We start from the raw sequence: 144,179 nt of genomic DNA, 5'->3' as shown, positions 1-144,179 counted from the left end.
GCTTTCCCTTCAACATGACCTATATAAATAAATATTTATCTGATCTTATAGAGCTGTTACTAAAACTCTCCCTTTGAACTGATCAATACTGTAACAAATTAAAACACTACCAAATTCACACACGAATAAAAAGTCCAGTGCATACTTCCTTCATGCCCCCCCCCCCCTTTTTTCTTTTATCAGTGTGTATTAGACTGATTTTCCACTTCCCTTTAATAGTTCCCCTCTTTTCCGCTATTTTTATTTACCACTTGACTAATTTATGGTCCATACATCTTCTTATCTTCACTTATTTATCAAGTCAATTCAAGTTCTTTACAATACATTAGTAGATACCTTGTGGAGTCTTCACAATAACTAATCCCCTCTAGGATATGAAATCCATTCATCTTCAAGCAGATACTATGTCCTTATTTATGTTTTGTTCACGATAACAATGGTATAACAACCACATGTCATCAATTCTGGTCCACCTAAAAACCAATGTTAAACTCTTTAGCAGTGTGTGGAACCCTGGATGTCCGAACATGCAACCATTACTCCCTCCTTTATCAAGGATTTAAAACAGAAGTCATTTCATATTTCCTATGGTAATAACTATGCTACAATGGTGAAATCAATTATTTAGATTGGAATACGATATCTGGCTTGGCACCAGCTCTCCCTTTAACATTATCCATACAGATAAAGATTTGCCTTATAGAGTGGTTCCTAAAACTATCCCACTACTTTATTCACACGTGAATAAAAATGTCAAAGAATATTTTGTTAACCTGATGAAAAGATTGAAGAATATGGTTGTACTCTGAACCCTCAGTGTGTTCTCATTTTACTCTAATAGTTTACTGCTATTTTTAATTTAATAAATCTTTCTGTCTTTACGTATTTATGCTTTAAATGTGCGTTTTGTGAATAAGTGTGTTTATGTGTAAACTCACTCATTCCCGGTTTCCTTTTCTCCTCCTCTGGTTTTCTCAAGCCATGACCCCGGCCTCCTCACTTCTAATCGACCATGCCTACTCCTCTGATTCTGTGTTCTCTTCAGTCCATCAGCTGTAGCCATTGGCCCAGTTACATCTGCATGCGCCCTCATGCCAATGTTCTTGCACTGCTTTACATTTCATCTCCTCCTTTACAGTCTCCCTGCTGTTTTTATGGAGGGCGGATTCTGCTCTCATGTCCCACACTTTGCGCCTGTGCTCAGCTTGGAACTTCATGGTCCCGTCTGAGGGACTGATGAGCGTAGATCTCTGCCCGTCAGCATGCTGTTTGGTTCTGGATGCCACAGGTGGAGATAGTTCTGGCTGCAGTCTTGTTGTTGTTATTTCAGCTCTGGTTCTCTGTCTGTTCGATGGAGAAGGAGGAGTCTCCTGTTGGGTTAGGTCTTTTGTCTGCTTGGAGGGTCGGGATCGTAGCCTTTTCTAACTCAGAGGGGGAGTCCAGGTCTCGGGACGCATTACCTATAAAAAATCTAGCACACTGAGGTTAAATAAATCCAACCCTTTCCACTCTGACTCTTTGTAATCATACTATCTGTCTTAATTGTTAAATGCCATCTAAACAACCTAAGTGATGTCTACTAATGATATTACAAAAACTCACTCAAAAAATTGTTTCATCCATTGCTACATATTTACCCAACAACTCTTTCAGGAAACCATTTTCTCCTATAAATTGAAAAACATACATGTTCCCAGCATCACATATTCCACACACTACGAGAGAACATCTTCATATTTTCTCCAATATTTTAAGCTAGTTTCTATAGCAAGATTATCATGTGTGACATAATAATCAGATGTCTTGTTTGCTAACCAAGAATATTAAACTTTAAAATCTCTTTTGACCAGTTGAAGTCCTGCTTACTTCATCCTTAAACTCTTCTTTAATTTGAAACCAAAAAAGGTCTTCCTTCTCCACCATGATCCTATCTCTATATCAAAGTCCAGACAAACTGATGATTTATCTTCAGAAACCATGAGGAATGACTCATAAAACACTATTCTCCCTTACTTCAGTTCTAAATCAAATGAGCCAGACAGGAAACCCCCTTTAACCACTTGAAATTGTTTATCTAAGTTGTGTTGCAAGCAGGTTAGATCTGTAATGAATTAAAATCAATATTTTAAGGACGCAATATAAGTTAAATATATTGTTAAGCTAATTACTGTTTTATTGTGAAGGCCTCTCTGGCGAACAGCGGCCTTTGGCTTTTATTTTGAAAGGCCGTTCCGGAACAGCGAGTCCGAATCCTAGAAACACGGCAAGTTGACAATCGTTCTAATGCATTAACTATAGTCGTGAAAGAGACAAGGAGGGTGAAGGCGTGTGGAAGCAAGCAATGAACTGAAAATGCCACCAATCCTGTTTTAACGTGATGGCGCACATTGCAAACCTAAGTGCCCTGTCATAACTGACAAGTGTTAAAAAACCTTTCTGCTTATCCCTTAGGCCACTACTTTTTGTTTTATTCATAACCTAAAAATACAATTGTGATGAATAGCTTGCTTTTGTATCATTACATTTACCAACATAAAACAAGGTCTGTACTAATCAACAATGACAACCTACAGACAGCTCATTTAGTTAAATATACGCAATATATTGACTTCGCTTTTATTTATCTGACTTAATTAACGTGCTTCCCCCCCTTTCAGCCACTAGATGGCAGCAGCAGAGCACAAATGAGCTTCACTCTTCTGAGCGAATGTCTGATTATCACAGACAATCGGTCACACAGGTTATTTGGGTAAAAATCACACAGATGTATTCCCCGTACAGTTTGTCCGGCTTGATAACGTGCTACATATGTCGTCACGCAGGACTCTCTGCCTACCTTGCGATCAACGTTATGTTTACGTCAGCCTTTCAAATTAATTTTTACAGACAAGGGAAACGGGAGCCGGTCTCGTCACAATGTAGGTGACGTTAGCGCTCTCTCCCAAGGATTTAACAGATAACAGTCCACTGACACTTTCGCTTATTCGGTCTCAGACTGCTATTTTACCCCCAGTTTTAAACGGCGGCTCGATCTGAAAATATCGAGCGTCCAGGTTTCGTCGTGTGGGAATCACACCCGACAACCCACGAACTGCACCGTCTCTACGCCACTTCAGGAATCAACTACCTGAGATCCACGCTAACTGCTTTTATTTCTCGTCACGCAGGACTCTCTATACCTTGCGATCAACGTTCACGTGTTATATATAACTTTCCTAACATGGTAAAAAATATGCATTGTATACTCCATTCAAACTTCAAAAACACTCTGAAACGCCTACAGACAATCCTACAGGGCCCTGCTATTGTCCGAGGCGTCTAAAAGTGCTTGTTCCCGACCCAGTGTGGTCGTCTGAATCCTTCCACAGCTCATGTTTATTCAGAAACGTCGGAGGTCACCATTTGTTAGGAGATTTAGTGGACAACTCGTCCGCTTTCTTAAATCTCCTCGCGTCCCTACACAAGCCGTTATCTTACATGAAGGAAACCCAGAGCATACAAGTAACCGTTTAACAATAATCCACTTTAATGGTAATATACAATGCAATACAATCAAATACATTACCATACACAACCATATCGTATCATATGTGCAATGTCAGGAGTTTGGCCTACTCCTGTCTCCTGCCCACAGGCCGCCACAACCTTCCAGTCCGAGTGACGCGAGGAGAGAGAGAGAGAGAGAACAGCAAGCAGGATAGGCTTTCATACCAAATGATACAGGAGGGGGTGGAGTTTAAGGACAACTGGTCCAGTCATCTCAAACAAACACCTCTGACCCTCACTGTCTCCTATTTCTGCAGCCTCTGCAGCATCCACACATCCCCCCCATCACATTCCAGAGACCACAGCGGGGTCTTGTTCCAGCTCCCCCACAGCAATAAAATCCTTAACAGCCCTTCACAGTTTGCATGAATACATACAAATATTTCCTTACACTATCGAAACAGAAAAGCCACTGGCAGAGTTAACAAAAGTGCCTCTTTTCAATTTGTCCTCCCATTGCACGATCTAGTGGAGAAGGGTAAAAAAATGCATTGAAATTGCTACATCCCTTGAAATCTGTGGTGAGCATAATATGCTACAGCTAGCTAGCTTGCAAACATCACAGTTTACGTTAGCTACCGGAATGCTTGCTGTTAGCCTACAGCTAAATGTACTTTTCAGCTTGCCAAGGTTAGCACTAGTTCTACTTTTCGCCTGCAAGGAAGGTGTATTTGGTAGTTTAGCTTCCTGCTGGATTAGGTTAAAATTAAAATAGTTAAAAAATAGCTTATTTTCAAAACAATGTCTAAAAGCATATTTAAGTATAGCAAACTCTCAAAACACATCTTTGTTTTGTACTCAATTGAGAGTCTCTAACCGAACAGGAAGAGAGAGAATGGAGTATGTTGATGAAACACAACAAAAGGGCTTGGTCATTGACTTAATGAGATGAGTAAAGGGTTAATTTGACTTAAAATTGAGTTTGGCTTGCTGCACAATTTCTCTATAATCCCGTTGCTCAGAAGAGTGGGTAAAACAACCCTCCACTGAAGTTCTGTCACATATGATGAAAAACAAAACACAAAGCTTTACCTCGTGCCAAAAAACACCCATAAAATAGATAAAACATAAATGAGTAACCAATGATAACAGGAAATAAAAAATGACATTTCTGGCAGCTACAGCTGGCCTGACAACAGCAGCGCGTAATCTATCAGCTCTCATCAAGCACAGCAATGATGCCATCAAATAGGTCCCAAGATTCTGGCTCACATAGGCAAAGTGCCTTGACCTAGGGATCAACTTGAATGACATATTTTCCTTAGCTTGAAAAAAACATTGTTTGGTTTCCTGGAAGTCTGTTGATTACTCTACTCCAGAGCTGTGTACGTGTTGGAAGGCACAGAGTGGGAGGGAGTGGCAGCCTGAACTGGACAGGAATGTTGTTCCAGTGATTGATGATTTCAAAGTGGACAGTGGTGGGGATGAGCTGCGTTCATGTTTGGCTGTGTGGAGGGAATGTGTTTGTTAACATGTAGTTTTAGTAAGAAGACTTGTCATTTCTTGTTGCGTGCATGCCCGGCGCCGTGGGAGGGCCAGGCCCCCGGCAAACCCCGGGGCTGAGTTAGCGAGCCCAATCCTTGACTCATCAAGGCGGCCGCCACCAACGCTGTCCTCCGAGGCACAGCTCCTTGTGCCCCCGTTGCCCTGTACCACACCCGCCAGCCTCCTCCTCCTACTCCACCACTACAGACGCTACCTAGCAGCACATCAACTATTGGGCCAGCAACCGCTCAAAGACCAACAGCCCCAGATGATCTTGGGGTTAATAAACCCAACCAGGTGAAACTGGATCGTTATCCAGGGAGATTATTTTCAGGAAAGAAGCACACTTTTGCCGCTGCATGGTACAACAACAGACCATGGCTTGAATATTCGTTAAAAGCAGATTACCTTTTATGCCTTTTGTTTCTCCTGTAGAAAATTTAAAGTCAATACTTCATCTGATGCGGCTTTTACTGTCAAAGGTTTTTGCGACTGGAAACATGCATTACAGACTGATAAAGGACTGCTAAGGCATGCCGCATTAAAAGAGTTTGAGGAGAGAGAGACAGATACGCGAGGAAACAAATAAGGAAATTAGTACTTTGGTGCAGATCAGCTGGCACGGAACCGTTATTACATGTCAGCTGTCGTTGATATTATAGCTTTTTTAGCTGTCAACCAACTCCCTCTCAGAGGTGACCACGATTCACTCCACAGCATGTCCGAGTCAGGCAGTGGGCTCTTCCTATCGCTGTTTGAGTATACGCTGCACAAAGATGCAGAGTTGGCCAAAAGAATGGAAAGCATTCCCCACACAGCAACATACACCTCTCACGACATGCTAAATGCCATAATAGAACTAACAGCAGTTAATCATCTCCGTCTCTACTATTTCTCTCCGAGTGCAACGATGAGGAAGCTGCCATCCTTATGTGCCTTGCTCGTGATTTACCAGTGTTTGTGCTGCCACGCACACAATGTTTCAAAAGTGGTTTCTATGTTGCCCTTTATTTGTGTATGTATTTGCGATAACAGTGTGCGTCTTTGCCCAACATTGGCCTTGCTGTTTGATATATATTTTGTGCCGCAGTCCCGCAGCATATGACGGTTGTGTGTGCCCTCCCATGAAAATCATATGCTCTCCCTTTAGATTTGTTCTGGCGCCGGTGTCAGTATCAACCTGATCTCACCAGAATGCGTGACTCCACCACGACTCCTTAACACCGCATTGCGTGGTGGACTCACGAACTTTGTTACATTTACGTGTCTGCACCACGTAAACAACCCCAATGTAAAGTGAATGAGGCTCTTTTGTCGTGGTGCACACACGCATTTCTACAACGTCCTGCAGTGAGCTTTTATTCTATAAAACGTTTTTAAAATCTACTTTATAGCTTGTAGTAACTCACGGGAGGCTTCTTTTATTTTATTTGTATTCATAATAATTTTTATTTTTCGTCAGAATGTATTATGGTGCATTATTTACGATTTTTTTGTTCTCAAAAAACAGTGCATTGTGTGTAATACAACTGTGATTTTTATTAAATTAGTTAGTTTTTAAGGACGGCCAGAGCTTCTGCTGTGTCCAATAGATTGTTCCCTTTAGTTAACGTTTTTTAAAAGAACATTATATTCCTATTTGATCATGTCCCCTTTATTGTATTACGGAGAGCAATGTGAGCGTCCATTCCCATTGGATAACGGAGGATTTTACACCCGGAAGTAAGTATTCCCCTTACTGTCGATTGATTTTACAGTGATATCTGCACTACTCATCGACTAAAAAACACCAGATTATCCTTGTTAATTACACAACATTGATTGGTTTAAATTGTGTGCAATGCTTTTGTAATTTTCCCCTTCGATTCGGAGAAACAAATATGTGTTCAGTTTAGGATGGCCGAAGACACTACACTACCCAGAATCCTAAGCTATCGTTTGGGACTACACCATGTGCTTTGCTTGACAAACCCCGAGATTTGTCCTCAAGCTCTGTGATTGGATGTTGGAGTGGCAGTGCGCGAAGTTTACGCTGAGCGACAAACAGCATTTTGAAATGGAATGAAACCCATCGACGGCACACTATTCAAAACAGGAATCGAACGTCTCCTACCCCCCCCCCCCCCCCTTAGGTCACAGGCTCCTCCAACAGTGCAACACAATAAAACAGATACACAGACAAAATAGTGCAAGTCCATACAAAAGGAAAAATAGTAAAAAGTGAAATAGTGCAATAAGAGTCTATACAAGGGATTGGAATATGATATATTAGACAAATAATTTCTAAGTAGCAGCCAGATTAATGCTATGGATGTTATTTCAAAGTTCAGGTGTTTAATAGTCTTATGGCCTGTGGGATGAAACTGTCCCTGAGTCTGGTGGTTTGAGTCCGGATGTAAGATAAAATAAGATAAGATGGTACTTTATTGATCCCAATTTGGGACATTGTTTTTGTTGCAGCAGCATAAAATACAAGGTATTTTACAATAAAACAAAACCACAAATAAACAAGAATAGAAAAAAAAGAAAATAGAAAATATACATGTTGAAATAGAAAATATACATGTAGATATTATATTATGCAAATATACATATTCAAAAATATGACAATGGAATATGGAATATCAAATATTGAACAGATTATATATGTGTAAAATGTACAGCAAGGTTGTATTACAAGAGAAACTATGGAGCAGAGAGTTCTCTTCCAGACAGAGGTGATTTATTGCAGTGGGCAGGAATGTGTTCCTGTATCGGTCCTTGTGACAGCGGAGCTGCAGCAGTCTGTTGGAGAAGGAGCTCCGTTGTCTGCAGCTGCAGGTGGAGAGGATGGGTGGGGTTATCCATCATGGACAACAGCCTGTTCAGTGTCCTCCTCTCCACCACAGCTTCAAAGGGGTCCAGCTTGATGCCGATGACAGACCCAGCTTTCCTGATCAGTTTATTGATTCTGCTGGTGTCACCGGCTCTGATGCTGCCCCCCCAGCAGACCGCAGCAAAGAAGAGTGCACTGGCCACAACAGACTAGAAGATCTCCAGCATCTTGCTGCACACGTGGAAGGATCTCAGCTTCCTCAGAACATAAGCCGCGTTCACACCGCAGGACTTTCCCTGGTACTTTAGTTCTTTAGTTCCGTTAGTACCAATAATGTCGCGTTCACACCGCCGGGACTATTCAGTGCCGGGAACTCTTTTGGAACTCTTTTGGTACTTTTTAGTCCCTGCTAGAGAGGTGGTACGAACCTGGTGACAAAAGAGTGCCAATTTCTATTCTATTTCTATTGGCTGGGCGAATTGCAAACCACGCCCCGTTAGACTCTGAATTTGTTTTGTTAGGCAGCCATTTTTTTCCTTGCTACAAAACCACATCCACACCTGAGCGAGTAGTTTTTTTGTACTTTAAAGCAGTTATGACCACACGTACTACAACACCGGAGCGGTGGAATGATGAGGAAGTGTCGGCGCTTCTGGCAATTTACTCCAAGGACGGGATGCAGCAGCTTCTACAGAAAGCAGTTCCCAACTCCAAATGTTTTGAGCGATGTTCGCTACTTGAGCTGGGAATCGTGCACAGTGCACACGGATGCCGGGTAAAAATAAAGAAACTCAGGCAGGACTATAAAAAAATTAAAGACCACAATAATAAGAGTGGTAACGATTTTCTATTGTTATTATATATATATATATATTGCCACTGTTTTTTAATACTGACACCTAACTTGCACTAAGGCGTGTCTGCTGCTATATATATTGCCACTGTTACATTGTTTTGAAACTACTTACACTTTATTTTACATTTCACACTGTTATTTAACTTCAATTTACATGCATACGACACACCTGGAACAGCATGATGCCGTTATTGTTATGTCTTGACTGTGCAATAAAACAAACAAACTGGCGAAGCTTTATTTATTGTGTCCCACCCCAAATTTGCAGAATAGAAGAATGTGAGAGCAGACAGGTGTCGGTGGTTGAATTGATCAGAAACACAAGTCTTACACACATGTAATTTATCATGTCATTTGTTTTAGATAAATAAGGGAAAAACACCAAACAAGGGTTGATGTCCTTTTCCAAAATCAGCCTGAGGGGGTAATATATAATAAATACATAAAGATAAAGTCCATTGTTATAATGGGGTATTTTATTTGTAAATTACCCTTATGAACTCCATCATGTCTGAGGTCGGAAAGTAAACAAACGCCTCAAACAGCGGGTGGGCTTTATACCCCCTCCCCCCCCCCCCGTGTAGTTCTTCTTCTCTCGTTTTTTTGTTGTACTCGCCGTGAAGTGGTTTTGCGGCCTGCCAGTAAACCCAGAGAAGAAGAAGACGAAGTGACGTCAGCGTAATTGTGCCTCAGGGAAAGTACTGCGGTGTGAATGCGATTGGCACTAGCCCCCTGGCGGATTTAGTGCCGTGGTACTTTAGTGGTACTTTAGTGCCGGCACTAAAGTACCGCAAGTCTTGCGGTGTGAAAGCGGCTATAGAGTCTGTTCATCCCCTTCTTGTACACAGCGTCAGCGTTGATCCTCCAGTTCAGCCCATAAGTGCACTTCCAGGTACTTGTAGTCCTCCACAACAGCCACATCCTCTCCTAGAATGCGGCTGTTGTGCCAGACGGCAGCAGACAGAACAGTTTGTGGCTGGGGTGACGGGGGTCTTTTATAATCCTGAGGGCTTTCTTTAAGGTTAACCAGGTATTTTTACTCCACTACGTTTATTTTAGTTACTTTACAGATTCTGATTAATGATGTGAAATATAAACAACCCTTAAAGCAGACTTTAGTTACACCTGAGTAAAATACAGGGAAGGTGATTGTCAAGTGCCAACAATCAGGAGAGATATTTGATTGGAGGACTGGCTTATCTAAAGCCAGTTGAGTAGCACTTGAAATGTTTTGGCTCTATGAAACCTGATGTACTTATATGATTCTGTTTTCTTCAAGCTTGTATTTTGTTGGTCGAATGCACTTATTGTAAGTCGCTTTGAATAAAAGCGTCAGCTAAATGCAATGTAATGATTGTTGGTGCTTGAGAAGACTAAATATTTATCTGCAGATCCCTATAAAGTATATACATTACTCGTTATTCTCTACAAATAGTTAATTAAAAACTGTATATAATTGCTATTTTGGACATACCTTTTCAAGATTTCAATATTACTCAAAACGTGTAATAACGTGCTTTAACCAGTATGGGTTAAAAACATCGGTTAAAAAGCTGTCAAGTTTACAGTGTTAACAAAATAAAATATACTGCTGTTTCTGGTTTAGTTTACGACGGATATATTCTGTTATTGTTTTTGATATTTGTAACACAAAAGCGATGGAAAAACCCACAGCAACACAGAAAAGATGGTCTTAACATGAGTAGTTAATAAAAAACAATAATATCAAAACAAATTATTACTACTAACTTTATTGTGAAATTAAAACAGAACGGTAAAAGAATAGTTTCCGGTCTATTTTGAGGCCAAAGATCTCTGTAGATAAATAAAGAACTACGACAGATGTGTAATATTTACAATGCATTCATGTGATGACTTTCAAAGAGTAAAGCAAGCACTGCTGAATAAACTATGATTTATCTTTTACGAAACGTTTTTTTTCATATGGAATGCAGTTGGAGGTCAACCAATCACAGAGCTTGAGGCAACGCGGAACAATAGCTGAGGATTCTGGGTAGTGTAGTGTCTTTGGCCATCCTAAACTGAACACATATTTGTTTCTCCGAATCGAAGGGGAAAATTACAAAAGCATTGTACACAACTTAAACCAATCAATGTTGTGTAATCAACAAGGATAATCTGGTGTTTTTGAGTTGATGAGTAGTGCAGATATCACTGTAAAATCAATCGACAGTAAGGGGAATACTTACTTCCGGGTGTAAAATCCTCCGTTATCCAATGGCAATGGACGCTCACATTGCTCTCCGTAATACAATAAAGGGGACATGATCAAATAGGAATATAATGTTCTTTTAAAAAACGTTAACTAAAGGAAACAATCTATTGGACACAGCTGAAGCTCTGGCCTTCCTTAAAAACTAACTAATTTAATAAAAATCACAGTTGTATTACACACAATGCACTGTTTTTTGAGAACAAAAAATCGTAAATAATGCACCATAATACATTCTGACGAAAAATAAAAATTATTATGAATACAAATAAAATAAAAGAAGCCTCCCGTGAGTTACTACAAGCTATAAAGTAGATTTTAAAAACGTTTTATAGAATAAAAGCTCACTGCAGGACGTTGTAGAAATGCGTGTGTGCACCACGACAAAAGAGCCTCATTCACTTTACATTGGGGTTGTTTGCGTGGTGCAGACACGTAAATGTAACAAAGTTCGTGAGTCCACCACGCAATGCGGTGTTAAGGAGTCGTGGTGGAGTCACGCATTCTGGTGAGATCAGGTTGGTCAGTATATGTGTTCGCCCTGTCACTACCCGATCCGTCCCCCTGCCCGATCGGTTTATCTAAGCAATACTTAATCGTGTAGGGGCTTCCCAATAATTCACTGACGGGCTACATCTTGAAAAACCTGATGCGTGCTACAGGCATGAGCTGACTAGTGTAAAAAACGTTGCTCTTGTTAGTTTTATTTTGTCCACATATAACAGTTATCAATGTCAGAACCTCTCTAACTATTCCTGTTTTTGAACTATCCACAGTTAAATGAGAACATATTTGAGGTTCTTGGGATCCAACATTCTGTGTCCAGTGCGTATCACCCTCAGACAAATGGCCAGGTAATGAATTCATTCTTTTTTAAATGTAATTCGTATATGTCTTCAGAAAAATATCATTAAATATTATTCTGAACAATTTTTCAATGTTTAGGATGAACGAACAAATCAAAATGTAAAACGGGCTCTTAGAAAATATGTCAGCAATAATCACAATGACTGGGACATCCACCTGCCTGCAGTTGTGTATGGCATAACCACAGCTTTGCAAGTAAGTGTTTCATGGTGTTTTCCTCCTGGTTGCTGATGGTAATAGTTACCTTTACCTTGGTAAATGCTCATCTTATTTGTATCCAGGCTTCCACAAAGCATACTCCTTTGTATTTAATGTTCAACCGGCATCCACGCCTGAGGTGATGAATGCCTGTCCCATGGGAGACACATTTGACATAGGAGATCCGGAGGAGGACATCGACACTGTGGTGAGCCAAATGAAGGAGTTAAATAAAAAGGTCAGTGCCCTTTCAAATCCAACCGACATTGAAAGGCTAATATGAGAGAATGTTAACTTCAATTCACTCTCATTTTGTAGGTTCTTAACAACATAGAAAATGCCCAGGCAAGACAGCAAAAGTTTTATGGAAAACGTAAGCGAAACGTACGCGTTTGCTCCATCAACAGTGGTGATGAGGTGCTCATCTCCGAAAACCCCATGAAACGGTCCCGTAAAGAAGGTCTTGCTAGCCATCACCAAGGACCATTTGCGGTTGCCCGTGTCACTTCCAAAGGTGTGGCCACTGTGGTGAAAGGCAACGGAACCAAGAAGCAGCTGAATGTCTCACGGCTAAAGCCGTATTACAGATTGGAAAGTAAGAGTCTCAATTTAACCTCTTAATCCTGTTACTTGATCAAACCCGCTGTGGTGCAAATAAGATCCGAAGATTGTTTTTTCTTAAATAGAATAAGAAATACAGGAACCTGAACCGGCCCAGTCCAGGAGGACTGACAATTGAAATAACTATCATTCACAAAAGACAAATGCTTTTTGTGTTTTCAGATCGTGGACTGACTAAGCTGGCTTTTCTCCATGACCACCAGTATCTGAAAACAAATGAAGGAATGCAACATTTATATGCTTGCAGAGGAGAGAAATGGAGCAAGGACTTGGGTCCTCTTCAGGACAAACTGGTAATTGACAAATCCAATCAACATCATATTGACGGATGGCTTATGCTAACACACAGTGCAATGAGGATGATAGTGAGTTACTCAACTGTTGGATAACTGAATATTGAATTGCTTTTTAGCTGAAATACGTCCTTGACAGTAGTCAACCTGCAGGAGAATTAATAGTCAGAGATGGAGATGTCTGTGTCACCCGTGAGGACTTTCTGACTTTGGGTTTAGCTCGGTGCATGGATACCAATGTGAGTACACACGTGTTGCTGTCATTTCGCACTCTTATGGCGCATTTCCACTGCAACGGGGTAGCCCCGTTTAAGCGTCCCTAAGCGTCCTCGCTCAGGCCTCGGGCTGCCTCGCTGGCCGTCCGAGGCCGTGGCGCATTTCCATTAAAACTGCAGTGGCGTCATTTTCAATGCGACACAACTCACAAAACACACACAACAATGGAGGATGTGGAAGCGATCGTTTTCTTGTTTATTGTGAAATCCATGGTGCTGACATGCTGTGCTCTGCATAACGTCTGCGAGAGTCATGGAGAGGACTATGATGATGGGTGGAATGCACCAGCAGCAGAGCCTGGGGTAGCAGTGTATCAAGGTGTCTTTGATGCGCTACCTGAATACCTACATATGCATTGTATTGCATTCATTGTATTGAACATAAATACATCTTTTTGTCAAATTTTTTAAACAAATGTTATCTGAATTGAATATTTAGTAAATATTTGAATTTCAAGCACCAGTAAGTACTGCCCCATAATAAGAACATTTGAGGAAATATCAGATCATGAAAAGAAAATCTTTCTAATAAATTAAGCGAATATCAAAGCTAACTATAAACATAAATACTAAAGTGTAAAACACAGCAAAACTATATTCATAAATGCAAGTGTAAAATAGTGTGGACAATTGTAAACATGGATGGAGACTAAAGTATCCACAACATAAAATAATATATTAAATATAACCTCAATCTTTCTTCTAGATATGTTAAAAGCTTGCTTGAATGGGTTATAGGTTTATTTTGTTCTCTCATCTTTGAAATATATAAGGAATGTGTTGTTTGAGTCTAGTAGAACGAGGGTATTACAATTGAGCAATTTCTACATGTATTATATATTTATCATGTATTCTTAATACCATTACAAAATAAACATGTAATAATGTTTTAGAGTAGGACCTCAAGCTAGCAAACTCAATTTCTTGCTTTAAATCTCTTAAAAGTAAGGGGCTTTTTCCTAACTGATGGTGTTTGTTATTGCTTTATAAATTCATGTATGTTTATGATTTTTTTATGTTGGGTGCCATTCATTATCAACAAGAGATAAGATAAGTCAAAGAAGTACTTTATTGATGGCAGTATACAAATACAAATGTTGTATCAAAAAGGCATGCCATTAAACAATACAAATAAAAAATGTAAAACTGTATTGCAGCCAGCATAAATATACATGGAATTGTAAATATAAAATGAACATTTTAAAGAAAATAAATAAACAAGGAAGTACAAATGTTGCATTTAAAAATTAACTAGATAAAAAATATATAATATGTACAATAACTATTAAGGTTTTTTGAAGTATCAGGGAGGAGACGGGCCACATCGGCTGCCCAGTCATGGTGCCGTTCCTGCTGGGCCTGATCCTCTCCTCCTCGTTTCCTCTTTCCTGGGTGACAATAAGATAATAATTAGCAATAAGGAAAACACACAGGACAGGTACAGGTCACACAAGGATATAAGAATAACATGTATAAACAGAACAACAGTAAGGTGAACTAAAGAAAGTTCTGGCACTAGATGTTTACAATGATTGTGAAAGTGAATTACATTATGTCCAGCCTGTTGATAATGAATATAAATATATGTATATGATAGGATGTCACACACAACTGTACTAGCTGCTTACTAGCTAAGACTTTACTTGTAACAGAGCATTTCCACACAGTGATATAGCTTATTTTAATTACTGACGATGGATGATCCAAGGTTTAAAAAAACAAAACACAATTCCAGTCGTTTTGCCATTTCTATTTCTTACCTAGAACCACACGCTGCGGTGTCGTGATGGCACTCGGTGTTGGTGGTTGAGTCGGTGTCGATTCTTCGGCTGGGGTCCGTTCTGGATTCGATGACGATGTGGACGGAACACTGCCATCAACCGTTGTTCGGGAATGTTCCTCCTCACGAGTCCCAATGTAATCATCTAGAACAGCAAAATGACTTGTTAATTCCACAAACTACTGCAGCACAATACTAAATAGCAACAACAACTATAGAAAAGAAAAACTGAACGTAAACAATGGCACATATGGTGTTAGCAAACAATAGCTCTAGCTAAGGCTATCTGCCTTAGCTAGCTATGTAGCTCTTCGGGGCTCCATAAAAGCACGGGTTGTCGAACATTAATGTAAGGATAAAATAGACTTCTTTGTTAGAAGTGAGCGTACCTTGCAGGGACTCCAGTAAAGCCGTTGCCGTTTTCCCTACATCGCAGGAAAGTCCTCGAAAATCCGCGTTCGGACATCTGTGCAGAGACATCCTGGAACACTTTCACATTTCGCGTTGTTCCGTCGAGCTCCCGCTGGATTTTATCATCCCCAATGAGATGTAGGAACGTCGTCACCTCCTCGTTCGACCACGGTGTGCTTTTCTTCGACGTTGCCAGTTTTGTAGCTCCTCCGTTTACAAAATGCTGCAAGCTTGCTTCTTGATATATATGTGACGCGAGGGATGATCTCGCGCGCGATCTTGTGACGATTCTCTCTGACCAATCACCAGTCGAGTGTTGACGTCACAGCCCTGGCCTGGTCTGATAGAACCACGATTTTATGGGGCCGGAAATAGAGGGAAAAAGTACCCGCTAGCCGGTACTAGGCTATATGGAAATGCCACCAAAAACTGGCCTGGCCGCTTGAGGACGGTTCAGGACGCTTAAACGGGGCTACCCGCTGCAGTGGAAATGCGCCATTAGATCGAAAGTCAAAGGAAAATGACATTGAAGTTCAGTTTCTCATGTGACTTTTTTCATTTAATTACTTTTAGATTGGAAATGGCTGTCTGAAGATAGTGGGGGAGGCTGCCCAGAGACATGTAATTTCTATATGGTCTCATAAAGTTACACTTTTTGAGGTAGACTACACATTCTGTGTTGGTTGATTTGAGGTAATGATCAATACTCTGAACAGGGAAAAGATGTTCACATTGTGGACATGTTTGCTGTGCCCACCTGGAAAACCACAAATATGGACCCCCTGGTTAGCCTGCTGGTGAGTTCCAGTGCAGTACTATAACTTTTTTACACATTTAAATTGCATGAAATTATAAATTATGTATCGTATTTATGTATTTATATTCCAATGCTACCAGGACAACATTGGCTCTAAGGATGCTATTTTGTTTCCTGCATGGAGCAGACAACCTGATCACGCTGATCACTACCTGCTATGTGTTGAGTACAAATTGATAAATTGAGATACATGGAATTTCTGCTATATCAAAGTTATGTTCCCAATGTGTTTGCAGTGAGATCATTTACGCATGTTTTTGTTGCAGGTGTTATTGATAGCAGAAAGGGAAATCCTTTTTTTTTACTCTATTCTTCCTGGTGGTTTTGGAGATGAGGCATACAGAACCATATTTAGGTCCATAATTAAGATTAACATGTTGCCCTGTTCTGTGGCCTAACAATGTTCTTCAAGTTGGTTTGACTGTTCAAGTTTAATAATGGCATGTTTCATGAGTAGCCTTGTTCTATGGCTTCACATTTCTATATAAGCCTTGTTCTATGGCTACATATTTTGAGAGGCTGATTCAGGGGCACAGACACACTCACAACTATAAATGAACCAAAAATAAATAAATAAACAAGTGGCTTTTAGCAAAGCTCAAAAATAAAACAAGAGATGAGTTATTGTTATTACAACGTGACTTCACTATTATTTAACAACTCTTTATTGGGTTCTTTTATTTGGGGTTAAGTACAGTGTCAGAATAAGTGAGAAATTAATTTAACTTCTGTTAGACAGCCATATGCCATACATTTTTGCATACATTCACAGTAAATATTTATTCAGTATGATAGCTGTCTAACAGAAGTTAAATCCATTTCTCACTTATTCTGACAATGTATTTAACCCCAAATAAAAGAACCCAATAAAAAGAGTTGTTAAATATTAGTGAAGTCACGTTGTAATAACAATAACTCATCTCTCGCGAGTTTTCTTTTTGAGCTTTGCTAAAAGCCACTGTGTCAAGTGTCCAACTTGGGTTGCTGTCCGGAGTTGTCTAATATGGCGGACCATCTCGCACATGCGCAGTACCGATCGGGCAGGGGGACGGATCAGGTAGTGACAGTGACACGCCCTACCATATGTGTCCGGGGTCTGTCGCTTACCAATGACGTCACACATTGTGATTGGCTGTACGGTAATCGCACGCTGATTGGGTGTAAAAGCGACCTGTTATCATTCCGGAAACGACAGCCAAGCATCTGGGGTGTTTTCTGGCATTTATTCTGAGAATGAACACAACATTCTCTTTACATCCGTGTTGCATCTCCACATAACTGCTCACATCACTGTCACTAGAAATTGTATTTATACATACTAGGGCTGTATCCGAATATTTGTTCGTTGGAGTACTATTCGGGTTTCAATGTCGTTATTCGGATATTGGTTTTGTTTGTTTTTTAATTGAATTTATTGAAAACTCCAATATCAACGTAAGAGCTTGTGCCTCTTCGGGGGGTGCTAACACTTAACCATAAACGTTATTGTTTACTTTCTCCGTCTTCATATGTAGATATTACTTTTCTCTGTTAATCTCCGTCACGTTGTTTCCAAAGCAACAATAACTTCCTGTCAACAGCGCTACCTCTCCTTCAAAATAAAAGCATGTCCATAAATAGGAAGCCAAGCCAATTTCAAAGAACACAAATTGTGTTACATTAACAAATAACTATAAAACAACAATACTGTAGAATAACAAAATGAATGCCGTGAATACACCGAAATATGCGTGTTGAAGCGGTTCGCTGCTGATTACTACTACTTTTGGCTGATATAAGAACAGTTTGTGTCTTTGTGGCTGAAAGACAAAGCTTGATGTAACAATATGCTACAAATATTTCAGATAGTATAGAGCAATACAATGCAATTGTATTTCCCATTGGTTTTAGTTTTGTGCATAATTTGTGTTAATTACTGTGGTTGAACAATGCTAATTTAAGATGTGAAAACTTTCCTTAATGAAAGATTTAAAGAATAAGCTCAGATCCCTAGTTTCATCTATGGAGGCTAAACAGGCTCATCATAAATGGATGAGAAATGTCTAAATTTTTCTCCAGCTGCTGTGAGAACCAGTCCTCCTAATTAGTCGCTCTCCGTGGGAAATCATAGTGTGGCCTGATGTGACTGCTAATGTCCCTGTTGAGTACAATGTAATCTGATGCTGCAATATGCACTGATACAAATTACGGTACTGCAGATTTAGAGAGCTCGCTATTCTGTATGTATGTCATCTTTATGCATCCTGGGCAGTCAAATTGATGGTGATAGGAAAAGAAAACAGAGGGCTCCTTGCTGATTAGCTTATTTGCATAGTGCAAATGTATTTAGCACCTCTTTAGAGGAGCTTGGGTCATACGTGTTTTATTGCCATTTATACACTGTAGCTTTTGTGCACATGACATTAAAGGGAAATGGAAACACTTTTCAAACTGCTTTCCATGCGACAATATTACCATTAGGAAATGTATTTATCTAGTCTATTTCCAATGTAAACGATCGAGATACGCGAATTTACTTTTTGAAATACGTGCCTAATGACCATGGGCGCTTCCATTGCTCCGGGACTTTTCCAGTGACGTCACTGATAGGGTACGGCTTCCTGGGCCAAAGCTCAATAACAAACAACATGGCGTGCAATGCACCAGTAGTTTACATTACAAGAAAACGGTCGTCGTCAGGAGTTTATTGTATTGCCCCAGGCTGCACAAATGGATTTTATACAAAGAAGGAAGAAGTACATTTCCATAGGCTGCCACTAAAGGATGAGAAGCTGCTCAAAGTCCAGTCTGGATGCCTGGTTCAATACAAAACATTGGATTTGAAGCCAGGATCTGTTCCCACAATATTCGATTTCTCAACGTATGCAGTCGGGAACACCGACCGTCCCAGCATGTCGGCCGCGCAAGACAATGACAGTGTCAACAAACGTGAAGTTCGAGCCACCAAACGAGTTGCTTCAGCTGCCGAGAGAGAGGTAAATATTGCAGCACTACCAGATTACTAGCTCACACATGTTTTTACTGACACAGTGTGACCTTATTAATTCACGCAATCGCGTCCAAACTAAATGGTAGCTATTATTATGACGCACAATAGAGAATTGGGGGTGTTCTATAGCTCAACTAATTAAACTGGCATACACAACGCTCATCTGTCGAAAACAGCCCTAAAAAGGCTAGTATTGCTATTGATGGATGGTATTGCAGGACCCAGAGCTGCACAGAGCGGACAGCAGATAACGGAATTGCAGTTGTATTGCTTATAGATTATCAGAACATTTCAAAGGGGACACAGCTCCATTGGATATTAACCTATGGATTAACTACATCATCGTTTTTATCGTTGTAATGCCATTGAAGACCAGTTTAGACCAGACAATGAGGAAGGTAAGCCGTTAGCCTGGCGTATGTTAGTACCTAGCGCCACTTGTTTTGATGTACGTTTTTGTGGATAACCTCGCGAGTTTTGTATCTTCCAGTGTTGAGGTGGGCACCGTTAGATTCTGTGTCTCCTTGCGATCATAAACGATGTGTTGGATGTGGCGGCTAGTTTAAGTAATAAGGGAGCTATCGGTGCAGTAATAGGTTAGCATTTTCGCTCGGGGCTAATTCAGAGGCCACTGTTAGCATTGTGTTTTTTTAATTTTTTTATTCCGGATCGTATGCCACTCTATTCGACCGAATCGGTTCATAAGCATAGGCCATGGGATGCCTGGTAACTGTAGATGCTTCCACATTCAATGTCATCTCCCGACGAATAGTCAAATTCATCGTTCAAAACGTCAATCTCATTGCAAAATTCCTCCATCGCTGCCATATCTGCTACGTTGTGTTGACTTTCGGTGGAGCGAAAACACAGCCAGTGGACGTCACCATTTGGGACTCCCCTAATGGCGGCGGCCTGGTCCCGGAATTCCCCACCCGGCTGGCGGATAATTAATTTTCTTTTGGCGAGTAATATCATATACAATAAATATTACGATCAATATCCATTGTAAAATGAATAAACTACCGGAATATTATAACTGTAATTGGTGTTTCCTTTCCCCTTTAAAACCTTTGAATCTTTGAATCTTGAAAACTGTCAACAAAACATTTGATGCTACTTGTGGGGGAAACTTCTGAAGCAATGGGAGTCAGGACTCAAAGAGAGATACGATGGAGAGCTGGAGCTTTGATGGCAAACACTGAGGTTTTTTTTGGAGCTTTGGCCGGAGAATTCACAAGACACATATCACAGGGCCACCAACCCAGTCTCACAAAAAAACGTGTAATAACTACGTTGGTCCACAACGTAGGACGTATTATTTCTACAAAAACGCCTCTGAAATTGTAAGATCCCTACGTTTTTTTCAGCATTCATTCAAATGGCTGGCGTCTGTCACATGATCTTCACATTTCTCCCTGCAGAAAAAAAAGACATGGCCGAACTTCGTTTTATTCTCGGTGTAAAATGCCTATTTTAAAGTTAGTATCGAACGCATCTAAAATTGTGGCATAGATACGTTATTTTCCCCTGTGCAATTCTCCATTTACTCAACAATAACTGCGTCCCCCCTCCCCCACCCCTCCCCAGTCCCCAGAACTACACATGCTGGCTATTGTGTGTTTCGCAACATGTTCTATGGCATGTCTCTACTAGGAGTTGTAGTTTTAAAAGACGTTTTTGTATTTCCCATAATAATAAGTGGCCAGTATTAAACTGTGTACATCCCTGGAGGTTTAGGGGATAGGAAACACTCAAATTTAAAACACATAATTAATAAATGGGTGGAAATTGCTTGTGCCCATGATGGGCAGCATTAATATATATACCCACATGCCTGCTAAGGTCAGAAGAGCTTTATTTAACAGCTGGTCTTATGTCTGTGACCCCTTCTGTTGTTAATTGATAAGCCTGAAACATGCACTTGTCAAGGTTCAGAGGCACATTTGCAAATATGGCAGTAGCCATCGATCATCTTAAGATAAGATATACTTTATTGATCCCAAGTTGGAAACATTTGCGTTACATCAGCATGTGTAACAGTTAAATATGCAGTGGTGTTTATTTGTAAATCATTTAGTATAATCACACAATTTCTGTGTTTTATATTTAATAATTCTGTGTTCTTTTCTTATTTATTGATTGTTCAATACCTGACAAGGCCGGAGATGAAAAACGTTGGTCGCAGGTTCCTCAACAGTGCATTACAAGACATCTATCAATATGTGTGTATACCTCCACCATTAAACTCGTATTCTCCACATTTCTTATACTATCTACATACATCTTATATAAGAGTATAATACATATGTATAATATCAGTTAAAATAAGTGCTTCAACATAGTTAACATTGCTGGAGGTATCACAAAGTTTTTCATTCATTGCATAACTACACCGTTTGTGTATATGATATGTCAATAAACCTTAGAAAATCTTGAAAGGGATGTGCAAAATAGTCATTATATACAGTCTTTAATTAACTATTAGTAGAAAATAACGAGTAATGAATATACTTTATAGGGATCCTAATAATAAAAAAATGAAATTCAATTACATGCTTTAACCACTAGGTGTCCCTTTATATCAGCTGTGCACCTTTATGGTGTAAATACAGCCTATCTACCAATTGGATCAAATATAAAAGTCAGCCGAATTAGTGTTGATACTGCAAGGAGACGTATTGTGTGAAAAGAAATGTAAGATGTTGTTTAATTGCTGATATATTTATGATCCATGTCACGTTTTCAGTTCCTCATGTTTGTCTAGAAGTCTTCTCCTCAGGGCTCTATAAATAGACAACTACGGCAGATATGTAATATTTAATGCAGCCGAACCGTGTATTACAATGCTGTTATGTGATGACCTCCAAACTCATAAACTGGTAACAACAACAACTTGCTAGGGCAGCCCCTCCTTAAGGGAGATAGAGGCTGCTCAAGGTTGGAGCATCTGCGTCAGAGGGCAAAAGGTAAACATCAATGGACAATTATTCCCTGACACTACTGATTGGCGAATAATCAAGCTATTAGTAATATAATGTTAAGTGTTTTCCCGCATGATTGTCCTCCCATGTGAAAGTTTGCTTATTGGTCTAAATATGATTCTTATGGATGCGAAAATCCCCAGACCAAACTTTTTATTTGCACTCTAATTTGCTCCCGTCCATAAATAAATTGGTACTCCAGCATAACGGCTTAGCTCTAGTCAGGGTTGGCGACATGGTGGGCCATGCCCCGGGGGTGCATCAAAAACACAATTCTTGAATTTTGATATGGCTGGGTGCTAAAAGTGTTCCAATATATGTAGAAACAACACATGCAAAATATTTTCCAATACATGATGATTTAGGGGTGCCACCGCACATCTGTTTTTGTTGGATAAAGTGGTAAACAGTGCTCAATGGGCGCCATGGAGATCTGAGGTAAACAAGACTGCAGTTCAAGAAAACTGAGGTGATCTTTCTGTTTTTGTGTGGGTATGTATTATTACATATTACTGTCATATCTGTAGTTGTGTCTTTGTATACTTAAGTCATATTTATAGGTATTTGGTGCTCATTACATCTAGCTAACGTTAGCTAGCAATAGTTTGCTAACCACAGTTAGCTATCTATGTTAGCTAAGCTAGAGTATTGATGTCTCATGTTTATTGAGAGTAGCATTGTAGTTGTTACAGTAAATTAACATTTTAAATATAAGTATATTTGCGAGCACAGCTAGCTACTCTGGTAGTAACGGTAAGTTATGTTGAAGTTAGACTATGTACAGCTAAAATGTGAGGCTTATGCAAGCATGGTTTATCATAATTGAGTGATATTAAGTATGCCAATATGATTTTAAACTCTATCCTTGTCCTTGTATTAAATTAACATTTTAAAATAGGTATATTTGCAAGCACAGCTAGCTACTCTGGTAGTGATGTAAGAGTAAGTTATCATTGTAATGATGAAGTTGGACGATGTACAGCTAAAATACAGCATGGTTTATCATAATTGAGTGATATTAAGTATGCTAAGATATGATTTTAAACACTATCCTTGAGCTTGTGTCCTTTTCATTCCCAGGCACTGCACAACACAACCCACCCCAGGATCCAGCTCTCCTAAGATGCTGCCCTCACCAACTGGTCCCTGCCAGACTAGCAGTCGCAGCCTGGTCTTTGGTCTGGGCCCCAGCATCACCAGTGAGGATGGCATCATCACCGGCGCCAAACTGCCAACTGGTCGTCAGATCTTACGCTGCATGCTTGCCAAGAAACCTGGTGGAAACGGAGCGTTGTCGCAGGTCGAGGCAACCAAGGGTTTCCTGGATCAGGTGCGGCCATTTTACAAGAAAGCCAACATCCCAATGGAATTCCTCAAAACTTTGCAAAAGTCATTTTTATGTTAATTGGAACACAATGCAATCCCAGCCAAATAGATATTTTGAAATTAAAATTTCCCATTCAAATTTGATGCACCCTAAGCCCCCCAAATGAGTCACTGCCGCTCTCTGATTGGTGTGTTGCTTGACCAATGACCCCCGACCTTTGTTTTGTTATCATTACGTGGCTGTGTGTTTAGATGAAAGCCCAGTGGCGATCTGTTCATCTGTTACACTGATTATACAGTAAAGCCATCTAAATAATATGATATACAGTACAGTACAAGTCGCCTACTTCTGGGTCTCTGTGTTTCATTCAAGCTCGGGTGTGTGTGTGTGTGGCGTGAGTGCGCGAGTGGTAACGTGGAATGTTCAATCAATCAATGTTTATTTATATAGCCCAATATCACAAATGTTACATTTGTCTCAGTGGTCTTCACAGTTTGTACAGAATATCAGTATGACAATACGACACCCTCTGTCCTTAGACCCTCACATCGTACAAGGAAAAACTTCCAGAGAAAACCCACAATTTAAAGGGAAAAATGGGAGAAACCTCAGGGAGAGCAAGAGAGGAGGGATCCCTCTCCCAGGACGGACAGACGTACAATAGATGCCGTGTGTAAATTGAAAAGATAATACATTTGCAACATAGGTAGTCCAAATGTTTGGAAATGAATGTTGTTGTTAGCATCTGGTTAGCTAGCTATGCTAACGGATATAAAGAGCTGTTTCTACACCACGGTGGAGGAGAGTCCTCTCCTGTCAGACTGAGAAGATCGTATAACCTCAGTTTAGTGAAGTAAGGACTCTCAGTGTTTAGATAGTTCACTTTAGTGTAAGTTGTCTCAAACGGTTTGGTCACCATTTATGTAAACAAGTATTTGCAAGGAACACCTTTATATGATCATTATAGAAAAGATAATAAATGAAAACCGGGTATGAAATAGGACAGTAACACAAGAATACAGTTTAAAAGGGGAGTGATTAGTAAAATATCCATAAAGGACATAAAACTAGGGCCACCAGGGTGGGTGAGGGGGTCAGGCGGACGGGTTTGGGCTGACAACCCAGGAGCACCGCGGAGTTGGTATGGCATAACCACAGCTTTGCAAGTAAGTGTTTCATGGTGTTTTCCTCCTGGTTGCTGATGGTAATAGTTACCACCTTGGTAAATGCTCATCTTATTTGTATCCAGGCTTCCACAAAGCATACTCCTTTGTATTTAATGTTCAACCGGCATCCACGCCTGAGGTGATGAATGCCTGTCCCATGGGAGACACATTTGACATAGGAGATCCGGAGGAGGACATCGACACTGTGGTGAGCCAAATGAAGGAGTTAAATAAAAAGGTCAGTGCCCTTTCAAATCCAACCGACATTGAAAGGCTAATATGAGAGAATGTTAACTTCAATTCACTCTCATTTTGTAGGTTCTTAACAACATAGAAAATGCCCAGGCAAGACAGCAAAAGTTTTATGGAAAACGTAAGCGAAACGTACGCGTTTGCTCCATCAACAGTGGTGATGAGGTGCTCATCTCCGAAAACCCCATGAAACGGTCCCGTAAAGAAGGTCTTGCTAGCCATCACCAAGGACCATTTGCGGTTGCCCGTGTCACTTCCAAAGGTGTGGCCACTGTGGTGAAAGGCAACGGAACCAAGAAGCAGCTGAATGTCTCACGGCTAAGCCGTATTACAGATTGGAAAGTAAGAGTCTCAATTTAACCTCTTAATCCTGTTACTTGATCAAACCCGCTGTGGTGCAAATAAGATCCGAAGATTGTTTTTCTTAAATAGAATAAGAAATACAGGAACCTGAACCGGCCCAGTCCAGGAGGACTGACAATTGAATAACTATCATTCACAAAAGACAAATGCTTTTTGTGTTTTCAGATCGTGGACTGACTAAGCTGGCTTTTCTCCATGACCACCAGTATCTGAAAACAAATGAAGGAATGCAACATTTTATGCTTGCAGAGGAGAGAAATGGAGCAAGGACTTGGGTCCTCTTCAGGACAAACTGGTAATTGACAAATCCAATCAACATCATATTGACGGATGGCTTATGCTAACACACAGTGCAATGAGGATGATAGTGAGTTACTCAACTGTTGGATAACTGAATATTGAATTGCTTTTTAGCTGAAATACGTCCTTGACAGTAGTCAACCTGCAGGAGAATTAATAGTCAGAGATGGAGATGTCTGTGTCACCCGTGAGGACTTTCTGACTTTGGGTTTAGCTCGGTGCATGGATACCAATGTGAGTACACGTGTTGCTGTCATTTCGCACTCTTATGGCGCATTTCCACTGCAACGGGGTAGCCCCGTTTAAGCGTCCCTAAGCGTCCTCGCTCAGGCCTCGGGCTGCCTCGCTGGCCGTCCGAGGCCGTGGCGCATTTCCATTAAAACTGCAGTGGCGTCATTTTCAATGCGACACACTCACAAAACACCACAACAATGGAGGATGTGGAAGCGATCGTTTTCTTGTTTATTGTGAAATCCATGGTGCTGACATGCTGTGCTCTGCATAACGTCTGCGAGAGTCATGGAGAGGACTATGATGATGGGTGGAATGCACCAGCAGCAGAGCCTGGGGTAGCAGTGTATCAAGGTGTCTTTGATGCGCTACCTGAATACCTACATATGCATTGTATTGCATTCATTGTATTGAACATAAATACATCTTTTTGTCAAATTTTTTAAACAAATGTTATCTGAATTGAATATTTAGTAAATATTTGAATTTCAAGCACCAGTAAGTACTGCCCCATAATAAGAACATTTGAGGAAATATCAGATCATGAAAAGAAAATCTTTCTAATAAATTAAGCGAATATCAAAGCTAACTATAAACATAAATACTAAAGTGTAAAACACAGCAAAACTATATTCATAAATGCAAGTGTAAAATAGTGTGGACAATTGTAAACATGGATGGAGACTAAAGTATCCACAACATAATAATATATTAAATATAACCTCAATCTTTCTTCTAGATATGTTAAAAGCTTGCTTGAATGGGTTATAGGTTTATTTTGTTCTCTCATCTTTGAAATATATAAGGAATGTGTTGTTTGAGTCTAGTAGAACGAGGGTATTACAATTGAGCAATTTCTACATGTATTATATATTTATCATGTATTCTTAATACCATTACAAAATAAACATGTAATAATGTTTTAGAGTAGGACCTCAAGCTAGCAAACTCAATTTCTTGCTTTAAATCTCTTAAAAGTAAGGGGCTTTTTCCTAACTGATGGTGTTTGTTATTGCTTTATAAATTCATGTATGTTTATGATTTTTTTATGTTGGGTGCCATTCATTATCAACAAGAGATAAGATAAGTCAAAGAAGTACTTTATTGATGGCAGTATACAAATACAAATGTTGTATCAAAAAGGCATGCCATTAAACAATACAAATAAAAAATGTAAAACTGTATTGCAGCCAGCATAAATATACATGGAATTGTAAATATAAAATGAACATTTTAAAGAAAATAAATAAACAAGGAAGTACAAATGTTGCATTTAAAAATTAACTAGATAAAAATATATAATATGTACAATAACTATTAAGGTTTTTTGAAGTATCAGGGAGGAGACGGGCCACATCGGCTGCCCAGTCATGGTGCCGTTCCTGCTGGGCCTGATCCTCTCCTCCTCGTTTCCTCTTTCCTGGGTGACAATAAGATAATAATTAGCAATAAGGAAAACACAGGACAGGTACAGGTCACACAAGGATATAAGAATAACATGTATAAACAGAACAACAGTAAGGTGAACTAAAGAAAGTTCTGGCACTAGATGTTTACAATGATTGTGAAAGTGAATTACATTATGTCCAGCCTGTTGATAATGAATATAAATATATGTATATGATAGGATGTCACACACAACTGTACTAGCTGCTTACTAGCTAAGACTTTACTTGTAACAGAGCATTTCCACACAGTGATATAGCTTATTTTAATTACTGACGATGGATGATCCAAGGTTTAAAAAAACAAAACACAATTCCAGTCGTTTTGCCATTTCTATTTCTTACCTAGAACCACACGCTGCGGTGTCGTGATGGCACTCGGTGTTGGTGGTTGAGTCGGTGTCGATTCTTCGGCTGGGGTCCGTTCTGGATTCGATGACGATGTGGACGGAACACTGCCATCAACCGTTGTTCGGGAATGTTTCTCCTCACGAATCCCAATGTAATCATCTAGAACAGCAAAATGACTTGTTAATTCCACAAACTACTGCAGCACAATACTAAATAGCAACAACAACTATAGAAAAGAAAAACTGAACGTAAACAATGGCACATATGGTGTTAGCAAACAATAGCTCTAGCTAAGGCTATCTGCCTTAGCTAGCTATGTAGCTCTTCGGGGCTCCATAAAAGCACGGGTTGTCGAACATTAATGTAAGGATAAAATAGACTTCTTTGTTAGAAGTGAGCGTACCTTGCAGGGACTCCAGTAAAGCCGTTGCCGTTTTCCCTACATCGGCAGGAAAGTCCTCGAAAATTCCGCGTTCGGACATCTGTGCAGAGACATCCTGGAACACTTTCACATTTCGCGTTGTTCCGTCGAGCTCCCGCTGGATTTATCATCCCCAATGAGATGTAGGAACGTCGTCACCTCCTCGTTCGACCACGGTGTGCTTTTCTTCGACGTTGCCAGTTTTGTAGCTCCTCTCCGTTTACAAAATGCTGCAAGCTTGCTTCTTGATATATATGTGACGCGAGGGATGATCTCGCGCGCGATCTTGTGACGATTCTCTCTGACCAATCACAGTCGAGTGTTGACGTCACAGCCCTGGCCTGGTCTGATAGAACCACGATTTTATGGGGCCGGAAATAGAGGGAAAAAGTACCCCGTAGCCGGTACTAGGCTATATGGAAATGCCACCAAAAACTGGCCTGGCCGCTTGAGGACGGTTCAGGACGCTTAAACGGGGCTACCCGCTGCAGTGGAAATGCGCCATTAGATCGAAAGTCAAAGGAAAATGACATTGAAGTTCAGTTCTTCTCATGTGACTTTTTTCATTTAATTACTTTAGATTGGAAATGGCTGTCTGAAGATAGTGGGGGAGGCTGCCCAGAGACATGTAATTTCTATATGGTCTCATAAAGTTACACTTTTTGAGGTAGACTACACATTCTGTGTTGGTTGATTTGAGGTAATGATCAATACTCTGAACAGGGAAAAGATGTTCACATTGTGGACATGTTTGCTGTGCCCACCTGGAAAACCACAAATATGGACCCCCTGGTTAGCCTGCTGGTGAGTTCCAGTGCAGTACTATAACTTTTTTACACATTTAAATTGCATGAAATTATAAATTATGTATCGTATTTATGTATTTATATTCCAATGCTACCAGGACAACATTGGCTCTAAGGATGCTATTTTGTTTCCTGCATGGAGCAGACAACCTGATCACGCTGATCACTACCTGCTATGTGTTGAGTACAAATTGATAAATTGAGATACATGGAATTTCTGCTATATCAAAGTTATGTTCCCAATGTGTTTGCAGTGAGATCATTTACGCATGTTTTTGTTGCAGGTGTTATTGATAGCAGAAAGGGAAATCCTTTTTTTTTACTCTATTCTTCCTGGTGGTTTGGAGATGAGGCATACAGAACCATATTTAGGTCCATAATTAAGATTAACATGTTGCCCTGTTCTGTGGCCTAACAATGTTCTTCAAGTTGGTTTGACTGTTCAAGTTTAATAATGGCATGTTTTCATGAGTAGCCTTGTTCTATGGCTTCACATTTCTATATAAGCCTTGTTCTATGGCTACATATTTTGAGAGGCTGATTCAGGGGCACAGACACACTCACAACTATAAATGAACCAAAATAAATAAATAAACAAGTGGCTTTTAGCAAAGCTCAAAAATAAAACAAGAGATGAGTTATTGTTATTACAACGTGACTTCACTATTATTTAACAACTCTTTATTGGGTTCTTTTATTTGGGGTTAAGTACAGTGTCAGAATAAGTGAGAAATTAATTTAACTTCTGTTAGACAGCCATATGCCATACATTTTTGCATACATTCACAGTAAATATTTATTCAGTATGATAGCTGTCTAACAGAAGTTAAATCCATTTCTCACTTATTCTGACAATGTATTTAACCCAAATAAAAGAACCCAATAAAAAGAGTTGTTAAATATTAGTGAAGTCACGTTGTAATAACAATAACTCATCTCTCGCGAGTTTTCTTTTTGAGCTTTGCTAAAAGCCACTGTGTCAAGTGTCCAACTTGGGTTGCTGTCCGGAGTTGTCTAATATGGCGGACCATCTCGCACATGCGCAGTACCGATCGGGCAGGGGGACGGATCAGGTAGTGACAGTGACACGCCCTACCATATGTGTCCGGGGTCTGTCGCTTACCAATGACGTCACACATTGTGATTGGCTGTACGGTAATCGCACGCTGATTGGTGTAAAAGCGACCTGTTATCATTCCGGAAACGACAGCCAAGCATCTGGGGTGTTTTCTGGCATTTATTCTGAGAATGAACACAACATTCTCTTTACATCCGTGTTGCATCTCCACATAACTGCTCACATCACTGTCACTAGAAATTGTATTTATACATACTAGGGCTGTATCCGAATATTTGTTCGTTGGAGTACTATTCGGGTTTCAATGTCGTTATTCGGATATTGGTTTTGTTTGTTTTTTAATTGAATTTATTGAAAACTCCAATATCAACGTAAGAGCTTGTGCCTCTTCGGGGGGTGCTAACACTTAACCATAAACGTTATTGTTTACTTTCTCCGTCTTCATATGTAGATATTACTTTTCTCTGTTAATCTCCGTCACGTTGTTTCCAAAGCAACAATAACTTCCTGTCAACAGCGCTACCTCTCCTTCAAAATAAAAGCATGTCCATAAATAGGAAGCCAAGCCAATTTCAAAGAACACAAATTGTGTTACATTAACAAATAACTATAAAACAACAATACTGTAGAATAACAAAATGAATGCCGTGAATACACCGAAATATGCGTGTTGAAGCGGTTCGCTGCTGATTACTACTACTTTTGGCTGATATAAGAACAGTTTGTGTCTTTGTGGCTGAAAGACAAAGCTTGATGTAACAATATGCTACAAATATTTCAGATAGTATAGAGCAATACAATGCAATTGTATTTCCCATTGGTTTTAGTTTTGTGCATAATTTGTGTTAATTACTGTGGTTGAACAATGCTAATTTAAGATGTGAAAACTTTCCTTAATGAAAGATTTAAAGAATAAGCTCAGATCCCTAGTTTCATCTATGGAGGCTAAACAGGCTCATCATAAATGGATGAGAAATGTCTAAATTTTTCTCCAGCTGCTGTGAGAACCAGTCCTCCTAATTAGTCGCTCTCCGTGGGAAATCATAGTGTGGCCTGATGTGACTGCTAATGTCCCTGTTGAGTACAATGTAATCTGATGCTGCAATATGCACTGATACAAATTACGGTACTGCAGATTTAGAGAGCTCGCTATTCTGTATGTATGTCATCTTTATGCATCCTGGGCAGTCAAATTGATGGTGATAGGAAAAGAAAACAGAGGGCTCCTTGCTGATTAGCTTATTTGCATAGTGCAAATGTATTTAGCACCTCTTTAGAGGAGCTTGGGTCATACGTGTTTTATTGCCATTTATACACTGTAGCTTTTGTGCACATGACATTAAAGGGAAATGGAAACACTTTTCAAACTGCTTTCCATGCGACAATATTACCATTAGGAAATGTATTTATCTAGTCTATTTCCAATGTAAACGATCGAGATACGCGAATTTACTTTTTGAAATACGTGCCTAATGACCATGGGCGCTTCCATTGCTCCGGGACTTTTCCAGTGACGTCACTGATAGGGTACGGCTTCCTGGGCCAAAGCTCAATAACAAACAACATGGCGTGCAATGCACCAGTAGTTTACATTACAAGAAAACGGTCGTCGTCAGGAGTTTATTGTATTGCCCCAGGCTGCACAAATGGATTTTATACAAAGAAGGAAGAAGTACATTTCCATAGGCTGCCACTAAAGGATGAGAAGCTGCTCAAAGTCCAGTCTGGATGCCTGGTTCAATACAAAACATTGGATTTGAAGCCAGGATCTGTTCCCACAATATTCGATTTCTCAACGTATGCAGTCGGGAACACCGACCGTCCCAGCATGTCGGCCGCGCAAGACAATGACAGTGTCAACAAACGTGAAGTTCGAGCCACCAAACGAGTTGCTTCAGCTGCCGAGAGAGAGGTAAATATTGCAGCACTACCAGATTACTAGCTCACACATGTTTTTACTGACACAGTGTGACCTTATTAATTCACGCAATCGCGTCCAAACTAAATGGTAGCTATTATTATGACGCACAATAGAGAATTGGGGGTGTTCTATAGCTCAACTAATTAAACTGGCATACACACGCTCATCTGTCGAAAACAGCCCTAAAAAGGCTAGTATTGCTATTGATGGATGGTATTGCAGGACCCAGAGCGCACAGAGCGGACAGCAGATAACGGAATTGCAGTTGTATTGCTTATAGATTATCAGAACATTTCAAAGGGGACACAGCTCCATTGGATATTAACCTATGGATTAACTACATCATCGTTTTTATCGTTGTAATGCCATTGAAGACCAGTTTAGACCAGACAATGAGGAAGGTAAGCCGTTAGCCTGGCGTATGTTAGTACCTAGCGCCACTTGTTTTGATGTACGTTTTTGTGGATAACCTCGCGAGTTTGTATCTTCCAGTGTTGAGGTGGGCACCGTTAGATTCTGTGTCTCCTTGCGATCATAAACGATGTGTTGGATGTGCGGCTAGTTTAAGTAATAAGGGAGCTATCGGTGCAGTAATAGGTTAGCATTTTCGCTCGGGGCTAATTCAGAGGCTCACTGTTAGCATTGTGTTTTTTTAATTTTTTTATTCCGGATCGTATGCCACTCTATTCGACCGAATCGGTTCATAAGCATAGGCCATGGGATGCCTGGTAACTGTAGATGCTTCCACATCAATGTCATCTCCCGACGAATAGTCAAATTCATCGTTCAAAACGTCAATCTCATTGCAAAATTCCTCCATCGCTGCCATATCTGCTACGTTGTGTTGACTTTCGGTGGAGCGAAAACACAGCCAGTGACGTCACCATTTGGGACTCCCCTAATGGCGGCGGCCTGGTCCCGGAATTCCCCACCCGGCTGGCGGATAATTAATTTTCTTTTGGCGAGTAATATCATATACAATAAATATTACGATCAATATCCATTGTAAAATGAATAAACTACCGGAATATTATAACTGTAATTGGTGTTTCCTTTCCCCTTTAAAACCTTTGAATCTTTGAATCTTGAAAACTGTCAACAAAACATTTGATGCTACTTGTGGGGGAAACTTCTGAAGCAATGGGAGTCAGGACTCAAAGAGAGATACGATGGAGAGCTGGAGCTTTGATGGCAAACACTGAGGTTTTTTTTGGAGCTTTGGCCGGAGAATTCACAAGACACATATCACAGGGCCACCAACCCAGTCTCACAAAAAAACGTGTAATAACTACGTTGGTCCACAACGTAGGACGTATTATTTCTACAAAAACGCCTCTGAAATTGTAAGATCCCTACGTTTTTTTTCAGCATTCATTCAAATGGCTGGCGTCTGTCACATGATCTTCACATTTCTCCCTGCAGAAAAAAAAGACATGGCCGAACTTCGTTTTATTCTCGGTGTAAAATGCCTATTTTAAAGTTAGTATCGAACGCATCTAAAATTGTGGCATAGATACGTTATTTTCCCCTGTGCAATTCTCCATTTACTCAACAATAACTGCGTCCCCCCCTCCCCCACCCCGTCCCCAGAACTACACATGCTGGCTATTGTGTGTTTCGCAACATGTTCTATGGCATGTCTCTACTAGGAGTTGTAGTTTTAAAAGACGTTTTTGTATTTCCCATAATAATAAGTGGCCAGTATTAAACTGTGTACATCCCTGGAGGTTTAGGGGATAGGAAACACTCAAATTTAAAACACATAATTAATAAATGGGTGGAAATTGCTTGTGCCCATGATGGGCAGCATTAATATATATATACCCACATGCCTGCTAAGGTCAGAAGAGCTTTATTTAACAGCTGGTCTTATGTCTGTGACCCCTTCTGTTGTTAATTGATAAGCCTGAAACATGCACTTGTCAAGGTTCAGAGGCACATTTTGCAAATATGGCAGTAGCCATCGATCATCTTAAGATAAGATATACTTTATTGATCCCAAGTTGGAAACATTTGCGTTACATCAGCATGTGTAACAGTTAAATATGCAGTGGTGTTTATTTGTAAATCATTTAGTATAATCACACAATTTCTGTGTTTTATATTTAATAATTCTGTGTTCTTTATTTATTGATTGTTCAATACCTGACAAGGCCGGAGATGAAAAACGTTGGTCGCAGGTTCCTCAACAGTGCATTACAAGACATCTATCAATATGTGTGTATACCTCCACCATTAAACTCGTATTCTCCACATTTCTTATACTATCTACATACATCTTATATAAGAGTATAATACATATGTATAATATCAGTTAAAATAAGTGCTTCAACATAGTTAACATTGCTGGAGGTATACACAAAGTTTTTCATTCATTGCATAACTACACCGTTTGTGTATATGATATGTCAATAAACCTTAGAAAATCTTGAAAGGGATGTGCAAAATAGTCATTATATACAGTCTTTAATTAACTATTAGTAGAAAATAACGAGTAATGAATATACTTTATAGGGATCCTAATAATAAAAAGAATGAAATTCAATAACATGCTTTAACCACTAGGTGTCCCTTTATATCAGCTGTGCACCTTTATGGTGTAAATACAGCCTATCTACCAATTGGATCAAATATAAAAGTCAGCCGAATTAGTGTTGATACTGCAAGGAGACGTATTGTGTGAAAAGAAATGTAAGATGTTGTTTAATTGCTGATATATTTATGATCCATGTCACGTTTTCAGTTCCTCATGTTTGTCTAGAAGTCTTCTCCTCAGGGCTCTATAAATAGACAACTACGGCAGATATGTAATATTTAATGCAGCCGAACCGTGTATTACAATGCTGTTATGTGATGACCTCCAAACTCATAAACTGGTAACAACAACAACTTGCTAGGGCAGCCCCTCCTTAAGGGAGATAGAGGCTGCTCAAGGTTGGAGCATCTGCGTCAGAGGGCAAAAGGTAAACATCAATGGACAATTATTCCCTGACACTACTGATTGGCGAATAATCAAGCTATTAGTAATATAATGTTAAGTGTTTTCCCGCATGATTGTCCTCCCATGTGAAAGTTTGCTTATTGGTCTAAATATGATTCTTATGGATGCGAAAATCCCCAGACCAAACTTTTTATTTGCACTCTAATTTGCTCCCGTCCATAAATAAATTGGTACTCCAGCATAACGGCTTAGCTCTAGTCAGGGTTGGCGACATGGTGGGCCATGCCCCGGGGGTGCATCAAAAAACACAATTCTTGAATTTTGATATGGCTGGGTGCTAAAAGTGTTCCAATATATGTAGAAACAACACATGCAAAATATTTTTCCAATACATGATGATTTAGGGGTGCCACCGCACATCTGTTTTTGTTGGGTAAAGTGGTAAACAGTGCTCAATGGGCGCCATGGAGATCTGAGGTAAACAAGACTGCAGTTCAATAAAACTGAGGTGATCTTTCTGTTTTTGTGCTGGGTATGTATTATTACATATTACTGTCATATCTGTAGTTGTGTCTTTGTATACTTAAGTCATATTTATAGGTATTTGGTGCTCATTACATCTCGCTAACGTTAGCTAGCAATAGTTTGCTAACCACAGTTAGCTATCTATGTTAGCTAAGCTAGAGTATTGATGTCTCATGTTTATTGAGAGTAGCATTGTAGTTGTTACAGTAAATTAACATTTTAAATATAAGTATATTTGTGAGCACAGCTAGCTACTCTGGTAGTAACGGTAAGTTATGTTGAAGTTAGACTATGTACAGCTAAAATGTGAGGCTTATGCAAGCATGGTTTATCATAATTGAGTGATATTAAGTATGCCAATATATGATTTTAAACTCTATCCTTGTCCTTGTATTAAATTAACATTTTAAAAATAGGTATATTTGCAAGCACAGCTAGCTACTCTGGTAGTGATGTAAGAGTAAGTTATCATTGTAATGATGAAGTTGGACGATGTACAGCTAAAATACAGCGTGGTTTATCATAATTGAGTGATATTAAGTATGCTAAGATATGATTTTAAACACTATCCTTGAGCTTGTGTCCTTTTTATTCCCAGGCACTTCACAACACAACCCACCCCAGGATCCAGCTCTCCTAAGATGCTGCCCTCACCAACTGGTCCCTGCCAGACTAGCAGTCGCAGCCTGGTCTTTGGTCTGGGCCCCAGCATCACCAGTGAGGATGGCATCATCACCGGCGCCAAACTGCCAACTGGTCGTCAGATCTTACGCTGCATGCTTGCCAAGAAACCTGGTGGAAACGGAGCGTTGTCGCAGGTCGAGGCAACCAAGGGTTTCCTGGATCAGGTGCGGCCATTTTACAAGAAAGCCAACATCCCAATGGAATTCCTCAAAACTTTGCAAAAGTCATTTTTATGTTAATTGGAACACAATGCAATCCCAGCCAAATAGATATTTTGAAATTAAAATTTCCCATTCAAATTTGATGCACCCTAAGCCCCCCCAAATGAGTCACTGCCGCTCTCTGATTGGTGTGTTGCTTGACCAATGACCCCCGACCTTTGTTTTGTTATCATTACGTGGCTGTGTGTTTAGATGAAAGCCCAGTGGCGATCTGTTCATCTGTTACACTGATTATACAGTAAAGCCATCTAAAATAATATGATATACAGTACAGTACAAGTCGCCTACTTCTGGGTCTCTGTGTTTCATTCAAGCTCGGGTGTGTGTGTGTGTGGCGTGAGTGCGCGAGTGGTAACGTGGAATGTTCAATCAATCAATGTTTATTTATATAGCCCAATATCACAAATGTTACATTTGTCTCAGTGGTCTTCACAGTTTGTACAGAATATCAGTATGACAATACGACACCCTCTGTCCTTAGACCCTCACATCGTACAAGGAAAAACTTCCAGAGAAAACCCACAATTTAAAGGGAAAAATGGGAGAAACCTCAGGGAGAGCAAGAGAGGAGGGATCCCTCTCCCAGGACGGACAGACGTACAATAGATGCCGTGTGTAAATTGAAAAGATAATACATTTGCAACATAGGTAGTCCAAATGTTTGGAAATGAATGTTGTTGTTAGCATCTGGTTAGCTAGCTATGCTAACGGATATAAAGAGCTGTTTCTACACCACGGTGGAGGAGAGTCCTCTCCTGTCAGACTGAGAAGATCGTATAACCTCAGTTTAGTGAAGTAAGGACTCTCAGTGTTTAGATAGTTCACTTTAGTGTAAGTTGTCTCAAACGGTTTGGTCACCATTTATGTAAACAAGTATTTGCAAGGAACACCTTTATATGATCATTATAGAAAAGATAATAAATGAAAACCGGGTATGAAATAGGACAGTAACACAAGAATACAGTTTAAAAGGGGAGTGATTAGTAAAATATCCATAAAGGACATAAAACTAGGGCCACCAGGGTGGGTGGAGGGGGTCAGGCGGACGGGTTTGGGCTGACAACCCAGGAGCACCGCGGAGGACCCGGAAGGGATCTCGGGTGGACGGCCCGGGGGCAAGGTAGAAGCCGAGAAGGGGGACTCGGGCGGACGGCCCGGGGGCAAGACAGAGTCCAAGGTGGGGGTTATGGAGGGGCGAAGGCCACCACCACGGGCGAACTCAGGGGGCCGAGCATGAGGGCGAGGGCCGTTGCCGGGAAAGTCAGGGGGCCGGGATCGAGGGTGAAGACTGCGGCTCTCAGAGGGCCGGGCTCGAGGGTGAAGACCAGACAGCGCCGGAGGCCGGGCAGGACCCGGTGTCGGAGCTGGTGGGACAGGCCTCGGCAGGATCCCCCACGGAAGAGGACCAGGACACGGGATTGGCAGGACCCCCGGCAGGAGAGCAGTTGGCGGGACCTCCAACGGGACAGGACATAGGGTTAGCAGGACCCCCGGCAGGAGAGTAGACGGCGGGACCTCCAACGAGACAGGACAAAGGGTTGGCAGGACCCCCGGCAGGAGAGTAGTCGGCGGGGCCTCCAACGGCACAGGACAAGGAGCTGGCAGGACCCCCGGCAGGAGAGTAGACGGCGGGGCCTCCAATGGGACAGACATACGATTGGTCGGACCCCTGGCAGAGGAGTAGTCGACGGGGCCTCCAACGGGACAGGACAATGGGTAGGGACTTGAGACGTGACTCGAGAGGAGACTTGAGAGGGGAACCAAGGGGGAACTCGAGAGGGGACTCGAGAGGGGAACCAAGGGGGAACTCAAGAGGGGACTCGAGAGAAGACTAGAGGAGGGACTAGAGGAGGGACTAGAGGAGGGACTAGAGCAGGGACTAAAGGAGGACTAGAGGAGGGAACTGGAGAGGGAACTCCAGAGGGAACTGGAGAGGGGACTCGAGAGGAAACTGGAGATGAGACTGTGGCAGCTGGGGCCAGAGCTGGGTCTGGAAACATGGCTGCGGGGGCCGGAATTGAAGCCAGAATCATGGCTGTAAGGTCCGATTCTGAAGCCGGAAACATGGCTGTAAGGTCCGGAGCGGAAGCCTGGACCCTGGCTGTGGAAGCCAGGTCATCCAGTATGGACGCAAAGCTGCGTGGGCCGGTACTGGAGCATGGAGGCATGGCTGCTAGCTTGGCTTTGCGCCTCCTTCTCTTAGCAGCCGCCTGTAGCATCAAAAAAGCTGAATCCGCTGGGTCCATTCTTGGTCGGTTCGTAATGTTACGATGTGTGAAGCAGGTAGGACCCAAAGGCAGCTTAACATGAAAATTCCTTTATTTCAAGGCTATACTAACAAAGACAGAACAGAACACTCACCGAGGACTTTTTTTTATTTTAATTTTTTATTAGAAAAATATAAACATAGTTACATTTTAACACATATTCTATAACACATAGGTGTGAGCAAGCTCTCTGATTGGTCAATAGACGTGTTTGATTCCACGATCAAACAACGGTCAAATAGAACATGCCTTTTCACAACAAGTCAGTATCCCTCCGCGTCTGAGAAAAACGGTATACCGTTGGGCCGAAAAGCAAACTGCCTGCAGTTTGCTTTTCGAACTGGAACAAGAAAGCAAATGCCCGAATCAGCAAAGGCTTTCTACCACCATCCAAGGAAGTCGGTGAAGCCTGGGGATGCGGTGTGGTATAGCATGGAGCCCTTGGGGGTGAACAGCCTGGGGTCCATGATGACCCGCATTAGTGAAGAGGCTGGCACTGCTACGCGTTACACAAACCATTGCGTCAGAAGCACCTGCATACAGCGGCTGGCGGAGGCAGGGTTGGAGGCCAGAGAAATCATGTCCGTTAGCGGGCATAAAAATGAGTCATCGCTTCGCAGCTACTGGGCTCCATCTCTGGACAACAGAAATATGTGGAGCAATGCGCTTTTTGCCGGTCCGGGACACGCCATGAAACGGCCACTGGAGGAAAGCTCTTCCGATAACCTACCCGTGAACACCACAGCACCACCTGCAAAAAAGTCTGGCATGGAGTTCATAGAGAGCCGTTTCAAAAATTGCACTTTTAATGGCAGCATGAACATCCACCTTCATTCTGAAGCCAAAATGTTAAATATGTAAACAAATAAATAAATAGCCTAATTCAAGAATTGTTGTAAATAATTTGTTTTCAATAAATTGGTTAATAATATATTATTTACTATAATTATATCAATAACTGTAAGCGGGGAAGCAGGAGTGTTCGATTGATCGGCTAGCGTTACCAAGGGAACTATACTTTATAGGAACTACTTTCTGACGGAGATTAACTCAAGCAGAAAGTGTAGGTTTGGGAGCAAATGAGCCCACATTATGAAATTATTTTACGATATTGTTGATTACAATGATAGTTTGTGTTATAGAATCGCAATCATACACTTGAGGCCGTTCTTGAATGTCATTATTGGTACGACAGTACTGCGGCAGGACCGAGGCGCTTGCGCCGAGGTCCGTACGCCTGTACTGGAGTGTATGATTGCTTAAATCACCCACCTTACTGATCACCCACCTTACTGATCCCCAAAAAGAAAGCACCCCAAGGCTTTCAACCAAATCAATAACACAATCTCAGCTTTCATGCATATTCCTTCAATATACACATAATCTACTTTCTATTTCATATGAAAAAACATTACTCCTCACTCCTGCATATCACATATCAATAACACATCAGAACAAAAACATAATCATGCAGACCACACTCTCAGTTTACCTCAAGCATTCTCAAAATTCGCAGACAAATATTCAAACCATCGCACACTTTTGTCATACATTACACCCATCAATTACTCTTAATCCCATATTCCCTTTTCCACATCTTTCCGCGTCTCAAATATCGCCCATGCCTTTGTCCTTTCCCACTCCTCCTCCCACTTCTCCACCGTTTCTCCCCTCCTTTTTCCATACGGCCTTTGCGTTAGCGTGAGGCGATGCACATCCTTCTTGCTTTCCACCCACTTACCCTTTTTATTAATCACCCCTATATTTATGTTTATACCTTCCAGTCCTCCATTCCCTCCTCCTCCGCTCTTTCCTCATTCCTTCCCTTCTCCACCTTCTTCACTCTCATTAACTCCTGCTCTTTCAGACACTGCTTCTCCTTTTCCTCATCCACGCTATCCTCCACCATCCCAGGCTCTATATCCTTTGCCCCTCCCTCCCTTACTTACTTTCTCACCCCCCCCCCCCCCCTCAGTCTCCTCCATCTCACCCTTCACATCCTTTTCCCCCCCTCATTCTCACTCCCCTTCATCCTCTTTTTATCCTTCCTCCCCACAGCATACTCCACACTCTCCACTCCTTCCCCCCCGCAACCTCCTCTCCTTCATTTAACATCACATCCTCATCATCATCACTCCCACCCTCTCGTGGTCTTTTGTCCCCTGCTTCACCCCCCCCCCCCCCCCCCCCACACAGTCACCTCCCCATCCATCCTCTCCTCATTTCCACTCTCCGCTCCTCACCCGCCACAGTTAGCTGCGCAATGCCCCATTTTCTTTCCCTCTTTTTATTTTCTTTTACACATTACCTCTGGGCATTCCTTCATCATATGTCCCGCTTTATTGCATTTTCTGCAGACTCTCTCCTGGTTGTCGTGTATGACTCTGAAGTATTCCGATCCCCCCACTGTGTTAAACTTGGTGGAATATGGGAGGGATCGGACCTTGTCATTAAATACAACCCTCAGAAAGCGGGTTCCATCTGCTATTCTATCTCTTCCTGTTCCCGGCAGAAAGCGCCTTATAATGTTTGATGCTGGTTTCACCCCCCACTCCCACAATCTCGACAGAATGTCCCCATCACTGATATACACCGGCAGGTGCAAAAAGGAGACCGCCATTACATTGTCTCTTAACTCTTGTGCTCTCACCCTTACTCCATTTATTGTGCACCCCGCCAACAGCCTCCGCTTCCCTACTAGCGTTTTCATTGTCACTTCGTATCTCCCCTCCCCTCTCACCCTGCACCCTAGTATTACCCCGCACAAGTTCCTTATTGCCTTAAGCAAGTCCATCATCGATACCTCTCCTCTTCGCCCCTCTACGTACACACCCAACGTCAGTTCTGCGGAGTAGCTCACCCGCTCCTCCGCATTTTCTTCCTCGTCGCTCACTTCCTCTTTTTCTCCTCTCGCTCCTATTTCCATCTTCACTTGTTCTTCTGCTGTTTCCCCCGTTCACTCCGTCGTTTGGACCATTCTTTTCCCCAGAATCTCCATTCTCCTCAGCTCCCTCAACTCCACCTCCGCCTCGCGGGACCTCCGTCATTTTCGCGGCCGTCACTCCCGTCTTCACTCCAGCCTGCCCTCTTTCCAGAGATGCAGCCTCTCCAGCCTCTGTGTCCTTCGCTGCTTTCTCTCCTTCGCCCTCACTTCTTTTCGTCTTGTTATTAGACTTCTCCGCCGCCATTTCCCCCGTCTCCCACTCCACTTCCGCATTCTTTGTCTCATCTTCCTGCATTCCTGAATGCACGTCAATTTCCTTCGTTATTTCTCCTCTTTCAGCCATCATGAACACTCAGATAGGGCCCCCTCCCCACATACATGCTGTTAGGGGAGAGGATCGTACAAACAGCAACTTATTTGTATTCCAAATCTCGTTGTTTTTCCACTTTTCCGTACCAAGCCAAATCACAAGACGAACCGACACTGAACATAGGAAGAGACTAAATACAGGGAGGGGTAATCACAAGACGAGACACACCCAGGCAGGGGAGGAGAAACACAAGGGCCACAGGTGAAAACAATCAGACAACTAGACACACCAGGGAAACTAACGACGGGAGGAAAAACACAGGGAAAAGGACCAGACAATATACCCAGAGGAAAACATGACAGGGAGAACAGCAAAACACCCAAACCAAGATATAGAAAATGTGACATAACACAATAATCGTAACACATATGGATGCTGAGAGATGTAGGCTATCCATAGATCTCTTCATGTTGCTCTCAAAGTGCACCAGATTGATGCATTTAACTTCAATATTTTAATAATCTTCCCAGGGGAGCATGCCCCCAGACCCTCCAAGAGGAGGTTAGGTCCACCCCACCTAAAACATGTTCACATGGATAGGATACTAAATACATTTGCACACTTTTTATATGGTGGCCTATGTCCATATGTTTCTGTGTTGGTGGTCGTGCCACAACCGTGCATGTATGCACAAGTCATAGGTGCGCTATAAAATAGCACTACACCCCTGCAATGTGTGTGTGACCACAGCATATTACTAGACCGACTGGAAAACTGGGTGGGACTTTCGGAAACAGTTCTAAATTGGTTTAAATCCTACTTAAAGGACAGAAACAACTTTGTTTCTATCGGTAAATACACATCTGAGTTGACAAATATGACATGTGGGGTACCTCAAGGCTCCATCTTGGAGCCTCTTCTCTTTAACGTCTACATGCTACCACTGGCTCAGATAATGAAAAACAACAAAATAAGTTACCATAGCTATGCAGATGACACACACATTTACGTAACACTTTCACCAGGAGACTATGCTCCAATTCAAACACTGAGTAAGTGCATTGAACAAATCAATGACTGGATCTGTCAGAACTTTCTCCAATTAAACAAAGATAAAACTGAGGTAATGGTTTTTGGAGCCAAGGCAGAACGTATAAAAGTTAGCGCTGAGCTTCAGCCTGTTCAAAACAACAGATAAAGCCAGAAATCTAGGTGTAGTCATGGACTCTGACCTGAGTCACATTATCTGTGTCCTTTTGTGTCCATTATCTGTGTCCTTTTGTAGTCAATTTCCTGTTGTTTGTCTTGTCTTACCCGGCTGATACTTCACTAAATCGACTGTTTTAATTTGTAAAGTATAATTGTAAATGTAAATTGTAAATCTGTAACCCTGTAAGGTGTCCTTGGGTGTTTTGAAAGGCGCCCCCCCAAAATAAATGTATTATTATTATTAAAACAGTTACTAAATCAGCCTACTATCACCTAAAGAACATATCTAGGATTAAAAGACTAATGTCACAGCAGGATTTGGAAAAACTTGTCCATGCTTTTATCTTCAGTAGACTGGACTACTGCAATGGTGTCTTCACAGGTCTCACTAAAAAATCTATTAGAAAGCTGCAGCTGATTCAGAACGCTGCTGCTCGAGTCCTCACTAACACTAAGAAAGTGGATCACATCACTCCTGTTCTGAAGTCTTTACACTGGCTTCCTGTGTGTCAAAGAATAGATTTCAAAATACTGCTGCTGGTTTATAAAGCACTGAATGGTTTAAGCCCAAAATACATTTTTGACCTCCTGCTAAATTATGAACCATCCAGATCTCTCAGGTCTTCAGGGACTGGTCAGCTGTCTGTCCCCAGAGTCAGAACTAAACATGGTAAAGCAGCGTTCAGTTATTATGCTCCAAATATCTGGAACGAACTCCCAGAAACCTGCAGGTCTGCTGCAACTCTTACTACTTTTAAATCCAGGCTGAAGACTTTTCTTTTTGTCGCTGCTTTTAATTGAACTATTCATATCTTAGACTGCACTTTAACTTTTATCCATGTATTTTTTATTTTTATGTTTATTTTATTAGCTTTTATTTGTAATGACTGATTTTAAATGCCATTTTCTTAATGTCTTTCGTTTTTTGTAAAGCACTTTGAATTGCCTTGTGTTGAAAAGTGCTATATAAATAAACTTAACTTGCCTTGCCTTGAAAGACAATAGACTTTACAGCATGTATTTGGAAATTGAAGTTGCGTTGGTGTTTGTGTGTTGACGGCAGTGTGTGTGCCCCCCCTTGGTAAATGATTGCCCCCCCATTCGATTTGTTCTAGAGCCGACCCTGGCTCTAGTGCTTGCTCAGCAGTGTTGCAGACGTCAGATAAATGAACAGAAGAAGACAGACAAGAAGTAAACACTAACAGGAACACGGTATGGGCTCTGCATTGTTTAAGGACTTGTTAGTGGATCAGAAACTGTGAACAGAGTTGGACAGTGCTGCCATAAAGTTGTTGTTGTCGCAGTTCCAGCCATTGGTGCGCCGTGGAACAGTCTTCTTTTTTTCTTAGCGGAAGAAATACGATAATTTCAATTAATATTGGGAGTCGATTATTTCGTTTGTTTAGTATCTGGCCATGTAATAAGCGGGATAATGTGCAGCGACTTGGTCATTATGGGGAAAAGAACACCTTTAGTTCAGGCTCATCAAGATCAGCCTGACTGATTGCGTAAACACCAGGTTTACTAATCTACCCGCACAATTTTTCTCTGGTGTCGGAATGTCTTGCAATGTTAGTGAATTCTTAAAGGTCACATGTCATGGCCATTTCCACTGATCATAATTCCATTGTTGAGGTCTACTAAAATAGAAAAATACTGTGCAATTTTCCAAACTCACATTGGTTTCGCGTGTATTCACTCTCTGTCCTAAACGGCTAGTTGGAGCTCTTGCCCCCCCCTCCCTGTGAGCCCAGTGTGCTCCGATTGGTCAGCTCGGCCACTCTTTTCTGATTAGTCAACCACCAGAGAGGCTCCGCCGATGTCTAACAGTGCTTTTTTCGGCTCGCTCTGAGCGGAACATCAGGCCTCGGCACAGCCGTATATTTGATACGCTAACTAACCGAACTGTACCTACAACTGTTGTTATAGAAGAGTAAGTTATTTTTACCTGTAATAAACTACTACTGTTTGATGAAAAATCAAATCATGGTTTGCTATATATGAATGATATGTTATAGGAGCAAATAATTCAGGGAAGAAAGGCTACTAAGTATTTCCATCAAACTTTATTTTTAGAAATGTACAAAATGAACATGTGTAAATAATATAAATATATACACTGTATATCATCCATTCCTCCCCTTATAGGCATTTTCGGCATCTTGCCTATCGCAGCTTTGTAAGCTGCTGCCGGGGCTTTTTAGGACGAGGCATCAGAGTGGTCATCCCGTGTGTGTTTGTGTTGTCCGCCAGATACGCCAGGAGTTTCCTGATCTGGCAGGACGAAATCAAATGCAAATCACAAAAAATTAGAGAAACTTAGTTGTTTTAGATTCGTAGTAGTTGTGGTAGGAGTGTGTCTATCGTATCGTATCTATTCAACACAGTTATCTTGCCAGCTAATATGCTAACCTACGTTTGCTAGTTATTCAGTGTAATATGCCAACCTACTATGAAGAACAGCTAGTCTAGGCTAGCAAGAACATGTTTACAATTGCAATCTTATAGGGGTAGTCTGCTACGTTCGGTCATTCATTGTAGCTGGCATGAAACCAATGTTTTCCCTAGCATGTTTAGCTCTAGGTAGCCTTCTTGTTTAGCTATGTAGCATACACGCTATGAACGGTAGCTCACACGCCAGGAACGCCAACTATAATGTACTGACCGTATGCATAGGCAACCCAGTCTCACGGCATTTCGTGTTCACCAACACGATTTGCCCCTTTTTTCGTGTTGCACAGCACGATTTTAAAAGCAATGTATTTCTACTCGTAATGTGTTTCGTGCCTGCAGGCTGCAGCACGTCTTTTTCTCCGGTCGGGTCGTGGAAGACCGGAAGCTCTGTGGTTCATAAAAACATGTTCTTACTCAATATCAAGCCACAGTTATTGCTTTTATTTTAAATCGTAAAATAAATGGGGCTCAGAGCCTCAGGATACTGAAATCTGTATTTTTTAAATCTTTTTTTCCTTCTAATTTGTTATTCTTTTCAAGATAACACACTGTTATTTACTCACCAATAACACACAATTATCCTTGCTTTTATTTATTGGTTTAATTCCATAATCTCGGGCTTTTTTGGCGTCCGTCAGGAACTGAATTTCAAAATAAATATAACCGGAAACAGACGTAGGCATTTCGAGCGATTACCCAAGATCCTCAGCTATGGTTTTAAGCTCGCTGATTGGATGTGTTAGCCGCAATGCATGCTGGGATTTGGTGTTTATATTATATGAAATCCGGAAAACATTTTAAAAGTATAAAATAATACTTAATTCCGAGTGCTCTTGCTTTTCTCTTTGAAAGTCATCACATAACGGCATTGTAATACACGGTTCGGCTGTATTACATATTACATATCTGCCGTAGTTCTTTATTTAGAGAGCCCTGATGAGAAGACCTTTGGAAAAACTGGAAGAAATGGCGCCGAAACTGAATACTTGACGTGGATCATAAATATATCAACAATTAAACAACATCTTCAATTTCTCTTCACACAATACGTCTCCTTGCAGTATCAACACTAATTCGGCTGACTTTTACATTTGATCTAATTCATAGATTATAGGTTATATTTACACCATAACGGTGCACAGCTGATAGAAAAGGACTGTAGTTTTCAAAGATATTACTGATTTTCTTTGAATGTAAGAATGTAAATACTGAGTCTGAAATAGTATAGCAATATGCTGTAAAATTATGTGAAAGCATGCATAAAACTATACATCTTCAGATGTTGTACATACACACTAATAATACAAAGTTATTATGGCTGTGTGTACCTTGTGTGCACCTCCTAGTGGTTAAAGCACGTTATTGAATTATTGTTTTTATGTGTTATATTTGATTAAAAAAATATTAAGAGTACATACTTTCATAGGGGGAAAGTATAAATATAGAAATATAGAATATAAAAAATCAAGAAGATACTATAAGTGATCTCTACAATAAAACAGTTTAGTGCAGGATGTACAAAGATATTAATAGGAGGAGGTGCAAAACAGAAAAACGGATTAACCTTTATTTAAACATTAAATATTAAGCCTGACAAAGTAATTAACGTCTAATATATTGCTTTCCTGCAATGTTAACTATGTTGAAGCACTTATTTTAACTGATATTATACACATTAATTATACTCTTATGTATGTAGATAGAATAAGAAATGTGCAGAATATGACAGTTTAATGATGGAGGAACACACATATTGATAGATGTCTTGTAATGCACTGTTGAGGAACCTGTGACCCAAGTTTTTCATTCATTGCATAACTACACCGTAGTTGTGTATGATACGTATGTCAATAAACCTTTGAAAATGGGGTTCAGGGGGAGTGGCTGTACGGCTGTACCCGTAGCATAGAAAGGGGGAAGTGACGTCTGACTCAGAGGTTACGCGGCTGTGGAGAAGAACGTGTTGCCCACATTCAATTACTGAGTTTAGGCTAGTTAGCTAGCAGGTTTATTGTTTTGGGTGCAGTCACTTTTGCCTCCACTTGCTGTGGAGGCGCCACCCGTCCCGACCACATGGTCGGGACGGGTGGCGCAGTGCAGGGTTTCCGCCAGGATTTTTTCTCGCCGGTCAAATGTCCGGGCAGAATTTATTTTACCGGACAAATTTGAAACTTACCGGTCATATTTCAATAATAATAATAAGAGTTGTGTTGCAGAGTTTCCGTTAGCAGGTAATTACCGGACTATGAGCAGATATGCTTCAGTTTAAAACTCAGTTCACGGGGCTCATTTTTATATTGCTTCAGTTTATAATCGTAACAGATCGAAAAATTCAGATTCATTTTTCAATAAATTATTCCACAAACCACAAACAACATAATTATTACATTCAAACAAACTACATAGTAGATAACGTACATTATTCAAAAGTTTACATTACATTTGAATAATAACACGGGAGAAATGGATCCTCTCTTTTCCCCTCTCCCTCCCTCTTTCTCCTGACAGCACGTCAGTTTCTCATGCAGCTCCTGCAGCTCGCTAAACAGAGGGCGGGGCTTCAGGTGATTATACAGAGCTGCGTGTCTTGGTCAGACTCAGCAGCTGATCTGATCTCTCTCTCGCGTCCGGTTATACTTCACTCGCGTTTATGTCCATATCGATCAGATCCAGCTCTCCTGATCGGCCTTTATAGAGAGCACCGATCAAACTATTAAGAGTGAATATCGGCCGATAATGACCGGCGGCCGATCGATCGGAGCCTCCCTAATTATTACCAGACATTTTGACCGGCATGTTTTGAATTTACCGGTTTTTAATAAATGTTACCAGCTAAAAAACGGTAATTACAGGCTAACGGAAACCCTGGCGCAGTGGTCTGTGCACCTCTAACCCATCATCAGATCAAGGGGGGTGCTGGGGAACTCCAGTTCGAAACCCGCTCCTGCCGCCACTGTGTCAGGCCGTTGTGTCCTTGGGCAAGACACTTCACCCGGATTTGCTCCTGTGGGTATTGTCCACAGTACATGTATGATACTAATGTGTACTTGTAAAAGCGCCTCGATGACTTTGAGGCGTGAAGATGGACGGTGTGGCGCTGTGCAATGATCATCAGATCAAGGGGTGAAACCCGCCGCTGCTGCGTCTGTAAAGCCGTTGTGTCCTTGGGCAAGACACTTCACCTGAACTTGCTCCTGTGGGTATTGTCCACAGTACATGACCATTGCATGTATTTGTGAAGCGCTTTGAGCATCTGGAAAAGCGCTATAATAAATATAAGGAATTATTATTATGTTGAAAGAAAAAGTAAATCTGTTTACAGTTCTGTTTTATATGGGTGTAGAAGAAGAAGAAGAAGAAGAAGAAGAGAAGAAGAAGAAGAAGAAGAAGAAGATTTGGGAGGGATGAAACCCTCTTTAATAGTCACACATGCAGAGCACACAGCACACACAGTGAAATGTGTTCTCTGCTTTTAACCCATCCTAGTACAAGGAGTCTAGTACTAGGAGCAGTGGGCAGCTATTGTACAGCGCCCGGGGAGCAATGGGACTGAGAGGGGAAGGGGGATGTCCGGTGTCTTGCTCAAGGGCACCACGGCAGGGCAGGAGGTGAACTGGGACCCCTCCAAGTAGAAGTCCACACTCCAAATGTAGGTCTGGTCGGGGACTTGAACCGGCGACCCTACGGCTCACAGCCCAAGCCCCTACTGACTGCCATAGATTTAGTCCCTAATTTTGCTCTGAAAGTGCACCAGATTGATGCATTTAACTTCAACATTTAAAAAAATATCTTCCCGGGGGAGCTTGCCCCCGGACCCCCCTAGAGGAGGCGAGGTCCCCCTGTTAAATTGTCTCACCCACATTGAGGATGCTTCCTACGACCATGTTTTATTCCATGAGTCAAGTCAGGCAAATTGGGTTCAAATGTTATTGCATCTATGATCTGTTAACATTAAAATCACTAAAAATATGCTGTAACTATTTTGCTTAGGCAACTCAAGGGCTCAGGTAATGTGATTACTTTATGAATAATGGTCCAAAATAACATTAAATGCATAGGATTTTTTGTTAAATAACATACTTTCTTCGCCGGCCGGCCGATAGATGCCACGCATTAAGTGGGCCTGTCTGTCAATTAATCCCCGGGCCACTTTTTCCCCCCAGTCCGCCCCTGAGTATGTTGTGTGTGAATGCAGACATTCTCCTGCTATGAGATACATGTAAGGCATCTGCTGACATTGGAGTTGATATATGGAAACGCTAGCAACTTAGTTATCCCTGTTAGCACTGTGTCAATGGCTTAGCAGCCAGAAAAACGTTTACCCATTTACACAGTCGTGGTAGATATACCTTGTTTGTTTTAAACATCATAAATAAACAAACAACAATGAGTGTTTATGTAATAGATTGTTTTTGTGACATTGACAGTATTTTAACTGTTACCTTTGACCTTTGTTAATGTAGTTTAATTGTAGGATGTTTGGAAAGGATGAGAAGGTATTCTGTCTGCGCTTGCTTGTGTTCGTTTTGGAGACGTGTGATCTGTTAAACTGTGATCGACTAGATGGCCTTGATCTGTGAGACGGAGATCGATTGCTCTTGTCTCCGCCCACAGATCTGGGGGGTTTCGCGGTACTTTCCTCACTCGAGGAAAGCACCGGAGAATGAAACCTAACTTTGACTCTTGTCAAAATTCTTCCCTTTTATCAGGTATGTAGATAGTACAAAACCATAACAAATTGGGCCAAACTATAACATAACATGTGTAAGGAGTGTTTTAAAGCGGTTGTGTGAAATATTGAGTGTGTTATTATTACGTTTTATCAGCTTGGGCTGATGTGTGTGATAGCCGAGAATGTGTGTAGTAACGTCTACATGGTTACATGAACAAACACTGCGTAGCGCGCATTTGCCGCCATCTTGTGTATTGTGTATGCACACAGTTATGTGATATGTTGTCTTTATATTTTAGTTAAATAATTCTGTGAGGGTTCTGCTATGTTGTCAATTATATTATCTGAATTGAAATACAGTGTTGTATGTGCTATTGAAAGGTGTTGCATTTTCCGCCATCTTGTGTATTGTGTATGGACACAGTTATATGTAATATGTTGTCAATTATATAATCTTATCAATGATATTGTGGTAATTAAGAAGTTTCATGATTGAAATACAGTGTTAATAGCCACGTTGTATGTGCTATTGAAAGGTGTTGCATTTGTTGACTCACTCGAGTAAAGTACCGGAGAATGTAACCTAACTTTGACTCTTGTCAAAATTCTTCCCTTTTATCAGGGGCGTAACACTTACAGGTTGTGTACCCGAATCTCCCGCTGGTCCAAACAAAGTAGGAACTGCATCGTCCTTCAGTGCCCTACGCTGTACATATCCGGTATGAATCGCTCCAAGTTTTGTGACGCAATGCTCACAGTAAAATACCGGCTCGAACATCTGAAGGAACAGTGTTAAAAAGGAAAGTCAACCACTGACTTCGTCGTGGTTCTGCCCTCGGTAAGGCATGCATTGAACATTTCCCCTCACAAGACAGGAAACAGACCCTCGTTGGCATGACTGGATACAGTTTTGAACTGAACCTAATATTCCAACAGTTGCTAGGCTGGCTGCTGGCAGAGGGTGCGGCCATAACTCTGGGCGTGGCTACTGGGTGCTCCTGCGACACAGCATCCAGGAAATAAACAATGACGTTTCACCAACGAGGCGTTTTGGGGAGGTATTTTCTGTTTTAGAGTTGTACTCACTATAGGGTGTACTTTGAGGGTTTTGACTCTGCACACTGTTTACATGCATAAAAACCTTCATAACACACAAGGGGACGGGTCGGAAAAGCATGACATGTGTCCTTTAAAAAACAAAACACATTTCATTTCGGGTTAAAATTAGTTGTAACTGCGTTACTGAGAATTGTAACGGGTAGTATATTACCCAAATTGCATTAGTAATGCATTACTTTTTGCTGTAACGAAGTAATGTAATACATTACTGTAACTCCGATACTTTTGTAACGCGTTACACCCAACACTGTTGTTCAGGTCTGGTAGGAAAACATGCTCAATTGCCCATTTTGTTTGTGAAGCTGTGATCAAATTAGGGAAAACTTCTTCTAAGGGTTCACAGAAAAGTAAGGTATTTTTGAAACATGTTCTCGTGTTTTCTGTCTGCCACCGATTGGGCTCATGCCATGGGTTTCAAGTCATATTAAGAACTGTGACGTGTTCCTTTGAAGCAGCATCAAGATATAGTTTTAAGATGAAAAGCCATTAAGCTTTTGCAAGGAGGGAGATTGACCCAGGGCGCAGGAAGGCACTTGTGATATGCAGAACTTTAGTGAGAGCCCTTTACGGACTGATGCAATGGAGCTCTTTGTGAACCCTGCAGTTGAGTAATAAAGTTTCTGTGAGTCACTGATATACCACAGGGAATTCTTGGATACATCTGGCTTCTCAGTTTGGCGCTCCACTATCATGTAGAAACTGACAAGTGCCTCTTTGTTCGTTGTGATTCATGTGTTCTTGTGAAACATCGTTTTCTGACCTCCATTGATCATCAGGTGACCGTAATGGTTCGCTGGTCATTGGTTTTTAGCTTGCAGAGTAGTTTTTTATCTATTTTTGTTTCTCCAAGGTTTCTCTGCAGCACAATAAAAAGATGAATGTCATGTCCGTTATTTCCTTTTGATTATCAGTGTTCACCTTGAGGCATTCGACAACTGATTAAAGTTGGGACAAAATCAATGAAATACTTTTCCTATTTCCTCACTCTGGGTAAGACCAAACCGTTACTCATTCTATCAATGGCTTATGCTGCCATTTGGAACCCTGTACTTAGAGCATATCAGGCTGGACAAATGTGGTAAAGACACAGAAAATAGTTATTATCAGTTGTCTGTTTTTGACTGTGACCTTCTTCAAAATGGAATAATAAATCAAAGGGCTTTTCTTGAAGCTGCTATGCAATTGCCCCTGCAATGAAAAGGGAACTATACAGGAGAAGCTGGAGTAGCAAATATGAATAGGAGTTTGTAAATTACTTAAAGGTCCCATGTCATGGCCATTTCTACTGATCATAATTCCATTGTTGAGGTATACTAGAATAGATTTACAAAAATCACATCGGTTTTCTCATACAGCATCTCTGTATAGTATGTGTATTCACTCTCTTTCCTACACGCCTTGTTGGAGCTCCTGCCCCCCCCCCCCCCCTCCCCCCTCCCTATGAGCCCACTATGCTCCGATGTGTATATATGTGTTAGATTGGCATTTGTTAGCAACCAGAACAGGACACCAATGACAATGCTGCGTGGGGTCCGTGTTGGCCGGACGTTGCGGGGCTCGCTGCTCCACCCTTTGAGACTCGAGGAGAGGACAGTGTGGCTGGATTACTGGTGTCATTTCCTGGTTGCTGCGTGGGGTCTGCGAAGACAGCGAGAGACCGCGGAACTCAGCCTGAGCACACATCCACGGAGCCGCAGCTGAGAAAAGATAATGCTGCGTGAGTGTGCCGGCGAAACTCCGCGGTGTACCGCGGATGAGAAAATATAAGGCTGAGTGAGTGTGTGTGTGTGAGGAGTTCCACTGATTGGTCCATCTGAAAAAAATGGAAAAATCTCCAACGAGGCGTTCTGGGGCAGCATAGACAGGTCTGTTCTGTGTTAGGGTTTTACTCGCTACAGGGTGTACTTTGAGGGTTTGTGACTTTGCAGACCGTTTAAGGAGGCGAGTGGCGCAGTCAGGCCCGCCTTAACCTGCCATCAGGCCCTGGGGCTGATTGGTAGGCCCCCTATTTAAACAACAAATCAAAGTCATTTTAGCCTCGGCAGGCTCTGTGATCGCACTTCTCCACTCTGCTCTACGCGCGCCTGGTCCTCTCCTCCAGTGACGTATCGGGCCTCCCTCATGTATTTGTCCGGTTGCCGTTGGCTCCCCTCCACGTAGCAAGTCCTCGTCGTCCTCTCCATCTCCTCCAATGTCCCTCCTGTCTGTTTTTCCTCTCCCGCTACTCCATCGCTATCAGAACCAGACGGCCTACTTGGCTCTGAGGCCCCACGGCCGGCACCGCTACTGCTTGGTACAGAACTCATCTGTCCTTCCTCCTCATCCTGGCCTACAGGTTTAAAATAACCTGTAAGCTTCGGCATTTTTTGTAATAGCTGCTTGTCTCGAAACTCCTTTTCCCTCAACAATTTCCTTTCTGAGCGCCACTCTCAAACTTTTTCTTCTCAAACATTTTCTCCTAAACAACCTTCATCTGTCACTCAATCACTCGCAATTTGAATAAGTCACATGTGAAACATATTCTCATTCTGATTGGCTGTTGAGTGGTGCCCACTGACTGTTTCGGAGTCATCTCTGGAATCCATCGATCTGATTGATTAGCGGAGCAAATGATCATAATACTACGGAGGGAAGATATTTTCGTTTGGATTACTGGTCTGGGGGAAGCTCGCGAGTGTGTGTGTTTGTGTATTTTTGCTTTTGTGTGTATTGTGTTTGTTTCCCGGGGAAAACACTCACGAGAAACACCGGCTGTTGTTATGCCTGCTGTGACGTCAAGTTACTCCGTTCTCCGCTTGTAATTATGCCGTTACAAGCTTCAAAGTTGTATTTATCATCTGAATTTGCCGAAACAAGTTTAATATTCTGAAAGCCAAGACTTTGAAACCAGATGAAAACAAACTGTAACGGACCCTGCCGTGTTATCTATGATTACTATACGCCTTACATTCATAATGTCAGCCGGAGGGAGGGGGAGTGAGTGGCGAGTGAGAGCTGTCATCTTCCCTTTACAAGCTTCAAAAATGTATTTATCGTGTGATTTTGGAAATAAAAGTTTCATATTCTGAAAGCCAAGACTTTGTTTATTTAAATGTTTTTTTAAAAACATCCGAAATAAAAAAAAAAAAATGTAATTACATTTTTTTAAACTTTTTTATTGGCTCATGATAGGCCCCTGATCTCCGTAGGCCCCTGGGCTTCAGCCCATGTCAGCCCGTGCATTAAGGCGGCCCTGGGCGCAGTGGCTAGAGCATTGGTGTTCGGTTCAAAGGAGCACAGGTTCAAACCCCACTGCAGTCAGCATGTCGTTGTGTCCCTGTGGGGATTGCCCACAGTATTGAGTATGTAAGTCACTTTGGATAAAAGCGTCTAACAAGTAACATATGTAATGTAATGTTTACATGCAGAAAAAGCTACATAACACACAAGGGGACGGGTAATAACCAGAAAAACATGACATGGGACCTTTACATTGAAAAATGTTAACCATTTGTTAGAGCACCTTTGAAATATAGGGTTTAGAATGGTCATACCTCACCCTGATTGAGCCATGTCTAACAATTAGATGTGTAGTGTCTTAGGTCCATAAAAACTAAAGGTGACAAGAAACAGAAACCTGGGGGTCCACTATCCAAGTGGGGGGCTGGTTAGGGTTGGGAAGGTGAGTGGGCAAACCGGTACGGTGCAAGGGAAATGGGCATTAGGGTAAGGATACAGACCCTGGTTAGGGCAACCTGATCTCACCAGAATGCATGACTCCACCACGACTCCTTAACACCGCATTGAGTGGTGGAGTCACTTTGCTACATTTACGTCTGCACCACACAAAAAAACCCCAATGTAAAGTGAATGAGTCTCCTTTGTTGTGGTGCACACACACATTTCTACAACGTCCAGCAGTGAGCTTTTATTCTATAAAACGTTTTTAAAATCTATAGGTTACTTACGTAACCCCAGTGTCAGAGTAACATTAAGTGAGATGTCTCACTATGGGATGCGCCTCATCGCGGAGCAAACAGAAGCATCAATCTCATTACGCCAATCCTGATTGGCCGGTGATTCTTGACGTCAACGTCAGGGGAAATCACCCCCTATAAGTAGCCTGCGCCACGACGCATGCGTCATTCAAAATAAGCACCTCTTCTCGCTTCACCATAGCAAGGAGTGCCGTCTGGTGAGACATCTCACTTCATGTTACTCTGAGGCCTGGGGTTACGTAAGTAACCTATAGTTCTCATTCATAACACTCCGTTCGATGTCTCACTATGGGATATTGTAGCTCCCGTATTGCCAGACGAGCTTATCTCGAAGATCACCGATCAACCAGAATTTAACAGGTGGAGTCCCGACTCAACAAGGTGCCCAGCACTGCTCGGGCCACGCTTGGAGCGGAGACGTCCAGCCTGTAAAAGCGGACAAAAGTGAGTGACCCTTGAACAAAGCCCAGGATGTAGCCAGGCCCCGAGTCGAGTGAGCCCGCAGACCCAAAGGTGCTTGCAGATTCTGACTCGTATAGGCCAAAGCAATCGCCTCCACGATCCAGTGGGATAGTCGTTGCTTAGTAACAGGCTTACCCTTGTGAGGTTCAGCCCAGGACACGAAGAGTTGGTCATTAAGACGAAGCTCTTTTGATCTGTCCATATATGTGTGCAAAGCCCGGACTGGACACAACAGATCCTGCTGCTGCTCCCCGGAGGAAACCAGCTGCGGAGGAAATGCCTCAATGTCAATCGGGGTACACGAACCAACCACCTTTGGTGTAAAGGCAGGGTTGGGTTTCAACAACACTCTCGTTTGCCCTGGGGCGAACTGAGTGCATGAGGGATGTACAGACAGTGCATGGATATCACTGACCCGTTTAGCGGATGCCAGGGCCAGTAACATCACTGTCTTGAGTGACAGATGTTTCATGTCAGCTCCCTCCAGGGGTTCAAATGGGGTCATTTTGAGCCCATTTAAAACCACTGCCAGGTCCCATAAGGGCACCAGCGACCTCGAGACAGGGAGGAGCCTGCGCTCTCCCTTCATAAAACGGCAAACCAAAGGATGTTGGCTAGCCGTCTTACCCTCAAAGCCCACATGGCATGCAGCAATAGCAGCCAGGTACACCTTGATCGTGGAAAAAGCTCTGTGTTTATCGATCAAGTCCTGTAGAAATGATAAAATCACCCCGACAGGACATTGAAAAGAGATGTGCCCTTCTTGAAGGCACCACTCCTCAAACACCCTCCACTTACAGTCGTAAAGAGACCTGGTGGAGGAAGCTCTCGCACTCTGAATAGTGTTTATCACCTTCTGAGGGAGTCCCACTGTATTCAGATTGTACCACTCACGGGTCAGGCCCATAGTGCCCCGCGCTCTGGGCGTGGGTGAAGGATCGCCCTCTCCGCCTGAGACAATCTGTCCCTGCGTGGTGGGGGCTGCCACGGCTGCCCGCACAACAGCTGATATATCCCCGCCAGCCCGTATATTGCGGGCTAGGGTGGAAACATCAGAGTACGTGTGTGGCGTTGCTCCCTCACTCTGGCCAGAGTTAAGGGTAACAGAACCAGGGGTGGGAACGTGTACAGAGGACCCGGAGGTCAATCGTGTACGAGTGCGTCCCCGCCTAACGGTGCGTTTAAATCGTGCATTAAAGAGAACAGCTGTCATTGAGCATTTTCTCCCCTTGCGAACAGATTTAACGCGGCTCCGCCGTAACGCACCCACAGCGGACTCTTGATCCTTGGATGAGGAGTCCAGTCTGCATAGAGTGGTGCACCTCTGGACAGTAATTCTGTCCCTAGGTGCATAACACCCGGTACTTGTGTCGTTCTCAGATAGAGGAGACGTCTGCCGCTCCAAGGGATCAGTTTGTGTGCCAGTGTGTGTGACTGGAGACAACGCAAACTCCCCTGGCGGTTCATACACGATATCGTGTTGTCTATCCTCACGGGGACATGAAGTCCTCTGAGAGAAGGCAGGAAGCATTTTTGGGTGGGGAACACCGCTAAAAGCTCCGGGTAATTTACGCGTGCCCGCTGGAAGTCTCTGTTCTAGAGACCTCTCACCGGGCGACCTTCGTAAGTCCCCTGTCAGCCCGTCTGACCTGCGTCCGTGGTGACCACCCTCCGTGAAAGGACTGCACCCGTAGGCGCGTCCCGCACTGGAAAAGTTGGGTGTAGTGCCACTACGCATTTAATAATCACCAAAACTCTCCGTAAGCCGTGGCGTTCGGGGTTTAGTTTTATTATGAGGCCCATGTTGAGCGGGTGCTTTACGAGGACATTCTCCTCCGTAATCTGACTCCGCCCGGTGGGTTTTATAGATAAAACCCTTCTTTCTGGGAGAGAGAGAACTCTTCTCTCCAGAATGTGGGTTGACTCTCACTGGGTTTGTGAAAACAGATAAATTATAACTGTTTTGAGAAGCCCAGGCAGACATCGTGAGTATCCCCTGCTGTATGCTCCTTAGAGCCAGCTGGGATGTCACTCTTATGGCTCCGACCGGCACTGCGCATGTGCGTGACGGCGGTGCCTTTTCAGCTCCAGCCGGTATTGCGCATGTGTGTGCCGGTGGTGCCCTCACGGCTCCAGTCGGCTCCAGTCGGCACTGCGCCTGCGCGTGCCGGTGGTGCCCTTAAAGCCCTGGCCGGCACTGCGCATGTGTGTGGCGGTGGCTTCACGGACCCGTAAATAATCCGTCCTTTGAGAGATGCCGTAGCTGCTCTTGAAAGGGGAAGGATTGACGGGCCGTTCTTTACAGCTCTAGCCGGCACTGCGTACGCACGTGGCGGTAGTGCCCTTAAAGCCCCAACCGGCACTGCGCATGCGCGTGGCGGTGGTGCCTTCACAGACCCGTTTATTATCCGCCTTTTGAGAGAGGCCGTAGCTGCTCTCAGAAGGGGATTTATGGTTAACGGACTGTTTATTGTCTTTCTTTTCATTTTTTTGGGCTGCGCCCTTGGCCGGAGCCTGGATGCGTCAGCGGAAAATGGTTTATTCAGACAATAACGATCGCTTCTTCTTCCTCGCCTGCTGGCCGAAATTCTGGGTCGGCTGTGCCTGGGCTACAGCCGGAACCGGAGATTTTCTAGACCAACTCGCCCTCGTCTCCTGCCTGGGCTGGGGACTCGGGGCGGGCTGCGCCCTCTGCTGTCCTGGTACTTTGAACCCAGCGTGGGCGAAGGGCCGCCGTTGCAAAGGCCGCGGCTGGACCCTTCGAGGGAGACAAAGGTGGAGAGCCTCGTCTTCCTTCTTTTTCGACTCGCACTTCCTTTGCATGGAAGCGAGAGCGGAGCCGAAAATCCCCTCGGGAACGATGGGCATGTCAAGCACATCTTCCTTTTCCCGGTCTGGGAGGTTGGTGAGGTTGAGCCATCTAGCTCTTTCCTGCACCACCATGATCCCCATTACCTTGCCCGCGGCCTGGACGGCACAGCGTTGGACACAGAGACAAATGTCTGTGACCGCGGCTATCTCGTCCAGAGTGGCCGGTCCAGGATTGCTCGACATAATCCTCACAGAGCTCCGCTTGGTATGCGGTTAGCATCGAGGAAATGTTCAGAGCCCTGGTGGACAATGCTGCGGCTCTGTAGGCCCGTTCCGTCATGGTAGACTGGAATCGGTCCGTTTTTGCTGGCAGCGTGGGGTTCCTGCTTGGCGGCTGGCCCATCCTCGGTAGGAGGTGGGCTGCCACCAGCAGTTCCATAGGTGGTATGTGGAGCAGGCCAAGCCTCTCCATACCGTCACAGTCAAGTGAGTGGGCACCCTGGATTGGGGCCTTGTTGCTAAAGGGCCGGTCTCTCCACGAGACCGACACCTCATCCAACATCTCCGGGAAGACCGGGAGGAGTTGCCTCTTTGCCCTCGTTGTTTGGGAAAAAAGTTTTCCCTCGTAACGGGACCTGGAGGTCTCCTTGGCCACTTCGGGCCATGGGATGTCTAGTTTGGCCGCAGCGCGCTGACACACGGCTTGTAGGTCCATACTGAGACAGGGCGAAGCTGGTGTGCTGTCGCCCGGGGGAGCAGCCATCGCTCGCGGCTTTGCAGCCTGAGTCGATGACATGAAGATGTCGTCTTCCTGCTCATCCAAGTCAGACAGGAGGAACTCAGAGGTGTACTCTTCGTCCTCCATGCAGTCTAACTCCAGGACATCTTCCGCGGGTGAAACCGTGGTGAGGTCCAGTCGGGAGCCCCAGCTTGGTATAGCGTGGGGCCCCGTTCCCGCGTTTCTTGCCGCCACCGGATCTCGGCCTGATATGGCGCGGGATTCCGGTTCTGCGGGTGCCGCTGTCGGTGAGCCCCAGACCGCGGTGAGGGGCTCCATCTCTGCGGCAGACGTCCCCGTGTCTTGATTGCCGGTCGGCGGATCAGTGGACATGAGGGGGTCCCGTCCCGACAGGTTAACTTGTTGCGCTAACCTTTGGTGGAGGCTCTTCACGGTGAGGCGGGCACAATGTCCGCACGAGCCGGGGTTGTCGATGGCCTCCTGGGCGTGTTCCAGCCCGAGGCAGGACGAACAGATCTGGTGTGAGTCTGTGCCTGACACTTTCAACCCGCAACCGCAGCGCCGAGCCTCCGAGTTCCTGACTCCTCTGGTGTGAGGGGGAGAGGCATCCATCTTGTTCGCCGTGAGGCGTGGAGAGGGTCCGCTCATGACAGGTACGTTTGAGAAAAAAATGTTTACCGATCTGTCTTTAATCCGGGGGAAAAAAGGACAGCGTGGGTCTTTTTTCTCTCAAGGATATTACCTGGTATGGTAATATTCCTGTAATCCTTTTCTCCTCCGTGGAAGAGAGAAGAAAAAAGTGTCCTCGGTACCGTGGTGTCGGTAGTGAGGGAAAAAACACAAGTTAGCAACTGGTGTGTTGCTAACTTGAAGTCAAAACCTTACCTTACTCCAGAGGAAGAACGGCGAGGTTGACTATAATACTCTTCTGTGAGAGAATCGGGTAGCCGGCTAACGCCCGTCGACCGAAATTAGCTTTGGGTTCAGTCTGTGGACTGTTAAGCTAGCCCGGCTACCGTTCGAGATGTGCTCTGAAGCGAGAAGAGGTGTTTGAATGACGCATGCGTCGTGGCGCAGGCTACTTATAGGGGGTGATTTCCCCTGACGTTGACGTCAAGAATCACCGGCCAATCAGGATTGGCGTAATGAGATTGATGCTTCTGTTTGCTCCGCGATGAGGCGCATCCCATAGTGAGACATCGAACGGAGTGTTATGAATGAGAACTACTTTATAGTTTGTAGTAACTCACAGGAGGCTTATTTTATTTTATTCATAATAATTTTTTTTTTCGTCAGAATGTATTATGGCAACTCTGTCTCCTAAAAATTACTTTCCCACAGAACTAAATTGCATTCTCAATTACGTTTAGCAAAAAACGTATTTTCTCCCACGTTACGTTCGTATCTCAAATACGTTTATTTTCTACATATCTTCTAGAAACATATTTTATCCCACGTTACGTTTCTTATGAACGTATCTTAAATACGTTTATTTTCTACATATCTTTGCCATTTATTGTCTTGCTTATAATAATGATAATAGTCATTTATAAATATAATTTCAGAGCACACATTTGAAATCAGTAGGCGAGGCTGTAATTTCGCCAGCTGTAACTCTCATGAGCGAGGAAGAAAATAATAGTTATAACATGCCAAAAAGCTGCTGTGTCGTTTATTGCACCTCAAACATTAAAACAAATCCAGAGTTACGTGTTTCTGTACTTCCTCTAAGAAGAAAGGACAGTAACAGAAGAGCTCTGTGGCTTCAGGCTTGATCGCCGTTCAAATGACAGCGTTGGTTTCCCCAAAAGTGGGCGGGGCTGTAAAGTGACGTAGATTTTACTCTCATCTATTATTCAAAACCATTCTATTTATTCTAACGTAAATTACATGCCAGTGTTTTATCTTTTTATTTATTTGTTTTTATTTTAAATCGTATAATGTCTGACTTTTTTTCCCGTCTGTGAGGAAAATAAATGAGGCTTAGAGCCTCAAAATACTGAAATCTGTATTTTTGAAAATCTTTTTTTCCTTCTAATTTGTTATTCTTTTCTAAATAACACACTGTTATTTACTCAACAATAACACACAATTATCCTTGTTTTTATTTATTCGTTTAATTCTATAATCTTTGGCTTTTGAGCCGTAAATAAAGTCACCGGAAACAGACGTAGGCCTATAAGGGACATTTCGAGCGAAACACACCACAAACCCACTGAACAGATTACCCAAGAACCTGATTTTCTTTGAATATAAGAATGTAAATACTGAGTTGAGAGAATAGTCAGGGGATTTGGGAGTCACATCTATGGAATCACAATTTCAATAGCTTACTATTAAATGACGGATAGCCTATGCCTTTCTGTCTGTGATGTTTTCCAAATCTGATATTAATGTGTAGAAGTAAAACATGAGAAATAGTATAGCAATATCCTGTAAAATTATGTAAAAACATGAATAAAACTACACATCTTCAGATGTTATACATACATAAGTGTCCTACACTAATAATACAAAGTTATTATTAGTATGCTGTGTGTACCTTGTGTGCACCGCCTTGTGGTTAAAGCACGTTATTGAATTATGTGTGTTGAATAATGTTATTTTTGTTGAATAATGTTATTTGATGAAAAAAATATTAAGAGTACATACTTTCAGAGGGGGAAAGTAGAAGGTCAATGATAGAAATATAGAATATAAAAAATCAAGAAGATACTGTAAGTGATTTCTACAATAAAACAGTTTAGTGCTGGATGTACAAAGATATTAATATGAGGATGTGCAAAACAGACAAACTAATTAACCTTTATTAACACATTAAGAATACTTTAGGTTAAAGGTGGGGTAGGTAATTTTGGAGAAACCAGCTTGAGTGTGCTAGAATTTGAAAATACACAACCGGAACAAATCTTCCACTTCCTTACAGAGCCCCTCCTCCAACACACACGAACGAGCACATGACCAATGAGGGCACGAGATAAGTTTGTGCCCAGATGGAAGGCTGACAGGCAGGTAGGCCATCCAGTTATTTTAGCCGTGCCGACTCAGATGATTGGTCGTGCTTTTTACAGCGCCACGGCTTCCACAGATGATGTTTTTTAATGTATTTATTGTCAAAGCACTTAAGATATTCATTTCTATCGGGATGTTAAGAGCAGTGTGCGAACTATACCACGGTCTCTGGGGGAGCCGGGATTTTTTTTTTTTTGTGCGGGGGGGGGGGGGGGGTAAATGCTGATCCGTGCATTAATAGCAACAGCACAGACATAGGCCTATTATAAAGAGAACATATGTTGCACACGGGGTGGTGCCACAGGTCTATATTTACATGAAACGTCCCGATGGATCATGTTCATGTCAAGAGATTTCCCGAGCATGTATGGGCGACGCAAACTTCTATCAACTATCAACTTGATAATAAATAATCCACGGACCACCAATGTAACGTTTGACTGTTTAATTAAATCAACTTAAAATGTCTCAAAAACAGGCTATATTGTTTCACATGGGCTATAGCCTATTAGGGCTGTAGCCCACACAGAGCCAAACACACGCGATAAGAGCAGCCAGCGGCACCAACCATGAACAATATTAATATTAATAATACAGCTATAGCACAACACAACCCTCTCACTGCCTGGAGAGACGCGACGCCACACACACACTACACAACGGCTCGTCTTCTTGTGTCTCTTCAGCCCCCAAGTTAACGTTAGCTGTCAAGTTAGCACGAGCACTGACCTTAGCTCCCTCCTCTCTCGGTTCTGTTGTAGCAGCAGTCACAACGTACGATGTGCTACCACCAGCTACATTCGGTTGGTCTTCTTGATCAGGTTGTTTGGCCGTCTTTTTAAAGAAATTGCCTAAGGTAAGTTGTTTTTTTCTTTTCGACATGTCAGCAGCAGCAACAATGCCTGGTAAACATGCAGTGCTAACTAAACGAGCTTGTGAGTGAGTGGGTAGTGGGTGGAGCTGCGGGCAGCGTGCAAGCAGGCGACACTTTTTTCATGAATCATAAACTCTAAATATAATTTTATTTCACTTATTTTACACCTTTGAAAAAAAAACATGCCCAAAATGGAATTTATTTGGTCATCATATCAATATTTTAGAGAGCTCCCCCCAAATTTCACAAACCATGTTCCCAGGGGAGCTCATGTCACCACTAGGGGAGCTATAGCTCCCCCTGCTCCCCTCCAGTTCGCACCCTGGTTAAGAGCATTCCATGGAATATAACAACAAGTGTATCTCGAGCCGGTTTCTCAAACTTACCTACCCCACCTTTAAGGTCTTCTTTCAAATAAGAAAAAAGCTTTGGGGGTATCTATCTCCAGATAAATATTAAGCCTGACAAAGTACTTAACGTCTAATATATTGCTTTCCTGCAATGGTAACTATGTCGAAGCACTTATTTTAACTGATATTATATAGATAGTATAATAAATGTGCAGAATTTGACAGTTTAATGGTAGAGGTATACACACATATTGATAGATGTCTTGTAATGCACTGAGGAACCTCAGCTGCGACCCAAGTTTTTTCATTCATTGCATAACTACACTGTAGTCCTGTATAAGATATGTCAATAAACCTTAGAAAATCTTGAAATCTTGAAAGGCATGTGCAAAATATTATATCCAGTTTTTAATTAACTAAGTAGAGAATAATGAGTAATGAATATAGTTTATAGAGATCTGCAGATAAATGTTTAGTCTTCTCAAACACCAACAATCAAATATCTCTCCTGATTGTTGACACTTGACAATCACCTTTCCCTGAATTTTACTCAGGTGTAACTAAAGTCTGCTTTAAGGGTTGTTTATATTTCACATCATTAATCAGAATCTGCAAAGTAACTAAACTAAATGTAGTGGAGTAAAAATACCAGGTTAACCTCTGAATTAGTGGAGTAGAATTACAAAGTAACAATGAGCTGTCATGTGGGTATATATTAATGCTGCCCATTATGGATACAAGCAATTTTCACCCATTTATTAATTACATGTTTTAAATGTGTACACACCAATTAGTTTCCTATCGCCTAAACCTCCAGGGCTGTACACAGTTTAATACTGTCAACTTCTAATTTTGGGGAAAACGTCTTTTAAAACTACAATTCCCAGTAGAGACGTGCCATAGAGAACATGTTGCGAAACCATGGATGTATAATAAGAACTGGATACAGCGTGGGAGGCGGGGCCTCATTCATTCCTATGAGAGTTGCTCATTAGCGCATGATGATAAAATCGCCCAACTTTTGAGAGAGCGAAACGTCACAGATTACCCAGCAAGCCTAAGAAGTACCCGTATGTGCGCTCATAGCGAATGCGCAACTTTAACCAAAATGCTCGTTCACATCAAGCACGTCAATTTGCGTACACGTAACAGCACCGCACGTTCATGACAGCATGGTAATGATTTGTTATTATGATGGATTTGATATTAACGAGGCGGCAGTTAGCAGCTAGCGGCTAGCTAGTCATTATGCTAATTTACACATAAATTGTTATGTACTTATATTACGCTGCAACAGGATCTAGTGATATCCAAGCAACAGAGCTTCATTTAGCATGAAAGAATGATTGCACTGTATGTATGTATATATATATATGTATGTATATATATATATATATATACACACACTTCTAATAATAAGTAATATTAACTTTATTTAATACAACATTTACGGTACAATATTTAATCATACAGCCCATGTAGTATGATAATGAATCAATCAATCAATCAATGTTTATTTATATAGCCCAATATCACAAATGTTACATTTGTCTCAGTGGTCTTCACAGTTTGTACAGAATATCAGTATGACAATACGACACCCTCTGTCCTTAGACCCTCACATCGTACAAGGAAAAACTTCCGGAGAAAACCCACAGTTTTAAAGGGGAAAATGGGAGAAACCTCAGGGAGAGCAACAGAGGAGGGATCCCTCTCCCAGGACGGACAGACGTGCAATAGATGCCGTATGTAAATTGAAAAGATAATACATTTGCAACATAGGTAGTCCAAATGTTTGGAAATGCATGTGTGTATAATAGGAAGATTAATCCACGAGGATATCCATCCAGGACCTATGATCCAGGACCACATCCACGACTCAAGATCCAGGACACAGGACCGCAGGATCATCCATGACTCCAGATCCCAGCGTATATGACACCAAAAGGAAAGACATTTGGGGAAGCTGGGTTAATCGGAATATGAGAGTACACAGGTATAGACAGAGAGAAGGAAGAAGTAAGTTCAATCAGGAGAGACGTGATGTATGGAATACATGTTTATTATCGGTCACATTATATAAATGAAACATAATGAGGACAGTTTATAACAAGAGAACGAAATGGTGTTTGGCGATTAGGCCCAGGTTTTGTAGGATATCATTCTGGAAGGGAAAGAACCGTTTCCGATGAACCCCCCCCCGGGTCTAGACACTGGTGATGGTGATAAGTGGTTAGGTCCGGTTGGAAGGGAGGAGGTTAAGCTTGGCCCTGAGTTGGAAGCAGGAGGCGAAGGGGTGGAGGAGGGTTGCGCGTTGACACCTGAAAGACAGCTGATAGAAAAGGGGAGAGCATATATAGAGGGATTAACAGGTGCGATAATTAGGCTTGTGAATGGAGGGAAGTGATAGGTTGGCTAAGGAGTGGCGCTCCCTGTCATCTAGTGAAGGGAGCGAGTATTGCCATGACGTGCAATACGGAGTGATAGGTCTTCCTGTCTGAACTTGCGCTAAGCTTCATTTCAATCAGGAGAGACGTGATGTATGGAATACATGTTTATTATCGGTCACATTATATAAATGAAACATAATGATGACAGTTTATAACAAGAGAACGAAATGGTGTTTGGCGATTAGGCCCAGGTGTTGTAGGATATCATTCGGGAAGGGAAAGAACCGTTTCCGATGAACCCCCAAAAGAAGTGAAGTATGAAGTACTGAACGTGAAGAAATCTTACCTTGTGGGATGCAGTGGAAATCTATGGATGAAATGAGAGGTTAATACATGTGGGGATTTAGACTGAAGGATGCCTGGGAGGCATCCTTCAGTCCTTCCTGGACGTACAGGGCTTCCTGGACGTACGGTGCATCCCGGACGTACGGGGCATCCTGGACCTACGGGGCATCCCGGACATACAGGGTTTCCCGTTGTGCAGGAATATCATTCGGGAAGGGAGAACCGATCCAATGAATCCCCCAAAGAATGAAATATATAGAAATGAGATGTACTGGGTTTCTTACCTTATGAGCTAGCTGCGGTGGTTTATGGATATAATTAGAGAATTATACGGGGACAGAGAAAACATGTTATTGACTAGCGTAGGACTAAGAGTGGGAAAATGCATGGATGGATTCGTCCTGGCTCACAAGCCTTTTTTTATACTTATTTGACAGGGACAGTGCACATTAATTGACATTTCTGTAAATGCGCCAGTTAGCCAACAGGCTATTTTTCATCTGTAGTCCATGGACAGATGTTAAAAGTCATCCTAAAACAAAAATTCACTTCAAATAACAGGTAAATACAATCAGTAAAACAACATTCAACAGAGATACTTATATTATGATAAAAGCATATATAAAAACATAAAAACTAAACAAAAATACAAGCATATATAAAAACATAAAAACTAAACAAAAATACAAGCATATACATAACAACTAAACTAAAATACAAATTCACAAAGCAGACAGATACAGGTCAAGGCATATAAACAGAGCGTTGTCATGTACAGAGCCTGAGACCCTTCCGGTCAAACATGAAAAGTAAAATCCCTTCCGGCCAAACGTGAAATAAAAATGCGTGGATGTCACATCCTGGCTCACAAGCCTGAGACCCTTCCGGGAACCCGCACGGGTGCTCGAGCGCCGGTAGCTTGAGGAGGGGGAAGCTGCCTCGGGTGGAGCGTCAGGGCTGGGATTGAGATCCTCCTGGAAGAGTTCGTCCTCGGAATCGTCCGAATTGGACATCTTTGAGGTTACATTTATCGTATGCGGAGGTTTGTTTGCACTACCGTTGCGCGTTGACACCTGCAAGACAGCTGATAGAAAAGGGGAGAGCATATATAGAGGGATTAACAGGTGCGATAATTAGGCTTGTGAATGGAGGGAAGTGATAGGTTGGCTAAGGAGTGGCACTCCCTGTCATCTGGTGAAGGGAGCGAGTATTGCCATGACGTGCAATACGGAGTGATAGGTCTTCCTGTCTGAACTTGCGCTAAGCTTCATATGTCCCCCGACAAACTAAGCCTATATCAGCAAAACTAGGGGCTGAATCTAATCAGCCCTAACTATAAGCTTTATCAAAAAGGAAGGTCTTAAGCGCACTCTTAAAAACGGATAGGGTGTCTGCCGCCCGAACACAAACTGGAAGCTGATTCCACAAATGTGGAGCTTGATAAGAAAAGGCTCTGGCTCCCATTGTACTTTTAGAGACTCTAGGAACAACCAACAACCCTGCATTCTTGGAATGCAATGCCCTAGTAGGACAGTTGGGTATAATGAGTTCTTTAAGGTAATATGGCGCCTGCTCATTAAGGGCTTTGTAGGCAAGAAGAAGAATTTTAAATTATATCCTGTGTTCTATAGGGAGCCACTGTAAGGCAGCCAGAACAGGAGTAATGTGGTCCCTTTTCCTAACTCTGGTTAGTACACGAGCTGCAGCATTTTGAATCAGCTGAAGCGACTTGACTGACTTATTGGTACACCCTGATAATAAAGAGTTACAATAATCCAGCCTTGAAGTAACAAATGCATGGACTAGTTTCTCTGCATCGTTTTGAGGCAAGATATGCCTGATTTTTGCAATGTTACGTAGATGGAAGTAGGCGGTCCTTGAAATTGATTTTATGTGGGCGTTAAGGATAAATCCTGATCAAATATAACACCAAGATTCCTTACGGTCTCACTGGAGGCCAAATTAATGCCATCCATAGTTAGTATATCTTTAGATAATTTGTTTCGTAGATTCTCCGGGCCAAGTACAATAACTTCAGTTTTGGTCGTGTTCAACATCAAAAAGTTTAAGGTCATCCACGTTTTTAAGTCCTTGAGGCAGTCTTACATTTTATTTAGATGATTAATTTCATCAGGCTTGATTGATAAATATAGTTGAGTATCATCCACATAACAATGAAAATGTACAGAATGATTCCTTATAATATTGCCTAACGGAAGCATATATAATGTGAACAAAATAGGTCCGAGCACTGAGCCCTGTGACACTCCATGGCTAACTTTGGTTTGCGTAGAAGGGGCTATGAATTATAGCAAACATGTGCAATATATCCATTATTACAGCTCCGTGGGATGGCAGTAAGACGATATGGGTCCGTTCTTATTGTGCATCCATGGGTAAAGATAAACGCAACTCACATTGGTTTCTCAAACAGCATCTCTGTAAACTACGTGTATTGTATTCACTGAATTTCACTCTCTGCCTTTAACGGCCCGTTGTAGCTCCAATAGCTCCAGCCCCCACCCTTCCTGTGAGCACAGTGTGCTCTGATTGGTCGGGACACGTAACATGAACGTGCCGGGCGGCGCGGTCCCGTGGGTTAGATGCACGTTCATAATGCAGAGGGAAATAACTCTCAGTATAACGTTATTAGCACATTATTACAACTTGAGGAACGAATGTTTTTAATAAGGGCTATACAAGTGTTCATACTGGGTAGTTTATTTAGTTTAAAAACAATTATCCAACGATTTACAGACCACTCTTTCCCCATGTAAGTCAATGGGAAAAAGTGTTTCCGGGCCTGGCAACCAAACGGAAGTGTCGTACCGCCGTTTGGCCAGCACGAATATTTTCATCTGAGTCCGGCGCACTTCCTGGGGGCTTGTGCGAAACACAATAGCCAGCATGTGTAGTTCTGAGGGGGCGTTCAAGTCCAGTTTTGAATAGTCTGCCGTGGTTTCGTTCCATTTCAAAGATCTTGACGCTCGGCGTAACCTTGGAGCACTACCACTCCAACATCCAATCCCAGAGCTTGAAGATTAATCACGGGGTTTGTCAACGGGACTGTAGTCCCAAACGATAGCTGGGGATTATGGGTAGTGTAGTGTCTTCGGCCATCGTAAACTGGATATCATATCGCATTAACAACACCACATCTGGCATCACAGAGATCTTCTGTTACTGTCCTTTCTTCTTAGAGGAGGTACAGAATCACGTAACTCTGGATTTGTTTGAATGTTTGAGGTGCAATAAACGACACAGCAGCTTTTTGGCATGTTAAAACTATTATTTTCTGCCTCGCTCATGAGAGTAACAGCTGGCGAAATTACACCCTCGCCTACTGATTTCAAATGTGTGCTCTAAAATTATATTTATAAATGACTATCATTATTATAAGCAAGACAATAAATGGCAAAGATATGTAGAAAATAAACGTATTTAAGATACGTTCATAAGAAACGTAACGTGGGAGAAAATATGTTTCTAGAAGATATGTAGAAAATAAACGTATTTGAGATACGTTCATAACGAACGTAACGTGGGAGAAAATACGTTTCTAGCTAAACATAATTGAGAATGCAGTTTAGTTCTGTGGGAACGTTATTTTTAGGAGACAGGGTTGCCATAATTCTGACGAAGAATACAAATTATTATGAATACAAATAAAATAAAATAAGCCTCCCGTGAGTTACTACAAACTATAAAGTAGATTTTAAAAACGTTTTATAGAATAAAAGCTCACTGCTGGACGTTGTAGAAATGCGTGTGTGCACAAAGGAGCCTCATTCACTTTACATTGGGGTTGTTTGTGTGGTGCAGACACGTAAATGTAGCAAAGTTTGTGACTCCACCACGCAATGCAGTGTTAAGGAGTCGTGGTGGAGTCACGCATTCTGGTGAGATCAGGTTGGGTTAGGGTTAGGGTATATGCACAATAATCTGTTTAGATAACATAGGTAGACAACTTTATATGGTAAATAAAAAGCAGCATTTTTCAAGTGAATTATAGTTGCAGAAGACTCCCCTAGTCTTCTTGTATACACCCAGAAGAGTACAACCTGACCAAAGCTAGTGGACATTTGAGATATAAGAGGCCATTTTGTTGGGATAAATGTGACAGATGGGGTCCACCACACTCTGCTAAGCCAAAGGGTCTCTCAAAATGGAAAAAAGCAATCCATGGATTCAGCTAACCTTGACAAATCTATCACTTGATGTGGATGTCAATCAATACAGCCAATGCTTAGGGTCATCTCATGCTGCTTGATTGAAGATTTGACACATCTAAAAGGATTTCACTGGAATATAACATGGTAGTTATTTTATTATTGTGAAATACCATTCCACAGACATAGAACGTTGGGTGAAGTCAATGAACAGATATCACACTGTCAATACACATTTCCAAGATCCAAAGACAGGTATCAAAACAGTACAATGGAAATAGAACATTCACTATCAACATGTTCATACATTTTTTTTTCATCGGTAAAAAGAAAATAAATATTGGTTTGTACAAGTGATTTTATGAGTATGCACAATGCAAAAGTGTCTCAAAGAATAAGGCAACAATCAAATGAATACAATAACTGTATTCCCAATGAAAATGTTCCCTTGGTGAAGATATGATAGAAAATGAACGAGACGTGAATTTTGTCAGTCAGTTATATCTATTTCCACAATATTTTTGTATTTCCTTTTCACAAAAATAGACGTCTATGGTAAAGTAATCATTTGTTTAGGCCCAAATGTAATTATTCAGGCCTTAACTATATGAGGAATCGGATGAACAATCATGACGGTGAGTTGATCGTAAAGTGCAAAAATGGAAACAAAGGTATCTGTTAACAAATGGGCTTTTTCCTCCCTTTTTTACGTGTGTTCCCCACAGAGTTGACACTTTTGACAAATTGCCCGGGTGCATCACATAATCATTATCCTGCCTGGCTCCTGTTGATAGGGTTGTCTAAATGGGTTTGGCCCTGGTTTGGGATCCAAGTTTGGGAAGCTGCCAATAGAGAAATTCAGAAGATGTGAATTATTTAGATTTTCACTGTTTATCGCAGTGTTGTTTTTGAGGGCATTTTGAAGGACCTTTTATGTCTTTTTATTTGGTTTCAGTTACTGATTCAAACATTTGAGTGGAAGCTGTGGGACTTATGCAGTATTTCTGGGTTCATCTCAAGAATTAAAATGTTAAATTAATTGTTGTTTTCTGAGCTCACTTTTGTTGTGTGGCCTAATTCTGCTGTCACAGATCGCTCCAAAGCTTTGGTTGAAGTTGTTTTTGTATGTACAATACACACTGATGATGAGGGAACTAACCCAGATGCATGCAAAACAATCTAATCTACCCCAATCATATTCATGTGGTGGCCTCACAGATATTTATGTTTTATTGCAACAGATTACACCATATGGCCCCTGTCAAACCTCAATGCACTGTGCAGCTTCTGACACACATATTCCCATTCATCTGTCTGTATCTCACAGAACAAGAGGGTCTCTATTGTATTGCAAAAACCTTCATTTGGAAAGTGCTTTCGCAACTTTTCTGACCCTAACAGTTAATAGGTCCACTGGGGGTTACTTTTTTTTGAAGATTCCTGTCTGTATCAAGCATTATAAGATGTATATTTTACATACATTTATTGCTCTTTCGCAGCGCATACAGACAGAACAAATAAATAAAAAATACATTCCTGTTCAGCTGCACTACCAACCAGATGATTTCCTATGCATATTCTTTAAAATGGTTGCAAGACACATATCTAACTCTACGGTGGTAGTGGTCATCAGGCGCAAGGTCAGCAGTTTAGCAATCCTGGAAATCTTTTTTTTAGAGCATGTACTAAAGCAGCCCTTCCTTTTCATGCATTTGTATGCTTTGCTTTTGTTGTGATTGCTGACACCTGGCACGGCACATAATTGCTCACAGTTGTCGTTAAGTAATTGAGAACAGCTGTTACAGTCATTATGATTAATACATAGAGAATAACTTTCACAAATGTGTCAAGACAACGACTGTTTAAATCCATGCATTTCATGCATAGATGAAGGTCATTCTCAGAGGCCTGCAAAGCCCCGCAGTGGAGCCGGAGAGTCGAGTGCTTTTTAGTTTAAACTGTCCCTTCAGACCTCAACACAATTCCTCCCGCGAGCTGGTAATCTTGCTAACCCTGCAGCCTGTGAATAGGTGAAACTATCCACACAACCACATGCACCTCCCTGAGGATATTTGTTTCATACTGTACCAAGGTTTTCTTTATACACAAATTGTTCTTGAACAATGTTGCACCATATACAATATCTCCACAACACTGTGAACTCCAGACCTTGCACATAACAACACCTTCCAGCCTCAGGAATACATTTTCTCCAACGGTGCCCACAATATTTCACAGATTTATTTCTACTGCTTTATAATAAACGGCATGGTACACTGGACAAATACACAACTGGACAGTCAAAACACTTCTCTTTATAGCTGCCACCTTACTGAATGCAACACTTCTCAAATGCACATAGCTAATGGATACTAAATGTTGTATGAGTGATATGTATAGGCAGCCGTCCACTTCACATACACTGCTGTCTCTGTCTATGTGAGGTCCTGTTGTCCTTGAAAGTGTTCAGCATGTTTCTGACAAATCCCTGCACATGTTGTGTCCTTTGTGACTCCATTTTGTTTCCCGCAGTCATTTGCCAATTTTACAGTTCCGTGATTGTCTGTTGTATCCGTTTTATATTTTGTAGTTTTATGTTTATAGTCATTTGTCCGTGACGCAGCCTTTAGGTGGTAGCCAAGGCTGAAAATGCTGCTGCTCCTACTTCATGCCGCTCCGCAGCACCTGATTGGCTGCGATAAGCATGACGCTGATGATGAAAGCAATGGCAAAGGCGCAAATCAAGCTCTTGCGAACACAAGTTTGCTTGACGGTCGGGCTGGAACCTGGGAACCAAAACAGAGGTGGGAGGGAAAGAAGAAAACAAATTGCCTGAAGGTCTATTGAATCAGGTGTAATTTAATGCTTGAAAGATATCTCGATAGTAATTTCAGAATGAAAAGAGCGCATCACAAAGCCTTTGAATTAGATGAACACAATTAAAAGGGATGAACACCCAGAGAAAATAAGTTTTCACACCTGTACGCTGTGTAACAGCATCTAGATTGAAATGCTGATTGCTGGTTTGGAACAACAAACAAATGGATTGGCACCTGACTGGCATATTAAAGGATGCTCGAAACACCAGCGCTCAGAGAAAATGTGTTATACTGGCAGAATCGTATGAAGTAAGAGCGAAGGCAACTATTGGGTTTTGAATCTTGTATTTTTGTCCAAATAGAAGATTTTTCAAGCTTCTTAAATCTGATCACGCTTTTTATTTATCTTTATTTTCTTCAGCCATCAGGATATTTTGCATTTCTGACGGTGACTTTTAAATGAAAGGTTCTCTGTGCAGTCTGTGTACGCTCATGGAGCTTCAGCACTGGTGAAGTTTATTTTTAAAAGTCTCCCTTCTGCAGACATTTAGATTTTATTATAGTTGACAATACTAACATCGATAACTTAAAAAACGTAACAAACCGCAACGCCCTCAGTTGGGACCTTTTGTTAAGAAATATCATTCACATAAACAGCAGAGGTTTTACGTTCTTCCTTACTGTCTATATCCACCTGGCACTCCCCGGGGTTCTCTATGTGGTTCTCCTCAGTCATGATGATATTCTCGATGTCTTTCATAGAAAGGTGATCGCAGAAGGTGTCGTAGAGGAGCCTCTTCAGCTCCTCCACCGTTAACTTCTGCATGTCACACTGGAGAAAGACACACATAACTATACGTTAACTTAGACATAGACGGGTGGACACAATACCACACACACGCACAAACACTTACAGACAATATGTAGGCAAAAACTCATGTAGGAAAGGAAGAGAACACAAACAGCAAAAAATAGTGTATGGAAAAGCTCACTTAATTGTGATTCAAATATGGATTTCTCAATTACAACAACAAAAAATATCCCTAACATGTACTGTAGAAGTGTGACACTTTTGTCTAAGTTGCCCTCCAATCAAAATGACAAGCTGAATTGAATGTCCTATTCAAATAAAACTATTTGCTTCAAAGTATTAAAGGTGGGGTAGGTAATTCACTTCAGAATTGTTTTTTGTTATATTCCATGGAATGCTCTTAACATCCCGATAGCAATGAATATATTAAATGCTTTGACAATAAATACATTAAAAAAATGTAATCTGTGGAAGCCGTGGCGCTGTAAAAAGCACGACCAATCATCTGAGCCGGCCCGGCTAAAGTAACTGGATGGCCTACCTGCCTGTCAGCCTTCCATCTCGTGCACAAACTTATCTTGTGCCCTCATTGGTCATGTGAGCGTTCGTGTGTGTTGGAGGAGGGGCTCTGAAAGGAAGTCTGAAGGAAGGGGCAGATTTATTTCGGCTGCGTAGATTCAAATTCTAGCGCACTCGAGCTGGTTTCTCCATTCTTACCTACCCTACCTTTAAGTACCTGAGTTTAAACATGTTCAATTAAAGTAGCTCAAAGTTCATTTTCTGAGTAAAGGAACTCAGTCCACCACTGGCATTATTGAAAATGTGTTGATATCTGAAACTTAAAACTAAATGCCAATCCAGTATCTGTGCAAGTTTGGAAAACTCATCAATGTTTCTGATTTCATGCAAAGTTTGGCAAGCGCTCACCAGTGTGCAGCACATGCTTGATATCACTTCACACTGCTTTATAATGTTATCTTTGCAGCCTTAGCAATAGTTCCCTCTGGTATTTTAACATTCTCAGCAGGTGTCTTTGGTTATGATTCATTTTTTATAAACTGACTGAACCGAATATTCCCACAAATCATCTCTTTCAAACTTAAATGTGGACCCTCACTTTTGACTGCCACTCTGGCTGTTATCACGTACCTACAGCAAAGGCAGTTTAGATGAGCATAATCCCATTAAATCCATCCCACTGTCAAAGTGAGCAGTTGATTATCGAATGCAGTGCTTCTCAAAGTGTGGTCCGCGGACCACTTGTGGTCCGTGAGCGCCCCCTAGTGGTCCGTGAGTATATTGGTAACATTTCACATTTGAAATTAATTAATTAATTTGAGTTTTCCGTACTCTCGCGGGAATATCTCCGCAATGGAGCGAGCTTAAGTTTCACTTTTAATTGCATGATATAGCCCTGCGCAACACCTTCATCACACATTTTGCCACTTGTTTGCACCATATTCAGGCGATTTGTAATCTGTTCTAGAAAAACGATGTAATTTTGGATATTTGTGAAGTTAGGTGGTCCGCAAGTGTTTTTTTATTGGTTGATTGGTCCTTGGTATGAAAAAGTTTGAGAAACACTGATCTAATGAAGCGTGTGTAAATAATTGAATATCAATTTGACATAAAATTGGCTTTAATGTTCTTATTCTTAAGACTGTCGCCAAACACAATGAGGCAAAGATATTAACTCAAAGTCTGAATTCTTAAGGGAATCTCTCCCAGATTAAAATATTCCCATTAATAACAACCCAGTGGACGTGGCAATTAAAAACTGGTTTGGCTTTTAAAGTGGCACACTGGCAGAGTCTAAAGGATTCTGCGCTCAGAGGTTTGCTGGAGCCGCTACTCTGCTGTCTATCTTCTTAATAAGCACAAAATGAGTGACTGAATAATGATCACCTTCCAAAATACAGAATCAAAGTCAGTGCCGTGGAACTTATCTGGCAACCTAGCTGCCGTCAGCTTTGGGCCCAGAAGAGTGACAAACTCCTCAAAGTCCACCTGGCCATCGCCTGTGAAAATAAAATAAAACAGTTGGTGTTTATCGCTGCTGGTTTGACTGCCTTCTACAGCTGAATGAGTGCAAAGCTTCTGTGCTTTGCGACTTAAAGGTCTCCTTTCATACTATTTTTAGGCATATATTGTCTCAATACAATATATAAAAAACATGTCTATGAAGTGTTTTGCTCAAAATACCAAGCAGATCATGAATTCTAGCCATGCCTCATATCCATCTATTTCAGCCCAGTTAGAGAAGTGTGGATTCTGGGTACGTAGCTTAAAAAAAAAAAAAGAGGGGCGGGGAGCTTATGCCTGCTCATAATTCTACGAGATACTCAGCTCAATGCTGCCGTGATTAAACGCCATATCATGTTCAAAACCACATCAAGGATTATTTTGGAAACAGTATGGAGCTCAAATGCATTTTCTCTTGCGGGTTTACCACAAGGTGAGTACCTTCTTATATCCTGCTTTTTTTTACACATAGCCTACTCTCTCCAGTACAGCTTAGCTCTGAGTGTTAGCGATGCTTGCTAATGTAAACAAAGACCATATTACTTCCAAAATACGTCGCGCATTGTTTCTGATAGCGACATTTCTGATAGGGCTGTGGGCGTAAAGCCAGCCCACATTTCTGATTATACGTCATATCGGCAGCAAATCTGGATCAGCTCCGTTGTACCCCCGTTTTTAGAGATTTGGGTACGGAGGAAAAGAGAGAGGGTTTTGTTTTCTGACACTTAGTGAGTTCCCTGACACACCAGGGACACATATTTATGTATTAAAGACATACAAAAGTGCATTTTGCATGATAGGAGACCTTTAAGACAGTATGAAATCTAAGCTGTGTGTGTTTGCCTCACCGTCCATGTCCAGTCTCTGAATGATGACTTCCAGCTCCACCTCGTTTGGCATGTAGCCCAAGGAGCGCATCGCCATCCCCAGCTCCTGCTTTGAGATGAACCCATTCCCATCGCGGTCAAACACTTTGAAGGCCTCGCGGATCTCTGCAAAGAAGACACAAACACAGAAACACACACTTAGTGTGTGAGCTTAGGGCAGAGCAGGATATGAAATGTGTTATGCTGCATCAATGCTTGAGTCATAGTTATATGAGGGTTGGCAGCTGAGGAGTACAAATTCCAACAGCAAAATGACAAAAAAAGGATCAAAAATAAATATCCTCTCACAAAGAGCTGTGATCAGAACAAATTGTTAACATCCTAAAGGGCGATCCCATGCTCTTCTTGTTAAATGTAACCTTTTAGGTCTTTTTGTATCTGCGGCCAAAAGGTTTATTGCCACAAATGACCACAACAATTTTCTGCTGTCATGTAACGTGTGATAAACTTAATATTCTAGGGGTTGCATTTCCTAGTATCTCATCCGTTCTATAATTCCTAAAAAATAATCTGCCATAAAGATTAAAACATTATACTACCATATAAATTAACTGACAGCATTATGTTTAGTAAGTCATCAAACTAAATTGTCGACAAATGTGACAAATGTATGTTTTTTATTTTGAAGTCTTCTAATTCTTCATGAAGTGGTACTTTAATACTGATTTATATTGTCAGGATATCAATCGGGAGACTAAAAGTGTGTAGTTAAAGCTGAGTCCTTGAAAGGCTCCTGCTTCTCCCCTCTATTCTTTTCTTTTTCATTTCATTTCATTTCAAACCTTTATTTAACCAGATTGGTCCCATTGAGATCATAGATCTCTTTTTCAAGGGAGACCTTTTTACCTTTGAAGGATTTGGAATTCATATTCCGAGGAATAATGGTGGTAAATGAAAGCTTCCAAGTCCGTTAAATCCTCCGCCGTGAGATTATTCTCTTCCCTTCTTCTCATTCCAAGTTTCTCAACCTTGCAGCACACTACCTGGACTCACACTTAGAACTAAAACGTATCTAGAGCAGCAAATATATCTTCCAATGCTGCACTGCATTTTGATCACGTCTCCTGCGACTCCTCAGACTTAATGGAAGTTCAATACTAAACCACTGGAGTTAACTCGATAATGTAAAACTGGAGTAAGGAGCATCACGGTACTGGCAGCAGTTAGTTTGAGATAAACAGAAGAGAGACACGAGGGGCCAATTTACCCGTATAAACAGAGATGGCAAAAGTACACACATCTTTTACTCAAGTAGAAGTACAGATACTCGCATTTAAAAAGTACTGACTAAACTTCTTTACTCAAGTAAAAGTAAAGAAGTATGGGCTTCGAAATGTACTTAAGTAAAAAGTACCCATAACTACCAACAGTTTTATAGAGAAACTGACCTCACTTTATATTAATAGAAATAACGTCATTGTTAGCTAATGAATATTTCGATGCTGAACAACGGGAAAATGACAACGTTTTCATTGGTCCCTCTTCTTTAGAGAAGACCAGGAAGTGATGGATACAGGGATCGTGTTCAAATCAATAGGCACGCAATGACTCTAAATAATAGTGATCACGCCACCAAACTAAAGGAACCAGCCTGTTTGGAAAATGTAAGAAGTCAAAGTAAAAAGTTGTCAGAAAAATAAGTATTGGAGTAAAGTACTGATACCAGAAAAATGTACTTAAGTATAGTAACAATGTATTTGTACTCCACTACTTCCCACCTCTGCGTATAAATAACTGCAACAATAGAAAGTCAAACCACAGCTAAATCCAATCCAAAGACGTCAGAGTACTGGACATGCAATTTGAACTCTGACAAAACAAAGTCCTCGTCCTCTGCTTGTTTACTCTTCATGAGGGACTGAATCCCTTCATTCAAATGCAGTAACATCCACCGCAGTCACCTACAGTTTTAGACTTGTCACATCTCCGTGTCACACGCCTTATTACCACACAGAAGTGCAGAGCCGCAGAGGAATCTTAAAGTGGAGATGATGCATGGAGTACATCTTTAGAAAATCACATATTATATATCTCTGTAATCTGTTTGAAACAGAGACCATGAAATACATCATTAAATATTCATGTAAGAGTCATATTCTGCATTTGTGAAACGTTTCAGGTAAATAAGGTATTTACCAGAGGTCTGATAGACTGTTATGTTTTAGGTCAAGGCAACGATAAGCTTTAAATGATAAAGATGTAGAGTGGGCTTTGAATGACTGATAAAAAACAAACTTAAATTAGCTCTTATTTAACTGTACGCCATGCACTTCATCAATTCCTTGCAAAGTCTTGGAAAATGGGAATTGCCGCTTAGGTCATTTACCGGAGTGCAGAGCGGTGAGGAAAGCCCCGGGACAAACCAGCAGCATGACAGCCTGAGACATATATTTCAAATGCTAAACAAAACGTAAAATGCCAATCATGGCAGAAAACAGCGTCATTCTGAATAATGTGCTTTAGGTAATAGTTTGCTGTAATCACAAACAAAGAATTGAAACCGTGCCACAGGGATAGGGCTATTTGTCAATCATGTATTACAATAGATTACATCTGGGCATGCAATTTATAAAACCCAGCAGAGTGACATTCAGCAGCTATTTTTCACATTGCTTTTCCATACAAAATGTCTTACAGTTTGAATCATTGAGAGCCTCCAGCGGTGGGTCTTTTTCCTTCGCAGGATGAGATGTTATTGTTTATAGAAAAACAATACCTCAGTTTCCACCTGAGGTCCCTGCTCCATCTGTTTACTTTGGAAACAAGGGCTTTCCAGAACTCCCTGAAAATATGTTTCTGCCACACAGGAGGCAAACACACTCTTAAATAAGGTGCCAAAACAGTTTGATGAAATACTCCGTCTCCCCTGAAAGCTTTATTTATTGATGAAAGGCCAAGGTGAGCAAAACCCTATCTGTGATTGCTTTATAGTATTTTTGATATATTAAAAAAAAAGTATTGTGTTCTAATAAAATACAGGCACAATTTATTGTAGGATGATTTTGTACTCTGTCACATAACATTTACAGACTATAAATGCTTTAGTGCTGCATGGGCTAGAAATATTATGAATGGCTTATCATGTCCAGGGAGATATACAATTACTAAGCTGCAATATGTAATGCCTTGAGAAAATATAATCAAAACCACATGAAATCTGGACGGAGGATCACTAGAACATAATGCATGATCGTCCAATTTCATTCAAGAGTCTGACTATTCATACACAACAAGAAATGCTTTCTCTTTTCGACCATATGCCATCCACATAGACTGCTATCTCATGATCTTATCTTAATTATCTTCAGCAGCAACAGCTATGTTCTCCCATTTCCAATGTATTCTTTGAGCCCAAAATGGGTCACATCCACTCGTTTGCCCCCTAAGTGACTCTTGTAATTGAGACACTCTCTTCCAGACCGTGAATAAATGCTCGAGCAAAAACAGAATAACACAGATTTTAGTGCAGGCCTGCGCACATGACCTGAATGATCCTGCTCAATCAAAGAGAGGCAGTTGGTAACATTTACCAAACTTTCCCGTAGTCTTTAAATGTATCAATCTACTGTATAAAAGTGACGACTTTTCAGTGTCATCTTCCCAAACTATATCATAGAGGTAACATAATAATAAATGAAGCAGGGGATCCAAATATTTTTGCTGGCCACAAAATGTAATATTTGTTCTTTCGAAACGGCTGGCTAATTCCCCCAAATTGTATCACAGCAATTAAAAATGATCTATAATGTTTAAATGCTCTGAATATAATTATTACTTTTTTATTTGATAAAATAGGTTAATATTGAAAGAGGTATCAAAGGCCCAGGTAGACATCTTCATATTGCTTGTTTCGTCAGAGCAACAAAAACCCAAGGATAATCATTTTTTTAATTATAAAAAACAAAAAAAATCCACAAATCCTCACATTTGAAAGATTGAAATTAATATCATTTTGTTATGTTTTTAAATGTATATTATGATAATCAAAACATTGACTAATATGGTCTTATTCTTATTAGTTTGTTTTTTACAGTTGACGTTCTTAAAACATTTTATCAGGAAAATGTTGGCAATTATTTGCCTATTAAACATCCAAGGAACATCACTGCACTTCATTTGGAGTTGAGTTTTGGCGGCATGTCTAATATTCAATCTCACGAAAATGCTCCATTAAGTTGACAAGCTAGTTGCTAACTTTGTCTAAAATGTCATTTGGTGCTTTTATGATTTATTTGTTGAGTTTTTTGCTTCAACCAGCTGCTGTGGCTGAAAACTGGGTTGATGAGAGCCGTGAGACTAAACCAAAACAGAAAAACTACAAGGTAGTCTTAGAAGTGTGAAAAACCCTGAGTTAATAGAACCAGTTTAGATGTGATAATTGATCTGTAAAATGATCAATATGTTGCTAAATGGAAACTAGTTGCTATTATTGAAGCAATCTGTGTGCACACAACCTATTGAACTGTAATTGTAATACATAAGCTCCTGTAAGAGTAATTTACCAACTTTTGTTTGTAATTTCAGCCTCTTTGTAACAGTTGCACAGTTTTTCTGTGTTATAAACAGCCACCTCCAGTCAGAAAGATCCTTACTGGCACTGCAGTACATGGACAGTGGAGATGTGAGGATGCAGGAGCTCCAACTGTGCCATCTTCCTTTGCTTCTCCGACTTCCAACAAGGACTGAAATCAGTGTCACCATTTCATTTGTTTTCCTTCATTCCTGAAGTTTTTAATAATGCCTCTGGCCTCCCTATATCAAATACCACTTGTATTTAATTTTAAGAAGTGGCTGTTGTTGCATCTTTTCTTCTGTCTCTGAGACCATGGCTCTACTGTGGGGATGTGAATATTTGTGTTGACAGCATGTGGTGTTTGCTTTGATGTAGAGAGGTGCTTGTTGGCCTTCAAAGATGCGTTGCCATGCGGTCCCCTGTGGTGTGATCTGACATAGGGTGAAAAGCCCATGTTAGAGTTGTGAGCCAAGCATCTGAAGCTGAACTCCCACAAGAGAAAAGGTGCTCTCCCCGAACACTGTTGTTTATCAATGAAGTGCACTAGATTCTCTCTGAAGCACAGAGACGTGAAGCAGTCTGTGTACTGTACCCAGACAGAGCCAGGAATCAGACAAATAGAAAATGTTTGGATTCATGATGTGTCCAGTATCAATGACAAAGGGCAGTATACATCCACTTTTAATGTGGTGTTTTTATTTCGATTTTTTTCTCTGTATTATTAATTCAAAGAGCGATGATCCAAAAAAAGGTGGATTTAACTGTTCTGCCTAGCCAAGCTTTACTCCTTTTCAGGGTAAAATTAGCATCAGTGGAAACGTTTGCTAATTACACGCAATGCACTTTGAGCAGAACAGGGTAATGCCTGAGCCATTGTAGCAGTGAAGTGTCTGTGAATGTAATCCGGGGCTTGTTTTTCAGAGCTATAAATCTTCTTTGCCTCAGTTAGACCTGTATCTGCTTAAGGCTGCTTTGGATCGGTAATTGCAGCACACCCACTCTTTATGTAAGACCTTATCAGTGTGAGAAAAACATTGCTTTGCTGTGTGTGTTTGTGTGAACTGCCGGCGACTATTTTTAAACACCCATAGCAACCTTAATCCATCTTTAGCTGGATATGGGCCGACTTGGGAAACCGGAAGATTTTAATATTACCATAACAGGCATCTAATAAGGCTCTGGAGTATTAAAGAGGGGTATATGGCATGGTGTCGTCTGTGTCTTAAAGGAAATCCCATGTCTGGGTTTGACTAGAAACGTCTCGCATTACGAAATTTGAAGTGCTACAGTAAACCTCGTCACTGAAACGCTGACACGACCACAGGGAAAAAATGGGAGAAACAGAGAGAAAATAAGTTGGGAAGGTCGAGGTGCTTCAAGCTTAATAAGAAAAAATCTTCTGGCCAACTTCTTAAACCCCACTTGACCTTGAATGATTGCAGTCAGCGAAAGGCCATGAAATTATAGCCCATCTCTGTTGCTTTATTCTGGATTTTATTTTCAGAGGCAGAATCATTGATCTGTCTCCATTTTTTTTCCTCCCTCGCTCTTATGTTTTCAAAGTTCTCATCATCACAGCAGATACCAAGCTGAGCCGAGGCCAATATCCTCAAGGCAAAAGAAGCACCTCAAACAAAGGTCACAAGCGAACACTCAAAAGCCTCCACTCTGCAATACGCTCCCTCATCAGTTCCACCACGTTAACGCTACGCACCTACTCACATATTACTTTTTTCCACCGCTGGATTTTGTATTCTCTGGTATAGACTTTGCAGCATTGTTCATCAAAGGGAGGAAATATTACCGTGGGGAAAAAGCAATCCACCATCCAGAACTCATCACAGTTAATTTCACAGGTAATAAAGTCTGCTGGGTCCACTCCTCAATGGCAATCGATCAAAATGGGAATAAATGACTTAACTTTAACCTACTCGACAGACGTAATTACAGCACTTCATGATATTCTCGGCTATTCTGCACCACGTGTTCCATCAAAACCAAACCTGGCAACAATAAATGTCATGCCAGATTACAGTAACTGATTAACTGAGAATGCATATAAGACTGTGGTTGTTGGTGAAGTATGGATGTCAGAGAAGGTACATTCAGGGAATATTATTGAAACCCTAAGAGAAAACGCGAAAGTCCACGTTATTGCAGATTTCCCATTTCATATCGTTCATATTACTTCAGTTTTCATATTAAGGCAACAGTTTGACATGTTGGTAATATACTTGCAAAGAGTCAAATTAGAAGATTGACTCCTCTCTCTCCATCTTATATAGCTAACGCACGTAGCCACTTAGATTAGCAAAAAAGACTAGAAACAAGGACAAAAAATGTGCCTGGCTTTAGCAACAAGTAAAGCTTCGGTTTTATAAGGAAACACTTTAAATCAATTAAGGCAGGGCAGTATTGGGACATCAGATGGAAACATAAAAACATTTCCTAAAAAATTATACAGTTTCACGTAGCGGCTTCTACAGGGAGGACTGGGGTTACGTAATGTAACCCAGCTTCTATGAGTATAGGCACAGCCCTCTAAGGCTATCGCTATTGGGTAATCCCCACTGCACGTGTGCAGCACTGACAGACTTATTCCACGCCCACCTACGACGTGGGCCCCACCTCCAGGCTCACTTCCGTATAAATAGGAAGTAGGCCCTACAATCCACTCCAACAGCTTTTCTTCAGCTATTCGCGGAGCCAGTGGGGCCCGAACCTTAGAGGGCTGCGCCTATACTCATAGAAGCTGGGTTACGTAATGTAACCCAGCTTCTATATCGTATAAGGCTTCGCCCTCTAAGGCTATCGCTATTGGGTTAAGGGCGAAGCAGGATGTAGTCTACGCCCCACTGGTTCCGTCCGTTACCAGAAGCACGAAACACACCTACTCAGTTAATAACCCATGTCCATTTCGCCGTGCGTAAATGGAGCATCACATTCCCAGGGAATATAGCATTAAAAAATGAATATTTCTCCATCAGGGAACGAAGGTAGGCTTACTCGGGCTACCTGTCGTTTATAAAAAGTAGAGATCGAGTCTCACAACAAAAGGCCGCTCTCTAAGTGCCGACAGGCAGGAGAGAGGGCATGCAATTGAAAACCCCCGACATTACTCATTCTGGCAGGCTATTCAGTACTGAATGTGTCAGAGTGGAATGGGAGACATCCCTCAAAAAAAACGAATAAAAGAACAGGGTGAAGACCAAGATGCAGCAATGCAAATGTCTTCCACTGTCATTCCTCCGTGCAACGCCGTAGACGTTGATATTCTCCTGGTGCTGTGCGCTTTAATGTTTTCCGGGGGATCCAACCCAGAGGAAACATACGCCTGTGATACAGCCTCACACAGCCAGTGGTGACAGGCTATAATGCACAAACAGACACTGGGATAGCGTAAAGCAGCCGTGCGTGCAACATAGCATGCCAGCGCGCGCACGGGATGGAGGAGATGAGATGTGGCTTCCTCCTCTGATGAGGAGGAGGAGGAAAGAAGCCCTCCAAGGTTATCACTCTCGATCTAAACGAGCTTGTGATCACCTTTGGCATAAAAAACCGGGTTAGGGCGCAAAACAGCTAAGCTGCCATCTCCTTGGATCTGGAGACATGACGGAGCCACAGAGAGAGCAGACAAATCACTCACCCTTTAAGCTGATGTCAGAGCCAAGAGCAGAGCTACTTTGGCTGACAAGTACTTCAGGGGAAACTGATCCAAAGGTTCAAATGGAGCTTTACTCAGTGCACGTAACACTAAAGCCAAAACCCATTGAGGCGCCAAAGCACGTGACACAGGTCTGAGTCTCTGTGCTCCTCGTAGAAAACGTTTTGTCAGAGGGTGACTAAACACCGTGCTGACACCAATCTACGTGGCAAGATGAAATGGCAGCAGCATATGTTTCGACCGTGCTATAGGTCAAATTCCTGTCCAGCAACAGCTGGAGGAACGACAGCACGAGGCAGGGGGCCCGTAACGGGGTCCAGGTTTTTCCCTACACACCAAACGGAACATTGTCCATTTGGCTGTGTAGGATGTGGGTTCAGCAGCTGCGCTGATCGAACACCTCCCTGGCGATTTATACAGGCCGCCGCTGCTTTGTTGTCTGTTCGAATCAACACATGTTGATTGTACAGCAACGGGACGAAGTGCTGGATTACTTTCCAAATAGTAATTCCAGCACGTTTATATGGAGAGACATGTGACCCCGGCCACTGTCCCCCCACTGCCTGCGACATGCACGTTCCTCAGCCTGCGAGAGATGGGTCTGTGAACACTGCGGTGTGTGACGTCTCTCTGCTCAGGGGCACCCCCACTGACGTGGAGATTTTCCATGGGTTCAATCCCAACCCACGGAAGGAGGAATGTACAACCATGCGTCTCCTCTGACGCACGGGGTCGATACGCAGGCAAATAAACCACCTCTGGAGTCTCCTCACTGTGAAGGAGCCCCAGGGGGATCACCACGTGACCAGCTGATATCCTGCCTAACAGCTGCATCACAGAGAGGGCCGTCACCGCCCCGCGGGGTGTGACACGCCGGAGGTGAGCTGTCCGAGTTGCTTAAAAACCTATAGGTTTTTAAAGACAGCCGGTTTATGCAGCGAGCCATGATGCCTATAACCGACAAGTCAGGGGCAGCCGGCTTAACCGGTGAGCCTTGCTGCTTATTATATCCATCTGTCCATCGAACACGCGCGTCGCCACTCTGAGTAATACTCTGAGAGCGCACGACCTGCTCTGGATGTGCTGTGGTTGTCATGGTGACGAGCCACGTCAGAGCCCTCGCCGCCGTTGCCCGTGAAGCAACCCAAGAGGGGCCCGGTCCGAAGAAGGCTGCGAGGGGGCCTCCACACACTGCATCTCACACCGGCTCTCATCCTGTCTCTGTTTAGGAGAAGGCTCGTAAACTGGACATTGAGGCGCGTTCACGCTCAAACCTGCTGAAGAATGAGCGGAGGTGTGTGCAGTGCTATTCACACAGTGCGTAATAACAGCCCTGGGCTCATTACGACCGTATATAGTATAGGCCCATCTGGGACAGAGGAAAAACCGTGCTGCCTGCTAACCGACAGGTTAACAGCTGCACCGGAGGAGAGCTGTCACTTTCTCCATTCTCTGCTATGAGTCGCGCTCTCATGCGGGCTGAGTTCGATTCCACTCTCAGTTAAATGTCTGGGAGGGAAGAGGACAGCTCTTCTTCCAGTTGATAATGAAAAACCCAGGTTTGACAGATGAGATACGAGCTGTATCGTCTGAAAAACCGCTTCCTCCCTGGAGCGAGCCAGCCAGAGCTGGTCGTCCAGGCAAAATAACCCTCATCCCCATTCTGAGTAGCTGCTCCAACTGTCTCCACCCACTTTGAAAAAAGTGTGTGGAGCCTGGAATGAGAAACGCAGGAATTTGCTGTGTTTCAGGATGATGGTTACGTGGAGGTAAGCATCCTTCAGGACTATGGATGTGCACCTCCCTGGTGAACACACTCCAGCACCTGTTTGATCATCAGCATGGGAAAAGGCCATTCCCTTGTTGGACACTGACATATCGAGGATGGGTCTCATTCCCCCCGCCCCGTCTCCTTCGGGACCAGAAAATAGCGGAGTAAAAACCCCTGATTTTCTTCCCTTTGAGGAACCCCGGGAAAAGGCTTTCTTTAACCAGAGTTCCTGCCGCTCTGCACGGAGCGCGAGACACTGTTCTTGGGATGACAGGACTTCCTGTATCCCGTACAACTGCGGGGAGGAGAGGCGAATTGCTGAGACTACCCTCTGCCCATCCGCCTGCTCATCCATCTGTCCATTAGACATACTCGCCGCCACCCTGAGTACCATACAGTACTCTGATAGTGCCGGGTGTACATTCTCTGGATGTGCTGTGGTTGGTAACAAACCATGCCAGAGCCCTCCACACGCTGCCTTCCACACCGGCTCTCAATATGTCGTCGTTTAGGAGAATACTCGTAAACTGCGCGTTCACACTCAACCCCACTAAGGGATGAGCGGAGGTGTGTGCAGTGCTGTCCACACAAGGCGTAATAATGGCCCTCCGTGGGCTTATTACGACCGTGGGTAGGAGGTGTCTGAGACAGAGGAAAAATCCATGCTGCCTAAACCCAAAAAGTTTACGGTAGACGGATTTGAATAGCAAGCCCAACTGTTTTATTAACCGATAAGTTAAAAAAAAAACAGCCGGCTTACGCAGCGAGCCATGCTGCCAAGTAACCAATAGGCTATTGGCAGCTGGCTTAAACCGGGGAGCCTTGCTGCATATTAACTTCCCTCTGTCCATCTAACCCACGCGCCGTCCTCAAGGCGCGAACCTGCTCTGGATGTGCTGTGGTTGTCATGGTGACGAGCCATGCCAGAGCCCTCCAGACGTTGCATTTCACACAGGCTCTCCTTATGTCGCGTTAGGAGAAGGCTCGTAAACCGGACATTAAGGTGCATTCACGCTCAACACCCCTAAGGGATGAGCGGAGCTGTGTGCAGTGCTGTCCACACTGTAATAATGGCACTCGTGGCTCATTACGACCGTGTGTAGGAGTAGGTTTGGGACAGAGGAAAAACATCCGAGCTGTCTAAAACCCAACAGGTTTTAAAGACAGCCGGTTTATGTAGTGAGCCATGCTGCCTATAACCGACAGGTTAGGGGCAGCCGCTTACCCGGTGGGCCATGCTGCTTATTATTATCAATCTGTCCATCGAATACACATGTCGCCACTAGAGTAATACTCTGAGAGCGCACGCCTGTTTTGGATGTGCTGTGGTTGTCATGGTGACGAGCCACGTCAGAGCCCTCGCCGCCGTTGCCCGTGAAGCAGCCCAAGAGGGGCTTCGGACCGAAAAGGCTGCGAGGGGCCCTCCACACGCTGCATCTTACACCGGCTCTCATCCTGTCTCTGTTTCGGAGGAAGGCTCGTAAACTGGACATTGAGGCGCGTTCACGCTCAAACCCGCTGAGGGAATGAACGGATTGTGTGCAGTGCTATTCACACAGTGCGTAATAACAGCCCTAGGCTCATTACGACCGTGTGTAGTATAGGCACATCTGGGACAGAGGAAAAAAAACCGTGCTGCCTATAACCGACAGGTTTAGGAGCATCAGGTTTAAACCGTCAAGCCCTACTGTTAAATACCGGCTGGTTAATTACAGCTGGCGTGTGCCGCGAGCCCCGCTGCCGCGCTAACCAACAGGTTACAGCCGACTCAAACGGCGAGCCCCGCTGTCTGTTAACCTTACAGGTAACAAACAGCTGGCTTATGCACCTCCACCACGCTGTATTACACAGCGGCTCTCCTCATGTCGCCGTTAGGAGAAAACTCGTAAATGGACATTGAGGTTCACGCTCAAACCTGCTTGAGGAATGAGCGGCGGTGTGTATAGGAGGCACATCTGTGACATAGGAAACAAACCCGGGCTGTCCTAATTAACCGACAGGTTTTAAAGACAGCTGGTTGACCCGTAAGCCTTGCTGCCTAAAGGCCCTGACACACCAACCCGATTTTGGGAGTCAGAGGCTGTCGGGCATTCGCGGCGCCGTAGTCAGGTTGGTGTGTCCCGCACCGTCGACCGTGACACGCCTTATTTGGACTGCCAAACCCGATGCATGGGCCGATTCAACATGTTGAATCGCCATGCATCGGGTCTGGCAGTCGGACCAAATAATCACTCTGATTGGCTGTTCAGCTAGCAAATCAGTGCATGAGAAGCGAAGCGGAAGTGAGGGGACGTAAACAAACGATTTAAGAAGGCACACACAGACTGCTATTCATTTTCATCTCATCATGGCGATCTGGAATGATGCAAACGAAGACCTGCTCATCACCTTGATCCAGGAGAGGCCAGCTCTGTATGATATTACGGAGAAAAGATACTCTTCTTCTTCTCTGTCTTCCGGTTGTTGCCTCTTTTGAATGACTAATACACACATACAGCCGCCTGCTGGTAAGGAGAGTTATTGCCACTCACGCACTGAAGTCGGTGCGGTGTGTTCCCGTGCGACACATGGCCAAAACGCAGGAGAACACGGCCAGGCAACAGCCGACTTCAGCGTCGGCTAGTCCTCTGGTGACTGCTTGGTGTGTCAGGTCCTTAACAACCGACAGGCTGTGAGGCAGCCGCTTATGCAGCTTTATGTCATCCGGAGGAGAGCTCTCCTGAACCGGGAGATCTCATTAGGCGGCTGCCTTCCGATGATCTCCGGAGTTCCTGAAGAATACCGCCAGAGCCGTGATGGCGGATAGAGGGGACCCGTTGACCCGTCGTCAGCCCGCAGCCGAACCTAGCTCGGCTACCAGGCTGACCCCGGGCCCCCGCCCCGTCTCCCCCGCCGAGAGAGGGAGACGGGGCAGGGGAACCACATGGTGATCCGTGAATGGAGGGGAAGGAGTCGCCTGACTGCTGCTCGCCACTCTGATCCAATAAATAATAGGGCTTGTTCCACAGAGTAAAAACTCCTGGACTAGCCAATCATCCTCGGCCGCAGCAGCGAGAGCGTCCGCAGCAGCGAGAGCGTCCGCTCTCCACTGCCTGTGGGCCCGAGATGGACACAATGAGTGCACGACACCTGGGGAGTGAGAGCCGCGTTTGCGTGCTCTAATCCCCGGCAAAACTCACACCGTGAGCTCCGGTCGTAACTCATATGTCGGGTTGACACTGGGCCCCCACCCAGAAAAGTAGGAGTGGATTGTAGGGGCTACTTCCTATTTACACGGAAGTGAGCCTGGAGGTGGGGCCCACGTCGTAGGTGGGCGTGGAATAAGTCTGTCAGTGCTGCACACCTGCAGTGGGGATTACCCAATAGCGATAGCCTTAGAGGGCGAAGCCTTATACGATATATAGAACAAGATACTTAAAGGGGCCCTATTATGCCTGTGTGACGCCACTACGTAACACTAGCGCTTATATTGGCTAGAGCTCAAACACATTGTACCTGATTTGCTAAGGGGCGGGCTACCTCCCAGCGGTTGAGCAATCATAACAGAGCCGGCCAGCTAACCAATCAGAGCAGACTGGCTCTGGTTTCAGACAGAGGGTGAAAAGGGGTGCTCCAGCACAGGCAGTATGAGAAAAATAAAGAGCTTTTTGAACATTTAATCATATAAACATGTCCCAGTATAGGCACAACAAAACAAGTATGAAACCTGGAAATTAGCATAATTATTTCAGTTGTTATTAAGTTTAGCAAAAAATATAATCAGAAAATGCACAACATTTGCAAAAAAACAAAATCCTTATTTAAACCTTACATAAGCAGTTTCACTGGATAGATTCAACCTGTGGCTCACCAGCTGTGGTGCTGGGTCACTTCCCCCTCTAAGAAATGGCTAATTTCTGCTCACACTCATCACCATCCATGTCAAGTAGAGCTTTTTCATATACCTCCGTCTAATCTAATGATATAACAGAGGGTGCCATTTTGAAATACATTGCTGCTTATATGTCTGTTTAGCAAGACTGCGTAAGAAGACTCTCCATCATGCAGGTACAGCGAGTGCAGTTCAGGATTGAGGGGAGTGACGAGAAGATGTACAAAGTGGGAATTATTATTCTCTGCCCTATTCTATACGAAAGATGTCCCCAGAAAACATATTTGTTATGTCACGAACCACATCCTTTTCCAAAATGGATGAATGTATTCTTCCTGTATTGATTGTGTTCCTGTTATTCCTTCTGTGTTTCATAATGATTTTCAGGAAAGTCCCTGAAGCTGTTCAGGCACTCAAACGGATATTTCTCTACAGATCCGTCACCTTCCCTCCACATACAGTACATGCAACATTAAGTCACGACCCTGCTTCAGTGTTTTTTAATAGTAAAAAATAAGTCACAAATCGAACAGCCCTGAGGTCAAATTCTGAATATGTTGCAGGCTTTAGATGTAACGTTAGAGTAAGTTAACTATTACAGCAGTCAGTGCTGTTGATGCCGCATCTCCTTCTTTCTGTTTTTAATCACAAACACAAGCAAGAGTTATGAACTGATGTTGCTAGAATTGTACTGTCAAAAAGGATTTGAAATTGAGGAATTGAAAAAGTAATGGAATTGGAAATCACTATATTTTTAAATTGTATTTCCGAGAGAGAGTCATTTGATTGAAAATGTATCTCTCTTTCTGTAGGAGGAAAGGAAAAGCTCTCACCTATGCGAGACGAAACCAACTGCTTGTTTAGGGGATCCAATTTAAGAGTAAAATAAGGTGGGATGTTTTGGAAGACAACAATCATTTAACTTTTGGATTCCTGGGAGAGAGCCGTTTTATTGGCAGTCAATAGCTGAAGTTAAAAGAAGATACGAATAAGTGTTTTTTGTACACATCTGGATCGTTTGCACACTCCACACTTGTGAAAATGAGCCAGCATCTCCAAACCATCTTAGCAGCATATGTTCTAAAATGGTCGCAGTTGACCCCTTGGAAGTTCACCCCCACAACGCCCACTGATTCTGCACCAGCAATACGTTATGTGCATAATTTCTGTCTTGCCAAGCAGATGCCGGTATCTTTAAATATCTTCATTTGTATTCATGTGAGTATTTCCAAAGGAATGGAAGTCAACCCTCCACCTCAGGGCGAACGAATGAGTCAATGTTTTCTACTGCAGCTACAGTACTGTAGGAGTCCAGCAAAAACATCAAGATCTCCTCACAGGCAATTTATGCCTTTAGGAACGCGGTGTTGTCAGTGATTTTTTGGGAAGCTGTCAGTCAAAGTGTTTTGCAAAGTTGCAAAAACTCTGCCAAGGGAGCGACTTAAAAATGTTGCCCCGATAGCATGTTAAATGTTTTACTACAGATAGCGCACTACTTTCCAAAACACAATGCAGAGTGGAGGTTGGAATATCTCTTGAAAATATTCTTAAAGGCATATTTACGACTCAAGGGAAAAGCCCACCCAAATGAATCCAGTCCACAAGCCAGGAGAACTGACCTTCAGAGTGTACAGATCGCGTTCACACCGGAAAAAGTCCCTGGGGGTGGATTAGGCAAATGAAGCCGCTGACGTCACTTCTTCTTCTTCTGCTTTGGGCTTACTGGCAGGCCGCAAACGACTTCACTGCGTATACTGCCGCCCAAAGTCCCCGGCCGGAAGTCCCCGGAGTCGGGGACTGGCTTCAGCAGAAGCTGCTGGGAGTCCCAGCAGCTTCTACTGAAGCCTTCCGAGTAAATCGCCAGAACGCCGACACCTCCTCATCTCTGTTTTATTTTGTGTTGCCATAAGTTAGTCTCTCTGCGTTTCTGCGCTGGGCTAATGCTAATGCTAATAATGCTAATGCGAGGATAATAAAATGGCGGCTTCACAAAACTTTTTGGGAGTTTTACGGGCGTGGTTTGCAATCCGCCCAGCCAATCAGAAATATAGCTCTTTTCTCACTAAAGAGCCGCTCGAAAGTCCCTGCTCTCTAGCAGGGACTTTCGAGGGGGTAAAAAGGTTTGCATGAACTAATTTTAGTACCGGTGTAGTTACCAGATGTGTTCGGGGTACCAGATATGTTCGGGTGTATTTCCGTCGCATCCTTCAGCCGTCATATCCGTCTACTCATCTCCCTCTGCTCCCAGCGCTCTGCTGCCACACACCGGCCTCTGCGGAACTGCAGCCGGAGGAACTCGGTACAGCTTGTTATGTGTGTGTACTTGTGCACATAAATAATGTTTGCAGCCGGAGGAACTCGGTACAGCTTGTTATGTGTGTGTACTTGTGCACATAAATAATGTTTCTAATTATTTACAATTAAAAATATATATTCTGCGTTACTTTAGCCAACACTTTTATAAGGCCACGAGATTAGATAATTACGAAATGTGTAGATAGAATACATATCTTTCAGGTTGTTATTTTGTCATTGTTTAATGTTTTATTTACCTTTTAGTATTTTTATATAGTATCTGAACTTTGGAGAGGAGTTGGGAGACACACGACACATCAAATCACATCTACAGATCAAGACGAAGCGACTGGAAGTACTCCTAGCGTGAACATGTTTGAAAACGTGTGCAAAGTCTCCGAAAATCCTAAAAATAAGCTCATATTTGAATTCCCCATAAAAAACACATCATTCAGTAAAAACAAGGCCCACTGATCATCTGCTCCCTGATCTCTCTGCGAATTGAAAGTACTTATTGCCGGAGATCGCATGCTGTGGTTTTATTAAATGTGCCAAGTGCTAGGACTGTCTTATGGAAGAAAGCTTTTAGATGTGCAGCTCCACTAACATGGAACAGTCTGCAAAAAGAATGGGAAATTACCAAGCTAGTACTACTACATGTTTTTAAAGCTTGGTTGGATGCTACTCAATCAGATGCTGTTGGCACCTGTACATGTGGATAGATATGTTGTTCTGTTGTTTATGTTTGTATGTCTTATGTGGAACCTACTGCTGCAGGTCTCCCTTGAAAAAGATATCATTGATATCAATGGGATTTTAACTGGATAAATAAAGGCATTGAATTGAATGTCCAATGAAAACATATCCAAGTGTAACAAACATCCAGTATTAACCTTACTGTTTTTTTACTAACAGTAACCAACTAATAATTTTCATAAAGTGCATATTTATTCCAAACTCACAATATATATGTAATAAAACAATGCTCAATGGTACACAGTATCCAAACTCTTTAGGCACTGGTCAGAGACATTCATGTAAAGCAGATACTGAATCCAATACTGGTAAAAACGTTGCAGAGATCAAATGTTTCCTTGTCTGAACGGAGAAACCTAATTTTTAAAACAACATTTTCAGTGTGTGATTTGAAAGATAAATTCTGATCATAATAAAACCTAGATATGTGTATGTAGTGACCCTTTCAATGTAAAATCAGTCCCTTGAACAGTACAAATGTTGGGGAGAAAAGAAGTTAACTTTTTGCCATTTGAGAATATCATGAGTTTGGAGTTGTCTGCATTTAATACTAACTTGAGTTGAGATAAATGGGATGGAATAACATCAAAGGCAAAACATAAACAACAGAACAACATATCTATCCACATGTACAGGTGCCAACAGCATCTGATTGAGTAGCATCCAACCAAGCTTTAAAAACATGTAGTGGTACTAGCTTGGTAATTTTCCATTCTTTTTGCAGACTGTTCCATGTTAGTGGAGCTGCACATCTGAAAGCTTTCTTCCATAAGACAGTCCTAGCACTTGGCACATTTAATAAAACCACAGCATGCGATCTCTGGCAATAAGTACTTTCAATTCGCAGAGAGATCAGGGAGCAGATGATCAGTGGTGCCTTGTTTTTACTGAATGATGTGTTTTTTTTATGGGGAATTCAAATATGAGCTTATTATTAGGATTTTCGGAGACTTTGCACACGTTTTCACAAACATGTTCACGCTAGGAGTACTTCCATTCGCTTCGTCTTGATCTGTAGATGTGATTTGATGTATCGTGTGTCTCCCAACTCCTCTCCAAAGTGCAGATACTATATAAAAATACTAAAAGATAAATAAAACATTAAACAATGACAAAATAACAACCTGAAAGATATGTATTCTATCTACACATTTCGTAATTATCTAATCTCGTGGCTTTATAAAAGTGTTGGCTAAAGTAACGCAGAATATATATATTTTTTAATTGTAAATAATTAGAAACATTATTTATGTGCACAAGTACACACACATAACAAGCTGTACCGAGTTTCTCCGCTGCAGTTCCGCAGACGGCCGGTGTGTGGCAGCAGAGCGCTGGGAGCAGAGGGAGGTGAGTCGACGGATATGACGGGAGCGATGGAAATACACCCGAACACATCTGGTACCCCGAACACATCTGGTACTGACACCGGCTCTTTTTGGTGTGAACGCGATCATGAACTAAGTTCGCATGAACCTTTGTGGGAAAAGTACCGCAGTGTGAATGCGCCTCTTGTGAGAGTTACTGGTTGTTTCTTCAAGGTTTACTATCAAACCTCACATTCCTGCCCCAAACAAGTTTATTTTTCTTTGACATACTTTGGACTTAAGCTATTTGCCAGACATATAAACTCAACAAGTCCTCCAACTCATACGACCAAATGGGTCGATTGTTTAAGCACCAGATTACGACCCATAGCCACGTTTTAAAGTGTAGCACCTCTAGTGGTCGTGTAAGAAACAACATGCTCCCGTTTATTTACAAATAACCCTCTCTGGAAAATCCTAAATTGTAGGATAGTTTGGCCATTAAAACGCTTTATGATTAGATTTCTAGCGAGAAGTATATATTGTACTTTTAGAATCCACGTCCAGTCGATATGTAGGATCTATAGTTTGATAGATTTTACGAAGATGATTTGAGATTTCGCCAGGAGAACGTGTATATGCGGCAAGCTTCCATGTAAAGTTACGGGTTGAAAACAGTATTTCCGGTCTCGCCGTTTTCATAATAAAACCAATGATCAAATGATTTAACAGTGATATCTGCACTACTCATCCACTAAAAAAACATCAGTTTATCCTAGTTTTATACGACATTAATTGGTTTAAATTGTGTACAATGCTTTTGTGTTTTTCCCATAGGTTTTTCTCTTTCGATTCTGAGAGACACATTTCTTTTTCAGAGGTTTTGATAGGCTAAAATCACGCCGCAATGCACGTCGGGATATGATGTTTATGTGATATGAAATCGGAAAACATTAAAAAATAATAATATAATACTTTATTCCGAGTGTTCTTGCTTTTCTCTTTGAAGGTCATCACATAACGATTGTAATACACGGTTCGGCTGCATTAAATATTACATATCTGCCGTAGATATGTATTTATAGAGCCCTGATCAGAAGACCTTTTGACAAACTGGAAGAGACGTGACGTGAACCATAAATATATCAACAATTAAACAACATCTTCCATTTCTTTTCACACAATACGTCTCCTTGCAGTATCAACACTAATTCGGCTGACTTTTATATTTGATCCAATTAGTAGATAGTCTGTATTTACACCATAACGGTGCACAGCTTTTTAAAGATATTACTGATTTTCTGAACTACCTTTCCAACTCCTCATGCAGTTGACTGTTACAGGTCTATACAGGTTCATGGTACAATGCATAAGCTTCACATCGAGAGACTGAAACTGTATTTTCCTTTACCGTTCTGTTTTAAACTCACAATAAAGTGAATAATCATATTATGTACGATATTATTATGTTTTATTAACTAGACCACTGGTCTAAACCGCACCTCCTAGTGGTTAAAGCACGTTATTGAATGTAGTTGTTGAATAAGTTATATTTATTTAGTTATTGATGAAAACATTTAAATATTAAGAGTAGCCTACATACAAAATAGGGGTCAATGATAGAAATATAGAATGGAAAATATCTAGAAGATACTGTAGTGATCTCTACAATAAAACAGTTTAGTGCAGGACGTCCAAAGATATTAACAGGAGGATGTGCAAAACAGACAAACTGATAAGGCTGAATTTTACTCAGGTGTAACTAAAGTCTGATTTAAGGTTGTTTATATTTCACATCATTAATCAGAATCTGCAAGTAAATCAATTCCTTGCAAAGTCTTGGAAAATGGGAATTGCCGCTTAGGTCATTTACCGGAGTGCAGAGCGGTGAGGAAAGCCCCGGGACAAACCAGCAGCATGACAGCCTGAGACATATATTTCAAATGCTAAACAAAACGTAAAATGCCAATCATGGCAGAAAACAGCGTCATTCTGAATAATGTGCTTTAGGTAATAGTTGCTGTAATCACAAACAAAGAATTGAAACCGTGCCACAGGGATAGGGCTATTTGTCAATCATGTATTACAATAGATTACATCTGGGCATGCAATTTAAAACCCAGCAGAGTGACATTCAGCAGCTATTTTTCACATTGCTTTTCCATACAAATGTCTTACAGTTTGAATCATTGAGAGCCTCCAGCGGTGGGTCTTTTTCCTTCGCAGGATGAGATGTTATTGTTTATAGAAAAACAATACCTCAGTTTCCACCTGAGTCCCTGCTCCATCTGTTTACTTTGGAAACAAGGGCTTTCCAGAACTCCCTGAAAATATGTTTCTGCCACAGGAGGCAAACACACTCTTAAATAAGGTGCCAAAACAGTTTGATGAAATACTCCGTCTCCCCTGAAAGCTTTATTTATTGATGAAAGGCCAAGGTGAGCAAAACCCTATCTGTGATTGCTTTATAGTATTTTTGATATATTAAAAAAAAAGTATTGTGTTCTAATAAAATACAGGCACAATTTATTGTAGGATGATTTTGTACTCTGTCACATAACATTTACAGACTATAAATGCTTTAGTGCTGCATGGGCTAGAAATATTATGAATGGCTTATCATGTCCAGGGAGATATACAATTACTAAGCTGCAATATGTAATGCCTTGAGAAAATATCACAAACCACATGAAATCTGGACGGAGGATCACTAGAACATAATGCATGATCGTCCAATTTCATTCAAGAGTCTGACTATTCATACACAACAAGAAATGCTTTCTCTTTTCGACCATATGCCATCCACATAGACTGCTATCTCATGATCTTATCTTAATTATCTTCAGCAGCAACAGCTATGTTCTCCCATTTCCAATGTATTCTTTGAGCCCAAAATGGGTCACATCCACTCGTTTGCCCCCTAAGTGACTCTTGTAATTGAGACACTCTCTTCCAGACCTGAATAAATGCTCGAGCAAAAAGAATAACACAGATTTTAGTGCAGGCCTGCGCACATGACCTGAATGATCCTGCTCAATCAAAGAGAGGCAGTTGGTAACATTTACCAAACTTTCCCGTAGTCTTTAAATGTATCAATCTACTGTATAAAAGTGACGACTTTTCAGTGTCATCTTCCCAAACTATATCATAGAGGTAACATAATAATAAATGAAGCAGGGGATCCAAATTTTTGCTGGCCACAAAATGTAATATTTGTTCTTTCGAAACGGCTGGCTAATTCCCCCAAATTGTATCACAGCAATTAAAAATGATCTATAATGTTTAAATGCTCTGAATATAATTATTACTTTTTTATTTGATAAAATAGGTTAATATTGAAAGAGGTATCAAAGGCCCAGGTAGACATCTTCATATTGCTTGTTTCGTCAGAGCAACAAAAACCCAAGGATAATCATTTTTTTAATTATAAAAAACAAAAAAAATCCACAAATCCTCACATTTGAAAGATTGAAATTAATATCATTTTGTTATGTTTTTAAATGTATATTATGATAATCAAAACATTGACTAATATGGTCTTATTCTTATTAGTTTGTTTTTTACAGTTGACGTTCTTAAAACATTTTATCAGGAAAATGTTGGCAATTATTTGCCTATTAAACATCCAAGGAACATCACTGCACTTCATTTGGAGTTGAGTTTTGGCGGCATGTCTAATATTCAATCTCACGAAAAATGCTCCATTAAGTTGACAAGCTAGTTGCTAACTTTGTCTAAAATGTCATTTGGTGCTTTTATGATTTATTTGTTGAGTTTTTTGCTTCAACCAGCTGCTGTGGCTGAAAACTGGGTTGATGAGAGCCGTGAGACTAAACCAAAACAGAAAAACTACAAGGTAGTCTTAGAAGTGTGAAAAACCCTGAGTTAATAGAACCAGTTTAGATGTGATAATTGATCTGTAAAATGATCAATATGTTGCTAAATGGAAACTAGTTGCTATTATTGAAGCAATCTGTGTGCACACAACCTATTGAACTGTAATTGTAATACATAAGCTCCTGTAAGAGTAATTTACCAACTTTTGTTTGTAATTTCAGCCTCTTTGTAACAGTTGCACAGTTTTTCTGTGTTATAAACAGCCACCTCCAGTCAGAAAGATCCTTACTGGCAGCTGCAGTACATGGACAGTGGAGATGTGAGGATGCAGGAGCTCCAACTGTGCCATCTTCCTTTGCTTCTCCGACTTCCAACAAGGACTGAAATCAGTGTCACCATTTCATTTGTTTTCCTTCATTCCTGAAGTTTTTAATAATGCCTCTGGCCTCCCTATATCAAATACCACTTGTATTTAATTTTAAGAAGTGGCTGTTGTTGCATCTTTTCTTCTGTCTCTGAGACCATGGCTCTACTGTGGGGATGTGAAATATTTGTGTTGACAGCATGTGGTGTTTGCTTTGATGTAGAGAGGTGCTTGTTGGCCTTCAAAGATGCGTTGCCATGCGGTCCCCTGTGGTGTGATCTGACATAGGGTGAAAAAGCCCATGTTAGAGTTGTGAGCCAAGCATCTGAAGCTGAACTCCCACAAGAGAAAAGGTGCTCTTCCCGAACACTGTTGTTTATCAATGAAGTGCACTAGATTCTCTCTGAAGCACAGAGACGTGAAGCAGTCTGTGTACTGTACCCAGACAGAGCCAGGAATCAGACACAAATAGAAAATGTTTGGATTCAATGATGTGTCCCAGTATCAATGACAAGGGCAGTATACATCCACTTTTAATGTGGTGTTTTTTATTTCGATTTTTTTCTCTGTATTATTAATTCAAAGAGCGATGATCCAAAAAAGGTGGATTTAACTGTTCTGCCTAGCCAAGCTTTACTCCTTTTCAGGGTAAAATTAGCATCAGTGGAAACGTTTGCTAATTACACGCAATGCACTTTGAGCAGAACAGGGTAATGCCTGAGCCATTGTAGCAGTGAAGTGTCTGTGAATGTAATCCGGGGCTTGTTTTTCAGAGCTATAAATCTTCTTTGCCCTCAGTTAGACCTGTATCTGCTTAAGGCTGCTTTGGATCGGTAATTGCAGCACACCCACTCTTTATGTAAGACCTTATCAGTGTGAGAAAACATTGCTTTGCTGTGTGTGTTTGTGTGAACTGCCGGCGACTATTTTTAAAACACCCATAGCAACCTTAATCCATCTTAGCTGGATATGGGCCAGACTTGGGAAACCGGAAGATTTTATATTACCATAACAGGCATATAATAAGGCTCTGGAGTATTAAAGAGGGGTATATGGCATGGTGTCGTCTGTGTCTTAAAGGAAATCCCAGGTCTGGGTTTGACTAGAAACGTCTCGCATTACGAAATTTGAAGTGCTACAGTAAACCTCGTCACTGAAACGCTGACAACGACCACAGGGAAAAAATGGGAGAAACAGAGAGAAAATAAGTTGGGAAGGTCGAGGTGCTTCAAGCTTAATAAGAAAAAATCTTCTGGCCAACTTCTTAAACCCCACTTGACCTTGAATGATTGCAGTCAGCGAAAGGCCATGAAATTATAGCCCATCTCTGTTGCTTTATTCTGGATTTTATTTTCAGAGGCAGAATCATTGATCTGTCTCCATTTTTTTTTCCTCCCTCGCTCTTATGTTTTCAAAGTTCTCATCATCACAGCAGATACCAAGCTGAGCCGAGGCCAATATCCTCAAGGCAAAAGAAGCACCTCAAACAAAGGTCACAAGCGAACACTCAAAAGCCTCCACTCTGCAATACGCTCCCTCATCAGTTCCACCACGTTAACGCTACGCACCTACTCACATATTACTTTTTTCCACCGCTGGATTTTGTTATTCTCTGGTATAGACTTTGCAGCATTGTTCATCAAAGGGAGGAAATATTACCGTGGGGAAAAAGCAATCCACCATCCAGAACTCATCACAGTTAATTTCACAGGTAATAAAGTCTGCTGGGTCCACTCCTCAATGGCAATCGATCAAAATGGGAATAAATGACTTAACTTTAACCTACTCGACAGACGTAATTACAGCACTTCATGATATTCTCGGCTATTCTGCACCACGTGTTCCATCAAAACCAAACCTGGCAACAATAAATGTCATGCCAGATTACAGTAACTGATTAACTGAGAATGCATATAAGACTGTGGTTGTTGGTGAAGTATGGATGTCAGAGAAGGTACATTCAGGGAATATTATTGAAACCCTAAGAGAAACGCGAAAGTCCACGTTATTGCAGATTTCCCATTTCATATCGTTCATATTACTTCAGTTTTCATATTAAGGCAACAGTTTGACATGTTGGTAATATACTTGCAAAGAGTCAAATTAGAAGATTGACTCCTCTCTCTCCATCTTATATAGCTAACGCACGTAGCCACTTAGATTAGCAAAAAAGACTAGAAACAAGGACAAAAAATGTGCCTGGCTTTAGCAACAAGTAAAGCTTCGGTTTTATAAGGAAACACTTTAAATCAATTAAGGCAGGGCAGTATTGGGACATCAGATGGAAACATAAAAACATTTCCTAAAAAATTATACAGTTTCACGTAGCGGCTTCTACAGGGAGGACTGGGGTTACGTAATGTAACCCAGCTTCTATGAGTATAGGCACAGCCCTCTAAGGCTATCGCTATTGGGTAATCCCCACTGCACGTGTGCAGCACTGACAGACTTATTCCACGCCCACCTACGACGTGGGCCCCACCTCCAGGCTCACTTCCGTATAAATAGGAAGTAGGCCCTACAATCCACTCCAACAGCTTTTCTTCAGCTATTCGCGGAGCCAGTGGGGCCCGAACCTTAGAGGGCTGCGCCTATACTCATAGAAGCTGGGTTACATTACGTAACCCCAGTCTATATCGTATAAGGCTTCGCCCTCTAAGGCTATCGCTATTGGGTTAAGGGCGAAGCAGGATGTAGTCTACGCCCCACTGGTTCCGTCCGTTACCAGAAGCACGAAACACACCTACTCAGTTAATAACCCATGTCCATTTCGCCGTGCGTAAATGGAGCATCACATTCCCAGGGAATATAGCATTAAAAAATGAATATTTCTCCATCAGGGAACGAAGGTAGGCTTACTCGGGCTACCTGTCGTTTATAAAAAGTAGAGATCGAGTCTCACAACAAAAGGCCGCTCTCTAAGTGCCGACAGGCAGGAGAGAGGGCATGCAATTGAAAACCCCCGACATTACTCATTCTGGCAGGCTATTCAGTACTGAATGTGTCAGAGTGGAATGGGAGACATCCCTCAAAAAAAACGAATAAAAGAACAGGGTGAAGACCAAGATGCAGCAATGCAAATGTCTTCCACTGTCATTCCTCCGTGCAACGCCGTAGACGTTGATATTCTCCTGGTGCTGTGCGCTTTAATGTTTTCCGGGGGATCCAACCCAGAGGAAACATACGCCTGTGATACAGCCTCACACAGCCAGTGTGACAGGCTATAATGCACAAACAGACACTGGGATTAGCGTAAAGCAGCCGTGCGTGCAACATAGCATGCCAGCGCGCGCACGGGATGGAGGAGATGAGATGTGGCTTCCTCCTCTGATGAGGAGGAGGAGGAAAGAAGCCCTCCAAGGTTATCACTCTCGATCTAAACGAGCTTGTGATCACCTTTGGCATAAAAACCGGGTTAGGGCGCAAAACAGCTAAGCTGCCATCTCCTTGGATCTGGAGACATGACGGAGCCACAGAGAGAGCAGACAAATCACTCACCCTTTAAGCTGATGTCAGAGCCAAGAGCAGAGCTACTTTGGCTGACAAGTACTTCAGGGGAAACTGATCCAAAGGTTCAAATGGAGCTTTACTCAGTGCACGTAACACTAAAGCCAAAACCCATTGAGGCGCCAAAGCACGTGACACAGGTCTGAGTCTCTGTGCTCCTCGTAGAAAACGTTTTGTCAGAGGGTGACTAAACACCGTGCTGACACCAATCTACGTGGCAAGATGAAATGGCAGCAGCATATGTTTCGACCGTGCTATAGGTCAAATTCCTGTCCAGCAACAGCTGGAGGAACGACAGCACGAGGCAGGGGGCCCGTAACGGGGTCCAGGTTTTTCCCTACACACCAAACGGAACATTGTCCATTTGGCTGTGTAGGATGTGGGTTCAGCAGCTGCGCTGATCGAACACCTCCCTGGCGATTTATACAGGCCGCCGCTGCTTTGTTGTCTGTTCGAATCAACACATGTTGATTGTACAGCAACGGGACGAAGTGCTGGATTACTTTCCAAATAGTAATTCCAGCACGTTTATATGGAGAGACATGTGACCCGGCCACTGTCCCCCCACTGCCTGCGACATGCACGTTCCTCAGCCTGCGAGAGATGGGTCTGTGAACACTGCGGTGTGTGACGTCTCTCTGCTCAGGGGCACCCCCACTGACGTGGAGATTTTTCCATGGGTTCAATCCCAACCCACGGAAGGAGGAATGTACACCATGCGTCTCCTCTGACGCACGGGGTCGATACGCAGGCAAATAAACCACCTCTGGAGTCTCCTCACTGTGAAGGAGCCCCAGGGGGATCACCACGTGACCAGCTGATATCCTGCCTAACAGCTGCATCACAGAGAGGGCCGTCACCGCCCCGCGGGGTGTGACACGCCGGAGGTGAGCTGTCCGAGTTGCTTAAAAACCTATAGGTTTTTAAAGACAGCCGGTTTATGCAGCGAGCCATGATGCCTATAACCGACAAGTCAGGGGCAGCCGGCTTAACCGGTGAGCCTTGCTGCTTATTATTATCCATCTGTCCATCGAACACGCGCGTCGCCACTCTGAGTAATACTCTGAGAGCGCACGACCTGCTCTGGATGTGCTGTGGTTGTCATGGTGACGAGCCACGTCAGAGCCCTCGCCGCCGTTGCCCGTGAAGCAACCCAAGAGGGGCCCGGTCCGAAGAAGGCTGCGAGGGGGCCTCCACACACTGCATCTCACACCGGCTCTCATCCTGTCTCTGTTTAGGAGAAGGCTCGTAAACTGGACATTGAGGCGCGTTCACGCTCAAACCTGCTGAAGAATGAGCGGAGGTGTGTGCAGTGCTATTCACACAGTGCGTAATAACAGCCCTGGGCTCATTACGACCGTATATAGTATAGGCCCATCTGGGACAGAGGAAAAACCGTGCTGCCTGCTAACCGACAGGTTAACAGCTGCACCGGAGGAGAGCTGTCACTTTCTCCATTCTCTGCTATGAGTCGCGCTCTCATGCGGGCTGAGTTCGATTCCACTCTCAGTTAAATGTCTGGGAGGGAAGAGGACAGCTCTTCTTCCAGTTGATAATGAAAAACCCAGGTTTGACAGATGAGATACGAGCTGTATCGTCTGAAAAACCGCTTCCTCCCTGGAGCGAGCCAGCCAGAGCTGGTCGTCCAGGCAAAATAACCCTCATCCCCATTCTGAGTAGCTGCTCCAACTGTCTCCACCCACTTTGAAAAAAGTGTGTGGAGCCTGGAATGAGAAACGCAGGAATTTGCTGTGTTTCAGGATGATGGTTACGTGGAGGTAAGCATCCTTCAGGACTATGGATGTGCACCTCCCTGGTGAACACACTCCAGCACCTGTTTGATCATCAGCATGGGAAAAGGCCATTCCCTTGTTGGACACTGACATATCGAGGATGGGTCTCATTCCCCCCGCCCCGTCTCCTTCGGGACCAGAAAATAGCGGGAGTAAAAACCCCTGATTTTCTTCCCTTTGAGGAACCCCGGGAAAAGGCTTTCTTTAACCAGAGTTCCTGCCGCTCTGCACGGAGCGCGAGACACTGTTCTTGGGATGACAGGACTTCCTGTATCCCGTACAACTGCGGGGAGGAGAGGCGAATTGCTGAGACTACCCTCTGCCCATCCGCCTGCTCATCCATCTGTCCATTAGACATACTCGCCGCCACCCTGAGTACCATACAGTACTCTGATAGTGCCGGGTGTACATTCTCTGGATGTGCTGTGGTTGGTAACAAACCATGCCAGAGCCCTCCACACGCTGCCTTCCACACCGGCTCTCAATATGTCGTCGTTTAGGAGAATACTCGTAAACTGCGCGTTCACACTCAACCCCACTAAGGGATGAGCGGAGGTGTGTGCAGTGCTGTCCACACAAGGCGTAATAATGGCCCTCCGTGGGCTTATTACGACCGTGGGTAGGAGGTGTCTGAGACAGAGGAAAAATCCATGCTGCCTAAACCCAAAAAGTTTACGGTAGACGGATTTGAATAGCAAGCCCAACTGTTTTATTAACCGATAAGTTAAAAAAAAAACAGCCGGCTTACGCAGCGAGCCATGCTGCCAAGTAACCAATAGGCTATTGGCAGCTGGCTTAAACCGGGGAGCCTTGCTGCATATTAACTTCCCTCTGTCCATCTAACCCACGCGCCGTCCTCAAGGCGCGAACCTGCTCTGGATGTGCTGTGGTTGTCATGGTGACGAGCCATGCCAGAGCCCTCCAGACGTTGCATTTCACACAGGCTCTCCTTATGTCGCGTTTAGGAGAAGGCTCGTAAACCGGACATTTAAGGTGCATTCACGCTCAACACCCCTAAGGGATGAGCGGAGCTGTGTGCAGTGCTGTCCACACTGTAATAATGGCACTCGTGGCTCATTACGACCGTGTGTAGGAGGTAGGTTTGGGACAGAGGAAAAACATCCGAGCTGTCTAAAACCCAACAGGTTTTAAAGACAGCCGGTTATGTAGTGAGCCATGCTGCCTATAACCGACAGGTTAGGGGCAGCCGGCTTACCCGGTGGGCCATGCTGCTTATTATTATCAATCTGTCCATCGAATACACATGTCGCCACTAGAGTAATACTCTGAGAGCGCACGCCTGTTTTGGATGTGCTGTGGTTGTCATGGTGACGAGCCACGTCAGAGCCCTCGCCGCCGTTGCCCGTGAAGCAGCCCAAGAGGGGCTCGGACCGAAAAGGCTGCGAGGGGCCCTCCACACGCTGCATCTTACACCGGCTCTCATCCTGTCTCTGTTTCGGAGAAGGCTCGTAAACTGGACATTGAGGCGCGTTCACGCTCAAACCCGCTGAGGGAATGAACGGATGTGTGTGCAGTGCTATTCACACAGTGCGTAATAACAGCCCTAGGCTCATTACGACCGTGTGTAGTATAGGCACATCTGGGACAGAGGAAAAAAAACCGTGCTGCCTATAACCGACAGGTTTAGGAGCATCAGGTTTAACCGTCAAGCCCTACTGTTAAATAACCGGCTGGTTAATTACAGCTGGCGTGTGCCGCGAGCCCCGCTGCCGCGCTAACCAACAGGTTACAGCCGACTCAAACGGCGAGCCCCGCTGTCTGTTTAACCTTACAGGTAACAAACAGCTGGCTTATGCACCTCCACACGCTGTATTACACAGCGGCTCTCCTCATGTCGCCGTTTAGGAGAAAACTCGTAAAATGGACATTGAGGTTCACGCTCAAACCTGCTTGAGGAATGAGCGGCGGTGTGTATAGGAGGCACATCTGTGACATAGGAAACAAACCCGGGCTGTCTAATTAACCGACAGGTTTTAAAGACAGCTGGTTTGACCCGTAAGCCTTGCTGCCTAAAGGCCCTGACACACCAACCCGATTTTGGGAGTCAGAGGCTGTCGGGCATTCGCGGCGCCGTAGTCAGGTTGGTGTGTCCCGCACCGTCGACCGTGACACGCCTTATTTGGACTGCCAGACCCGATGCATGGCCGATTCAACATGTTGAATCGGCCATGCATCGGGTCTGGCAGTCGGACCAAATAATCACTCTGATTGGCTGTTCAGCTAGCAAATCAGTGCATGAGAAGCGAAGCGGAAGTGAGGGACGTAAACAAACGATTTAAGAAGGCACACACAGACTGCTATTCATTTTCATCTCATCATGGCGATCTGGAATGATGCAAACGAAGACCTGCTCATCACCTTGATCCAGGAGAGGCCAGCTCTGTATGATATTACGGAGAAAAGATACTCTTCTTCTTCTCTGTCTTCCGGTTGTTGCCTCTTTTGAATGACGAATACACACTACCGCCGCCTGCTGGTAAGGAGAGTTATTGCCACTCACGCACTGAAGTCGGTGCGGTGTGTTCCCGTGCGACACATGGCCAAAACGCAGGAGAACACGGCCAGGCAACAGCCGACTTCAGCGTCGGCTAGTCCTCTGGTGACTGCTTGGTGTGTCAGGGCCTTAACAACCGACAGGCTGTGAGGCAGCCGCTTATGCAGCTTTATGTCATCCGGAGGAGAGCTCTCCTGAACCGGGAGATCTCATTAGGCGGCTGCCTTTCCGATGATCTCCGGGAGTTCCTGAAGAATACCGCCAGAGCCGTGATGGCGGATAGAGGGACCCGTTGACCCGTCGTCAGCCCGGCAGCCGAACCTAGGCTCGGCTACCAGGCTGACCCCGGGCCCCCGCCCCGTCTCCCCCGCCGGAGGAGAGGGAGACGGGGCAGGGGAACCACATGGTGATCCGTGAATGGAGGGGAAGGAGTCGCCTGACTGCTGCTCGCCACTCTGATCCAATAAATAATAGGGCTTGTTCCACAGAGTAAAAACTCCTGGACTAGCCAATCATCCTCGGCCGCAGCAGCGAGAGCGTCCGCAGCAGCGAGAGCGTCCGCTCTCCACTGCCTGTGGGCCCGAGATGGACACAATGAGTGCACGACACCTGGGGAGTGAGAGCCGCGTTTGCGTGCTCTAATCCCCGGCAAAACTCACACCGTGAGCTCCGGTCGTAACTCATATGTCGGGTTGACACTGGGCCCCCACCCAGAAAAGTAGGAGTGGATTGTAGGGGCTACTTCCTATTTACACGGAAGTGAGCCTGGAGGTGGGGCCCACGTCGTAGGTGGGCGTGGAATAAGTCTGTCAGTGCTGCACACCTGCAGTGGGGATTACCCAATAGCGATAGCCTTAGAGGGCGAAGCCTTATACGATATATAGAACAAGATACTTAAAGGGGCCCTATTATGCCTGTGTGACGCCACTACGTAACACTAGCGCTTATATTGGCTAGAGCTCAAACACATTGTACCTGATTTGCTAAGGGGCGGGCTACCTCCCAGCGGTTGAGCAATCATAACAGAGCCGGCCAGCTAACCAATCAGAGCAGACTGGCTCTGGTTTCAGACAGAGGGTGAAAAGGGGTGCTCCAGCACAGGCAGTATGAGAAAAATAAAGAGCTTTTTGAACATTTAATCATATAAACATGTCCCAGTATAGGCACAACAAAACAAGTATGAAACCTGGAAATTAGCATAATTATTTCAGTTGTTATTAAGTTTAGCAAAAAATATAATCAGAAAATGCACAACATTTGCAAAAAAACAAAATCCTTATTTAAACCTTACATAAGCAGTTTCACTGGATAGATTCAACCTGTGGCTCACCAGCTGTGGTGCTGGGTCACTTCCCCCTCTAAGAAATGGCTAATTTCTGCTCACACTCATCACCATCCATGTCAAGTAGAGCTTTTTCATATACCTCCGTCTAATCTAATGATATAACAGAGGGTGCCATTTTGAAATACATTGCTGCTTATATGTCTGTTTAGCAAGACTGCGTAAGAAGACTCTCCATCATGCAGGTACAGCGAGTGCAGTTCAGGATTGAGGGGAGTGACGAGAAGATGTACAAAGTGGGAATTATTATTCTCTGCCCTATTCTATACGAAAGATGTCCCCAGAAAACATATTTGTTATGTCACGAACCACATCCTTTTCCAAAATGGATGAATGTATTCTTCCTGTATTGATTGTGTTCCTGTTATTCCTTCTGTGTTTCATAATGATTTTCAGGAAAGTCCCTGAAGCTGTTCAGGCACTCAAACGGATATTTCTCTACAGATCCGTCACCTTCCCTCCACATACAGTACATGCAACATTAAGTCACGACCCTGCTTCAGTGTTTTTTAATAGTAAAAAATAAGTCACAAATCGAACAGCCCTGAGGTCAAATTCTGAATATGTTGCAGGCTTTAGATGTAACGTTAGAGTAAGTTAACTATTACAGCAGTCAGTGCTGTTGATGCCGCATCTCCTTCTTTCTGTTTTTAATCACAAACACAAGCAAGAGTTATGAACTGATGTTGCTAGAATTGTACTGTCAAAAAGGATTTGAAATTGAGGAATTGAAAAAGTAATGGAATTGGAAATCACTATATTGTTTAAATTGTATTTCCGAGAGAGAGTCATTTGATTGAAAATGTATCTCTCTTTCTGTAGGAGGAAAGGAAAAGCTCTCACCTATGCGAGACGAAACCAACTGCTTGTTTAGGGGATCCAATTTAAGAGTAAAATAAGGTGGGATGTTTTGGAAGACAACAATCATTTAACTTTTGGATTCCTGGGAGAGAGCCGTTTTATTGGCAGTCAATAGCTGAAGTTAAAAGAAGATACGAATAAGTGTTTTTTGTACACATCTGGATCGTTTGCACACTCCACACTTGTGAAAATGAGCCAGCATCTCCAAACCATCTTAGCAGCATATGTTCTAAAATGGTCGCAGTTGACCCCTTGGAAGTTCACCCCCACAACGCCCACTGATTCTGCACCAGCAATACGTTATGTGCATAATTTCTGTCTTGCCAAGCAGATGCCGGTATCTTTAAATATCTTCATTTGTATTCATGTGAGTATTTCCAAAGGAATGGAAGTCAACCCTCCACCTCAGGGCGAACGAATGAGTCAATGTTTTCTACTGCAGCTACAGTACTGTAGGAGTCCAGCAAAAACATCAAGATCTCCTCACAGGCAATTTATGCCTTTAGGAACGCGGTGTTGTCAGTGATTTTTTGGGAAGCTGTCAGTCAAAGTGTTTTGCAAAGTTGCAAAAACTCTGCCAAGGGAGCGACTTAAAAATGTTGCCCCGATAGCATGTTAAATGTTTTACTACAGATAGCGCACTACTTTCCAAAACACAATGCAGAGTGGAGGTTGGAATATCTCTTGAAAATATTCTTAAAGGCATATTTACGACTCAAGGGAAAAGCCCACCCAAATGAATCCAGTCCACAAGCCAGGAGAACTGACCTTCAGAGTGTACAGATCGCGTTCACACCGGAAAAAGTCCCTGGGGGTGGATTAGGCAAATGAAGCCGCTGACGTCACTTCTTCTTCTTCTGCTTTGGGCTTACTGGCAGGCCGCAAACGACTTCACTGCGTATACTGCCGCCCAAAGTCCCCGGCCGGAAGTCCCCGGAGTCGGGGACTGGCTTCAGCAGAAGCTGCTGGGAGTCCCAGCAGCTTCTACTGAAGCCTTCCGAGTAAATCGCCAGAACGCCGACACCTCCTCATCTCTGTTTTATTTTGTGTTGCCATAAGTTAGTCTCTCTGCGTTTCTGCGCTGGGCTAATGCTAATGCTAATAATGCTAATGCGAGGATAATAAAATGGCGGCTTCACAAAACTTTTTGGGAGTTTTACGGGGCGTGGTTTGCAATCCGCCCAGCCAATCAGAAATATAGCTCTTTTCTCACTAAAGAGCCGCTCGAAAGTCCCTGCTCTCTAGCAGGGACTTTCGAGGGGGTAAAAAGGTTTGCATGAACTAATTTTAGTACCGGTGTAGTTACCAGATGTGTTCGGGGTACCAGATATGTTCGGGTGTATTTCCGTCGCATCCTTCAGCCGTCATATCCGTCTACTCATCTCCCTCTGCTCCCAGCGCTCTGCTGCCACACACCGGCCGTCTGCGGAACTGCAGCCGGAGGAACTCGGTACAGCTTGTTATGTGTGTGTACTTGTGCACATAAATAATGTTTGCAGCCGGAGGAACTCGGTACAGCTTGTTATGTGTGTGTACTTGTGCACATAAATAATGTTTCTAATTATTTACAATTAAAAAATATATATTCTGCGTTACTTTAGCCAACACTTTTATAAGGCCACGAGATTAGATAATTACGAAATGTGTAGATAGAATACATATCTTTCAGGTTGTTATTTTGTCATTGTTTAATGTTTTATTTACCTTTTAGTATTTTTATATAGTATCTGAACTTTGGAGAGGAGTTGGGAGACACACGACACATCAAATCACATCTACAGATCAAGACGAAGCGACTGGAAGTACTCCTAGCGTGAACATGTTTGTAAAAACGTGTGCAAAGTCTCCGAAAATCCTAAAAATAAGCTCATATTTGAATTCCCCATAAAAAACACATCATTCAGTAAAAACAAGGGCCCACTGATCATCTGCTCCCTGATCTCTCTGCGAATTGAAAGTACTTATTGCCGGAGATCGCATGCTGTGGTTTTATTAAATGTGCCAAGTGCTAGGACTGTCTTATGGAAGAAAGCTTTTAGATGTGCAGCTCCACTAACATGGAACAGTCTGCAAAAAGAATGGGAAATTACCAAGCTAGTACTACTACATGTTTTTAAAGCTTGGTTGGATGCTACTCAATCAGATGCTGTTGGCACCTGTACATGTGGATAGATATGTTGTTCTGTTGTTTATGTTTGTATGTCTTAATGTGGAACCTACTGCTGCAGGTCTCCCTTGAAAAAGATATCATTGATATCAATGGGATTTTAACTGGATAAATAAAGGCATTGAATTGAATGTCCAATGAAAACATATCCAAGTGTAACAAACATCCAGTATTAACCTTACTGTTTTTTTACTAACAGTAACCAACTAATAATTTTCATAAAGTGCATATTTATTCCAAACTCACAATATATATATATGTAATAAAACAATGCTCAATGGTACACAGTATTCAAACTCTTTAGGCACTGGTCAGAGACATTCATGTAAAGCAGATACTGAATCCAATACTGGTAAAAACGTTGCAGAGATCAAATGTTTCCTTGTCTGAACGGAGAAACCTAATTTTTAAAACAACATTTTCAGTGTGTGATTTGAAAGATAAATTCTGATCAATAATAAAACCTAGATATGTGTATGTAGTGACCCTTTCAATGTAAATATCAGTCCCTTGAACAGTACAAATGTTGGGGAGAAAAGAAGTTAACTTTTTGCCATTTGAGAATATCATGAGTTTGGAGTTGTCTGCATTTAATACTAACTTGAGTTGAGATAAATGGGATGGAATAACATCAAAGGCAAAACATAAACAACAGAACAACATATCTATCCACATGTACAGGTGCCAACAGCATCTGATTGAGTAGCATCCAACCAAGCTTTAAAAACATGTAGTGGTACTAGCTTGGTAATTTTCCATTCTTTTTGCAGACTGTTCCATGTTAGTGGAGCTGCACATCTGAAAGCTTTCTTCCATAAGACAGTCCTAGCACTTGGCACATTTAATAAAACCACAGCATGCGATCTCTGGCAATAAGTACTTTCAATTCGCAGAGAGATCAGGGAGCAGATGATCAGTGGTGCCTTGTTTTTACTGAATGATGTGTTTTTTTTTATGGGGAATTCAAATATGAGCTTATTATTAGGATTTTCGGAGACTTTGCACACGTTTTCACAAACATGTTCACGCTAGGAGTACTTCCATTCGCTTCGTCTTGATCTGTAGATGTGATTTGATGTATCGTGTGTCTCCCAACTCCTCTCCAAAGTGCAGATACTATATAAAAATACTAAAAGATAAATAAAACATTAAACAATGACAAAATAACAACCTGAAAGATATGTATTCTATCTACACATTTCGTAATTATCTAATCTCGTGGCTTTATAAAAGTGTTGGCTAAAGTAACGCAGAATATATATATTTTTTAATTGTAAATAATTAGAAACATTATTTATGTGCACAAGTACACACACATAACAAGCTGTACCGAGTTTCTCCGGCTGCAGTTCCGCAGACGGCCGGTGTGTGGCAGCAGAGCGCTGGGAGCAGAGGGAGGTGAGTCGACGGATATGACGGGAGCGATGGAAATACACCCGAACACATCTGGTACCCCGAACACATCTGGTACTGACACCGGCTCTTTTTGGTGTGAACGCGATCATGAACTAAGTTCGCATGAACCTTTGTGGGAAAAGTACCGCAGTGTGAATGCGCCTCTTGTGAGAGTTACTGGTTGTTTCTTCAAGGTTTACTATCAAACCTCACATTCCTGCCCCAAACAAGTTTATTTTTCTTTGACATACTTTGGACTTAAGCTATTTGCCAGACATATAAACTCAACAAGTCCTCCAACTCATACGACCAAATGGGTCGATTGTTTAAGCACCAGATTACGACCCATAGCCACGTTTTAAAGTGTAGCACCTCTAGTGGTCGTGTAAGAAACAACATGCTCCCGTTTATTTACAAATAACCCTCTCTGGAAAATCCTAAATTGTAGGATAGTTTGGCCATTAAAACGCTTTATGATTAGATTTCTAGCGAGAAGTATATATTGTACTTTTAGAATCCACGTCCAGTCGATATGTAGGATCTATAGTTTGATAGATTTTACGAAGATGATTTGAGATTTCGCCAGGAGAACGTGTATATGCGGCAAGCTTCCATGTAAAGTTACGGGTTGAAAACAGTATTTCCGGTCTCGCCGTTTTCATAATAAAACCAATGATCAAATGATTTAACAGTGATATCTGCACTACTCATCCACTAAAAAAACATCAGTTTATCCTAGTTAATTATACGACATTAATTGGTTTAAATTGTGTACAATGCTTTTGTGTTTTTCCCATAGGTTTTTCTCTTTCGATTCTGAGAGACACATTTCTTTTTTCAGAGGTTTTGATAGGCTAAAATCACGCCGCAATGCACGTCGGGATATGATGTTTATGTGATATGAAATCGGAAAACATTAAAAAGAATAATAATAATAATACTTTATTCCGAGTGTTCTTGCTTTTCTCTTTGAAGGTCATCACATAACGACATTGTAATACACGGTTCGGCTGCATTAAATATTACATATCTGCCGTAGATATGTATTTATAGAGCCCTGATCAGAAGACCTTTTGACAAACTGGAAGAGACGTGACGTGAACCATAAATATATCAACAATTAAACAACATCTTCCATTTCTTTTCACACAATACGTCTCCTTGCAGTATCAACACTAATTCGGCTGACTTTTATATTTGATCCAATTAGTAGATAGTCTGTATTTACACCATAACGGTGCACAGCTTTTTAAAGATATTACTGATTTTCTGAACTACCTTTCCAACTCCTCATGCAGTTGACTGTTACAGGTCTATACAGGTTCATGGTACAATGCATAAGCTTCACATCGAGAGACTGAAACTGTATTTTCCTTTACCGTTCTGTTTTAAACTCACAATAAAGTGAATAATCATATTATGTACGATATTATTATGTTTTATTAACTAGACCACTGGTCTAAACCGCACCTCCTAGTGGTTAAAGCACGTTATTGAATGTAGTTGTTGAATAAGTTATATTTATTTAGTTATTGATGAAAACATTTAAATATTAAGAGTAGCCTACATACAAAATAGGGGTCAATGATAGAAATATAGAATGGAAAATATCTAGAAGATACTGTAGTGATCTCTACAATAAAACAGTTTAGTGCAGGACGTCCAAAGATATTAACAGGAGGATGTGCAAAACAGACAAACTGATAAGGCTGAATTTTACTCAGGTGTAACTAAAGTCTGATTTAAGGGTTGTTTATATTTCACATCATTAATCAGAATCTGCAAAGTAACAAAAATAAATGTAGTAGAGTAAAAATACCAGGTTAACCTCTGAATTGTAGTGGAGTAGAACAAAGTAGTACATGCTGCTGTAACAAAAACATTTCCCAACTTGGGATCAATAAAGTATATCTTATCTTATCTTAAGATGATCGATGGCTACTGCCATATTTGCAAAATTTGCCTCTGAACCTTGACAAGTGCATGTTTATCAATGAACAACAGGAGGGGTAGACATAAAACCATCTGTTAAATAAAGCTCTTCTGACCTTAGGTGTCATGTGGGTATATTATTTCACCATTTATTAATTATATGTTTTACAATTGATAACACCACTGTGTTTCGTATCCCCTAAACCTCCAGGGTGTACACGTTTAATACTGCCAACTTCTAATTGTGCGAAATACGAAAACGTCTTATAAAGAGACGTGCCATATATTGCGAAACACACAATAGCCAGCATGTGTAGTTCTGGGGGGGGGGGGGGGGGGGGGGAAGCTGGAGCCGGGGGTTGGACCCGTCCAATTCCAGTTTTGGAAAGTCTGCCGTGGTTCCATTCCATTTCAAAGAGCTGTTTGACAGCGTAACCTTGTCGCACTGCCACTCCAACATCCAATCACAGGGCTTGATGACTAATCACGGGGTTTGTAAAGCAAGGCGGATGTTCTAGTCCCAAACGATAGCTGGGTAGTGTAGTGTCTTCGGAAACTGTAGTGTCTAAACTCCTAAAAAACTATTTGTTTCTCTGACTCGAAGGTTAAAAACACAAAAGCATTGTACACCATTTAAACCAATCAATATTGTGTAATTAACAAGGATAAACTGATGTTTTTTAGTGGATGAGTAATGCAGATATCACTGTGTAATCATTTGACAGTGAGGGGAATATATCCGGTTTTATTATGAAAACTTCGAGACCGGAAATACTGTTTTCACCCACGCTAACTTTACATGGAAGCTGCCGCATATACACGTTATCCTGGCGAGACCTCAAATCATCTTCGTAATATCTATCAAACTATAGATCCTACACTTCCACTGGACGTGGATTATAAAAGTACAATATACACTTCTCGCTAGAAATCTAATCAAAAAGCATTTTAATGGCCAAACTGTTCTACAATTTAGGATTTTCCAGAGAGGGTTATTTGTAAATAAACGGGAGCATGTTGTTTCTTACACGACCACTAGAGGTGCTACACTTTAAAACGTGGCTATGGGTCGTAATCTGGTGCTTAAACAATCGACCTATTTGGTCGTTTTTTGTAGGAGGACAGGCTGTATAAACTACATGTATCATTCGTTTAGGAGGTCTGCATGTTCTGGTGACGGGGGTTGGACCCGTCCAATTCCAGTTTTGGAAAGTCTGCCGTGGTTCCATTCCATTTCAAAGAGCTGTTTGACAGCGTAACCTTGTCGCACTGCCACTCCAACATCCAATCACAGGGCTTGATGACTAATCACGGGGTTTGTAAAGCAAGGCGGATGTTCTAGTCCCAAACGATAGCTGGGTAGTGTAGTGTCTTCGGAAACTGTAGTGTCTAAACTCCTAAAAAACTATTTGTTTCTCTGACTCGAAGGTTAAAAACACAAAAGCATTGTACACCATTTAAACCAATCAATATTGTGTAATTAACAAGGATAAACTGATGTTTTTTAGTGGATGAGTAATGCAGATATCACTGTGTAATCATTTGACAGTGAGGGGAATATATCCGGTTTTATTATGAAAACTTCGAGACCGGAAATACTGTTTTCACCCACGCTAACTTTACATGGAAGCTGCCGCATATACACGTTATCCTGGCGAGACCTCAAATCATCTTCGTAATATCTATCAAACTATAGATCCTACACTTCCACTGGACGTGGATTATAAAAGTACAATATACACTTCTCGCTAGAAATCTAATCAAAAAGCATTTTAATGGCCAAACTGTTCTACAATTTAGGATTTTCCAGAGAGGGTTATTTGTAAATAAACGGGAGCATGTTGTTTCTTACACGACCACTAGAGGTGCTACACTTTAAAACGTGGCTATGGGTCGTAATCTGGTGCTTAAACAATCGACCTATTTGGTCGTTTTTTGTAGGAGGACAGGCTGTATAAACTACATGTATCATTCGTTTAGGAGGTCTGCATGTTCTGGTGACAAATGATCTAACCCAGGGGTGTCCAAACTATGGCCCGGGGGCCAAATGCGGCCCGCCAGCCATTTTGAATCGGCCCTCAGCAGATTCAAAAAGCATAATGGAATATGGCCCGCAAATTAAAATTGTGCTTGTCCTGTATTGTACTTCTTAAATAGACATTTAAACATATATTACACAGTAGTTTGCATGTGTAAATAAGCTCATTTTTCAATAAATTCAGTCAATTAAAGTCGAAATTTCTTTTTTTACTAATCTAAGTTGATAAGAAAAAAGCCCAATACCTTATTTGTATAACAAGCTTGAAATATACCCTTCCTATTTGCTATTATTATAAGCAATCTGAGACTACCGTTTTAAAGAATGAGTTGCTAACAAAATGAATGAAACCCTATGGAGAGCTGTGATAGATTATTAAAGTCCATCCATCCATCTTCTCCCGCTTATCCGTGGTCGGGTCGCAGGGGTAGCAGTTCCAGCAGAGAGCCCCACACTTTCTTTTCCCTGGAGACATCAACCAGCTCTGACTGGGGGATCCCAAGGTGCTCCCAGGCCAGCGAAGAGATATAATCCCTCCACCTGTTCCTAGGTCTACCCCTTGGTCTCTTCCCAGCTGGACGTGCCTGGAACACCTCCCTAGGGAGGCGCCCAGGTGGCATCCTAACTAGGTTCCCGAACCACCTCAACTGGCTCCTTTCGACACGAAGGAGGAGCGGTTCAACTCCGAGTCCCTCCCTGATGACCGAATTTCTCACCTTATCCCTAAGGGAGACACCAGCCACCCTGCGGAGAAAACCCATCTCGGCCTCTTGTATCCGCGATCTCGTTCTTTCGGTCATGACCCATCCTTCATGACCATAGGTGAGGGTAGGAACGAAAATGGCCCGGTAGACAGAGAGCTTTGCCTTCTGGCTCAGCTCCCTTTTCGTCACAACGGTGCGGTAAAGCGACTGCAGTACCGCTCCCGCTGCTCCGATTCTCCGGCCCATCTCACGCTCCATTGTTCCCTCACTCGAGAACAAGACCCCGAGATACTTGAACTCCTTCACTTGGGGTAAGGACTCATTCCCTACTTGGAGTGGACAGTCCATCGGTTTCCTGCTGAGAACCATGGCCTCAGATTATTAAAGTAACAAGCATAATTGGACTACATTTGATTGATTTTGCTAACTTATAACTTAACTGATGAGGCAGTAAACCTCTAGTGAGTGGCCCAGCCCATCGTATATTTTTCAGTTTGGACACCCCTGATCTAACCCCATTTGCTCAATTAGTCCTTTGGTGGACTGATTGGCATGCTAATTTGCATACATGTGTTTTGTAAATGGAGGTTTTTCATAGGCTCAGGATACCAAACCTGCACTGTCACTGGAGATACAACATGTGACAATGGCAATGCCGCTTACATTACAAAAAGCAGGAAGAAGTAATCGTTTCTCTCAGCGACACTAGGACACCCATCTCCACTACAAACCCTGCAATTGTCACTGAAAGGAATTAAATAGAGTAAACATGATGCCAGCCTATAGTCTATTATTCAGTAATGACAAGGCAGACCTTCCCGCCATTGCTTATATCACAAAGCAAATGAAAGAGGGTATTATTCCAATCACTGTTTGTAACATCTCAGCGTCCTGTCTCTCTGGGTAACAACTCAATATGTGTTTGATCTGGAGAGAAGAAGAAAAAAGAAGCCCCTTCACCACGAGCATTAACAAATGGAGCGATCATTTTGTGGGCGCAGTTGATTCTAAATATCGAAGACAGTTACTCAACTATTTATAATGCTCCTTGAGAGATTTGTCCCTGCTGGAGCTCTGTGACAGTGGCTTGGGAAACACTTTGTTTCCTTGACAATGATTTAGAGAAAGCTCTCAGGCCCATCCAAACACACTGGAATTGGAACTGAGAGAGGGAAACATAACTAGCATTGATATATATGCAACTTTAAATTTGGTGTATTGACATTTAGATTAAAAAATCTGATCTGCAGAAACAAGGTTCCATATGTGAGGTTTTCTTCTCTTATTGTGCTGCATTTGTACAGTAATTGCTGCAAGTGTATTAAATGACTAAGACATAATTTAAATAACTATGTTTTTATTGACAATAAACTAAAATACAAGCTTTTAGATTGCAATGGTATTTAGTTTTAGTAATTAATTAATTTATATTCGAGGCTCTTATTACGACCTTATACTGTACATTCATGTTTTCAGGCATAACATTCAATTATTAAACAGCAGGCAAACTATCCTTTTTTTCGGCTTTTCTTGCAGTTTGATCATGAATGTCAAATTGATTCATTCATCCGTAATGTCATTTTTTGACTGTTCATTAAAGAAATGCTGTGTTCACACTAGGTTCCAAATGAATACATGATGAATAAAAGTGGTTTTGGCTTGAGGTGAGGTGTATTCAAAGTATTCCTATTGAGACATAGAAAATCAACAAAAGACAGGAATATGCCTCATACTTCCTGGGCTTCTCTACAAGCCACAGCAGATTTTAAACAAAATGATACACAAAACACAGTGATCACAACCTTGTTGCAAACATTCTGCTCCAGCCTTATCTTCTGCTTTGTGTGTACAGGACACTTCTGTAGTCTGACTACACAAGCTTCACTCTGGGACCCTTTACAAATGCTTTAGGCTCATCCCTGGCTGGGACCATTCTGAAGCTGCCTCCAATATGGCTGTTGTTAGGCTTTGTGGAAATGGGCTTCCCACCTAATTCCAGCTGCAGTGATATTGACCGTGTGTGGTGTGTGTGTGTGTGTGTGTGTGTGTGTGTGTGTGTGTGTGTGTGTGTGTGTGTGTGTGTGTGTGTGTGTGTGTGGTGTGTGTGTGTGTGTGTGTGTGTGTGTGTGTGTGTGTGTGTGTGTGTGTGTGTGTGTGTGTGTGTGTGTGTGTGTGTGTGTGTGTTACTGGTGGAGGAGGTCTAAACTATATTAAGCTCCTGTAATATGAAAAACGTTTTTTTCCGTCCCTCTGTGTAGGAGGGGAAATGGAGAATATGGAGTCAATTTATGCTCGCATTGCCGAATAGTCAGGTACTTGTGCAGGCAGGCACACACACACACACACACACACACACACACACACACACACACACACACACACACACACACACACACACACACACACACACGCTTAAAAGGCATCAGAAAAACAGCATTTTGTTCCAATTATAGCTTTGACAGTCTTCTCAGAGTCGCAAAGTATGGTGCCATTGGTCTAATCCCTGGGCTGTCCAAAGGCAGTAATTGAAAATCAAGTCCTTGGCTATGTGTGCCAATAAGGCTTGAGCCTTCTGTCCCTATACCTGCACTCACACACACATATTCACTAATGTGCAATTTCGTTTGGTGACAAAGCCCTGTCTCCCTGACGGCTGAGCTGATGTATGTGACACTTCAGACTCCCAGGTAATTCTTGTCCGTCTCTCAAGAGATGCAAGCGACGACGAGACACGGACTGGCGCTACAGCAGTCAAACGTCACTGCAGACTAAATCCCGTCCACAGTCACTTGAGATTGATGAATGCAAATAACAAGTGTGAACTTATTGACATTTATAGTATCCAGGAAATTGGTTTGGGGACACTGAGTACACTCAGTGGCGACTGGTGTCCTAGTGTCAGCAGAAAGTATTAAAAATAATGATTATAAAAAAAATGCAAAAAATAAATTAACAAATATATAAAATATATTTTAAGATCATGTGTAATCATCTGATTCGTCTGTACATTGCTGTTTTAGTCTGTGTTCTTCTAATTAGTGTCTACAGTGTGTGCCTATTGAGCTGTTTAGAGCCATGTGGGACAAAACCCGATCATGCCCCTCCCTCTCACTGTCTAAGTCAATGGTGACTGTAAAAACTATAGGTTACTTACGTAACCCCAGTTTTAAGAGTAACATGAAGTGAGATGTCTCACTATGGGATGCGCCTCATCGCGGAGCAAACAGAAGCATCAATCTCATTACGCCAATCCTGATTGGCCGGTGATTCTTGACGTCAACGTCAGGGGAAATCACCCCCTATAAGTAGCCTGCGCCACGACGCATGCGTCATTCAAAATAAGCACCTCTTCTCGCTTCACCATAGCAAGGAGGGCCGTCTGGTGAGACATCTCACTTCATGTTACTCTGAGGCCTGGGGTTACGTAAGTAACCTATAGTTCTCATTCATAACACTCCGTTCGATGTCTCACTATGGGATATTGTAGCTCCTGTATTGCCAGACGAGCTTATCTCGAAGATCACCGATCAACCAGAATTTAACAGGTGGAGTCCCGACTCAACAAGGTGCCAGCACTGCTCGGGCCACGCTTGGAGCGGAGACGTCCAGCCTGTAAAAGCGGACAAAAGTGAGTGGCGAAGACCAGCTTGCCGCCGCACAGATATCCTGGATGGAAACACCCTTGAACAAAGCCCAGGATGTAGCCAGGCCCCGAGTCGAGTGAGCCCGCAGACCCAAAGGTGCTTGCAGATTCTGACTCGTATAGGCCAAAGCAATCGCCTCCACGATCCAGTGGGATAGTCGTTGCTTAGTAACAGGCTTACCCTTGTGAGGTTTAGCCCAGGACACGAAGAGTTGGTCATTAAGACGAAGCTCTTTTGATCTGTCCATATATGTGTGCAAAGCCCGGACTGGACACAATAGATCCTGCTGCTGCTCCCCGGAGGAAACCAGCTGTGGAGGAAATGCCTCAATGTCAATCGGGGTACACGAACCGACCACCTTTGGTGTAAAGGCAGGGTTGGGTTTCAACACTCTCGTTTGCCCTGGGGCGAACTGAGTGCATGAGGGATGTACAGACAGTGCATGGATATCACTGACCCGTTTAGCGGATGCCAGGGCCAGTAACAGCACTGTCTTGAGTGACAGATGTTTCATGTCAGCTCCCTCCAGGGGTTCAAATGGGGTCATCTTGAGCCCATTTAAAACCACTGCCAGGTCCCATAAGGGCACCAGCGACCTGGAGACAGGGAGGAGCCTGCGCGCTCCCTTCATAAAACGGCAAACCAAAGGATGTTGGCTAGCCGTCTTACCCTCAAAGCCCACATGGCATGCAGCAATAGCAGCCAGGTACACCTTGATCGTGGAAAAAGCTCTGTGTTTATCGATCAAGTCCTGTAGGAATGATAAAATCACCCCGACAGGACATTGAAAAGAGATGTGTCCTTCTTGAAGGCACCACTCCTCAAACACCCTCCACTTACAGTCGTAAAGAGACCTGGTGGAGGAAGCTCTCGCACTCTGAATAGTGTTTATCACCTTCTGAGGGAGTCCCACTGTATTCAGATTGTACCACTCATGGGTCAGGCCCATAGTGCCCCTTGCTCTGGGCGTGGGTGAAGGATCGCCCCCCCCGCCTGAGACAATCTGTCCCTGCGTGGTGGGGGCTGCCCGCACAACAGCTGATATATCCCCGCCAGCCCGTATATTGCGGGCTAGGGTGGAAACATCAGAGTACGTGTGTGGCGTTGCTCTTTCACTCTGTCCGGAGTTAAGGGGAACAGAACCAGGGGTGGGAACGTGTACAGAGGACCCGGAGGTCAATCGTGTACGAGTGCGTCCCCGCCTAACGGTGCGTTTAAATCGCACATTAAAGAGAACAGCTGTCATTGAGCATTTTCTCCCCTTGCGAACAGATTTAACGCGGCTCCGCCGTAACGCACCCACAGCGGACTCTTGATCCTTGGATGAGGAGTCCAGTCTGCATAGAGTGGTGCGCCTTTTGACAGTAATTCTGTCCCTAGGTGCATAACACCCGGTACTTGTGTCGTTCTCAGAGAGAGGAGACGTCTGCCGCTCCAAGGGATCAGTTTGTGTGCCAGTGTGTGTGACTGGAGATAACGCAAACTCCCCTGGCGGTTCATACACGATATCGTGTTCTCTATCCTCACGGGGACATGAAGTCCTCTGAGAGAAGGCAGGACGCATTTTTGGGTGGGGAACACCGCTAAAAGCTCCGGGTAATTTACGCGTGCCCGCTGGAAGTCTCTGTTCTAGAGACCTCTCACCGGGCGACCTTCGTAAGTCCCCTGTCAGCCCGTCTGACCTGCGTCCGTGGTGACCACCTTCCGTGAAAGGACTGCACCCGTAGGCGCGTCCCGCACTGGAAAAGTCGGGTGTAGTGCCACTACGCATTTCATAATCACCAAAACTCTCCGTAAGCCGTGGCGTTCGGGGTTTAGTTTTATTATGAGGCCCATGTTGAGCGGGTGCTTTACGAGGACATTTTCCTCCGTAATCTGACTCCGCTCGGTGGGCTTTATAGATAAAACCCTTCTTTCTGGGAGAGAGAGAACTCTTCTCTCCAGAATGTGGGTTGACTCTCACTGGGTTTGTGAAAACAGATACATTATAACATAATAATATCCTGCTGTATGCTCCTTAGAGCCAGCTGGGATGTCACTCTTATGGCTCCGACCGGCACTGCGCATGTGCGTGACGGAGGTGCCTTTTCAGCTCCAGCCGGTACTGCGCATGTGTGTGCCGGTGGTGCCCTCACGGCTCCAGTCGGCACTGCGCCTGCGCGTGCCGGTGGTGCCCTTAAAGCCCTGGCCGGCACTGCGCATGTGTGTGGCGGTGGCTTCACGGACCCGTCAATAATCCGTCCTTTGAGAGATGCCGTAGCTGCTCTTGAAAGGGGAAGGATTGACGGGCCGTTCTTTACAGCTCTAGCCGGCACTGTGTACGCACGTGGCGGTAGTGCCCTTAAAGCCCCAACCGGCACTGCGCATGCGCGTGGCGGTGGTGCCTTCACAGACCCGTTTATTATCCGCCTTTTGAGAGAGGCCGTAGCTGCTCTCAGAAGGGGATTATGGTTAACGGACTGTTTATTGTCTTTCTTTTCATTTTTTTGGGCTGCGCCCTTGGCCGGAGCCTGGATGCGTCAGCGGAAAATGGTTTATTCAGACAATAACGATGTGACATGTGTCTTGTGCGGACTTGAGGATGGCGTTGAGGCATCTCTCGAGGCGGCGGGGACACATTTAGAGCCGTGGAAGGAACTTCCAGCTCCGTCACGGAGGGGAGAAGGAGGGGCTGTCAGGCCGCTCGCTTCTTCTTCCTCGCCTGCTGGCCGAAATTCTGGGTCGGCTGTGCCTGGGCTACAGCCGGAACCGGAGATTTCTAGACCAACTCGCCCTCGTCTCCCTGCCTGGGCTGGGGACTCGGGGAGGGCTGCGCCCTCTGCTGTCCTGGTACTTTGAACCCAGCAGAGCGCGGTGCAGCGTGGGCGAAGGGCCGCCGTTGCGATGGGCCGCCGTTGCGAAGGGCCGCCGTTGCAAAGGGCCGCCGTTGCAAAGGGCCGCCGTTGCAAAGGCCGCGGCTGGGACCCTTCGAGGGAGACAAAGGTGGAGAGCCTCGTCTTCCTTCTTTTTCGACTCGCACTTCCTTTGCATGGAAGCGAGAGCGGAGCCGAAAATCCCCTCGGGAACGATGGGCATGTCAAGCACATCTTCCTTTTCCCGGTCTGGGAGGTTGGTGAGGTTGAGCCATCTAGCTCTTTCCTGCACCACCATGATCCCCATTACCTTGCCCGTGGCCTGGACGGCGCAGCGTTGGACACGGAGACAAATGTCTGTGACCGCGGCTATCTCGTCCAGAGTGGCCGGTCCAGGATTGCTCGACATATCCTCACAGAGCTCCGCTTGGTATGCGGTTAGCATCGAGGAAACGTTCAGAGCCCTGGCGGACAATGCTGCGGCTCTGTAGGCCCGTTCCGTCATGGTAGACTGGAATCGGTCCGATTTTGCTGGCAGCGTGGGGTTCCTGCTTGGCGGCTGGCCCATCCTCGGTAGGAGGTGGGCTGCCACCAGCGGTTCCATAGGTGGTATGTGGAGCAGGCCAAGCCTCTCCATAACCGTCACAGTCAAGGGAGTGGGCACCCTGGATTGGGGCCTTGTTGCTAAAGGGCCGGTCCTCTCCACGAGACCGACACCCTCATCCAACATCTCCGGGAAGACCGGGAGGAGTTGTCTCTTTGCCCTCGTTGTTTGGGAAAAAAGTTTTCCCTCGTAACGGGACCTGGAGGTCTCCTTGGCCACTTCGGGCCATGGGATGTCTAGTTTGGCCGCAGCGCGCTGACACACGGCTTGTAGGTCCATACTGAGACACGGCGAAGCTGGTGTGCTGTCGGCCGGGGGAGCAGCCATCGCTCCCGGCTTTGCAGCCTGAGTCGATGACATGAAATGTCGTCTTCCTGCTCATCCGAGTCAGACAGGAGGAACTCAGAGGTATACTCTTCGTCCTCCATGCAGTCTAACTCCAGGACATCTTCCGCGGGTGAAACCATGGTGAGGTCCAGTCGGGAGCCCCAGCTTGGTATAGCGTGGGGCCCCGTTCCCGCGTTTCTTGCCGCCACCGGATCTCGGCCTGATATGGTGCGGGATTCCGGTTCTGCGGGTGCCGTTGTCAGTGAGCCCCAGACCGCAGTGAGGGGCTCCATCTCTGCGGCAGACGTCCCCGTGTCTTGATTGCCGGTCGGCGGATCAGTGGACATGAGGGGGTCCCGTCCCGACAGGTTAACTTGTTGCGCTAACCTTCGGTGGAGGCTCTTCACGGTGAGGCGGGCACAATGTCCGCACGAGCCGGGGTTGTCGATGGCCTCCTGGGCGTGTTCCCAGCCCGAGGCAGGACGAACAGATCTGGTGTGAGTCTGTGCCTGACACTTTCAACCCGCAACCGCAGCGCCGAGCCTCCGAGATCCTGACTCCTCTGGTGTGAGGGGGAGAGGCATCCATCTCGTTCGCCGTGAGGCGTGGAGAGGGTCCGCTCATGACAGGTACGTTCGAGAAAAAAATGTTTACCGATCTGTCTTTAATCCGGGGGAAAAAAGGACAGCGTGGGTCTTTTTCTCTCAAGGATATTACCTGGTATGGTAATATTCCTGTAATCCTTTTCTCTTCCTCCGTGGAAGAGAGGAAGAAAAAAAGTGTCCTCGCTACCGTGGTGTCGGTAGCGAGGGAAAAAAACACAATTAGCAACTGGTGTGTTGCTTACTTGAAGTCAAAACCTTACCTTACTCCAGAGGAAGAACGGCGAGGTTGACTGTAATACTCTTCTGTGAGAGAATCGGGTAGCCGGCTAACGCCCGTCGACCGAAAATTAGCTTTGGGTTCAGTCTGTGGACTGTTAAGCTAGCCCGGCTACCATTCGAGATGTGCTCTGAAGAGAGAAGAGGTGTTTGAATGACGCATGCGTCGTGGCGCAGGCTACTTATAGGGGGTGATTTCCCCTGACGTTGACGTCAAGAATCACCGGCCAATCAGGATTGGCGTAATGAGATTGATGCTTCTGTTTGCTCCGCGATGAGGCGCATCCCATAGTGAGACATCGAACGGAGTGTTGAATGTTGAATGAATGAGAACTACACTGCGCATGCTCAGAATATTTTCCTATTTAATGTGTGTGGCAAAAAAATAATGAACATAGGGGCAGTGAGCTGCCATCCCCACCATACGTCATCTCACATCATTCAGAGCTGATTGGCTGTAAGTACGTGTGCCGCGAAAAGTGTGGTGTGTGAAGAGGAGACGAGAGAGCTGCAGTGAGGCGTCCTAAAACCCGGAAGTAAGCTGCGAATGGGTTCCCTCGACAAAAAAGCAATGAGATTTCTCCATAGGATTTTAGAAAATAGCTCCAAATAAGGTCTGTGGGAAACAAACCTGTTGGATAAATGCACGTTTTGTTCAGCCGGATAATATCCACATGTCTACCCTACTTTTATAATTTTCGAATCATAAATCTATTGATTAGATTAGATTTATGATAGACTTTTGAAACTACAAGAACATAAGGAGGACTTTTACAAAGAAGGATAGGCAAATGGACTTCATCTTCAAGTCAAGGTAAGACTGCAATTTTATTGAAAATGGGATCTTACTAAGAGAGAACAATTCAATATTTAAATGATAAAATTAAAAATTGTGGGTATCCTTTTGTTGAACTGTCTGTTTACAATTAATTGAAGCTTCAGACAAAAAAAGCTTTTGAAAATAATATTATATTTTGATTTAGGTCAAAATATAATATTTGTAAACCTGAAGAGTCAGTGCCTCAGCAGCCATGAACCTCACTGCAGAAGCTTATATATAGACATCTAAGTTTTTTGTGCCCCACCACTTTTGTACATATAAAAACGCCACTAAGTACACTGATGTCTGTGCACAAATAAAAACTAATAGTTGCAACCAAAAGATAAAACATTTCGTTTTGAAAGCACAAATCTTGGCCAGATACTGTAGCAAAGTATTTTATGTCTCTGATTTTGAGCCAGTAATCAACCAAATCAATTGTTCCTATTGTCTCCTTTATGGCAGGAAAAGCTGTGAATCTCAATTACACTCTTGACAACAACAACACTCAATCTCCTCCGCCTTTCATTTCTTACCTTTTACACAACTTGTAAAACATCCGTCAAGTAGGATCACTAATGCCCTGCAACAGCTGAAAAAAGCCTCTGTCGATAATGTTAACTGTGCATTACCCCGGGCTTTCCTGTTCTCTGCGCAAAGCATCCCACCTCTACTCAAGTCAAAACTGCCACTGTATATTAGTTGAGCTGCAAAGCCACACTGGCTCACTTTTTTTCCACCAGAGTGACTGCAGCAAGGCAGCACAAGCGGATTTGACTAAAGCCCCTGTCACACTCTCCCGAAATTGACACCCGATGGACACACGGATAAAGGAAATGTTCAAATTCGGCTCTGATCGTAACAACATCGGGCCATTCGTGAGGGCCTCTTAAGCCATCGTATGACCACCGGTGGTAGGGGTGTAACGGTTCACAGAATTCACGGTTCGGTACGTACCTCGATTTGGGGATCACGGTTCGGTACGGGTTCGGTACAACAAGAAAAAGCAAAAAAAAGTCCCAAAAGCATAATTCCAGGTTTGTTGTTATTTATTTTTGATCAGTAGTGCAAGTTTCAGTATAAAAATAAGGAACTCTAACATTTTGAATAATTAACTGTATTAAACAGTTAAAAACAAACCACTAACAGTGCCACACACACTCAGATGGCCATGTTATCTATAGCATAATGGCTGATGTCAAACAAAAAGGTTCAATAAGCTGTAAAACTTAAAAGAATGTCTTAATAATAAGAAAGTGTTTCCAGGGTGCATTGCCGTTGAAATATATATGCCAAAAGCTTCCGTTATTTATTTTGGTCTCACGGCTTTCTAAAAACAGCGGGGATAAGCTTTGAACTGCTGTTGTCTTTTGCCGGGTTCTGGGTGATGCCTTCTGATATGATTTAGCATGTTTTGCGTGTTACCAATAGCATACCGCACCGCTATCGAACAACGCCAACACACCGTCGTAGTCCGATCCACCACTCGCACTCCATCGTTATTGTAGTCCACAGGGAACCCGAAAGGTTCCCACAAAGCTGATTTAAACGAAGCAGGTGGGTCTTCTAGCTCCTGTATGTTTTCTGAAATCACCATACTAACTTTTCTTCTTCTTGTATTTTGTTAGTTTTGTTGTTTTCATTTGTTGTGTTGTAAACAGCTTTTAGGTGCAATACCGCCCCCTGGATTATATATATATTATATATAGTGTAATGAGTGACAGACTTTTTTCCCTTCATAAAAAAAGGATACCGTTACACCCCTAGCCGGTGGTATTTCTCAGGCTCCGGCAGCAACTTCATGAGCGGTGGCAAAATCTTTGGCATGCCAACAAATTGTCGAAGGACCTTGCGAAGGTTCATTTTCATGTTGAATTTGTGTGTCCATTTTACCCTTCGTAAGGCCAGCGTGAGGGCATCTTGTCAAATCGTGTCATCTTCGTGTGATCATTGGTGCCATCGGGCATTTTTCGCCTCACGAAGACAATACGAAGGAAACAAGAAGCTGCCCGATTGTCTTAGGAAGGCAACACGACTACGTGAAGCCCTCGGAATGCCGTAGTGTAGCCATCGTATTATAGTACGATGACATCGAGATTGCATTTATTGCACAACAAAATCATGTAAACATATTATGTAAATAACGCAATTTGTGTTTTGTGAAACTGAAAAGGATATTACATTTTTGTTGTTACTTTCGTTGCAGTTGTATGTCTTAAATGTAATTTAGGTTAACTTCCTGTTTTATTTAGATGCTTTTATTTTGAAGGCGAGTTTACGCTGTTGACAGGAAGTTGTTGTTGCTATGGAAACAACATGAGGGAGATAAGTAATATCTTCTAATCTACATATAAAGAGAATAAAGTGTATGTTTAAATGTTAGCACCCCCCGAAGAGGCACAAGCTCTTACTTTCGGGACAGTGTGACAGGGGCTTAACTGAAGTCAAAATGAAGTGCTGTCTCTTTATTTCACCCCAAAGCTGTCTGTAAATTAAAGTGGGAGAGTGAAGAAGAAACTGACATTTCTCATTCCAAACAACCAAAAGCATCAATATTATATCTCAAATTTTGGAAATAGGACACATCCATCTTTTTTTCAATGCTTCTGCTGTGCGCAAAATACATTTCTGTCATGCATGGACTCTGTGCACTGGAAATCAAGTTTGACAATAAGGGCCAGAGTGATGCAACGCTGTAATCATGGGCATGACATCCTGTAAAGATCACTTCTGGAACTGACATGTTGACACTTCCCTTTCATCACAGGCTCAGTGTGTTTGTTGCCAAAGAAAGAGAACAAAAAAAAAAAGCTATAGAGAAATAAAGTACTTAAAAACAGCCTTGTGTATTGGGTACCCTTTCTTGTTGTCTTCTGGGTGTTTCCTCTGCTGAGTTAGTTCTGAAACTGGTGTTGTGCAAAATGCATAGAGGCCGTGTGAAGCTGACCGTTGAGTGGCCCAGACCAAGCAAGGAGGCAGAGGCAGAACGTCCAAAAATATAACCCGGCGTGGGCATTTATTAAAAACACGGGCACAAAGTTCACAGTCTCAATCCTGCTGTTCTCTTTGTCCACATCCTGTAGCCACAAGGATCTCACACACACACACCCATCCCTCTCAACAGACAGGGAAACAGAGCCTAAATACCCACCCTCCAATCATCACAACAAGACACAGGGGAGGGGGGAGGAGACAACACAGGACACCAGGGGCCTATACTACGAACCTGGTTCAACCTAACCTGGATATGTTTGAGTTAGCCGGTTGGCTTAATCCAAAACATACGCGCTCTCGCTAAACTGTCCTACGACGCGGGTTATCAAGTGGATCGCTCAAGCCAACCGTTTCCTATCTAGTTAGGTGCGCGTTCACATGAAAGGGGTGGTATCTGGAGCATTCGACCAATCACAAACATGGAAAAGCGCACTGACAGCGCAGCGTCATACTTCCTGAATGAAAAATGAACTTTAATACTAGTCAAAAATGAAGAAGTTAAACTTTTAAACATTTATGACTTAAAACACTTTATCCAGGATACAAGCCACATAGCTGCACCTGCAAGGTGAATACAGCTGGTAAAAGAAAAAGTGTTTGAATGCGTACATTAACAGGTTTATGATATCACTGCCCCGTCTAAAACACGATCTGACTTCAATTACATTTGTCTCGAGTGTTTCGTCAACTTATGTGTTGCTTAAAATAATACTTCTGCATACAGTATGTGACACTGTGAGTGTTGCACGGCCAGATACGGCTCAGCTGACTCAGATAAGGAGATATGATACATTATGAAGTGATATGCCGCGGACTGTACTTAATGTTACTCTGATCCGGTTACTTATGTTGTGGCAGATATTTAATTAAGCTTTCTTAACGCTAATGTTATAATAGTCAGATTGCTCTGAAGATGGGAGGTGATATTCTATTAATGTTCACGTTCACACAGTCGGTGATTTTTGCCGGCCGTCTTTCCTGCGACGGCAGTTTTTCTGTATTTCCTTTCTCCTGTAATATGACTTGATCGCTTTAAACTCCGCACACTGAGTTCTGATTGGTCAGCAGGCAGTGCTTTCACTGAGTTGATCTCTTAGCCTGCAACCTAACCTGGGCCCGACCAGGTTAGCTGCTTAGCATATATTACCATGGAGATCTAGCCTGCTAAAAAGAGAACCAGCTTCGGATGACCGGAAAGCCGGAGTTTTCCCTGAATTTAGCCGGCTAAGCGAAAATCCTGCTTCGCAGTATACCCCCCAGGTGCACACAATCATCAGCCACAGACAACATATACTGTGCAATCACGCCAACAAAGTGCCCTATCACCCGGCCTGAAGCCGTCAGTCCATAGTGACGAAGTTACCTTCGTCACATTTCCTTCCCCCTCTCCCCCGGAAGCACAGTGTCTCTACAGTCTCGTGGGTCCGGAGTCTCCGTTCCTCTTCCCAAGCAAACGCTGCTCCTCTCTCGTCTCCTGCTGCCCCAACAGCCGTGGCCCCCTGGTCCGTTCCAGGCACAGCCACCCCCAGCTGCGGTTCATCTCCTTGGTCCCTCTTCTTTCCTCCGTAATGTTCACCTCCTTACTTGGTCGAATCCCACTTCTGACATCATCAGCCACAGACAACATATACTGTGCAATCACGCCAACAAAGTGCCCTATCACCCGGCCTGAAGCCGTCAGTCCATAGTGACGAAGCCACCTTCGTCACAGGCCGTGAGCAAATTGATCTCTCTGAATCTGTCCAGCAAAGTAGAGCAATCTGTCAAAGTGTGTTTTATTCCCAGGCAATGTGTGCATTATTACGGTACCAAGGATGAGAGGTGCAGTGAACAGATCATTCACCAGGGATACCTTACAGTGTCAATGCAATCAAAACACTGCAAATGTGCAATAACCTGTCATATCACCTGCTTTGGGACTTGAACAGTGTCCCGGGGCCACTGCAGTATAATGTGCAGATGTCGCAGGTTCAAATCCCTGTGCTGCAGGCCTGATTATTCTCAGGATGCGTAAACAAACTAATTTCTCAGAATTGTTGTGCTTGTTTAAGGGTGATTCTTTTTGATGATAGGTGACACTGCGGTGCCTTAGATGCTGAAGGTGTATTAAGAGAAAGATCATTTTAAGACAACTTCTTTTTAATCTAGAGATGTTGAATCATACAAATATTTTTACTGGATAAAATGGACTATCAAACTTTTCTGGACCATCAACAAGTATTTGTGTTCGGGCCCAATGGGAAAATCAAGCTTCCTTGAACCAAATATCCTGTTATGAGCTTCTGCTTCCAGTTACAGCCAATGCATCACTGCTGTTTTCAAGAAGCAACACTTTAAAGGTGGGGTAGGTAAGTTTGAGAAACCGGCTCGAGATCGCTAGAATTTGAAAATACACAACCGGAGAAAATCTGCCACTTCCTTATAGAGCCCCTCCTCCAACACACACGAACGCGCACATGACCAATGAGGGCACGAGATAAGTTTGTGCCCCGATGGAAGGCTGACAGGCAGGTAGGCCAGGTTGTACTTTTTACAGTATTACGGCTTCTACAGATGACATTTTTTTATGGATTTTTTGTCAAAGCACTTCATATATTCATTGCTATCGGGATGTTAAGAGCATTCCATGGAATATAACAAAAAGTGTATCTCGAGTCGGTTTCTGAAACTTACCTACCCCACCTTTAGGCAAGAAAGGTTGAAGGGGGGCTTTCTATTATTAACCAAATCAGCTACACCATGAGGGCATATGACCTTTGGAAGGAACCCATATGTCCAATCAATGAGAAATTGAAACACATATTTGATATCAAAGTGGGTGACTCATTTTAAGAATCTGTTTCATATATTAAGATCAACATTGTGAACATATGTGCAAATGGTCTGTTTAAGAGGGAACATCTGGATTTCTGAGCGCTGCCCAAGGTGCTGATCTGTTTGAATGAGCCCCACCACATACACTGTCACTACATGAGCCTGCTGTGGATTCACAATTCACAAGCCGTGCGCACCCTCAGGTAAACGGGAACAGGTAACATCTCACCTTCAACCTCGTCTTCGGGCAGGTTCGGCGGGGCTCTGTAGGCGAGGAGGTCAGGGATGGTGCAGATCCCCCGGTACATCAACGTGGAGGAGACTGGGTGCATCGGCATGACTGCGACCTTTAGGTGCCAGCTGCGCCCTCCTCATACAGAAATGTCTAAAGAGAGGATCCCAACTTCCCCCCACCGTCACCGAGGGAAGGGAGAAGCGAGTCCATGGATGGGGGGAGAGGGGTGAGGTGGGAGACGGTGGATACCGCAGCGAAATCTTGCTTTTGGTCAATGACTGGAGAGCAGAAAAACAATGTCTTACCTCATTGCAGTTTGATTATTTGCTTTAAAATGTATTGACACAAAGTCGCTAGATACAAAAAAAACTACCTCAGGCTGAGATTATGCGCCAACACATTCATCTCCTTTGACAATCTGAGCTAATAAGCGTAGGTTTTTAGTCTATTACTTTTCAACCGATACACAGATTTATAGGATTTCAAGACACCGGCTGTTTGCGTTTTTAGTCTGCTGCTAGCGAATTCATGCATCCACTTGTTGGATACGTGCGCTAACTTGACGCACTCCGTCTTCAAGATCCAACCACCTTCATATAATCCACAGAAACGACGTGCTACACCTAAAAAAAATGATTTGCATATGCTCTAAAAAATATGAACGTGTCTCTTGTAAAATGACAAGATGACCGGTCAGCGCGATACATAAAAGACAATAAGTGCTCGCGCGCTCTTATTTGGTCATGGATACGGGGGCGCGTTGCGATCCAGTTGTTCCATTTTCAGTGGAGGAGTGTTTTTTGTGAAAGGAAGCTCTCTATGTGGATCTGATATCCTCTGTTTTCCTCGCCCGCCACTCTGTCTCTCTCATACGTCTGCACACACACTCTGTATGTGTGTAGGCAATCCCTCCCGCATAACACACATCCACCCTCCCTCCTCTTCTGTCTCTCTTTTTGTTCCATTTCTCTCCCCGTGCACTTACTCACCGATGTTAGACCGCAAAGTAGGATTGCTGATCATATGGTGTATGGTTTCCCTCCCACTGAGCCGAGGCTATGATAAAAAATGAATCCAACGCCATTGGCTTGATTTGAGGTTCCATATGGCTGATGATCAGGCACTTATTTGAAGTTTTGCTATGACGTAAACCCGCATGCAGCTGAGGTTATTTTATAGATCGTGAGACAGAAAGAAGAAGGTTAGAAATCATTAACCACTATCTGAGGAAACAAACTGTTGCACATTTCAATTTACATGTTTGGCCAATCATTTGGCGGTAAGATGTAAATTAATGTTGAATGAATCATATCATAAGATGCATTATTAGTAATCCCCTGAAATATATTTAAAAGAAGTTGTCAGGCAGCTTTCAAAAATGTCTTTCTTTTATTTATTTTAAACAGGGTCCCTTCAATGAAATATAACTATGGGACCTCCATCCATCCAATTGTCTTTCTTAAATGATTTCTTAAATACTCCTGCTTTATGGATAACACACCAATGTCACCAACATTATGCAGTGATGTCCTGGCTATATCTTCACATCTATTCTATTTATGGAATTGTTTTGAGGAACTTTGTTATAATAAGATATACACTTTACATGGCTAACACTTCTATCTCTTTTGCTTCACTGTCATCGCTCTCATGACACATTTTTCATCTGCAGCAGGCACGGTTTTCAGAGACTCTAAAAAAGGTTTAAGGGTTGGACACACAGCGAAGAAATCAACAGATTTATATATAAAAACATCCATGAAATGTTAGGACCTTACTCCTAAAATATGCCAGTAAACTCACGCCCCGGAAAGATTATTTATAAACTTCAATGTCAGAATTGGTTATAGTCCTTGTAATAAACCCTAAAATACACGGCCACTGAGTATTATTATTCTAACCATATGAAAAAATGAATTGTGCTGGCTGGCATTTTCTACTGCTCCACAGACCATTGGTCTATGTCAGTATCAGCAGTGTCAAACCACCGCTGGCTAGACGCAAAAAGGGCACGACCAACTTTGTATCCTCGGGTGACATGGGCCACCTTTTATCCACGAGATCGTCCACCTAAAGCCCTCTCAACAGGATGGAACATTGAAGGTCAGACCACTTTCACAACTCAGTAACTGCAGTATTCAGACTCCGATATCTCACAGGATCTTTTGTCACTGGAAATGTTTAATGATTGCCCCCTGCCAGGCTAAGGTCTCTCAGGTTCTGGTTATACACTCTCCGTTGTGTGTGAGAGGTGAGCTGTTGTTAAGGCTGGTATTAGATAGAAACTGATCGTTATGGCCACACTTTCTCACTCTGATGTTTGGTCACTAAATGCTGCTGTGGCTGCAGATGAGGGGATGATTAAGAAAACCAAGCAATATCCACCTGAATAAAATATATTTACACATTGTAATTTGAATTGGTAATGATGTAAGTAGAATATAAAATGCACATTTGTGTTATTTTATACTTACCATCAAGAACACCTAGAAACAAATGTCCATATTAACTCAGCAGGTGCCAGTCTGAATCTAGACCTGAACATGTTGATTTTAAAAACCCAAAGTGCAAAAATGGAAATCACTCCAAAGACACAGTTGAGTCAAGAGTTGAATCTTTCGCTCATTAAGTCCCAGATTTCCTTCATTCACCATGCACCCCCCTGCAGCACTCATAAGTTTCTCTCTCCAAGACTGGAAGGGGTAAATTCAACCCTAAAACTCATTGTGGATTCAAGTGCAGAACTACTTGTGCTGCAAAATGGGTCATTTTGAATGTGATGACAAATAAAGGACTAATTTTGTTGTTTGAGCAAAGCAGAATAATCAATGCTGGCTTGCCTGACTTGAAGACTTGTAATCGATTCTGTGTTTTTGTCAGGAGTGTTTGATCTTATTCTCTGCTTTCCCTTACATCAACATGTAATGGTTTTGAGGGAAGTGCAGCTAACTGTTAACAGAACAACATTCTTCTGACTTTAAAATGGTGTTTATCTTGACATCAGACAGACACAAAGTTATTGGCATTAATTTAAAGTGATGATGTGTCTGGTTAATCTTCACTCTCATTTTGACTTTGTTTTGGTCTCCTCAATCTTCCAAGGGATGTTTTGTTGAAGAGCCTTCTAAAATGCTCTAGTTGCTGTCAGTTGTTTGGTGATCCAGCAGGCCTTTTTGTCTAAAAAAAAACAACAACTGGTGATATCAGTGACAGTTAATCAAAACAGTACATTTGCCGGAAGCAAAACCAAAACAATGAGCTGATAAATGATAACACTCTCCTTAGAGCTGAGAGGAACTGCACTGGGCAATAGTTTTCTGTGGCTTCGACAAGTAGAAGAATGGAGAAAATAAAACACACAAAGTATAAAAAGCCCCAATTTAAGGCGGCAAGTTGTTATTAACTGTTACGGCCTAGAGATGTTGGACCCCAAAGCAAAAGACTTAGAGAGAGAGATGGTCAAAAACAAAAAGTGTATGTTAAGCAGAGGCACAGTAAACGGCAGTGGAGGCAGGAAGCTGGCTGGCACGGAGACGTCAGGGACATGAGGCAAAAAAACAGGCGAAGAGATCACAGGGACGAGGAGAGCAGCGAGACACACCGTGAATGTGTTTAAGGTTTAATACCTAGTAGGAATTATCCATATTTATATCTTGAATGTTTAATTTGCTGCAATGAATTTGGAATGTTATGATTCACGCATTTCATCCACTTCAAGCAGCCTAAGGTAAATCATTTTACATTCAGGTAAGGTCGGAGTCTGGTGGATTTGAGAATGAAAAAAGTCTTACATTTCTAATTGTATTACTTAAAACACAATTGTATTGTAAGTCTAAATTAAATTAAAGGGATATGACGGGGTTGGGCCTTTGCGCTCCTTTGATTTCTTATGAGGACTTGACATGACAGATTTTGAAACCTCTATTCTCTGCTCAACTAACAGCAATCATACAAATCTGAAATTCTCACCCTCTTGCTTTATTTCTTGTCAAGTCTCATGCTCACATGCTCAGATAAGCAAAGAGAAAAAAGCTTGACGAGATTGTAACAAGGACAAAGCACACCAAAGGTTCGCACTCAGATACAAAAAAAAGGAGAAAAGATTCCAATTTCAGGTCAGGCTATGCCAGAACTTTTTTGGATTCGTCCAAATTGACTGGATAGCAACATATTAATAAACCAATCCGTAATTGAAAAATATGAGTACATTTTTCTTTGTCATTTCTGTGAAATGAAAGCTATAGAGTTCCATAAGATGAGATATTTATGTGCTGCTGCCCCTGTGCTCAGATCCGTCTGCCTCTGCGGAACAAATCAGCCTTTTCAATTCTGACTACATCCATGGCTATTGACCAACACAGAGAAAAAGTATTGGAGAGAATAATGACCCATTGAGCTGGTCCAGGATTATAAGCATGGAGCCAGAGAGAGCTGGAGACTGATGGGGATTGATGGAGGAAAAGGCTTTCCCTCTCGGTTTGGGAAAAACAAAAAGACAAATGTGGTCATTTCACAAAGCCCTGAACAGACTCATGTCATTAAAAGTCGTCATTACAACTAGGTAATGTTGTTAGGTGATGCATTTCCAAAATGTCTGCATGACAAGAAGAATGCTGGGGGACTCTGAAATGCTGACAAAGTCCGCCATTACTGACTAGACTGTACCTTGGATCACTTCACCATCCCGCAATCTCATTACACATCCAGACAGCCTCTGTTGGGAGGACTGGCATCATCCCTCTTTTCAGATAATGCCTCTCTGCGTGACTAAACAAGGCTGGACTGGTTCTGCCATTCTTCAAAGTGTCCAGCTGCGGAAAAAGGACTTTGAGACTTTGAGGGAATAATGCATGTGCCAGTGGGTGCTGCGCTGCCTCTGCCTCTGAATTAACGCTGCCTAAGCTGCTGCAGACCCAGACATGTTCTCCCTAGGTGTTTTGGCTTGTGTTTATAACCGTAACATCCTTTTAGTTAGAACAGGCAAAAAAGCCTATTTCAAAATGCCTTGTAATTATGTCTAGCAAAGGGTTCTCTTATTGAGCATTACATCAATCACAGTCGCAATGAATGGTTGGCCTTATCTCACCACACCTTCCAAAGTAATTGAATTTGTATTGATTTATTAATTTAAGAAAATACATTTTGAGACATTAAGAAAAATACATTTAATTTCCATGCAATAATAAAATAAATATAATTTCTATTTTATTCATTATTTGTTGTTTCATGAATTTCTCTGCAATCTTGCTACTTTTTGTTTATGGATAGCATATTTCCTATTTCAGATATCCAGAAATGGTCTTGAAAGAAATCTGATTAGATAACCGTGACACTGGTGAAAATGTTTTTTGAGGCAGTGTTCCTGAGGACAGAAAATCTCCCGCTGGAGGTCCTATTTTAGCATATCGCATGGGTAATTGCTGCGCCATGTGACCTTAATTATTTGAATCTAAATAAACCTGTACAGGAGAAAAAAACGTTCCAGTGTTGCAAGCACTAGTCAACTATTGAATCACTTCCTCAAGACTGTCCTCTAAATGGAAATTGGAGGGAAATGCAAACGTCTCTTTGGTCGAAATCAATTATTCACAGTCATCTCTAGGGATGTGCAGGCCCTGGCAGTTTCGCAGTTGTTTGGAATAGTTCAAGCTAAACCCTTTAGTATAATGTAAGTAACATTCAGGGAAGAGTGTTGGGCCCCCCCCCCGAGATCGCTGCTTCCTTCATTACTAAAGCCCACTGAGAAAAGGGCCTTTCAGACAAATCTGCAAGAGCAGATGGGAAAACGTGGAGAAGTTGTGAATGTTTCATATAGAAAGGGTGTGCAGTGAGTTTGGGTGTGCTTCTGATATCAGTTATATACCTTTCCATTTCTGCCATACGTTTTCGTTTTTATTTTTTTTTTCCAACGACTTTAAAACCTTATCAGGAAGTATCAGCACGTAGCTGCCAGTTTAAGTAGATTATGTCCGACATGTTGAATTAGGTATATTATGCTAAAAAAAGACACACATTTAACATTTTCCTGGTCTGGGCATCTCTTATATCTTATCAGCTATAGAAACAATGTTTATTTCTACTTCTGTGTGGGTATTACTAGTTATACTGCTGATGATGTTAATATAACTCAAATGACAGTATTAATACCATTAGAGCTGGCAAAAAACACATCTACTGATGTTTCTGTAAAAATATGTTGTATTAGTAAAATAAATACACTTTTTACAAAAAGGGAAGAAAATATCTACATACGCAAATGTAGTTAAAAGAAAGACAGACAAACATTGATATATTGAATCGTAGCTACAATGCTACTTTAAAGCATGAGCCAAGCCAAGGGTGGTTCTACCCTCTGTACTATAGGTAATATAGTACATTTTCAACTGCGTACTCAACAACTCCAGTGAATTTTTTCGAAGTTCCCTTCATGTCTCAGATGTGTACCGTCCAACCTGATGAGAAGATTTTTTCGAACTCCTCATCTAGAAAAAAATGTAAGAGTGGAGAAAATAAAACACACTCAAGAGTTTGACAAGCGCCGAATTAGGGCAGCAAGTTATCTTTGGAATCAAACTCAATTGTGGGGGTGTTAGCTTCAAGGCAGCATTCTGACAAATGTCTACCTTTTATAAGACAGTTTGCAAGTTGTCTTTTGACTCTGCAAGCTCCATATGGGACACTTTCTTGTTAGCGTCTACGCAGCCTGCAAACAAATATCTACCTTTTATGGTAAGAAAAACTGTGAGTAAAAATGGACTCTGTGTAATACAAGCATGACTGAAGTCACGTTAGCTTCTGTGCTAATGAGATAGGTCTTATAATTGTATATGGCCTGTTCAAACTCCATATGAGACTGTAATTAGCTTTTAGGCAACATGCTAACAGTGTCTTTCTTAAGACACTGTTAGCACACCTTCTGCAGCTGCGTGACTATTAAAATGCTCCTGAGAGCGCCACTTTAGCACATCTGGTAGAGCAGGTGCCCCATGCATGCTCTGGTACTGAGTCCTTAGCCAAGCAACCAAAAGATTATGTAAAATAAAATGCTTCTGCTATCTAGTGTTTTGAATAATAAACTTATTGTACTTATTGTAGTGCAGTGAGTTGAGAGCACTTGATTGAATCAAAGCCTCTATTTTGTTTTACAGTAGCAGCCTGATGTCAATCACAGCAGTCAATGGTCTGCAGCCACACCCTTTCACTGCTGTGTGTTTGCTGTTGACTGCTCCTCTCCACTTCACGCCACTGAATTTCTTTCTGAATACCAAGCAATATAAGCTCCATCTTTAGCTTCCTGTGTCAGTCGTAACACTACATTGATGTGTGACTCAGTGTTAAATCTGAACAAAAGATGTATCTGAAAGCTGACCTGCCATTCTTCTTAAACAGCCTTCCTCAACATGTTCACTATGAGGTAGACTGTGACAAAAGAAATGCAGAATAAGGCCATGAATAGCCGATAGCTTTTGTTCATAATCATTTGCATTCAGTCCACCTGTCAGTTTCCCTATGCTCATCCCATTATGCAACTGCAGGAATAGCTCATTCCTTGTCTTAATTGCATCATTCATTTTTAAATAGCCTATGTATTTTACTGATTGTCATTTTCCACAAATGTCTTGTTTTATGATATTCATAATGGAAGTGATCAGCTTTATCCTCATTGTATGAATGATTGCTATAGCTGTAAGGAATGTTAATGTACCTGAACATGGGATCCATACTCACAGAAGTACCTGGTTAGATTACTCCTTGTCTGCATGCACACATTATGAAAATAGTGCTTTCAATGTAAATGACAAACTAACCTCATTTAATGTCTTTAAAATTCATGACAGCAAGAATAATATGTCATGCCTCTAATTGTCATTAGCATGCTTTCTCTATAGGCTTGTGTATAAATTAGCTTTGTTGAACTAAACCCACCATGAAGAAATTGTAAAAAGGGGAAATGACTCAGCTGGAAACCTCTGCACCTCTGACTGCACTCCGTTAGAAGAAACCAGCTGTGTCGATCATACGACCCTGTTCTGAGGGGACGTAAACTGGAGGCAGTTTCTATCTGCTTTATTAGCAGTCTACTGCATATTTGAACCACATTTTCAGAAAATACCAAATCTTCTGAAAATTGTAAAAGAAAATGCAAATGTTTTTACGACTTAATCAGTAGATGGCATTATATGCCAACTCAGGTGCCATAATACCATTGCAGAAGAAGACAATTCAACAAAATGACAACATTTAAAGAGTGCTGTAAATGCACAAATGTTGGAAAAACAATAAATAAATAATAATAATAATAATAACTTAAATTGATATAGCGCCTCTCAGGGGACCCAAGGTCGCTTTACAGGAAAAAAAACAGGAGTAAAACAAACAAAACAAAACAGTCAGACAGACAAAACAACTTAAATTAATCATATAAATCATTAATGAAAATGTTGCATTTACATTTGTTTTTGTCCTAATTTGTGTCTCCTTTGCGCACAACACAGATCAGATGTTTCCTTTTTTTCTTTGTAATTGCTATGTTATCGCATTTATTTTTTTTAAATGCGCTATTTGCACATAAAAGCATAAGGCTCGCAGGTGTGACAGATGGATAGGGGCCTGTTCCATTATTCCTGCTCAATTTTAAGTTAGCCTTTCATACTCAATGTTGATGGCTGGGCTTCTAACAAAGCAGTTGTCACATGGAGCTACTCACTGGGTCCACAGTATCAATTCACCCCTCCTTCCTTCCCAAACCTCCCCTCACAACAGCATTTCCCAGATAACAGCCTATGCTCAATTCACTGTGCAACCCTGTCTCCTAAAAATTACGTTCCCACAGAACTAAACTGCATTCTCAATTACGTTTAGCTAGAAACGTATTTACTCCCACGTTACGTTTGTTATGAACGTATCTCAAATACGTTTATTTTCTACATATCTTCTAGAAACATGTTTTCTCCCAGGTTACGTTCCTTATGAACGTATCTGAAATACGTTTATTTTCTACATATCTTTGCCATTTATTGTCTTGCTTATAATGATGATAATAGTCATTTATAAATATCATTTTAGAGCACACCGTTGAAATCGACAATCGGGCTCGATATATGGTTAAATTAAAATCAGTAGGCGAGGCTGTAATTTCGCCAGCTGTTACTCTCATGTGCGAGGCAGAACATAATAGTTTTAACATGCCAAAAAGCTGCTGTGTCGTTCATTGCACCTCAAACATTAAAACAAATCCAGAGTTACGTGTTTCTGTACTTCCTCTAAGAAGAAAGGACAGTAACAGAAGAGCTCTGTGACTTCAGGCTTGATCGCTGTTCAAATGACAGCGCTGGTTTCCCCAAAAGTGGGCGGGGCTGTAAAGTGAAGTAGATTTTACTGTCATCTATTATTCAAAACCATTCTATTTATTCTAACGTATTACATGCCAGTGTTTTATCTTTTTATTTATTTGTTTTTATTTTAAATCGTATAATGTCAGACTTGTTTTGTCGTCTTTGAGGAAAAGAAATGGGGTTTTTTCTTGTTTAAAAGAAGACCTTAACCTAAAGTATTTTTTAATGTGTTAATAAAGGTTAATTCGTTTTTCTGTTTTGCACCTCCTCCTATTAATATCTTTGTACATCCAGCACTAAACTGTTTTATTGTAGAGATCACTTAGTATCTTCTTGACTTTTTATATTCTATATTTCTATCATTGACCTTCTACTTTCCCCCTATGAAAGTATGTACTCTTAATATTGTTTTGATCAAACAAGATTATGCAACAAAAATAATTCAATAACATGCTTTAACCACTAGGCGGTGCACACAAGGTACACACAGCATACTAATAATAACTTTGTATTATTAGTGTAGACACTTATGTATAACATCTGAAGATGTGTAGTTTTATTCATGTTTTTACATAATTTTACAGGATATTGCTATACTATTTCTCTTGTTTTACTTCTACACATTAATATCTGATTTGTAAAACATCACAGACAGAAAGGCATAGGCTATCCGTCATTTAATAGTAAGCTATTGAAATTGTGATTCCATAGATGTGTCTCCCATCACCCAAATCCCCTGACTATTCTCTCAACTCAGTATTTAGATTCTTATATTCAAAGAAAATCAGTAATATCTTTAAAAACTACAAGTCCTTTTCGATCAGCTGTGCACCGTTATGGTGTAAATATAACCTATATACCAATTGGATCAAATATAAAAGTCAGCCGAATTACTATTGATACTGCAAGGAGACGTATTTTGTGAAAATAAATTGAAGATGTTGTTTAATTGTTGATATATTTATGATCCACGTCAAGTATTCAGTTTTGGCAGCAGTTCTCCTGTTTGTCTCTCTCTATAAATAAAGAATTACGGCAGATGTGTAATATGTAATGCAGCCGAACCGTGTATTACAATGCCGTTATGTGATGACTTCCAAAGAGAAAAGCAAGCACACTCTGAATTAGGTATTATTTTATTTTTCGTTGTCGGATATCATATCTCCATATCATATCAACACCATATCCCAGCGTGCATTGCGGCTAAAACATCCAATCAACAAGCTTCAAGCTGAGGATCTTGGGTAATCAGTTTAGTGGGTTTGTGGTGTGTATCGCTCAAAATGTCCCGTCTGTTTCCGGTGACTTTATTTACGGCTAAAAAGCCCAAGATTATAGAATTAAATGAATAAATAAAAACAAGGATAATTGTGTGTTATTGTTGAGTAAATAACAGTGTGTTATTTAGAAAAGAATAATAAATTAGAAGGAAAAGATTTTAAAAAATACAGATTTCAGTATTTTGAGGCTCTGAGCCCCATTTCTTTTCCTCACAGACGGAAAAAAAGTCCGACATTATACGATTTAAAATAAAAACAAATAAATAAAAGATAAAACACTGGCATGTAATTTACGTTAGAATAAATAGAATGGTTTTGAATAATAGATGAGAGTAAATCTACTTCACTTTACAGCCCCGCCCACTTTTGGGGAAACCAGCGCTGTCATTTGAACGGCGATCAAGCCTGAAGTCACAGAGCTCTTCTGTTACTGTCCTTTCTTCTTAGAGGAAGTACAGAAACACGTAACTCTGGATTTGTTTTAATGTTTGAGGTGCAATAAACGACACAGCAGCTTTTTGGCATGTTAAAACTATTATGTTCTGCCTCGCACATGAGAGTAACAGCTGGCGAAATTACAGCCTCGCCTACTGATTTTAATTTAACCATATATCGAGCCCGATTGTCGATTTCAAAGGTGTGCTCTAAAATGATATTTATAAATAACTAATTATCATTATTATAAGCAAGACAATAAATGGCAAAGATATGTAGAAAATAAACGTATTTAAGTTACATTCATAACTAACGTAACGTGGAAGAAAATATGCTTCTAGAAGATATGTAGAAAATAAACGTATTTGAGATACGTTCATAACTAACGTAACGTGGGAGAAAATACGTTTCTAGCTAAACGTAATTGAGAATGCAGTTTAGTTCTGTGGGAACGTAATTTTTAGGAGACAGGGTTGCACTGTGA

General features: G+C 42.6%; 1 protein-coding gene and 1 long non-coding RNA gene across 3 annotated transcripts; both read right to left on the bottom strand.

The window, feature by feature from the left end:
- Nucleotides 1-14,261: 14,261 nt before the first annotated feature.
- On the bottom strand, nucleotides 14,262-15,511 carry LOC139434398 (uncharacterized). Its single transcript, XR_011643745.1, has 3 exons — nucleotides 15,359-15,511; nucleotides 14,950-15,114; nucleotides 14,262-14,577 (listed from the first exon to the last, which is right to left on the bottom strand). It is a non-coding gene; the product is annotated as an uncharacterized lncRNA (long non-coding RNA).
- Nucleotides 15,512-70,459: 54,948 nt separating this feature from the next.
- On the bottom strand, nucleotides 70,460-133,535 carry LOC117451866 (calcium-binding protein 7). 2 transcript variants are annotated; one of them, XM_034090215.1, is made up of 6 exons: nucleotides 133,019-133,535; nucleotides 132,640-132,923; nucleotides 76,804-76,947; nucleotides 75,839-75,951; nucleotides 73,804-73,954; nucleotides 70,460-73,089 (listed from the first exon to the last, which is right to left on the bottom strand). In XM_034090215.1, the coding sequence occupies exons 2-6, from the start codon at nucleotides 132,746-132,748 to the stop codon at nucleotides 72,965-72,967; spliced, it is 642 nt and encodes a 213-aa protein (XP_033946106.1). In that variant the 5' UTR covers nucleotides 132,749-132,923; nucleotides 133,019-133,535; the 3' UTR covers nucleotides 70,460-72,964. The 2 variants fall into 2 exon arrangements, with proteins under 2 accessions (XP_033946106.1, XP_033946105.1); XM_034090214.1 differs by having other exon boundaries at nucleotides 132,640-133,535.
- Nucleotides 133,536-144,179: the final 10,644 nt, after the last annotated feature.

The sequence above is a fragment of the Pseudochaenichthys georgianus genome, chromosome 9 (assembly GCF_902827115.2).
Source record: "Pseudochaenichthys georgianus chromosome 9, fPseGeo1.2, whole genome shotgun sequence".
Taxonomy (NCBI): Eukaryota; Metazoa; Chordata; class Actinopteri; order Perciformes; family Channichthyidae; genus Pseudochaenichthys; species Pseudochaenichthys georgianus.
The sequence above is the reverse complement of the archived record's forward strand: the minus strand, read 5'-3'. Positions and strand labels throughout refer to the sequence as shown.

Excerpts from the sequence above, each read along its gene's own strand:
- LOC117451866 (XM_034090214.1), bottom strand. The coding sequence starts at position 132,748 with ATGCCGATGCACCCAGTCTCCTCCACGTTGATGTACCGGGGGATCTGC. Across the intron at positions 75,952-76,803 it reads TCAGAGACTGGACATGGACG|GCGATGGCCAGGTGGACTTT; the intron begins GTGAGGCAAACA and ends TTATTTTCACAG. Across the intron at positions 73,955-75,838 it reads TTGATTCTGTATTTTGGAAG|TGTGACATGCAGAAGTTAAC; the intron begins GTGATCATTATT and ends GTCTTTCTCCAG.